The sequence below is a fragment of the Perna viridis genome, chromosome 6 (genome assembly GCF_037379345.1).
Source record: "Perna viridis isolate PV_CMFRI_1.1 ecotype Kerala chromosome 6, ASM3737934v1, whole genome shotgun sequence".
In the NCBI taxonomy this organism is placed as follows: domain Eukaryota; kingdom Metazoa; phylum Mollusca; class Bivalvia; order Mytilida; family Mytilidae; genus Perna; species Perna viridis.
Window position 1 is genome coordinate 36,264,689 of NC_142450.1, and position 120,199 is coordinate 36,384,887.

The 120,199-nt window shown below is 32.1% G+C and overlaps 4 protein-coding genes across 4 annotated transcripts; 1 reads left to right on the top strand and 3 right to left on the bottom strand.

Annotated features, from left to right (window-relative positions):
• Positions 1-16,973: 16,973 nt before the first annotated feature.
• Positions 16,974-63,494, bottom strand: LOC148614759 (G protein-coupled receptor 22-like). Its single transcript, XM_088589100.1, has 4 exons — positions 63,432-63,494; positions 38,917-38,950; positions 37,305-37,477; positions 16,974-19,212 (listed from the first exon to the last, which is right to left on the bottom strand). The coding sequence occupies exon 4, from the start codon at positions 19,107-19,109 to the stop codon at positions 17,928-17,930; it is 1,182 nt and encodes a 393-aa protein (XP_088445226.1). The 5' UTR covers positions 19,110-19,212; positions 37,305-37,477; positions 38,917-38,950; positions 63,432-63,494; the 3' UTR covers positions 16,974-17,927.
• On the top strand, positions 53,590-69,855 carry LOC148614760 (uncharacterized). Its single transcript, XM_088589099.1, has 11 exons — positions 53,590-53,712; positions 56,164-56,230; positions 59,941-60,051; positions 60,361-60,486; positions 60,837-60,962; positions 61,940-62,059; positions 63,259-63,396; positions 65,919-66,044; positions 67,935-68,066; positions 68,875-69,009; positions 69,626-69,855. Exons 1-11 carry the CDS (start codon positions 53,710-53,712, stop codon positions 69,751-69,753), a joined length of 1,212 nt encoding a protein of 403 aa, XP_088445225.1. The 5' UTR covers positions 53,590-53,709; the 3' UTR covers positions 69,754-69,855.
• A 3,078-nt stretch (positions 69,856-72,933) lies between these two features.
• On the bottom strand, positions 72,934-74,537 carry LOC148614761 (uncharacterized). The gene has a single exon (XM_088589102.1). The coding sequence runs from the start codon at positions 74,459-74,461 to the stop codon at positions 73,508-73,510; it is 954 nt and encodes a 317-aa protein (XP_088445228.1). The 5' UTR covers positions 74,462-74,537; the 3' UTR covers positions 72,934-73,507.
• Positions 74,538-78,282: 3,745 nt separating this feature from the next.
• LOC148614762 (uncharacterized) lies at positions 78,283-86,812 on the bottom strand. The gene is made up of 9 exons (XM_088590467.1): positions 86,479-86,812; positions 84,837-84,962; positions 83,361-83,486; positions 82,963-83,088; positions 82,579-82,713; positions 81,188-81,313; positions 79,659-79,787; positions 78,997-79,125; positions 78,283-78,416 (listed from the first exon to the last, which is right to left on the bottom strand). The coding sequence occupies exons 1-9, from the start codon at positions 86,567-86,569 to the stop codon at positions 78,283-78,285; spliced, it is 1,122 nt and encodes a 373-aa protein (XP_088446593.1). The 5' UTR covers positions 86,570-86,812.
• Positions 86,813-120,199: the final 33,387 nt, after the last annotated feature.

The following is a 120,199-nucleotide window of genomic DNA, read 5'->3' on the forward strand; positions in this document are numbered from 1 at the left end:
ACTTATTGAACCTTTTGAAGTTTCATACTGTATAATAAAGCTAATGACATTAATGTAAGCTCTGCAATATTTTAGTTTTTGGACTATTTTCACAGTATAAATATCCGTTTTCCTGCTGTTGTATACTTCACTCGGCAATTAATCATTTAATATCCATTAGACCCATCCTTTATCTTTTGAAAATTGCTTTTGAGAACAAAACAAAACAAAACCAATAAATAAATAAATATATAAATAAATAAAAAAAAAAAAAAAAATAATAAAATAAAATAAAAAAGTGGATCTTCATGGTAACGGTAACATGTTTTGGACCCATTATGTCGTGTTAATTATCATTATCAATTATCGAGGTCAACGAGCATGCGTCCTGTCTTCCTGTTCATCATTTGGCTAAAAGAACTTAATGACATGAATGTTCCGAATATACGATACCGCTCTTCAACTCGTACCATGTACTGGCTGGCCATTAGCTAATCTTAATTTAATACTTTAAAATAAACACATGTAATTGAACATAGGGGTCGATAGTGTTTCTGTGTCAGTCTTCAATTTTAAAACTTTTTTTAAAAAGATGTAAGCTTAAAATATAGCCTGACTATTGTATTAATGAATGAATAAATGTTCAGAATGCATTTAAGGCACAGTATATGATTATTATTATGATTATGATTATGGTTATTATTTATATTGTTTATTTACCGGCTATTGTCCAGCTTATTAACAATATGTTAGAGTTAATTCTACATATCAGGTGCAGGTTGTTTTTCTATAAAAAAAAAACAACTTTATTGCTACGGTTTGAATCATTGATATGGTGGCTTCTATTCCTACCGAAATAGAGCTGTGCCATACTCATTCTGTCTCTCTACCAAGGACGATGATTGTGATTTACCGTCTATGTACGGGATTCCTAAACTCCACAAGAATCCATACAAACCACGTTTCATAGCTGGATCTGCAAAATGTCCCACAAAACCTCTTTCAAAACTTCTATACTCACAATTGTCAAAAAAGGTCCTACCACAACACTTGTTACTCCCGTAGTGGTATTAATTCAATTCCAAAAACAATGGTACACCTAGATACAAATACATAGTTCTTTGTAGAGATTCCTCATACTTTGTATGAAATAATTCCAAATAATCTTCCAAATATACAGAGGAAGATGTTTACAAAATGCTGGAACTTTTAATCGACAACATATTTGTCCAGTGTGGTGGACATATTTTTCAACACATGGTCGGCGTTCCAATGTGAAAAAAATTAGCTCCTGTACTTGCTGACCTTTTCCTTTACTCTTATGAGGCTGATTTTATAGCTGATCTGATCCGAAAGAATATCGTTTGGCTAGATCCTTTAATCTCAGTTTCCGTTATATGGATGACGTATTATCTTTAAACAATCCTAATTTCGGGGATTTGATACATTGCATCTACCCAAAGAACTTGAGATAAAGGATACTACAGACACTGTGAAGTCAGCCTCATATCTTGACCTACACTTAGAAATCGATGATAAAGAAAAACTACTGACCAAACTTTACGACAAATGTGAAGACTTTTCATTCAAAATTGTCAACTTCTCTTTCATCTGTGACAACATCCCTTCAGCACCTGCGCATGGAGTGTTCATATCACAACCCATACGTTATACCAAAGCTTGCCGAAACTACGCAGACAAATAGGATTCTGGAACAGGGTTATGTTGAAAGTCATTACTATAGAAGTTTTATGGTCGTCATCATGAACTCGTGGATCGTTATAATGTATCCATCTTTTGATTACCGCTATAGCCTTGGTTCCCTTGATTACTCCTTAATATTTCTTAATATAACCTATTTGCTTGCATTACAATTTGACTCTTGTTGTTCCTTGTCATTCATACATAGTTTAAGTGAAGATCATCTCAAATAATGCCTCCTGAATATACTATTGTTCTGTGTCTAACACAATCTTCACGGCGGCCACTACTGTAACGGAATAACTATATAAAACCTTTTGTGTCTGTTGTTATATCTTTTTTTCAAAATTCATCATTCATGCATGTATATTTCTTTCTTTCGATAACCTGCTCGAAGAAGATTTAAGGATTTTTAATTTCCTGACTACGTTATGCCAAAATAATCTAATTAGGTGCAGTTTAATGCTTCATGACACATGAAGTTTGTGATGCTTGTTTAACTTGGTCAAAACTTAAAAACAATACTAAAAAGTAAGGTCTTAATCGATTCAAATTAAAATAAAGATTTGGCATTTTTTAAATTAGTTTGGAATTATTTGAATTGTAAACTCGGGTCTATCGACGGTTATTACGTTAATGTACCAAGTTACATAGAAATAAAACACAAAAAAGAAATATCCAATCGAAAGGCTAATAACATTAAAAATGTTCATTCATAAACTTGTGATACTAAGAAGAAAACACGCTTTTTAATAATACTGCAACATTTTTTTATTATTATTGTTTTGCAATTTGTTGTTGTCTATTTGAAAATGACTAATTAGAAGATTCTTAATATGCACGTTACATACCTACACAGGAATAATTTCAACATATATTTTCATATATTTTAAAACATATATTTATGACCAATATGGAATTTAAGTTTTTATGCCTTTAAAATCACATCGAACCATTTTTTTTTAAATTGTATGAAATCAAACCATTATCATACATTAAGTCCAATAATCCTGAATATCGTATTAACCATAATTAATCAATACCCTAGTCTACAATTCGTCATGAAGTCATAAATATGGTTAGAGAACACGCAACCTCTGCTGCAATTAGACACACACTGAACCAAAAGCTTGTAATGACGCGCGATAGAAGCTATTAGACTTTCACAACCCTTCATTTGAGCGACTAATTAGATATTAACTACAAAAATTGTCTGTCAAAGAGAGCAATATTCGAGCGTTGGTATAAATTTATATTCACGTTGAAATTGTGCGTACACAGTCTTAAAAGCATAATGAAGTGTTAAGAGCCAACCGGTAATACCGTTTTTTTAGGCTGATCCAAATCAGCAGAAGTCCACAAAGGCCGAAAACACATTTTACCTATTTATAACGCTAAAGCCCTTGAACTATATTGTTTCATTAAATATTTTTTTAGTATGAGTGAATTGTATCTCCCCATGGTATTGATTCAAAACTGATAAAGTCAATTCAGAGTCGATCTAAAATCTGTTAAGAAAATGTATGACGGGAAAATATCACAACACAAAGGATATAAAGTATCCCCTCAGATTTCAGACAATTTTCCTTTTACCTGTTTCCAAATGACGTGTGTATTAAAATTTCCAAAACAAATGCATTGATAAACATGATTTATATGTCTACAATCAAATATATTTTAATTCATCTTTTTTCTATTCTCCACTATACAGGTTAAGATTAATTATAACTCATACCTAATTCAATTAGCAGTTTTTATAAATACCAGACAGGTGAGAGTCCATCAAAATCACTTTCTTATACAAAAACAATTACAAACTACATTACCGGGTTTTGTTTGTTGATGATCTTTTCAGATAAAAAGATTGTATATAAAATTGTCACTTTACAGGAGTTATTGTTCTTTATTTGGTTGCTTTATGCGGGAGATGAATGTATGGTTTATGGTACAGATCTGTGTAATGAAAGTACCATAAATACATACAAATACAGTTTATGTGCCAAAAAGCATCGTTTGTTTATTAGGTGACTTCACTAGAATCAATTACCGTTGGCAGTGTCGGACGTTTAAATGTAAAGGACTCTCACATTTTGTTTTAAATAATGAGTTTCTAAAATATAGTTTTCTTTGTTAATGAACTAAATACGATAACGGTCAATTTTCAATTATCAAGATAATATGTGATATCATTTCGTACCAACATATTCCAGATGAATTAATACAAAGTCAATTAGTAATCATAATAAGATACCATGAAAACATTGCAACAGACAAGTCTTGAAAATAATACACAGTATGAATTTGAACAGAGAATTTAAGAAGAACAAAGATGCCAACTGCTTTTCGTGGAAATATCAAGGATGTGATCTTGTCATATCCCGAATAACAAATAAGAGAAATACACAGCCATCCTGGTTTAAAAGACCATGGAAGAGTTCATGACTGACAATGTCGGAGTTCATGAATGAGAATGACCCGAGTCGTAAATGTAAAACAGATACTTTGTTTGACGTAAGAAATTGATTAATCATTTTACGTCAGTTTACAACATATTATGAATCTATTTAAGAAGGTAACATAATGATCCCGCTGATTGTGCACTTTGTGACCCGGTATTTATAAGCAAGCACTAATAACTGATGTATTGATTTACTGTGTCTTTAAAGCAGTACAAAGAAAGATCTCAGTACCCGACTCTAATACTGTTAAATTTATTAAATCTGCAACACATTAACAAAACGCTAAAGTAATAAACTTTTGTCAAGCTAAATGTGTTTACATAAGACAAATTCGCATACTAAATATAACAAGGCATTAGAATGATAGCAGAATTTGCCACGTTTGACGCGAAAATTCGAAGAACTACTTCATTAATCTAATTTGTATAATTCGTTCTTGATAGGAGAATATTTGTTGTAAACATAATGCGTGTATCATTAAATTGCTTATTTTATATGTCCAAAACCAGTTACTATGTTCACCGGTAGGTTGAAATCAATGATCACTTGTTTGTATTTATAACTTGCAATCTATAATATTGATGATTTCATGTATTAGGTCAATGATAAATCTGATTGTTAAAAATAGTATATTGTGATTAAAAACGCAGTTGAGTTGGGTGGGAAATGCTATAAAATACAATCATCGAATTATAATTTTACTAGTCAATGTACACCTGTTTTGTTTTTAACACGATTAGTAGAACTTACACCTTATTCTGTGTAGATATATTGTTTGTTTGTTTGTTTGTTGGGGTTTAACGTTTAGCAATATTTCAGCTATATTCAGACGATGAACATGAAATGGATGATAAAATGAACATGAAATGAAAAAAAAAGGATGGGACACAAGGACAGTAGGGTCGACAAATTTTGATTGCCACTGGAAAAAGGGGGGATGGGTAAGATCGGGCAATTTAGCCTCCTGTGGCGGAGCGCAAAGGTTCCTACTCCTATCGAATACCACAGCAGGGTTCTTTAACGTGCGAGGAACGTGGCATCTTTCCCAACACTGTGCACCACTATGGTTTGCGGTCAGGTTTTCCGTATTATAGCCTGACAACCCCAGCATGTAACACGCCAGGGGTACCCCATTCCACCACCTGGGGCACACATCCCAGTTGCTCTGTGGGCAGAGCGCCTAGCCCCCGGCTAGGTTTCTGAGCACTATTTAGTCGCCTTATACGACAAGCTTAGCGCTGCTGCAGGCCTATTCTTTTAACACCCGGACCTGCACGGGGCCTGTGTAGATATAAACATAGCAAAGTGGATAACAAGTTTGCTGTATCGTTATTACGTCCTGCATTTCGTTTATTTGCGGTTTGATTAAACACCAGAGTAACAAATTTGCAGTACTCAGAACGGTAAGCAATCTAAATGATGTGTATAGTTCATGTAAAATCAAAAGAAATTGCATTTAATGAAAATTGGATTTCTTTTGATAAAGACAACTGAAATAAGCAATTACACAGTAGTGAAAAAAATACAGAGATGAAATAGCTATGTAAGCAATTCCGAATCGACAAAAAGCCTGTGAAAGTATTGTTAAATTTCCCAAGTCTGCATAGAACAAATATGAATTTTAAACTGTGCTGCTTTCAAACATGTTCTAGAGATTAAAGAAGTACGGTACAACGTTTTATTTGTAAAGTTTAATAAGTGTAATTACTCCTGCGGGGTTTAACCTTGCTTTTAAGATCAAACCTATTTAACCACTTTGTAAGAATGTATTTACACAGGAAAACATTGAACGAATAAGAAAATAATAATAAAAAAAATCTCCCGTAGTTTTAATATTATTATAAAAGCCTACATAACACGAAGTCAAGCTTTGAAGTAATTAAATCAATGAAAGGGCACCATTGTTGTTGCTATTTGTGCACATGTACGTACGATGAACATGACTAGCTTAATTAATGCGGTGAAAATATATTGTGATACCTTCTTTTCATATATACAAACGTTTAGTTACCGTATTGATTAAACTTTGCAAGCGTTTTCAAGTAAAGTGCAATTTCATATTTCATTTGTGTCGTAAAATAGGCATATTTTTACAGTAAAATATTTTGAATGAAAAAAATCAATCTTTTTTTAAATATTTATTTCTACCAAAAGTTTAAGAATGAAGTAAGCATTTCATAATTTTATAATGATAGTTTTTTGAGGAGTCTTGGTAGCTCATTTGCCTCTCTTTCTTTGCACGTGTTCTGTTAGTTATTTCAAGTTCTTTGTTGTGTATGTCTATTTGTCCGGTCTAGTCATTATCTTTTGTTTTTATCTTTTGATAACTTCACATGATTTACCTTTCACGTTATGTTAATTGACAGAGAGTAATGTTATGATAGCTGCATAAACATCTATTACTTTTTATCATTACACCAGTTATCATTTTTAATACTTTTTATCATCCTGTCGGGTGTAAATGGTCAGACAAAAGCCCGCAATATATTATCCATATTCTGTATTTTCAATATATCTCTTGCATATTCCCGGCTATGACGTCATTTTGTAAGATTTTAAGCAAAGGGAAGTGACTTTCTACATTTTTACAATCCGACAGACTGATTTACTGTAAAATCGGAGCAATGGACAGCAGTAGACTTAAATTCAAATATTTCATATATTAGAGCCGCGATAAGTATTTGGATACTTTTGAATAACTTACTTCAAACACCATTCAGCTATTTATCGAAGTGAAAATAGTTAAGTTTACTAGAAAAATGTTTACTAATTTCCCTTTCCCAAATGAGACCACCAACCAAGTTGTCGTTTATTAGCTGGTAACGTCCCTCGGGAAAAAACTTGCTGAAATGGCTGGCATTTTGCAAATATGAAAAAAGGACCATTGGAAGCATTTAATGCTTTCTGGGACTATACACATATTTTATAAGATGTGTCAAGCCTCTTTCGCATTCAAGTGGCTTTGATAGGAAGTTGCAGGTAAAAGAAATCAACAGAATAATAAAATAGAAAGTATGCCAGATAGTTTTTCGACTGCTTAGCTTTTAGTTCGATGTAATTTGCAATAGTCTGATAATACCATAAACGTTTTATTGTATTTTCATTATATATTAGTATAAATCAAAATGAAAATAGCATAATTTTGATGATTTAAACACCAAACCCATGAAAAAGCGAAAATAATCCGATATCCGACAACTAGGGCATATCCATAAACCCCCAAAAACAATAATAAAAGAAACAAACAAAACAAGAAAAAAAAAAAACAAAAAAAAAACTATCTAAAAAAAAAAAAAAAAGAAACATACTGTGAAAGTATTTTTATTCATATATTGCAGGCAAAATCGTTGACTCGGTAATCGTTAAATTCGTAGTTTGACATTTCCCATCGTACAATTAAACGGAAAATATGTACTTCAACCGGTTTTAATTTCATGGTTTGAGTCAACCACAAAATCAAATCGACAGTAATTTGTATCCCACGAATATAAGTTCTTTCACAGTATTTAGATGAAACATCTTATTTAGCATTGTAAGGTTTATGCATACACGGAAATCTCAGTTACTCTTTATAAAAGCCAATCATAAGCAGAATTTTGACTGTAGGATTGTGACTGTAGAATTGTGAGGGTAAAAAGAACCAAAACACTTCGCCTAATAAAAAAAAATGAAATTATAAGAAAAATGTTTAACTATTTGTTATGATAAAAGAAGGTAAAAAAGTACAATTATACATAACTACTTTTCCGATTTGTCTATATCGTATCCAACGATATTAATTGTAGAATATATTAAATTAGTATGCAGAATAACATGCCATAAACGAACAAAATCAATTAAAAAATATCCAAACGCTCCTCAGAATGTTTTGACATACTTATATTAAACAATGCATACCTTTTATTTTACAATCTAATGACAAACTGTCACGTAAGAACAGGAGGCTCATATATTTATTTTAAGGAACGTGAGGTTTTATCATAGCCAAAAAAATTTCCGGTGTAATCTTACACACACAGGGAACAAAACTAAAGTCATGTTCGCTAGAAATATATACAACACTAAACTTACTCAATTGAAGTGCACAACACTGAGTTAAATGTAGTTTTTGTCATTTATCCGGAAGTAAGACTAGCGACAAATAGAATATAAAAGATCAGTCTACCATCTTCATCAACTAATGCTTATATATATTATCACGCACAATGAACTGCCGCTTGGTACAGAAAAAAAGTGTTCAGTTTCAATAATGATTTATTACGGGAAATAAATTATGCCGACGAGTTGAAAAATGCAGGTAATCCTTTGATGTTAGGGCTTTCATGTTTAGACATATACAAGTGTAATCAAGGGAACCAAGGTCATAGCGGTAATCAAAAGAAAGTAATCCAGGGACAAGGACCAGACATGGAAAACAGACATATACAACAAAGAACAAACAGTAACTAAAATCATACATAGGTCTCACTAACCACTTCCAGGTCAAATGGCCACCCCCTATGTAGTACCAAAAACACACTGAACCTAGACATATGCATTGTAAGTGCATTATTTGTGTGTATTATGATTAAAAGTAGTCAAAATAAAGCTGAGAATGTGTACTTTAAAATAATATATGTAATTAACTACAAAAGTGTATGAATATTGTTTACATGTGTGAGTAATTTGCCTCCATGCTGTCAGTTAGCAGAACAAGTAAAAATGTGGATTTTCAGTATTATTTATTCAAGTAATTTTTGTGAAGAATTTCTACTATCACCGTACCATTAGCATAATGGTTTTGGAACCTTACTTTCCAAGCTTTGCAACGGTATGCAACTTTAAGATGTCATTTGTCCTGGGAATTCACAGTGAGACTTTGAAAATTACTTTTTAACATGTAAAGTAATGGAAATGTTAGAAGTGGTTAGTGAGACCATACAAAGAAACAAAAGCAAATGAGCAACTCGGACTCCACCAAACCTGGGAGCATGGACCAAGTGCAACGGTAGGGTTAGCGTGTACAGCATATCGAATATTTTATCTATTTTAATAATGTTTTGTATATTCTGTTTTCACTGTAAACAAGGACAAAACTTCTTATTAGATGTCTAGATTTGAAACTAACAATGTAATTTTATTCTTTTGTTTTGAAATATGCACAATTCTATGACAGTAAAAGAATACATAAAGAATTCGACTAGAAATCCTTTTTTCAATAGAAGTTTACATCTCATTTGAGAGACATCAACCAACATTTATATCCTATCTTATAACCTTGCATTGAGATCACTATTAATTGAGTCCACGAGATGGATGGTATCTTTTTAATCTGTATTAGTTCGATCCAAATGAATTGTATTATCAGTTTTTACAGCACAATGGGAATATTTTGATGCATATAAATTGTAATGACCCACCCTTTATGAATGAGGGACAAAAAGGAGATGTGATAAGTAAGAATATTTTGAGAATCTTCTTAACCGTTTTACGAGCTGATTCATGTTTTAATTCTGTGTCAATATCTGGTCCATATCTACAGAGTTTGAGCTTTGTTGTATCAAGCTTTGCTGTGTGTAGCATGTATGTACTATTGTATTTATCGTAGATACCCTGAATATCATCTCACAAATTATTTCTACTACGTACAGGAATAAGCAAGTAAATGAAATGAAATGACCAATAACACTTCGAGATTAACATCTGTATTACATATACACATCATATATATTTTTTTTCATTTCAGCGAAAAGCGCGGCTTATTTGAAGGTATGTATCAAAGAATTTGCCATTTAATATTTAAGATTCATTTCTATAAGGCTTTATTAGAACACTGATTTGCTTTTTTTTCATTTTTTTTTTGAAAGAATGTAAGATATTGTTCTTAATTACAAACATTGTAAGTGTCAATATTATAACTAATTATCGTGGTTAGGGTCTTCTAGGTGACTTAACCAGACTATTTTAAGTGTTATTGTCTATACCATTATACTCAGGAGATTGATTGGTCACGACCATTACCGACTATCGCCTCTATTTAATGTTTGTCTTCATATTTAATCAATTAGTCCTTTATTATTCAAGCGACAGGAGTTTTGGATGTTGTCTTGAAATATTTGCAGATCATATTGTCATTCAGATTTTTACTGTTTTTTATTTGTTTGATCTATTTAATACTTTATTTCTATTATTTCTGATCAATCGGGAATCGTCATGACATCTTCATTACCTGAACATAATTCAATTCCATAGATGCAAAACATAAGCATGCATAGATTAGGATAACATTATGATTGCTGAGTAAGTGATGTTATTGCCAATTCATGACATAAATAATCAATTATGAATAACACACTACATTTAGAAATCGTTTTGTATCGTTTTTTTATCAAGAAAGATTATGAATATTTCAAATTAACAACAAACTCCCCGTGATGTTAATGTCAACCCAATGACACCAATTGATCTTCAATGAACAACAAGGAAACCCTCACGCCACAGACCAGCTGTCCCAAAACATTTGTATATACAGATACAACGAATAGTTGCCCCTATATATTCAAGTTACATCAAAATAAACTAAAGGTGAAAACAAAACAAGACAGACATAGACCAGAAATTCCTGACTTGGGACAGGCACAAAAACTGCGGCAGGGCAAAGTACTTTGGCGCAATTACAACCCTCCCCTTTAAAATCTGGCCACTGTGGGAAAGATTAATCGAGGGAACCAAGGTTATAGCCGTAATCAAAAGAATGTAATCCAAGACAACATGGAAAACAGACATGCACAACAAAGAACATAAAGTAACTAAAATCATACATACAAAGTAACAAAAGCAAATGAGCAACTCGGACTCGACTAAAACTGGGAGCATGGACCAGATGCACCGGTAGGGTAAGCGTCCTCTGCTTTTCTAGAAACCCTCGCCGAGTTGTTTATAAAAAGTCAAGTCCGGGGTAGACGAAAGAGGAAAGGAATACTATGACACGTTAAACAAATCAGTTTTCATTGTGCAGATGGATACACCATAACGATCCACGAGTTCATGATGATAAAAACTTCTGTAGTGACCACTTCAATCTGGTAGCAACGTAACCCTGTTCCAGGAGCCTATTTGTTAGAAGTCTAGCGCAATACAAAAAGTCTGCGTAGTTTCGGCAAGCTCTGGTATAACGTATGAGTTGTGATATGAACACTCCATACGCAGGTGCTGAAGGGATGTTGCCACAGATGAAAGGAAAGTTGACAGTTCTGAATGAAAAATCATCACGTTTGGCGTAAAGTTTGGTCAATAGTTTTCCTTTACCATCGATTTGTAAGTGTAGGTCAAGATATGAGGCTGACCTCACAGTGTCTGTAGTATCTTTTATCTCAAGTTTTTTGGGGTAGATGCGATGTAGCAAATCCCCGAAATTAGGATTGTTGATAGATAATACGTCATCTATACAGCGGAAACTGAGATTAAAGGATCAAACGATATTCTTTCTTTCGGATCAGATCAGCTATGAAACCAGCCTCATAAGAGCGACGGAATAGGTCAGCAAGTAGAGGAGCACAATATGTTCCCATTGAAATGCCGACCGTTTGTTGAAAAACGCGTCCACCAAACTGGACAAATATATTGTCGATTAAAAGTTCCAGCATTTTGTAAACATCTTCTTCTGTATATTTGGAAAATGATTTGGAATTATTTTTCACAAAGTATGAGGAATCTCTACCAAGAGAAATTAGATAAAACAATTAAATACTCCTAAAATCAATTCAAAAAGGTGTAAGTCCTATGTTATAACGGAAATTAAGAATAAAAAGTAGACAAATGTACGAAGAAAGGACCACTATCACTTAACTGACATACCAGCTCCAGAAAGTTTAAACGTATGAAAAGTTATGTCACAGTTGTATGTAAAATCAATCTCAATTCTTCAAATGCGGGGTTGAAAACCCCGGTATATCAAAAGTCATACAATATGGACAGAACCCATGTCATGCCAAAAACTGCTTTTAAATATAGTGTTTTAGTTTCTTTTTCAAACCCTATAAAAATCATAGGTTTATGCACGGGAATGGGAAACATAAGTTTATTCAAGAAGAATATAAATTTATACCCGACCAAACAGAAATGCAATGTGTGAAAATAGAAAAAAAGGTATAGGAATCTTTGAAAACTTAGCAACACATAGTAATTAAACAAAATATAAAATTTGTACTCATGAAAAATTGAAAGAAAAATGTGATAAGATCACAAATATTCCATTTAAACAAAAAAAGTTTGTATGAGAACATAAACTATAATTGATTTATTGTCGATACTTAAGTCAAATTGAACCAAATACGCAAGTAATTACTTCGTCAAGCCGGTTAAATCTTCAACTGACGTTTCAATCTACAAATACCCATTTAAAAAGAAGCTAAGCAAAATGCAAATTTCTGAAAATGATTTACCGAATTACCTTTAAAAAATCGGTTGAACCTTTAATTAATATTTGGCTATTATGGTCGTCGTCATTCCAGACATTATTGTAACTCATTTCCTAAATTATTTGACCTACATTATTTAATAAAAATCATTGTGTGCTTCTTTTTCAATAATGTCTATGGTCCTAATGTTATAATATCTATTAAAATATGTATTAAAAAGCATATTACTCTGACTTTAGCCGGCCAAATCTTATCACACGTGACATGCTCTAGGTTTTAAGTTGAGTTTGAAGGCTGATTTACCTTCGTTTTTTTTGTACGTGTCATATTTTTACTTTCATTTCGTTTGTCCTCTGTGTGTTTTTTTCCTTGTTTATTTTTATCTTTGGAATATATTCTATTTATTGATAACTCAAATCTTAGTTATCTTGATTACTCTTTTGAAGAATTTCATGATGTCATTTGCATTTTATTTAAAATTTTGTTATTTTTTTCAGTATTTTGTTAATTTATTAACATTGCTTTTGTTAATTGTGAGAGTAGATAAGAAGAAAAATCTAACAGCATGAATGTGTATCTTGTAACTTTTATCTTTGGCGGAACTACTCTTGTATGTTTTAATTCTTCACACAAACAAGAAATGTAAGAATGTTATTAATTCTCTTCTGTTTCTAGAAAAGCAGAGGACGCTTACCCTACCGGTGCACCTGGTCCATGCTCCCACGTTTTTAGTGGAGTCCGAGTTGTTCATTTACTTTTATTTCTTTGTATGTATTATTTTAGTTACTTTATGTTCTTTGTTGTGTTTGTCTGTTTTCCATGTCTTGTCTTTGTCCTCGGATTATATTCTTTTAATTTCCGCTAGAATCTTGGTTTCCTTGAGTACTCCTTCATTAGGTATTTGGACCCTAATACAAAATAATTTGGCTCTATTAACTAGAATAATGTCCTCGGTCCTTCAAAAATAGATCTCATCGACGTCATAGACTTTCAGAAAATGAATATAAGATAAAGATAATGATGGTAGACACCGATTCTCTTGCCTGTTAAGATTATTACTATGATGTCTTAGTTATGATTTAGTAGGGCACATAACAAAAATGCTGAACTAATTTCAAATTAAGGAGTAGCAGTAATCAATATTGCGTGGATTTGTCTGTGAAAACAAAACATGGCTTGTTTGTTATCAGATGTTGGTTATCGGTAAAACAAACAAAACATATAGCAAGAAATACACTTTATACCAATTATCATTTCATATTTTATCTATTTGCGCAAGTATTTTTTTTAAAAAAATACGCGAACCAAAAGTAAAATTAAGATACCCCATACTGTTTATAAAAATCTGAAAGCCCAACACGGATGAATAACACATATAATTATGCCCTTTTGGTAGACTGAATTTCTAACAGTTGCGTAGTAGTTATTTAAAAGGAAAACCGATAAAAGAATGATGTATTGATTGAACTGATTAGAAAAAAAATTTTTATTTTTTCTATGTGTCTTTAAAAATGACTGTCATGTCATGTTAAAACATATTTTGTCTGTTTGTTTTGAGTTTCAACTTTGTTTTTGAATTTAAAACGAAGGTTTATATTATAAATCATTATATGTTATTGGTCTGGTAAGATGCCTTTTTAAGTGTGTTTACCTCATTCTATTCATCTATCGTGACAACGACTTGATCGAGATATTTAGGGGAGTTTGTGGCAACCATATATTGAATAAATAGTTATTACCTTGTCAGGAATTCAAGAATTGCCAAGAAACCTAACATTTTACGGTTTTATAAATTTAAAATAATGTATACACACGTAACGTGATTTATTATAGATAGCAGTGATTGGTCGAATGTTCCCGGATTTTCTCCAAAACACCACAAAACGTCATGACACGAATATCAATCCACCCTTCACAAAATTTAAAATTAATGTCGAAAATTGCACGAATAATGGAGGAAATTTGTATAATAAATAGGATAATCAATTGGTTGATGTGAATAAACAAAATATGATCACTCGTTCCAAGAACGCATTAAGATTTAACTCGTGCACGGAACGGGCAAATAGTAGAATAATCTACAAGTGATCGGAGTTGTTCTTACAATTTATTAGAATATATTAACAATAGGTACGAAACTATGGAGACTTGTGAACAAATTATACATACTAATAGAGTTTCATGTTTTGTTGAGAATGACATGGTCCATATAAACAAGCTAAAATGACGAACAGTCAAACACATCCTACTACAATTAAATCCAATCGTAGAGTTTAATCAGAACCGTGTGTTAACATAACAAGGGAAAGTTTCTCAAATCGCTATCTCAGTAAACATCAGATGTTTAGGAATATGATTAAAATGTCATAATTATAGTATCTACTGTAAAATGTTTCTTTCATGTCATTCACGGTAAGACCATGGTACCTGCGTTGGATATTTTGGATTTGGTATTAGACAAGTTTTATTTTTTAACAATCAATAACTAGTCACATTCTGGTTACAATGTAATGCACAGTGGCTGGTGTATAGTAGGTATAAAAAAATGGATAGTGACCCATTGATGTAAAAATAAAAATTGCACAAATACAACACATATGTTAAGATCCCCATCCCATAGAATATTGCTAAAAGCCAACCTTTAATCTTCTGACATGTATAATATCATAGGTTGTTCTGTAGAGTTAAAACACTTGCAAATTTGGTTTGTTTGCAATTAGATTTTGCCATCTTGTTCAATGTTTGTGTTATAATCCTTTATCTATGTACGTATGCAAATTCGAGATACTCAGGCGTGTGAACTGAAGGAAACATTATGGTACCTATGAATTTAATTCCTATAGTAATGTTACATATCTACCAAGCATAAACAAATCCCTGCATTTATAAAAGAGATATAAGGAGATGTTTAGAACATTGTTATCCTTTTTATTTTTGCAAGAAAAAGCATGTATTTTATCTTAAATCAAAGAATTTGTTAAATGTGTTTGAATATTCATTTTTACTTAGAATTCAAACAAAAGTGAAAAAAATCCTTTTTGCTTGATGACATGCAGGTTGATTGAAACATTCAGTACCCTCAATGTTTTTCATTTGTGATGAAAATTAATCAACACGTGCCTATTTAATTTCAATTTCTACAATGACACGTTGTACTTAAGCTTAGAAAAGCTACAGAGACTATCTGTTTTTACATTCCTATAGAAAGGCATTTTAGAGCTTATCGTATGAACCCCGAAATATGGTCTTATTTTCAAAGAATCATCGACCAGCAGCATGCAATTGTTAGGACATAGTTTGTATTTATATGAGGACGACTACAATTTTTGTTTCTATCCGACTCAGTTTTTGTTCAATACTGTACATTGCATGATATATTTTATCTAAATGGGTCGCTTACGCAGCCGATATAAGTAGTCATTTTTTTCACAGATGTGGATTTTTACTTATTATCCATGATTTCACTGATATTTTTTGTTTCCGCAATTTTCAACAGAGGAATGTGATTTTCCCTTACTTTCTAATATGTTACTCCAATGATTACTGTAGTTTGAACATATACATTTAGAAAAAAATTGTTGTAGCCAAAGATGGCGTCACGGTGAATGGCTTAGCCGATATTTTGCAGTAGTCAGATTAATTTGATGTGGTAATCTTCTTATGTATTTCAATTGTTGCTCGAGTTAAACAATAAATATATGCGCTTAATATCAAATTACAGTTTACCAATAATCGTATATGACCCATTTGTTTTATAATTTACGTTCAATGAAAATGGACTTTACTTTCTGTCCAAATAAGGTTTCTTTAATTTGCGTCCTACGTACCATTGAACCTGACCCATGCTACTAGTTGTAAATATAGTCTGCCATGCTCATTTACTTTTTTCTATGTTCTTGATATCTCGGTTTTTCATGTTCTTTGTTTAATGTGCCTACTTTCATTCTCTAGCCGTAATCCCGATTCCTATTTGTATAAAATATTGGGACAATGTAAAATTTTGTAATATACAAATCATTGTTAAATTTTGTTCTATCTGAACATTTTGATATCACTATTTCTTTGGCAACAATTTATCTGCTTAGTGCTAATATGTTAAGATAAAAGGCAAGTTATGAAGTGCCTTAGTTAAATATCTATATGAATAATAATCAAGAAAAAATTGCCACACCTACATTAAAAATAGAACTTAATACAAATAAGTAGAGTAAAATGTTTTTCTTTCAGAAGGAAGATATTTTGTAATGTCTTTTCAATAAACAAGTTGAGATTTAGGTACCAAATTGTTCTTTTCTAAATAGACGTGTGTGACTTGTGGTTATATTGTTTTATCGTAATGCATGCATTTCTTTTCTGTGCGTATACTTACATCATGGCATTTGAGTTACAGTAATCTGTGAAAGTTATGCTTTGAATACATTATATAACAATAAAGTAAACATTTAAAAAAATTTTTATTACAGTTTTATTACAGTTTTTTCATTACAGTGACAGCATACATCGATGGAGTGTAACATTAATGACCATTTGTAACATATAACTCATGATAACGACGTGAACTAATATACTGTAAGTGTAACGAATAAAGCTCTTATCACGCCAAAGTTTTTAAATCTCGCCGCATGTTATGCGTCTGTTCCAAGTCAGGAATTTCTGGCCTCTTTATGTCTCGTTTCGTCTTTACCTTAAGTTTATTTTTCTGTTACTCGTGTATAGGGCAACTCTTTTGCTGTGCCTGTGTATGATTATGTTTTGGGCCCAGCTGCAACTTGCTCTGTTATGTAAGGGTTTACTCTCGTTCATCGAAAACTAAGGGCTGGCCTTGATTTGAAATTTTCATCCCGGTGGAGTTAATGTTTTTTTTTGTTGACATATTCACCATTCGAATTATCGTTTTATCTGTTGACTATCACAAATTACAACATTATTTGATTTCTAATTGTTATTGCTACGTCACAGCTTTGCTATCATTTTTGAAAAAAATAAACGCAAGTAATTTTTTAAAGCAGTCAAGTAGATAATGTCAAGAAATTTATTCTACTACTCTAGATCGGAAAAAATGAATGATAATCATCTAAAAAAACTAGAACGGAACAATTGTTTTCTTTTACAGAACGAAAACAAAAGACAATAATATTTTACGTAGATAGCAAAAGGTTCCGGAATGCAAAACAAAAGGTGGATAACAACACATATAAAATGAATAATTACAATATTCAGAGGGCACAAATTGCATATAAGCGACATTGACAGCTACCCTTGAAACTAACAAATTATAGTGTTCAAAGAAGACGTAACAGCCAATAAAATGTAAAACCCTCAATGCATAAAAATTACTTCTGGAAATATTACAAAATAAACATAGTCAAAATTCAAAATATCACAGATTTTACACATCGCTACAGTTTGATAGGTCTGTCACTGTGGTCCCACTAGTCGATCCGTAGTCCGTGCTAAAACTTACTGATAGTTTATTTTCTTTTGTGGACGTATTTGGGATAACCAACTGGTTCCTATTTGCAATTTCCATCTTTCCCTTCTCAATCGTACTTATTTGTGATGTAGTTGGGTACTCACCCGAATGTGTTATAGCCACGCTTTTTACGTATGGGGACACGGCATTGCTTTTTGTTATTGAATTTTCAGACACATCGTGTCCTCGTCTTCTGATTAGTCTTTTGATGTCTCCATGGATGAATCGATATAAAACCGGATGAATAATTGTGGAAAGAAATATGACGGTTAGAGACACAAGATGTGCTGCGTTCACAGTTATGCTAGGTTCAGCCACCATTTCTACAAGACTTACCGAAACAAACAGGCTCCAGCAAAACAGAAAGCACCCAACAATTGATACAGTCACTTTAAAAGCACGTTTTTCCTGTTGTTGCTTTGCAAGAGCCTTTTTGTCTCCATTGTTATTTGTTTTAATAACCAATCTCTTTTTTGCAACTCTATAGATTTGAAAGTAGCAAAACAAAGTTCCAATAAATGTAAATGCGAATATACCTATGCTATAAATTTCATAGATATTGTATTCATTATAGGATGTTATGAGATGTTCACAATCAACCAAAGATTGATTTTCCTCCTTGTGAATTATATCCTCTACATGTTCGTTTTTCACTCCCATATTAATCCAGGGTAGAATGAATCCAATAGTTGAAACGACCCATATAAAAACTATAAAAATTTTTGACTTTTGAACGAATTTGAATGTTGACGACGATGCAATTGATGCATATCTTTCCATGCTTATAAATAGGATATTGACACAAAGACCGCTGGTCGCGAACGCGACCAAAGACTCATGAAAGAAACAAAGAATTTCATTAACTTTCGGTGAATTCATTAAAACAGCAAATGTTAACGGTACAAGACAGATACAAATAGTCAGATCAAAAATATGTAAGTTCTTTATAAGATTGTTTCCTGTTTTCATATTTTTTGACCATTTTGGCTCTGGTAAAAGCAGAACGGTGATATTAAAGAAAACGCCAATTACAAATTCAAGAACCAAGATTATCCCGACAATTATTTTTAATTCCATAAGCATTTTATTTTTGTTCATGTTCTATGATGTGCATTTGTTTTTCAAATGCTGCTCCAAATCCTTTTGATCTATACTTTTTAATCCAACAAACTCTTCTACTGGTATGACATATATCTCTTGCCTAAAATAAAAGTGAAAATATTAATTACCATTTTTTCTTTGAACAGATGCAATTATGATTACTTTTTTGACGGATTTTTGTACAACCTTTTTTCGTTTTAAAATGAAGTTACAATATCTTGTATTAATACTTAAAATTCCAATACGCCGTTACTAAAAATACGAATATGAGCTTTAGATTTCTATAAAAAACCTATATAATATGTACTGGAAAATTAAATTGATAATCGTATGCAAACATATATATATCTAAATTGTAACCATTTATGCCGTGAATCCCTGAACTGTGGTAACTTTACACACTTGCAATAATTTACAAAATCAGTGCTCGTTCATTGTTTGCCCTTTGAGCACAGGTAATTTCAATATAGCTATAGGTGCACTTTTTCCAATGAATCATTAAATATCAATTTATTGTAAGAACATGTAGCTTAGCATTAGCATACTGTTGTTGTTTTTCAACATCAACATATACAGTCATTCATTGTTTTATACAGTCAAAACTGTTCTACTCGGTTATTCACGTGACTTAATAGCATTTCCTTTTCCCGTTAATAATATTTATATCACCTCGGGTTAATAGTTTTTATCTGTATATATATTTTTTGAATTTCATTGAATTAATTTGTATTAGTATAGCTATTTTATTCGTCGCATGTATGTTTCTGTTCGCTTAAGCAGTGCTAGCAGAGTTTTGTAAAACCACTGTTGCTTTAAGAAAGAAATGTCAAAAGTCGACACAAAAATGACAAACAAGTATTCAAGTGCATTATAAGACAAGAATATTGATAAAAAGTTTCTGTGGCTGAATCGGTGGTGGAGCAGGATATGCTTACCCTTCCGTAGCATCTGATGTAAATCCCGTCTTTTTGTGAGCGTTCATATTGCTACTGCTTTAGTTTTTATTTTGACGTCTTGTTTCTTTATCTTTAGTTTTTATTTTGACGTCTTGTTTCCTTTATCTTTAGTTTTTTATGTGTTATCTTTTTATTCGGTTCGCTGCATTGTATATGTAGATCGTTTCATGTGAATGTGTTCACATTTAAGCCGGATTATGGCGTATTTGAATCATCCCACTGTTGACGCTTCGGTATTTTGTTGCCGATATCATAAATAATTAATTTTCTTCATATATGAAAGAGAATAAATCGAAAGCAAGAGCTACAATACATAGTGATACAATATGGTATTTAAAAGAATTTGTAAAACATATACCTTATGAAATAAAGGAAAAAGACAACTTATAACGAATTTGTGTTTTTAGATTTCGATACAATTGTTTGCGAACGTAAATATCTAAAGAAAGCTTACCTGATTTTCGAGTGATTTGTTTGAATATTAAATTTACATTAACATTCGTATACCAATAATAAATGAATAGTTGCTGTCTCTTAATCAGTAACACTACGCGACTGCCTTTGGTATTTTAAAAATATGCAGAAACCTTGGTTATCTGAATTAAGCTTTCAGTTTTCCCACGTTTATAATCCATTTATAAAAGCATGTCTTAATCTATCGATCACTTTTCTTTTAACCAACCATAAACTAAGACATTACAAATATTAATATCATCACTTTTCAATCAAGTATCGCATTCTTCCTTCTTGTTTCTATTATTAGTACTTTGATTTATATTTGGTGTAAAAAACGATAAGTATGAAATGGTGTATCTTGTTTTAAGCTTATTTTATGCAACTGACAATTTGGTGTCCAACAATCGTAACATAATCCTATAATAGTCATGAACACAAGTTAAAAGGACAAACAGCACAATTCAGTACAGACTTACAGTATAACAAAAATACGGAAGATGGTACTAAAAGGTAACCAAAGTCTCATTTTAGGCACACAATAGCCAGTGCAAATAGATAAACTTAGGATATATCAATTATTAAGTTACACCACAGTTAATCCATTTCAATACGAAATGAATGAGGTACAAAGTATGAGCAGAAAACGTTTCAATAGCTGTGTTTTTCGAGTACCAAACGCAGTTTTTGGCATGGGAAGTTTAAAAAAAAATTTCTAATTAAACAATAGGTTAATATCAACAATGTATTTAAAATTTGGAAAGTGAAATTGTAATGACACTGATTTTGTTTACATTTTATCCACTATAAGTTATAATGTAAGTAGATTAAATGTCTCTTTCAGTATAATTCACTTGTCATAACTTAAATTTTAATTTAACTTCATTGCAAAGGACAAAAATAACCTATAACAGATGTAGCATACTTGTTACTTCCAGATTTTATCACACCCGATATAATTTTAAAATTTTGGAAATTTAAAAAAAAAATTGTTGCAGAAACTCATGACAGGAAAATGCTCCAATTAACAATTTTCAAATAGTTGTGTACAGTATTCAGTCATTTGAAAACAAAACAAAATCAAATGATAGTATCAAAGTATAATACAGCTTGGTAAAAACCTATCATGGTAAAAACCTATCGTGGTAAAAACCTATCTTGGTAAAAACCTATCATGGTAAAAACCTATCTTGGTAAAAACCTATCTTTGTAAAAACCTATCTTGGTAAAAACCTATCGTGGTAAAAACCTATCGTGGTAAAAACCTATCATGGTAAAAACCTATCGTGGTAAAAACCTATCATGGTAAAAACATATCGTGGTAAAAACATATCGTGGTAAAAACCTATCTTGGTAAAAACCTATCGTGGTAAAAACCTATCGTGGTAAAAACCTATCATGGTAAAAACCTATCTTGGTAAAAACCTATCGTGGTAAAAACCTATCTTGGTAAAAACCTATCATGGTGTGAAATAGAGGCGGTAAGTATGTCCTAATAAAACAAAAGGCTCCCAGGAACTTGAATCGTTAACCTGGTCAAATTGTTTGTCTTTCAAAGGCTAAAAACTGCTAAAACATCATTTTTCGCCTTTCAAGGGCATTTACTCTAACAAGGAGTAGTCCGACATCTATAATTCCCGCAGACTTTTGTAGGCATTAACATACGGATCATTTCGGCAATTGAAAGTTTCTTTCTATCTATCACAGTTTTTAAGATATTACTGTAAAAAACTTTCTCATCTTTCAAGAACAACAATTCTTTAATTTAAGCAGACCTTTGTAGGCCTTATTATATGAATCGTTTTCGGCAATCAAAAGAATTTGGCTAAGCATAACGATTTTGGAGATATATGAGAAAAAACTTTTGACTGACTACTTCGTTTTATTTATGGTATAAGCGTCCATGTTTTTATTTAATCAAAAACCCCCACATCAGATCAATGCAAAATACCCTAAGGAATATTTATACTAAGTTTGGTTCTAATTGGTCTGGTAGTTTTAGAGGATAAGATTTAAAAAAAAAACAACGTTAAAAATAGGTGAAAAATGTCGAAAAAAGGCAATTACTTCAACATGGCGCAGCAGATTAAAACAAAAATTTGACCATAGATAGATCTCATTATATCATGCTGATCACTTTTACCTGTGTCAGAATGTATGCGTAAGCCTGATGTTTGTGGAGATATATATACGTCTGACCGACCCTTATGATATATTTTTAGTAACGGAGACCATGTTTTTCGACGGATAAAAATTCCCATATCAATTCTATCCAGAAAACCTGAGTGAACACTCACACCAAGTTTGGTTCAAATTGGTCAACCAGTTTTAGACCAATCTTCTAAAGGAGAAGACTTTTGAAAAAAAAAATGTTGAGGACGTTTAGGTGAGCTAAAAATAGCAAGAATATATAAAACTCGAAGTACTAAGCTATCAATTTTACATTCTATGATTTTTTATACAACTCGGACTCCACTAAAAACTCGGAGGAAGGACCAGGTGCACCTGTAGGGTACATGGACTCTTCTTTTCTAGAAACATATAAAGTCCCTGTACCCAGAGTATGTTTATATGGTAATAACAATTGACAATCGTTAATGTTACGTTAATTGGTATTTATTATACATACAACGATGATGAAGCTAAATAGACATTAATCTTTAGTCAAACACAAATTATACTATACTGAGATAAATACTATAAGGTAAAAAAATATAATCTCAGAATCGAGTGAACAATCCGCATTATGGAAAGCACATAATTTGATTAAGTTTGGCTACGAAAAATTGTCACTTTCAATGTTGTGTTCTAACAAAAGAATGCTCATGGTAAAAACATTTACTATAGTCATTGCTAATTTTTTTTTAATGTTTTATTGAGAAAGGAGCACAATTTTATAAATTTTGCCAATGAGGTACATGCTGTATTTTGACTTGCGTAATAGTTATCAGTTACAACGAAGTTACGTTAAAGTATAAGTATAACATCGCTTAGGTTTTAAACAATGGTTCTTTAAAATAGTTAGAATTTATTATTAAAAACAGTGATTGAGAGATACAATGAAACCTTTCTAAACATGACCATTTTTGTTTCTTAATATCAATTTAAATGTATTTTACATCTTAGTAAACCAAACAAGTGTATTAACAGAACAAATTTTAAAGTTCAAAATTGGTTCCTGTTAGATAGATTTTACTGTATTACTTTGAACAAAATACTGTTTGGTACTCTAATCAATCTTTAGAGAAACATATCTACATGCGATTTCATCATGACGATTTCTGGATAATTAATCCGTCCTCTTTTATTTTTTATCTAAATACTGGAGTATTTAATAAAGCTTTCTACTTTTACTGTCCAGGTTAATACGTTGTATCTGTATGAGACGGATTATTATCAACAATGCAACCTCTCAATAACTGCAAGTCACCATTATCATACAAGATTTAAATATATACTTACAATACAAATTGCAAAATATTGTCTTGAATGAGAACTGCAGACCTGGTTGAAAGTCACACGAGGACAACCTTTTCTTGTTCACACGTGAGAAACTGTTCCCAGTCAAGGATAAAAATAAGAATGTGATTTTTTCTATATATTTTTGATTTAGTCCTAAAAAGCAAACACATGGACTGAAGGTCCAAGAACAATATGCTTTAAGTACTTCTCTGTCTAAGAATCAGGCAAAATATGATGGGCACATGAAGAATACAAACGCAGAGATTTTATTGTATTATCCAAGTATTAATACCTTAGATATAATCAGTAAAAAAGATATTTATGTCATAGATGCTTTAGGGTGAATTTGAATAACTTTTTGAATATTTCCTAGATGTATTGAATATATTCTTGTCATAAAAGACCAAATTCAGCTAAATAATGTGCCATTCATTGCCTGATTTTTACCCAGGATGGTGCATAAAAGAAAAAAAATAAATTGATCAAAATATTGTTTCTATAAACATTGAAGTATACATACTGTGATATTTCCGTTAAATTTTAACAATATCTGATATTCTGCTGAAGATCTCCAGGTTATTATATAATATTATGTACGGTAATTGATCTGCACCAAAGAACAATTATATTGGTTAGGTCAAAAGTTGCTTCACCCCACTTGCAGAAAAGTTGCAAATTTAAAAAAAAACTAATTTTTTCTCACATTTGTAAAAAGGGTTGAAAAAACATGAAAATCAATTCAATAATTCTTCTAAATTCTGTTTATGGAATCATTGGAAAAATGAGTTTTGATACTTTATTATATGAAAAAAGTTTGAAATCTATTACTAGCTACTGAAAAGTAATCTTGTAACTAAGTAGTTTCATTCCTTCATTGAGACGGATTCTGCATCCACTATGCGTTTATTGTTTTGATTAATTAAAAACCTTGAAAGGCTTAGGTGAAATTGAATATGGTTCAAACATACCACTGATTTCAAGAGTTGTGCCCCTTCCCCAGGTCTACCGCCTGAAGGAGGATGTCTGCTTTCAAAACCAATAACCGACTCAACTAGTAAAAATATACAGTGTTGATCTCTATAACCTAGATAACTTCTCTATCACTAAAAGATGACGACCATACTGACAACTTCATGCCTATGTACTGATCATTAACTGCATTTTTTTCTCGCTGACGTCTGATTTAATTTTGTGGTAGAAGCTTGATGCTGAGAATGACTTGATAACCTTACTATTTATAATGTCATTTACGCTAAGTACTTATCGCCTTTAAAAGGAAACATTTAGAAATAAGCTTTTTATCGAATGATGTCACAAAGATTACCAATTTGTTTGTAGGGAAAATTGTAATTCTGAAAGGTTAACTAGAGGTGTTTTAAAATTAAGGCATACTGTTGTGTTTTAGTCAATGCACAAAAAATATATAAATACTTATTTAAAAAACGTAAGTGATGAATACCGCTGTTGGTCAAGTCTCTTTTGGAAATGTTTTACAATATTTTTCTGTATAATGAGTTCGATTGTCAGTTTTATTACACAAAACATGACCACTTTGTGTTACGAAAGCAATTTAAGATCTACTTAATTAGAACATATAACTTCGGCAAGCTTTTCTAGACAATTATAATATTTTCGTGCATATTCTAGGTCACATAAGAACGTGCCCTAATTTTACGACCAGAAATACAGATACGACAATAATATTTTTAAAAAGTATTTCATACCGTAAACATGCAAATATTGTAATGATTATGTATAGAATAAAACAATTTTTGCTAAGATGATTTTAACCTCTAACCTATTATGAATGATGGAGTACAATACAGTTAGGTCATTTCTGAAATTTGGTCTCATTTTGTTGAAATAAAGCTGTTTAGAGGCAGCCCGCACAGAAATTTCTAGTGTTTTGTCATCAAAAATGCATATTTTTGAAATCCTTGGTGCGTGGAGATTCAAGTTATTTATAAGTAATTTAGTGATTATTGTTATAAAATCCAGTAGCCATGGTAACATACTGAAAAAAATATTAATATTACTGAGTTAAAGTGCAAATCAGGGGTGCCTTTCTAAAACTAACAGCCAAATACTGTTTTATGAAATATGAGGCACTTAGACACTACCACATGATGAAAGCATGCATTGAGTAGGAGGGAAAAGGGTAAAAATAAATTTACTCTTTTCGATTCATTCTCTCACAATTTTAGTTCCAATAGTTCGTGCGAAATGAGGTATTTTGAAAATCAGCCATCTGATGCTGAGGAGAGAGAACCTAATACGGCAGGGGACTGAAACGTTCCGGATACCGTTCTTCATTTAAATTACACCTGTTTACCATTACATATATTACATCTGTTTATGTGTAAATGCCTAACTACATTTAAACAATATATCTATCAAATTTCAACTTTTAATTTTACGTTTTACAAAATTTGACGGGGGGTAACTTGGTGTGCGAACCAGTGTGCCTTAATGTAACTGTACAGTGCACCCTGGGCAATTTCTCACCGCCAACGGGCTGATGAAGTGTGACGGGTGTAAATAGTCAAATAATATAGTTCGAATTCCATAAAGGTCCTTCACAACGTCTATATTTAACTTAGAATGTTCTCATCAAATGGATTCATATTTGTCTTTTCTTTTTTTTGTTGTTTTGTTTTTTTGTTCTTTGTGCTAATATGACTGCTGGTTTACCGATTATGACACAATAGCATGAAATGTTATTTAATCACCCATTGTATATTCATGCCGCAATGAAAGAGGGGGGTTAAGTGCATTGATTTATGCCATAATTTCGTTTGAAATGCCTGTACCAAGTCAGGGCCATTGCGCTACCAGCTGCTATGGTGGTGTAATATCTATTTTTCCGATTTATTTTTGCCTTGACTTGACTATGGATCGGATTGGTGTTCGCTAATTTTGTTGCTAAGTCATATCTTATGTGTTTTTTTTATATGATGTTCGGAATTGAACTTTCAATTAACAAACTACTTTTAACTTTGAACTTATAAAATGTGTACGTTTACATCAGTTCCATAAAGTTTATGTAATTCATTTTATCACTGTGAGGTAAAGTATAGATAAACTCATATACATGTATAACTGTTTAAAACATTGAAACTGATATAGATAAAAATGCTTGGTATAATAGTTTACTTGCTTTTTCATGGTTAATCTTAATACAATTATAGGTTAAAGTTAAACAAGAGTCTATCTGCCAATAATCTAAATTCAAATGGTATGAAGGATACTAAAATCCATAGCTTAAAAGGTACGAATGTATCCAGTGATGGATTTTATACGCCTGTATTCAGAAATTAAAATGTATTAAATAGTCAGTGTGTGTGTCTTTCTGACTGTCCGTCCAAATAAAAAGAAAATAAAGGAATATATTCAGGGCATTGAATTGAATAAAACACTACATAGTGAGAAAATCTGTGCAAGTGTTGTCCGTTGTCTCTCTACTGTTAGCTCATAATAAAGAATCAAGCGTTCGAAAAATAGTTTTTATACTTATCAAATTAGTTTTTTTCTTAAATAATAATTCTTGATTCAATTCTAATGAATTAATTTCATTTAGAAGAACTTAAATATAATTTCACATTGTACACAATGTCAAAAATGGAATAATGAATAAATAAATAAATGTATTTACCATTGGAACGAAATTCTATCAGATAAATGAAAAGGATATATGTTTATAGTAATCTTATATTAATATTACAGGAACCATTGTGAAGTATAAAAGTCAAACTTCAAAATGATATATGCACATATTGAAAGCGAACACGGTATTTTAAGGTTATGAATAAGGTTAAGACTTTTTGATTATCTTACTTACTTGAAAAATTCAAAGTATGAAATGACCCTCGACAGCTCTCGATCACAGCAGGAAAATACTTGAAACTAGTAAATCAAGAGAATTCAAGCAAAGATAATTCCTGTGAAATAGTCTTGTCATATCGTGCGTGAAACACTGACATTAAATGTCATACTTAAAACAGTTTTTAATTAAAACAAATTAGTAACAGTGTCTTGCAACAATACAATATGTAAGTAATAAAACAAATCACTGTGTTCAGCTTTATAATATGTGATGAAGGATAAAAAAAATTAACAATAAAAGATTAACCTCCTTTACTTACTTATCGTTGGTAATCGCATCAATATATCCGATTATAGTTTAATTTATCAAGTACAGAATAGGTATGATGTAATTCAAAACAAATATTTGATGTAAGTATCAGACTATAGAAAGGTTGAAAAGCAACTAAAATATTACTATAAATTTTAAAATTAAAAAAAACAATCTTTGCGGTAAATAATGAAAATACCAAATACATAATCATTTCTTGAGTGCTTGTAATTGTTTTCAATGGATTATTTTATATCTTCTAACGACTACCGACTAATGAACTATAGCCAACAGTCGAGGAAAGGTATAATAAAAAAAGAAAGTCCGTATAACAGAGGGCTATATGAAGGAAAGTTGAAAACCATCGCAATAGTCATGACTTGGTACCCAGCAGGGTAAAATATTTTAAGATACTATTTTTACAATAATTTTAAGACTTAAATGCCCAACTAACTGCAGGCTTGGACATATTTTTTATAAACCCCTACCATGTCTACATACAATTGAAGAAAAAGCTAAATAGGAATAGTTCAATTGATTAAGGAAGAGACAAATAGAACAATTGCAACCAACATGAGCTTGTTCGTCGTTAGTATTTTAATTATCCTGATGTAACAACCTGTTCACTTTCCTGTTCATATGTGTATTGTATATAACTCCTAGATCCATATGGGTTTTTGTTTAAAATCAAAAAGATAGTAGTCAAGAATTAAAAAAGGAGTATTAAACTCTTAGATGACTACAGTTTATTCAATATGGAAAAAGCTGATATATCTATCACCCTTATCCTAGGGTGAATTATATTTCTTTATTTTACAATGTAATTTATGGATAGGTTATTATTTCAGAGAATGACAGTTCAGTTGCACAATACAAATAGTATATGTTTGGTGGCCCTGATTCTTCCAATATTTTTGCAATAATAACCTTAAGGGGTAGACCTAGGGTTAGGGACACAACTCTTAAAAATCAATGGAACGTTTGTATTTACCATTTTACAAGTATCGTATGTAAGCATCTAATTAATTTGGATTAATTTTATTCTGCTTCAAATGAAAGCTTGAGAGGCTTTGGTGAAATTGAATATGATGCAAACATATTGATTTCATGAGTTATGTCCTTTGACCTAGGTCTACCTCCTTAACATTTCAAGAAACAAAAATGATTGCGAGGGTAATTCACTAAATTTAATGAATCAACCATTAAGTTTTTGTATTGCATTAATACAATTTTTTATCGTTTATATGTTATCATTTACTTGAAATTGTTAAATATCTAAGCGATATTCAAAAGAATTTTAAAGGGTATAAGCGATTGCGCGCTTTTAAACCCGTGCAAAGGTATATACTTGTCCCGCTTTCAAAGGAATTGTATTTGTAAAGGAATGTTGTTAGTTTATCATTCACAGTTTGATGTTGGAAGGAATACAATCGAAATCCCTCCCACTCAAAACCCCTTTATTTCGATACCTTTTTCTGCTGTTTGTTTTTTTCCAGATAGAACAATATCATCAGTAACCACAAAGCGTCATGACTAACCATAGAATGTGTGTCTAGAAAAAAGATTGTGTGTTGTCGGAATTTATCAATCGTCCTACTGGTAGCCCGGTGGTGACTTTACAAACTTTATGATGGTTGCCCGTCAGTGAACATCAATATATTTATTTCATTCCTGCGTCAACATACAATTTGTTTGTTGACAAGTTGATTTTGTTGAATTCATTAAAGTCATGACAATTTTCGCCAAAACCTATAGTTGAGTTGTTTATTTTAATATAAGCATAACTAAAATCAATCGAATTGTTTTATTAGGTCATAAAATGATTCAGTTGATCATATTTCAAGAAATTTATATCAGCAATTCTGTATTTATGGTAATGGTTTTGTTTAATATATGCAATAATAAATTGTTAAAACATATCGCGACAGCAAAGATTTAACATGATCTTGATTTAGTTCCAATTAGTAAGGTAATCCATGTAACATTAATAACGTTTTTTTTTCATTTAACCTTACAAATGTTACATGATATATTTTAAGCATGAACGAATAATTTCATGTATATCTAATTGTTAATCGTAAATTAATGACGAACAATATGTAAACCGCATGGCATAATAAAAAATGCAAAACCATCATATTATTATATTAGATATATTAATCTACAGTTTTTATTATTGTAAAAACACTTTATTTTATTGAGTTCATTTTGTAATTGACCAAAACAAAAAAATGTATTATACTAAAGTGACATCTATTAAAACGATTTATTCTCTTGAGACGTCTTCCTTAATTAAATGTGACTTGGATCTACTGTTAATATCGCAAGGTTGAAACTCTTGTCAGATTAAATAGATAAAGCAATTGGTAAAAAAATATTATACATTATATTTTTAAATAAAAATGATGTAAAAATAAAAGTTTAAGGATAACAACATGATTTAAAGAACAATTTGAAACAATACAATGACAACATACATAAATTAGAAAGTGTACTCACTATTAGATTTTTAAGAAATTCAAATATGAATATCAGAGAAAATGACTGGATATATTAACCGAACATTTCTTTTTGTTAAATGATGAACAATTTAAGACAGTCAACTTCATTTTTATAAATGTCCAGTCTGTTAAAAACTGGGGTCTTTCATAAGCCACTGTAAACGCTCAAGCCAAACTAATAAATGTTAATCATCATTGTTACAATTACCGCATAACATGCTCATTGAGCTCCGATTACTGCTAACATGTGGAAAATTATGAGTATAGTTAGTTGAAGCTTTTAAGCTTGACGTCAATACATGTTATGCTATTCGTGAAGGTATGGCTGTAAGGATTTCCGGTACCGTGCTGTTGTACCATTTGATGTCCTATACATAAAGGTTATGTACACATTGACTGACTTGTCATTCACATTTAAGACATCAAGGTTATTTGAGTATAAATTCTTTTACTATCAATTAAACGATTATTTTAGCCCGTCCCATCGAAAATGAATGTCTTAAATCCATGCAATGTCTATCAATAAACCATATATAATTTGGTCTTTTCAATGACTTATTGCGTCTTGTCTTTATAATACATTATACCCTATACCCAAAATATAAACATAGTTTATTAAAGATCGGGTCAAATAAAAAAAAAACAACAGTATTTGCAATGTGCAAACTACATTACACGAAGAATAATGGATGATTGTTCTAAATTTTTTCCTCCGAGTTGATTTTTAAAGGCAGGTCTGCTCGTAATAGAACAGAATTGTTTTTTTAATAAATGATAGCTAAATCAGTCGTACATACATGCGCTAAGATTTGAAGGTAGATTTCTAGAGTTCATTACAAATATGATCAGAAATCTGTGTTGTTGTTTTCAAGTTTGGTAAAACCTAATGAGAACTGTTAGATCCTAGTAACAAACGTAATGAGAACTGCTTAGATAAAACGTCAATGACATTGTGGAACGCCACCAATATTGTAAAAAAAATCATTTCAGTGGATAGTTATTCATCGTGACGAATTCGTAGTTGTCCAACAATTATGTACACAATAGATATTTTATGGTCATTAATGCCAAAATATATATTTCAAAGAAATTCAGATACAGAAAAGTATAAATATATAAACACGCGACTTAATTCTCACTGAAATCATTTTAACAAACAAAATACAGCGGGTTATTCTTACCATCCTAACATTAAGAAATAATTTGAAAATGGCTTATAAGGATAACTTCCAGACAAAATGTTTCATACTTTTAAGAAGAACAACTTTGTACGAAATACTAATTGAAGCGCAATTACTGGCACTCGGAATCCACTCGCGAGAGGGAGATATTGCTTCAAACTTTGATATGAAAGTACTTAGGGTATGCATCTAGCTTGTTTACCTTATGGATGAATGGTGTTGATTTTTTCACCTTCTAAGTAAAGTTACAAACGGTATTGTATTGCAGGAACACTATTAATGTATTCAGTTAAAATTATTGACAACATCTTCGTGTCATTTCGATAAAAAGTTAAGATTCATGTATCGATAAAATAAATGGTTCCGTACTGAATTAACCTGCTATAATAGTAATTATAATCCGATCTTGTTTCTTCTACGATTTACATTAACAATGTATTGTCATTAATTTATATAGTACGATAAACAGAAACAATAAATGGGATTGATTATTTAACAGAAAATTAGACAAGGACAGCAGTAAATACAGACAAAGACAGCAGTAAATACAGACAATATTATCTCAATATTTACTACCCAAACTTAACGCTTCTATAAGTCGCAAAGTTTTCTAGAAAGTGAAGATGAAAAATAGTATGGAGAATATTAAAAAAATCAACAAACAGTTGGAGATCTATTTTTAAGTAACCATCTTATGACAAAATTGGACAGCCTCAAATCTAGAAGACACGATCGTGTGTGTTCGTAAAAGTTTTCAAGAAACATCCGGCCGTCAACATAACTTTGAATTCAACTGTTCTTAAGTAATACTTACTTACTGTATACATGACATTCTCCATTAATATTCCTTCAACATATCGAACATATCAATATCTCTATAATATCCTTAATTTATTATTCAGAATTGCTGACCTGCTAACAGTTTCTTGCTCCTATGTTAATAACTCCTGGAATCTATTAGCATAATTAACGCCTTTTGACTGTCAATTGCGATAATTGTGAAGACGATGCAGGCGCAAAATGTAGAGTAAAATAGAGATTTGTACTTTCAGCAGGCAAACGTAAAAACAAATGACATTGTATTTATTTTTCTTTGATTGAATTTTCTTTGAGTTGGACAATGTCATTCTCTGTACCATAAAATAGTTAAAAGCGTGTTATTCATTTATGAGTAATTCCATTGAATTATTAAAACCGACTGAAGAGTAGCGAAAAATGTATTTGCAGCGCAGGAAGGGATCGTTCCATTGGACTTGCACTTGAAATGTCGGATTTTGATGGAAAATTAGTCTTCATTTATAAATTATAAATACACCGCGCATGACTGTACTTTTAAGAAACTTAATAATTCTTCCATCCGTTAATGAAGGCTTATACATAAATTGTAATAAAAGTATCAAATGATAAACACCAGGCAATATTCAAAAGGAATAGTCAAAAACAGTGGCAATATCAAGGTAAAACCTGGAAAGTTGGAAATCACAGCAATAGTCTAAAATTGATACACGCATTTCCAATGGCAATGGTAGATTAAACTACATTTTATAGCGCACGTAATGTCACGATTAATATTCCCGGCATCTTACCATAGAAGTGGGCAGCATAAAATTGCCATAGGACATAGTACGAAAAATAAGTAATTTTGTTAAAATGATATGTTTTGTGTATATTTCATGTGACATGACAGGGCAAAAGTATATATATATATGGCTACAAATGTGAAGCTACTGACAATATATTCAGTCAATTATCACTCAATGCAATGCTTAAATAAAAATTAACATGAACACAAGGGGATTTGTTTTATGCTTACTTTCACCACATGAAGAATTATAAGAATCGATATTTACATCGACTGGCAGCATAGAACATCAAATCCATGCTTTACTTCTCTTATATATAGCTTTTGCAACATAAGTATGCTACACTGGAAAGGCGTAAATAGTAATTATCAAATGAGCAGAGTTAAAAACGTATTATTTTAGTTATTTGTAATTTCATTGCTTGATTATTGTAAAGCAAACTATTGAATTCACATTTCTATGATCTTTAAGCATACATGAGGTATAATTTTCACGAATATGGTACAATTATCGCTTCTAAAACTGATATTGAATGCAAGTTTCTATTACTATTTGTTTTGACCATATTTTGATATTGAAGTTGCAAATTATTAAAATGATTTCTTATATTTCATCATTCAGTGCACAAACAATTGTAAACAGACAATTGATAGTATAATAACACATGCACTAATATATTAGATGTGACTAATGCGTTGTCATATTATACTCCTGTCAGATTTTCCAAAAAAAATAAAGTGTAGAATTACATTGCGTCACATTATTTGAAACTGTAGTTTGCCATGATAGATATTCAATGTCAGATAACCCCTGAACATCAGAATTTAGAAAGTAAGCGCTGACTAAAGTTAAAACGATAAATAGTAATTTGAATACTCAAGGGATTAGCACTTTTCAAATATTTGTATTCCATTTCTCATACCTAAATAAATTTTACTTGTTTGTGACTATAAAAAGGATAACAAAATCTGTATCTTAATCATAACTCCCACATACCCGCTGCCGTTTTTTGCATATTAAAAGTTATCAGAAAATCGTTTTATTGCTTTGCTTCATTCAAGTGTAAATCATTTTAGTTCTAATCAAATTAAATGGCAAGTAATGTGTGAACTTAGCAAATCATAAATGAAAGTATATCTCATTAAAAAACTAAGATTTAAATGAGTTTATGCTTCGGTCAGTTATAAGCCCCAATGTTACCAAGTGAAGTTATTTAGACAATTCTGTTTGAGGATGAAAATGATATTTTTTGTACGATTTCTGCTTACTTATATTATAGGGAAATAAATTAAATTTATAACTATATTTCTATGGTGTTTTTTAAGTTTCAGATGAACTAGTATTTACTTTCCTCTTTCGTCTTTGAAGTTTTATGGTCGTCATCATGAACTCGTGGATCGTTATGGTGTATCCATCTGCACCATGAAAACTGATTTATTCAACGGGTCATAGTTTTCCTTTCCTCGTTTGTCTACCCCGGACTTGACTTTTTATGAGCAACTCGGCGGGTGTTTCTAGAAAAGCAGAGGACGCTTACCCTACCGGTACACCTGGTCCATGCTCCCAGTTTTTAGTGGAGTCCGAGTTGCTCATTTACTTTTGTTACTTTGTATGTATGATTTTAGCGGAAACTGAGATAGACAACATGTCGCTTTCGCTAACCATCTTTGTAAAGAACTTGATGACACTTTGTTTGCTTTTTTGTTTCATTTAGCATAACAATAATGAGACAATAAGCATGAAGATGCACATTACTTGGTAACACGTAATAGTTAATGTAGATGCGCCGTTTTCACTCATTGCTTTCCTAACTCTACCGTTGCTATGGTCAAAGAGGCGCCCATTGTTTTCCCTTATCAATCAGTTTCTATTGAAATTTCATGAAGTTGATCAATGAGAAAGTATATGTATCCTATCAATCCATTTATAACATTTTATTATTTTATCGGGTGCGATATAACTTTTCCCATATTTGCTTAGAGTTACTAATATACAAACTTGAGAACGTTTCTGCGTTCAAATTACCGATTTAAACAGTGCATTTAGAAATTATCAAAAGGTATTTTGTATAACAATTAAATGTATCATATAATGCAAAAGTGTTCTTGATTTTATAGTTTTATTTCCCTTTCAACTTCCTATAACATACAATATTGATATGCATTTTCCTTTATCTAGGAAAAAGAACAAAAGTCCTTTTATATGAATAAAGAATGATATAAATTAACATTTTACCGTATCTCATATTGTACATGGTAGACTAATAGGCAATTATCTGATATGAGAGAAAAAAAAATATACACATTACCGTTGACGTAATGGGAAAAAGCATTTGAAATTAGAGGAGCTTTGGAGTTGCAGAAATATAATGCTGAAAAAAGATGTTTCTACAGTTTTGGATTCTTTTTGTATAGGAAAGAACCACAAATTCATAATTTGTTTTATGTAAAAATAGCAATATAATGTTATAATTCGCTCATATATGCATTAAATTAAAATAAACTAACTTTGATTATCTCATATCTGTACAAATTGGTGTTCTATGAATTACGGTGTTTAATTATGTTTTTGAATATACCATTAGCCAAACAAAATATCTTCATCATTAACATAAAATCTGTCTTTTAAAAATGCCGCCAATTCAATTGTTTGTGAAAGTTAAAGCAAGATACCATGTCTAAAAACGAGGGACTAAATCTAGACCAAAACAAATGGTACCCTATATGAACACTAAATTTATTATGAAAAACAAACACAAATAAAAGCATAAAAGAGCAACTTAAAAAATCACTAGAAACTGTGGGTAAGATAGATTTAAATGGAGCACAATTAATTAAAAGTATCTTTGACCTACGTTTAGGCGTTTAATTATCCTGTATATCATTGACCTATATGCGTAATTGCGCACATGTACTAAATGTTTAAACCATCAATCGGTATGTCCGATTAATAAAATCAACATTGAATATAACTCAACACAATCTATTTGTGTAAATATTTGTGAGAAACAGGCAAAATTGGAAAAATCAGAAACATTCGGGAAATAATTTAACATACTTCCAATTGCTAGTTGTTACATTTATTCTGTACAATCGGAAGAAGTTTAGAAACCTCAATGGAAAGTACATTTATAAGTACTAGCGCACTTAGTCTTGAAACGATATTTAATGAAATAATTTTTAATTAACTGAGTCAAATTATTTTGCATTGAAAATTTCAGTGGCAACACCAACATGTAACGTAATGTTAAATTGATGAGTGTATATGCGAAAGTAAGCCTTATACCTCGTTAAATCGTTGACCAGTTGCTTTATAATCCTACTTAAATTTCTGAAAATGTACTTCAAATTTTATCGAAAGGTTAAGGCGATATTTAATCTATGATACACCACTGTTTTCATGAATATCGTAGAGGTCATGTCTATAAGCAATGCGATTACCATTATATGAGTACTGCATGCAATATCGTTTTTTAAAGTGCTTGCCGGTTATACGGAAGAAAGAATTTTAGGGAATCTGTTTTTACATACGTAGTCTAGTCAGAACATCACATCACTATCCTATCAACGGTTAGTTTTACTTAATTACAATAAGGTTATGACTACAATATATATATTCAAACTTCTCGGAGGATACTGGTAGTTGATATATCAGAACATTTTAAAAGTCGGCTTTTACTTTTTGAGTTTGATTGGAACTGATTTGAGAGATACAAGTCTCATATCATTCTTAAGCACTTACTTTTAAGCAAATTAAGTCGTTTGTTAAAAATATTATAGGACAAAAACAAACATTAATTTTTTGTATTATATTTTGTGTGTGTTTGACATCAAACTTATTAAAGCAGTCAGTGATTCTAAACAAACACCATTCTTGCTTTAACCTCACCATAACTTGTCGGTTGAAACAGAAAAGACATCTTACCTTAACTAAACGTCCATACTAATGATCACACCAGTCATGCTTCCGCTTATCCAACGAGGTAAACATCGTACTGCACATTGCAAATGGCAAAGTTTTTAGCACGAATCAATAAAAAAAGCGGGAAATCACCATCAAGGTATACCACTAGTATAACAGATCAGTTGTTAATCAGTCTGAAAAATAAATTATTATTAGCGGCTTTATATGGTTAGTTGATTCTGTCAATCGTCAACAAATAGAATTTAATTGGTTACAAGCGTCATTGGTTCATCGTATGTACTTAGACCAATGACGCTACTTATAGGTATTCAACGTTATTTTATACAAACATAGTGGATAACGTGAAAATGTGGCAACGGAAGATGGCGAATATAATTTACATAACATGATAAAAAATCACTTCTGGTAGGTATTCATAGATACATACCCTAATCAATCTGTTGAAGCATTGTCAAGGGAGATATTACATTGTTTAATAACATTTTTTCAAGAAGGTTTCTAAAAAATGATGCTCTATCAATTTATTTTAGTTATTAAACTACACTATTCATTTTTTAATCAAGTGACTAACCAATAGTATTTCCACTGAATAAAGAGATCAAGACAAGCATGTAAGATTTCAATTACAAATAAAATACTTGTAAAGATTCAAGTACGCCCATTATATGATATAACGCACAAAATGACAAATCATCACTTGTATATTTTATTAGCATTTAAAACAACTTATAATTTACCAGTTATAAGCTTATATTTCATTCTATAAATTATCATACATAAAAACTGATACTATCCTTTCGTTGTCTACAATTGAGAGGTACCTGTCGACCAAAATAGGTTCTTTAGACCAAAGAAAATGCATGTTTTCTGCAAACCGTATCTACGATAAAAAATCGACTTGTGTATTATAAGAGTAGATACCTACTTTATTTCACCTGGTGTTTTCCAACATTTTGCTTCAGTTTTGAACATGTTCCATTTGTTTTAAAACAAAGCCACGTAACAATTATAAATGTACTTATCAGCTTAAATAAACCATTTTTACCAAAAAGATGTTTTAAATAAAGTAAGGGATTTTACTTGACATCAATGTTTTATTTCGTTTGGGAATAATAAGTCCACCTAAAAAAAAAGATAATTAATAATGATATGGCATTGCAATATTTAAAGCTGATTTAGTCGCCAATCATAGTTGAGGTCCACATAAAAAGATGTCCTGCATTACCAGTTTAAACTAACACATACACACGCGCACACAAATTAATTTTCCCAATCCTCCGTAAAAAGACAACAAAACTACAAAAAAAACCAAAAACCAAAAAAAAAAAAAAAAAAAAAAAAAAAAAATAATAATAATAATAAATATATAATTATTTAATTTGCATGTAACAATAAATAAATAATTAATAAATAAAACAAACAAACAAACTCTAATATCAAGAACGACACGCGTATAACAAAGAACAAATACATTTTAGTTAAAGATAAATTTATAATTCGTTTGTTATTATAATGGAAACAGTACTTGATAGATAGTGTTTCCTTCCCAATTATCTTAAAGTGGGTGGAAGACTTTCATAATATAGGAGATCTTTATAACAAAAATACTTACAATTATTCAATTGACTAAAAGTGGTGCGTCCTTTCTAAAATCAAGCAAAAATAATGCACGTAAGTGATCTCATTATCTAAATTATTGATATCCTGAATATTGTGTCATATAAAATTAATTCATTATATATACTGGATTGCTTATTCATTTCCTGTAATACTTTCCAACTGACGCCATCTTGGCTATGGTTTTGACTTAGGGAATCACTCAGGAAATTCTACGTCCGTCATCATGATTTGTTAACTATGGGCTATTAGTTTCGCAATAATTTGACAATTCATCTAAGCATTAGAAACAAATTTGGACGATAAGTCAGGGTATTTATTAAAAACAATCAACAATATAAACAAACAAATTTTAAGCTATTTACAAGCCATAAATAGTTATAGAATATCCAGGGCAACCAAATATCAAAACTATATATTTGACATAAAAGAAAATTCATTAAAAAACAAACAAAAACAACAAATTAGCAAATTAAATTGGTAAAATAGTAAAAAAAAATAAATAAAATAATAGTAATAAAAAAAACAAAAACAAACAAGGCAAACCACGGATAATGTGCAGTTTGGTAGCACTAAGTCCTACAAATGACTTTCCAAACAGACAGATATATAGGGCGTTACCCATGGCATTAGGGTCGGATCAAAGTATCATACTTTAATCAGGATATTAAGTTAAAATAATCAACACGATAAATACACAAACTTTAAATTATTTACAATTTATGAATTGTTATAGAACAGCCAGGTCGACCAAATTTCAATTATATATTTAACACAAAAGAAAATTCATTATAAAAACAAACGAAACCACAACAAATAAGCAAATAAGCAAATTAAAACAGCAAAATTGTCAAAAAATTAAAAAAAGACCAACCACAATTAATGTGCAGTTTGTTCCGGGTAAAATGCAAGGTGTACACGTTTGTAATGTTTTTCTTTAATTTAAAAAAAAAAAAAAACTAGCCGGAAAAACACATTGCAATATATTCAAGAATGAGCATTCAATATCTAATATAAAGAATAGTATTTGTTTTAATTTAAAAAGTTAAGGGGGAAATATCATTTAGAGTGCAAAAATAAAGCGGATTGAAATAAAATATTCTTGGATATGCATGCAATCTATGGATTGTTGGTTGTTTCTGTGGTGTCTTTGTCCCCGTCTTATGGCATTTTGAGATTTGAATACCAATTTTACCCTGATTTCCTGTGATTTTGCCACCCATTCATGTTCTAATTTTAAACTTTCATTTTGATGTTAAACTGATAATCTGCTACAAGTTGCTTTTTTGTAATTAGAAATACGAAGGCAAAAGGGAAATAAAAAGCTCTTAGTAAACTGTTATTGTGACAAGAAAATCATATGGTAATCCCAATTAATCAATTGTACAGATATGTGCTTACCAATAACATAACCCTTTATAGAAGGCGCTGTCATTGTTGAAAGATTTAAAGAAACAAGAGGCTCTCGAAGAGCCTGAATCGCTCAAGTTATCATGTTTTGTTACCATGTTTGACAATAAAATGCTGAAAAAGAACATATTATAATAAATGATATAAGTTCAACTGAGTACCTAAGTCATTGCAAAATGTTGAAAATGCTTTCAAAGTGTTTTATAATCTCTGGAAAAAATTGGGCAGGAGCCTATGCCCTGTTTTTCCACTGGGTCTGAGGGGACATTGGCCCAGTATACATTTGTTTTTTAAAAAGAACATAAAACGAAGTTAAATCAAGGCTATACAACATTTTAATCATCACCAGTCAACTCATGAAACAATGTTTACCGTATAAACCAAATATAGTTGAAATCAAGAAAAGAAGCTAAAAATCATTGGAATCCGAGCAACTGGTAAAAATGGTCAGAAAATGGCCGCCTTAAATTTTTTTTCAAACTGCAACACCGCTCAGAATATCATGTTTATTTTGAGAGCAGCTTTCATCTTCATGATTCTTATCTGTTTTCCTTTTGGAAATTAGAAACAGTTGATTACTGTGAAATTACTTAAATCGTTGATACTAATTATCGTGGACTAAGGAAGAAACAAAATGCGTGGATTCTTGAATTCATTCTATTGAAAGAGTAATCAAGGGAATCAAGGTTATAGCGATAATCAAACGAATATAATCCAAGGACAAAGACCAGACATGGAAAACAGACATACACAACAAAGAACATAAAGTAACTAAAATCATACATACAAAGTAACAAAAGTAAATGAGCAACTCGGACTCCACTAAAACTGGGAGCATGGACCAGGTGTACCGGTAGGGTAGGCGTCATCTGCTTTTCTGGAAACACCCGCCGAGTTGCTCATAAAAAAGTCAAGTCCCGGGTAGACAAACGAGGGAAGGAAAACTATGACCCGTTGAATAAATCAGTTTTCATGGTGCTGATGGATACACAATAACGATTGAAGTTTTCAGTACACACATCAAAGAGAATCTCCTTTTCGTTTGGAACCAAATTTCGTGGATGGGCACACCCACAAAAAACGACAAAAAATGTACCCCGTGAATAATAGTATTCCCATTTTACCTTTTCAACACATTTTTTGGCGTCAGCTTAAATTGTGAATAATACCAAATAAAGAAGTCCATTGAGCTTGTCTGCTTAATTAAACGCACGACATATTGTAGAAAAGAACATTTAGTAAAATACCGAATCTTTATACAAAATCATTAGCGACATACAATCCGTGGAAATTAAATACAACAAACAATATTATTTTTATATTATGCACTGGTTATAAAAGCAAAGGCGGGAACAAAAAGCGCCACCAGTTTCAAGATCATTACATGACATAGTATGATCGAAGCATCTGCTTCACTAAAGTTGATATGCACAAGCGTTTATATGCCTTTTTTTCTTTTAAATTTGCGCATCAAGTGATGATGCTTTTTAAGTCTTTTAGGTTGGTTATTTTGTCAATGTTATATTTATCGGTTAGATCCTCATGAACTAATATCTTTAATTAGATTACTATCCATTTATCGGTTATTGCTATATTTCCGCACACTGCATGATTGTAATTCTGAATATGAATATCTATTGACAGTTAACCACACTATATTCCTGAGTAGATTGAAAATTCACCTTTTACACTTGAATGCATGAATAATATATTCGTTCCAACAGCCAAAACGTTTTTAAAGACTAAGTAAGAAATCGAGGTTCCAGCAAGAATCAAAAGATTATAATCTTAAGATATAGACAAGACGGTAAAAACAGACACACAACAACAAAAAAACATGAAATAACCAAAATAGCACGTGCAAAGATACATAAATAAATGAGCAACTCGGATTCCACCATAAATTGGGAGCACGAACTAGGTACACAAGTAGGTTAAAAAAACTCTGCTTTTCTAGAAGCATCCACCACGTTGCTCATAAAATGACCGGAGTAGATGAAATAGGAACGGAAAATATTACATGGTTACCAAATCGGTTCTCAATGTGCAAATGGAAACACCGTAACCATACATGAGTTCATGATGACAACTATAAAACTTTTGAAATGATGACATCAATCATGTAACAACATAATCCTGTTCCAAATACATAAATGTAAAAAGTCGATAACGGCACAAAAAGTCCGCGTAGTTAGGAAAAAGCTCTGGGATAACGCATGAGTTGTGATATGAAAATGGTGCTGAAGTGATGTTGCCACAGATGAAAGGAAAGTTGACAGTGCGTAATAAAAAGTCATCGCATTAGTCGAACAGTTTTGTAATGGGTTTACTTTTACCATCAATCTATAAATGTAGATCGAGATACTTAAGTATGAGGCTGTAGTGTCTGTAATGTTCTTTCTTTTGCGATGTATAAATCCTCGAAACTAAGATTTTCTGAGACAGTATGTCATAGATAGCAGAAACTGAGATCAAAGAATCTTGCTAAACGATGTTCCTTTTTTGCAACAAATCAGCTATAATATCAGCCTTTTAAAGGTGAAAGAAAAAGTCAGCCAGTATCGGAACACATTTTGTTCCCATTGTTATAACATGTATCTAACTTACTAAACCTAGACAACACATTTTACACGGAGCATTCTTTGTCATACATATATATATATATTTTCAATAAACTAATTTGTTTAGATGATGTAGTGATATGAAAATGTCTATGATAAAAATTACAAACATTAATTGTAAAATCTTTTTGCAAAAGGAGATCATTGTAATCTAAATACTTTACACTTTGCCGGAACCAATGGTGCAACATGACATACGTAAGCATTCACATAGACAAATTTTCAATTGTACGTTAATGTATTTACGATTATGTACAAATTTAGTCATCACATAACTAAAGATTGCGGAGAAATGGATCGTAGCGATAAGAATTCGAATATTGAAAGTTAAGTTGAGAGTCTTACCTTTTTCTGTTGAATCACAAGAATCGGACGTATGAACCCGATCTTGAAATTTCTTTTATTATTTTACTCCTAGAAACTGATAATTCATAGAACATTTGACTGCACTGCTTTATACACTCTTTGAGACGTTTAGGTTTCCCGCACAAACGATACCTAAACGCACGCTCAACGCTCACTAAACGCACGATAAACGAGCGCTTCTATCGTGCGTTTAAACGAGCGATCCTACCGTGCGTTTAAACGCACGATAGACGAAAGAAGATGAAAAATAATAATATTAACAACAAGAAACATTGAAAGGGAAAATACAAAATTGAATTAACGAAAATATATAACTTAATAATATCAAATAATATAAAAATAACAGTTGAATCGAGGAAAATAAACGAACGCTTCTATCGTGCGTTTAAACTAAAGTTCGTATCGTGCGTTTAAACGAACGCTCTCAGCTTGCGCTTAAACGAACATTTCATATCACAACTCATACGTTATGCCAGAGCTTGCCGAAACTACGCAGACTTTTTAGTATCGCGCTAGAACTCTAACAAATAGGCTTCTGGAACATGGTTATGTTGCTATAAAATTGAAGTCATCACTAATGAAGTTTTATGGTCGTCATCATGAACTCGTGGATCATTATGGTGTATCCATCTGCACCATGAAAACTGATTTATTCAACGGTCATAGTTTTCCTTTCCTCGTTTGTCTACCCCAGACTTGACATTTTATGAGCAACTCGGCAGGTGTTTCTAGAAAAACGGAGGACACATACCCTAACGGTGCACCTGGTGCATGCTTCCAGTTTTTAGTGGAGCCCAAGTTGCTCATTTCCTTTCGTTACTTTGTATGTATGATTTTAGTTACTTTATGTTCTTTGTTGTGTATGTCTGTTTTCCATGTCTGATCTTTGTCACTGGGTTACATTCTTTTGATTACCGCTATAACCTTGGTTCCCTTGATTACTCTTTCTATCGTGCGTTCATCGTGCGTCTAAACGAACGCAAAACGATGTGTAAACGCACGATAAACGATGCACACACCCTAAAATGGGAAACGTGAACGTTTCAAGGAGTGTAAACGAATGAAAATAAACATAATGTCGATCCTAATACTCTCGATTCTTTTAGCTAACTATGAGCCAAAACTATGCCCTGCATCCAGTTTTCACAATAGAACTTGTAAAAGATGATCCGTTTCCTCTCTTCCTAATAAGGTCTCTATTATTTGTATCATTAGCCGTTTATAGATCATAAGGCAAATCTTTTAAAAATTGCTTTTTATCACATTATTAGACTCTATGATATGTTAATTTGCAGGAAGTCTAGTCATAAATTCATTACTAGTCGACTCGAAGTGATAAATTTTACGAGGCTAAGTTAATATTTACTGTAACTTCAGGAAAAAAAATATTAAAGTCAGGAAAGAACGTCTCATGTGAAAATAAACATCAGACACAAGAATAGGAATTGTTGATGATTAAAATCATTTTAGTTGAATACAAAACTATGTTCCAAATTAATATTTGCATTGGATTCTCAAACTACACAAAAATCCACACAAGAAAATGTACATCACAGAATTATCTACCTATTCAAGGAAAGAGTTTTCTGTACGGCTCACTGTGGTTCTATCCACTATGAAGGAAGGACAACAAAAATACTGTAAAAATGTTTACTCGCGTAGTCGTATATATCATATGTGGATTCTCAAAAACTCATAAGATCTTTAAGATTATCTTAGGTCTCTCAACTTCGAACTATTGAATTTTCAACATTATATACAATTTAACCCCACGATAGATTTAAAACACACAGAAAATAAAATCATTTAAACACCATTGAACTGCATGATTGGTAAATCTTAGCAATTTGCTGTTCTAGGCTACGATATTTTACATCGTTTACCACTACAAGACAAAAAGACAAAATTTGTTACACAGAGCAACGAATGATTAGTGTGCTAGAGTTTCTTCTTGACAACATATTTGAGCGGACACTTATCCAACAAGTTATCGATATTCAAATGGTCACCACCATTTGTGTCACTTTCCTAACCGATCTATCGCTTTATTAATATAAATCGGAGTTCCTTCAAATCAATAAGCTAGATCCTTTTATTTCTTTTATCGATATATTGACGATTTTCTGTCAATATATTATCCTGAAGTTTGAGAATTGTTTTCATTTATTTGTCAAAATCAGTAGCGATTATCCTGACTCCATATTGCACCACCATTGCCTGAGTGCCAGGCTTTTTTTTATTTTTCTTTGGGGGGGGGGGGTGTAATAAAAATAAGTCTTATACGCTGCTTTAAAATGTTTTATCAACGATATTCTTACCTTATTGAGAAATATTCAATTTCAGGCAAACAGATGAAAGATGATTAATTTCTCAACATGTAACATTGAACCTTGAACTTGGCACATCTTCCTCACAAAGTTCAAGACAAGTTTTGAAGATGTGTTTTCTTGGATTTAATAAAATCTTATTTATTGAATTCAGTTTCTAGTACTTCCGTCTATTTACTGTACTGTTCTGTTTTGACTACTGATGGTTTCCAATTTTCAGGTTTTTACAATTTTTGCAATTGTTTATACGGACTTTATTCCTTTTTTTTTACTATTGTATAGATTTTATCAGTATGGTAAATTTGTTATTACCATAAAGACAGAAAGAGCTTAAGTTATCTCCGTAAATTATGTAAAAATGTTTGAAAATTTAATTTTTTATTAGGAGATATTTCATTCGGAATCATTCCGATCGATAAGCACCATTATTAAACCATTATAAAACCATTCAATTTTATGCACAAGCTAATAAATTATCAATTCTCATTTTAATACATAATTAACTAATTTCATATTGGTTAGGAATAAATGAAAAATAATGCTGATACCTGAATAGACGCTATTACAAGCTAAAATAGATAAACATTTTATAATCATGATAAGGGTACAACTTAAATATCGCCTACGTACTTAACTCTCTATTAAGGTTTATATATATATATATATATATATATATATATATATATATATATATATATATATATATATATATATATCTATATATATATATATTGTTGTTCATTTTTAATGGATAATATTACACGTCTCGATAATTCTGTCTAAGTTACTAATTACAGAAGTCTACGCTTGATATGAAATTATTTTGTTACATTACCTATTGTTGGATAATGCAGACAGTGAAAAACTGATTAAACTTCTACTGAGCCGATTTGAACTCCCCTGTTGTAGGAAGTTATAATACAAGTGATTTAGTTCTGTATGCAGTTTTATTTGCAACTGAACATTTTTCTGCTACCTTCATTCTGGATGAATATTGTTACTGTTTTCTTTTTTTTCATAACCATCTTTAGTGTGTGTAGACTATCTTTATTTTGATGCTTTTTTTTGCTTTAACGTTTTTATAATAAAATCAATTTATATGCATAACCTTCTGGTGCATAAAAGACCTTTTACAAATTGATTCTTGCTGCCAGATAAAACGTCTGTAACAGTTTAATCACAGATTTGTTTTTCACATGCAAGTTTGTTTTCACCAGTTTATTTTTGATATTATTCGAGTGATAAAAATGTACAAATACACCGCCTCTGTGGTGGGAAATTTTTTTTATATCGTCACATGCAATTTGTGCTGTGCATTTAAGGTTCTGGAAAGAGTTCTGAGATCTGATTTTTTGTACTCATAGTGTCAGTTTCGGGGATTTTTTACACCTGCCCCAGCGAACTTGAGATAAAGAATACTACAGACACCGTGAAGTCAGCCTCATACTTTGACATACACTTAGAGATCAATGGTAAAGGAAAACTATTGACCAACCTTTACGACCTACGCGATGACTTCTCATTCCGTATTGTTAACTTTCTTTTTACCTTCGCAAGATCCCTTCAGCACCTGCATATGGAGTTTTCATATCACACCTTATACGTTATGCCAGATATTGCCGCTACTTCACAGACTTTGTGTACCACGCCTGACTTCTTATAATTAGTCTTCTGAAACAGGGTTTTGAAGTCATCACTACTGAAATTGTATGGTCCTCATCATGAAATCATGGATCGTTAGGGGTTTCTATCTGCACTGATTTGTTCAACGTGTCATAGTTTTCCTTTTCTCGTCCGTCTACCCTGGACTTGACATTTTATGAGCAAATCGGCGAGTGTTTCCAGAAAAGCAGAGGACGCTTACCCTACTGATGTACTTTGTCCATTCTCTAAGTTTTTAGTGGAGTCGGAGTTGCTCATTTACATTTGTTACTTTGTATATATTATTTTGGTAATTTTCTATTATTTGTTGTTTGTATCTGTTTTCATTGTCTGGTCTTTGTCCCTGGATAACATTCTTTTGATTTTCGTCAGAATCTTTGTTCCCTTGATTACTCGTTTATTCAATTAGATGTTGTGTCTCATTGTCATACTGTTGGTTTTATTTTCAATGCGTAGGGTTCAAAATGTAGAAAACATTTAAAATTTGAATCAATAATCTGATAAATATCCCGTAAAGAAGACATTTTGGTTAACTCGTTCAGATAATGAGTTTATAGGTCCTACTAGGGAATATTCTATCTTTAATTAATTTACACACAACCCCATGAAGGTAAATATTCAACATTTACTTCACTTATCAACGATTGCCATAAGAATATTAACATATGGTTCTCATAATAAATCATTTCCATTGAATTTGAGAAACATTTTCGTTTTGAATACAATCTTGACAAAAATACAAAATAAACAAGAATGTGACGTCATAGTGTTTATAATTGAAAGTAATTCCTTCATCCAAACAGTAGAAAGTACTTAATCAAAGCCTTTTCTAATATTGACATTTTAGAATGAAACTTATTAGGGAGTAGTAAACTACAACTTTTTGTTGAATAAGAATGCAATAATTGGACGCAAACAATGATAGAATCTGCTTGATTCCATTTCGGGTCATCGATTATACTAAGTATACCAGAGGATAAAACAAGACAATTGCATAACACATGATGAAATTCACAAACACCCTTTTTTCGGTTAATTGTTCTTCCGTCTTTTACAGCAGCAGCAGCAACAACAACAACAACAAAAAGCAAACCAAAACAAATAAAATAAAAATCAAAACAAAACCAAAACAAAATATTCTTAACAAAAACAAACATAAAAGTAACAAAAACAAACATAAAAGTAACAAAAACCTCAATTTAGTAATAAAGTAATTTTTGATCATCTAACAGACCACTCATTCGTGTCATTCCTCTTTAAGAGGTACAGTGATATTTTTTTTAAACATTTAATTGCAAACTATAGACGCAAAGTAGAGACAACACCCAGATCGTAATTATAAATGTCAGCTCAAGGCCACCCATGGGTCTTCAAAAAACCGATGGAAGGCTGCAGATGACCCAAAAACAACATGATATACAAATACAGATAATGTACTCAAGCAAAAGAAAGTAAACTAAAAGAGAAAACAAAATAAGGCATACAGAGGCCAGAAATTCCTGACCTGGGACAGGTGCAAAAAATGCGAGGGGATGGTGTAGGGGTAAAGTACTCACAACCATCCCCCTTTTCAAAACTAGCTATTGTGAAGACAATTTAACATGCCTAAAAAGGTCTGAGTCCATTATTAAATCAGAAATAAAGAAACTGATTATACGTTACACATAAGCGCAAAGAAAGGATAACTAGCTGTTTACTGATCAGACCAGTTTAAACCTACAAAAACCTATGCCATCATCGTATGTAATATCAATTCCAATTCTTCCAATTTGAGGTTGAGAACCATGGTACATCATGTCTAACAACAAGGTCACAACCAATGTCATGCGAAAATTTGAACTTTGAACAGATTCAAAATGTTCAACCGGGGTATGCAATTAATTAAGCACTTCAGGTAAGTTTTTAACACCCAAAAAAGTAAATTCTACTATTTTCAGAAGCTTTGGGACGGAATGTTTTAATTATTTTGTTATGGTATCGAGCGCATTAATAAGTAAAATAGGCAGTCTTGTTGTTTAGCAATGACTTGAAGAGGAAATAAATCTATATTTATGAGGTAATTTGTGAAGTCATAGAAGCCAGTAAATAGTACGAACTTTCATGCTACTAGGCTCAGCTTGCCACGAGTTTGTGTTTGTTCACAAATCCACCTTCTGAACATTAGGCAGTTGGAATGTAAGTGAGTTCGTAGTTTCTTTTTTTAGATTTCCTAAAAAACATCAATGTTATTTGCAACTTCATCAGCATGAATAAAAACAAAGTCCTTGCCGAGTTCTTTCAACTTGTGTTTTATTTTGGAAATACGGCTTTAATGTTTAAATAGGAGTAAAATAATCTTCGAAATGTTTCATACGGATATCAACTATTTACATAGTTGTTTGAAAAAAGAGTTAAATGCTTCCTTCTCTCCTTTCTCACATTTCATTTATATCACTAAAAATAAGTTTAATTCTTTTCTGCATTAGTAATACTAAAGACTGCCATACTTACATTTAACTTTGACTCATGAGTATATGCGAAACAAGATCATAAATACCGGTTGGTAACTTAAAAAAATGTTTCTATGGCTGACTTTACAAGTCTAGATGTAATATCAGCATAACGAATTCACAAATTACCATGCATTTTTACCAACAACTAAGTTTGAAGGCAATGGATGTTCCGACTGTTATCCGCTATTTATCGCAATTCTCTAACTTAAACCTTGTGACGTTCTTTTTAAAGAATACCGGAATAAAATTGCTATACTATGACGGTGACAAGTTTATTACAAGACATTGTAACCACCCTTTCGCACCAGGTCTGAAAAATTGACGCCGTTGAACTACTAGTAATTAAAATCGCATACTACAAATGCAACACATAATATATTTTTTCAATGAAATCTTTTGAAATATTACAAACTTTAGACAAAATCATATTCCATGTCAGACAATTCAGGTGATACAATCCTTCTCCATATCAGACAATGCGGCTGACAATGCAACCCCGGATGGAACATACCCGGTACCATATGCATCGCGAGTTGACAATGCAACTCCGGATGGAACATACCCGGTACCATATATATTCTGAGTGCCCTCCCCCTCCTGGTGTAACCAGTATACCCTTCGGCACAGCTAAAAACATAAAATTTGCGATAGAAAGCGACCAAAGGTTACCATGCATTAATTTTGCGTATTGTACTTATGCAAATTTGATGTAAAATTAATGACATCACCGATAACAAAAACATAATTTAAACAAGAACTAACGCATTACAATAAAAGTGTTATATGATATGAATGTTCAAGCATACCATTACAGGCAGTTCAAACATTGCACTTACACCATCGTGTAATGTAAATACGCGCAGGGCCTTTTTCACAAATATTGATGCAATAGCAATATTATTTTTGAACGGCCATACAGTACCCAACGAAAATTTCTTGATAAGCTCAAGTAGCAGAGCAATAGTTCGCAAGTGATATATATATTGATAAAGTAAAGTTGTCTAAGTGAAACGGAAATAGTAAAGCATTAAATGTTTCCCCTACACTTGAGAAAAATACTTATCAATTATCATAATATTATTCATTTTACTACTTGAGTGCGAATTATTTGTTTGAACCAGCTGACATGCCGATTTTAGACTGAAATGCTGCAAAAACATGCAGCTACTCAAATTTCTCATACAATTAGTGCAGTTTACGAATTTCATGAGTAAATACTGATATTTTATCAGCGCTCAATCTGGTTAATTATAAACACTACTAAACGGTTTCAACCGATGCATTTATTCAATATGAATATAAGTCTATTTTAGCATTCCCGAATTAGAATAGGTATGTCTTTTTTAAAATCATTTCTCATTTTATTAAATTTTATTTAGATTTACTTTAAAAAAAAAATAAAGTCTGTTCGTTTCAGTGGCCCGTTTCGACTGTACAAAATCTAGCTCATTTTCTGGTTTCGTTATATCTTTTATGGTTGACATAAAAAAATTGACCGAAATGATGACTTTTTTTACATTTAATATTTTGGTTTGGTATTATGCACTTCACTTCATTTATTATTTTTGTGACTTAAATAGAGCAGAAAGTAAACAACTTATCATTATAACAAATGTCTTCATAAAAATTAAAATAAGCATAGTCCTAAGAAATGACAAAACATTTGAAGCACCTTAGGAGTAACACATGCATTGCATGTTGATTGTACGTATCAGTTTCCAGTTTAATTTCCATACGACAGCAAGATTAAGCTCGTAGAAACGTGGCATTTACGCTCTGATGTTTGTAAACGCTATTCAAAATTTAGACATCAGAACACACGGCATTATACGCTAATTGTTGATAGCTTCTAATAAGAAAATTAAAAAACAATATGGGATGGGGATACTTTTAATTCAGAACCTTGATTAACCAGTTTTAATTCGTAAATAAATGTACTCAAGAATACTCGGTACGTTAGGTATCTAAGAAAGGAATTCGGCAATACACTTTGATAATCCATCTATATATTATGGACTTTGTATGGATACTTATGAAAGTTTAGTTATACAGTACAAAAAAGATAAGTTCCAATACCCAGTTCTTTTAATTCAATATTGAAATGAATAAATTGGTTCTAACATAAGAAAATGATTTTTCAAAATGAACAAAGAGTTTACACCGATTTATTACTCATTAAGACAATAAGACATATCAAGAAAATTCCACCAAATGTTATTTCACACGTCCATTATTCACCGAAATGAAAATAAACACTCAATAACGAAATATCAAAACGAGAGTGATTAGCAAAGACAAACAATTTGAGGATTAGTAAATATTTGAGGTAGTTGCGGAGAGATAAGATCAACAGTTTTACAAGCTTTCATTTGTGGCAATTTATTATGGTAAATAAGATGCGATTAGAGATATACTGTGTTTTGTTATTTAAATACTTTATCGAAGTATTTGGATAATCAAAGTAAATAATTTTCGTGTACAGAAACCGATCTAATTGGAATCCAATATTACATATACGACTAGAATAATTGTAAAAAAAAATAGAACACAAAATATTCCCATAAATATACAACCAGGTTATCATTGCCGTGCTATTGCACGCAATGTTTTTAGTGCGCAAGTATTATTTTGAGAGTAGTGCTTACTCTATAAACATGAGGTGAGAGTACCGAAAGTAATAGGTTATTTTTCGTGTTTTACGCTTCATTTTTTAAATTAAAGTCTTGATATTACGTTCTCCACACTTACGAATTTGCACTCTATTTAAGACAAAACAATTCATTATTTATATTTTATATTTCTTAAATCATATCTTATATAATGGCTAAATTTTGCATGGAAAAAATAATCTCTTTTGCATGGGTGTTCTAGGGGAAAATATAAGTTATATACCTCTATTTAACTTATTTTATATAAATTATCTGCAAACTATTCGACCATCTGAAATGTTTCTATATTTCAAACACACACACATACACACACATTTTTCACTGATCAAAACCAATGAAAACAATTGTAGAATACTTTTGGATATCAATCATATATAGAACACAAGTAACTGCATAACTTCGACATAAAACATTATTTTTTTATGCACGGAATTAAGGAGATTTAATTTATCCTAGCTTAATTAATGTTTTCATTTCACTACATGAAAATTGTCCGTGATTTTCTTTGTCTAGAGCAAATGGGTTATAACGTGTCACTTCGTGTGTAATAGACAGTCCTTACATTTATGCAGAGAATATCTTGTTCCAACAAAATAAAAGTAATGTTTTTTTATAATAAAATAAACGCATTATTCTGAAGGTTGTTTCTGAAATTAAGAACCAGCAAATAAAGATGCCTCTCTGTATATAAAAACCATGCGTTATCATTAATAAAAAAACTTAGTAAAACAAAGTAAAATCAAGGAAATTATCGGAAACAAAATAAAAGGAGGAAAGAAAATCAGTATCGATATTTTTATACCACGCCTCGCCAGGTTAATTGAAATATTCTGTTAAACAATTACCAGTTTCACTCATGTTCTCACAACTGAACTTTTTTTTTATCAATTTTGTGCTTTGTTTGAATATCTCTCATCTCTCAATCTTAAACTATCGTAAAAAAGAAAGAAAAAATTCCTATGTGTCATAGGTTATTACACCATGTATTACACGATGTTAACAAATTATATCTTTAATAATAACGGCTTACAGCGTTGAAGTGATAATTTACCTTGATTCAAGTTCATGTAAAATTTAAAATTGACTAACAATGGTAATTTGAATTATTTACTTACAATTTGCAGTAATTGCCTCTTTATTGTCATGACACCATGCATTGATGAACAAATTACGTGCTGAGTTCACTGTCGTATATATGAGGCTTATCTAAACAGGCTAAATAGATAGCTATAACTGTTATTATGGTAAGTTTCATTTTCTATTTACTGAAAATATTCTATTCTTAAACATACGAATGCAGAAGTGCATAAAACCATCATTTCTGATATGACGTCTTCATATCGTCAAACAGTATATGTCGGTACAACCCCACCTTTAGCACCTGCGCACTCTCTTTTCTTCCACTTACGCTTCGAGAAAAAACACTCATTTAAAAACGTTTACACGATGATTTAACATCCGAGAGGTTATCTGATTGAAATCAATTATATAAATAGACACATTTAACACATACGATGACATAAATATACAAATTTATGACAGAAATGCGCATCATCGGTGTTTTCCTGGAGGCTGTTCTCATTGCCTCTTACGGAAATTAGCGGCGATGTAAACACGCATTATTATTGTGACGGAACCAATAAGGCTCTAAATAAATAGCAAAAAAAAAAAAAGATTTTACTTCCCAACTTCGAGAATTTATACAATTATTCAATAGATGGTTTACTTGGATATGTGGTTTATTTCTTAATTAATCTAACCTCCATACGGGGAGGTAAAACGGAACAGCCGTTATTTTTGCTACGCTAAGATAAATTTTTGTCTCAAAAATACCGTATTTTGATATTAGAAAAGAAATAATGCCTTCCGGAGGTATATTTGTAATCATTTTAACATGGGTTTGGCATTTATATTCTCATTTAACACCTCGCTGTAATAATTGAATATAAACGCCGTACCCATGTTAAAATGCGTACAAATCTACGAATTATTTCTTAATTATTTAACAAGTTGGATCTTTATACTATGATTGCAAAGTGGGCACATGTTTGTACATCCGATATTTTTTGTTTCATTTAATCTGATGATTTTGTATATTATATATTTCGGCAAATAAAAAACCCCAAAAATTCCGAAGCTTAAATAATGAGACAATTCAACTACATCACAATCCAAAATAATGACCACACCATGAAAACAGGAAATAAATACACAATTAAGCGGACCGAATAAAATAGAACTGAAGAATAGGAAAACAAGTCAACACCAAAAAAAAAAAAAAAAAAAAGGAAACGACTCAAGCATTAACAATATAAAGTTTCACAAAAACCCGGGAGTGACACCAGTTTCTCCGGAAGGTTTAGAAGTCTTAAGGCAAGTGGGTGTAATCTAGCAACAATAATGCAGCTCTCCACCACGAGGAAAAAAGGGGTCCCTCAAAAACAATTCACAATTGGTCGATATCATTCAATTTAACCTAAGTGTCATGATGTAAAAAACGCGGAAATAGTAAACATGTTCAAAAGAGGCAAATGAAATTCTGATAATTAAATTAATCATGAAACATATATATGAACAATATAAACAATATATGTAAAAACGCTGGATCATTTGATCTTGAACTTGATATTGCAAAGCAAAACACTATGCGAAAACAATTACCTCGTGCCATGAATTTAATGAGAGATTTCAAAGTAAATGAATTGCATCCTTGTGTAATTACAACTTCATTACATGATGGTAGTACAAATAATTAAGTAGCACTCCAGCTAAGAATCATGCAAAATGTGATTCATGGGTAAAAAGCCTACAGATTTTTATTTTTGATATTTTGTTTGAAATGTCATAGTAAACAGAAAATAACTGGTGGTTTTTCATATATTCCGTGCTCTTAGGAGATAGTTTTATAGAAAGCACTGTAGATTTCAAAATTAAGGGAGATAACTCTATAAATGACACTCAAATATAATAGAATCTATTGGATTTTCAATGTTGATTATCTCCTAAGAGCAGACATATTTAAATGAATAATTACACATTTCATTGTATAGACCCATAAAACAACTTAATTACAAAAATAAAAATATGAAGCTTTTTGGGGTGTATCACATTTTTCAGATTTTGCACGATTCTTACAAAGACAGCTACTTAAATACTTCATGTAACTGCAATTGAAAATTACCGTTTTGAAACTGGAGCATTGTGGTGTGTCATATTCGGCAAGTTGTCAAATTTAATTGAAAATATCTTGTTTCATCTTTGGGATAGAAGTTTTATAGCAGTCAATCAAACTGTGATGACGAACTCCTGATGAAGTTTTAAACAATATCTGTGCTGTACAGAGAACATTCGTGAACAAATACAAGCTAGACGGTACCGGATCAACTGTGAAATGTGTACTACTCCATGGCTTGACTCCATGTACTGTATATCGACGTTGCAGCAAATACACATAAACTATTCAATTTACGCGTCAATGCAAAAACGTCTCATAGTAGAATCAATCTTATTCTCAAACTGTTAAGATTATTCAAGTATATTTACTCTATGCGAAGATCGATTTATTGATAACGATGTCGTTTATTGACGCATATCATCTTTCAATTGTTTTTTACTGAAAATCGAAAATACCAAAACAAAAAACAAAAAAAAAAAAAAAAAAAAAAAACCCTACGGGTGTCATTGTATACTTGTAGATGAAAATGACAGCATACAGAGTTATCGTTGGTATAGTACTTGTTATCAGCATTTGCCAATTATCTGGTACGTTTACTAAAGAAATCCGTATATAGTGTAGCAAATCTGGTTTTAGTTCAGAAGTCTTAATGAGAAACTTTTCAATATAAACAAATAGTACGTGGGCTGAGATAACCCTCCGTGCATCCCCACTCATCAACCGAAATATGATTTTCAGGTACCTTTAAATGGGATTTTCGATTTTTCAGTCAAAAGTCACATAAATTCGACTTTTCAAGTTATTGCTCAACTAAAACGTCTCAAATTTAGTATCACTCGATAGATACATGTAATTTAATTTGCTACAGAAATAAGCCACGAAAAACTAATTTTCGAAAAAAATGTTGAAAATATTACCCTACCCATAGAAATCTGGTCTCAGTATCAAACAGAATTCTTATTCACAGCATACTGACATTCTAAAACTCATATTTTAGGCATTCATAGTTAAGATAATGATGTTCCCAATATATCCGATCAATTAAGGCGTTTAGATTTTCTTTTTGGGGTTAAAATAACTATAAAATCGTAAAAAGGGGATATTTTTAGAATTTCATAATTTCAGACTTTTCTAAGTCAAGTTAGGTGAAAAATTGCCATCCATACCCATGAATAAAATGCATCAATATGAACCCAAATGTTAATTATTGATATACAAACGGTGTACAATAGACAAATTGGGTAGTATTGTTCTAATTATTTATGTATCCAACATATCTTGTCATTTCAGGCGCGCATTTTTCAGTTTCAATATGACAATAACGAATTTTTCATGAATAGGGGAATTTTTGGACATTCATTTTGCCTTCTTTTTCACCTATAATTGGCCTTTTTTTTCAAATACCGTACCTCAAATAAGCTATTGTATATTTAAATAAATAAATTGTTTGAAGTACGGCATTTGAAAGAAATTGCCAATTATAGGTGAAATTGAGGAAAATATGAAATTCCGAAAATTCCCCTTTTTATGAAAAAACTCATTATTTTCATATTGAAACTGAAAAATACGCACCTGCAATGAGCAGGTATGTTGAATACATCGATAATTAAAACAATAGTACCCAATATGTCTATTGTACACCGTTTATATGCCGAAAATTAACATTTTAGTTCATGTGGAGGCATTTTGTTCATGGTAGGGGTGGCAATTTTCACCTTACTTGACTTGGAATAATTCCGATATTTATTACTTGGGCTCATTTGGAAGCTAAAACACTGTATTAATGAACCGTATCACATAAAAGCTTCTTTGAACTACGGTAATCTAAAAAAAGAACAATATCGGGTGATGTAGAAGAAAATTATGAAATCCTGAAAATTCCTCCTTAAAGAAAAATCTAAGCGCCTTGTAATAATACTAAACAGAAAATACCAAATAAGCTATTTTTTTTACTGTAGTATTAATACTCTAGGGGTTCTGACATATGTCAATATGTCAATTTAAGCGATATTTCGGTGGGGTAGGGGTACATTTTTTTCATTTTACCGCAAATCATAAGGGTTATCGCAATTTTCTTGGTACCATTGTAAAGCTGAGACATTGGGCTACAAGATATTGTCTAAATTTGTTTTGTTTGGTCACACATGATATCGCAGGAAAGCTTAGACGCTCAAACAATTAAGTCACAAAAATCTTGGCTTTTTACCCAGTGGGGTACACATATAGGCCTATACTGAAAAAGAATCCGAGAATATTCTTTGGTGACAAATTGATTTGGTAATGGGAGATATAAAGGAACCTAAAAATCACCATGAAGTTGATGAGTGGGGGGGGGGTGCACGGTAGACCCTCCCAGCCCATGGACTAAAATGATATTTAGTATTTGTTGGTTTGATAAATGCTTTAAGATATGATAGTATATTCCTTGTGGTAATTAACCAAATGATGTTTGAAACTTTGAAACTATTAAGGTTTCCACCTCATCCCTGATAGGAAATTGATATGATGATGAATATTTTAGTTGTAAATTCTTTTAACGCCTACTTTACACCATAAAGTACGTTATATATAAAATGTTAAATGACCTAAACTTATAGAGATTTAAACATTTTTTTTTATAGTATCATCTTCACTTTTTGTTTATTTATAATAAACGTATACTCTACAAGTTAAATATTGGTTTTACAGTATATACGATGATGTTAGTAGCCAATTAATATCAATCACAGTAAACTTACTATCAATAACAATTTCACACTATAACAAAATCATTCTCTTCAGCTAAGTATCATGATGCAAACGTATAAATAACTTGGAAATAGTAAAAACATATCTAAAATTAGATCGCCCCGTGCAGGTCCGGGTGTTAAAAGAATAGGCCTGCAGCAGCGCTAAGCTTGTCGTATAAGGCGACTAAATAGTGCTCAGAAACCTAGCCGGGGGCTAGGCGCTCTGCCCACAGAGCAACTGGAATGTGTGCCCCAGGTGGTGGAATGGGGTACCCCTGGCGTGTTACATGCTGGGGTTGTCAGGCTATAATACGGAAAACCTGACCGCAAACCATAGTGGTGCACCGTGTTGGGAAAGATACTACGTTCCTCGCACGTTAAAGAACCCTGCTGTGGTATTCGATAGGAGTAGGAACCTTTGCGCTCCGCCACAGGAGGCTAAATTGCCCGACCTTACCCATCCCCCCTTTTTCCAGTGGCAATCAAAATTTGTCGACCCTATTATCCTTGTGACCCATCCCTTTTTTTTTTCTTCATTTCATGTTCATTTTATCATCCATTTCATGTTCATTGTCTGCATATAGCTGAAATATTGCTGCTCGAACGTTAAACCCCAACAAACAAACAAACAAACCAAAATTAGATCAAGGGAATTAAAAACAAAAAGAAACACCATAAAGCAAGCGTCATTATTAATTATTTTGTGAAACGCCGGAATTTGATCCTTGAACTTAATATCAAAAAGCCATAAATTATGGGACAAAAATTAACATAGGGCCAAAACTGTACTTGAAGATTTCATAAGAAATAAAATGTATACTTTTCATTACGAACTTACACGATAGGACGACATTATTAAATAATATATAGAATGAGTTTGATAGAAAATATGAATATTTTTTATGGATATTCGTGTACCTATAATAAAGGACGTATTTCAAGCATTTTATTTAATTAAATATAGACTAAACCTCAAATAGAAAGCATTTTGAAAATGCAAAGCAATGACATTGATACACTAGCACAGTCATTATCATGTTGAGGTGTGCTTTGAAAGGTATGATTCGGAAAAAAAAAAATATCAAGCACACCCACTTCCAGAAGAGAATAAAACAAATCTTACCTCCGCAGACATGGGCATGTAAACTTTGATTAAAACTTTAGTAATTTCAACGCACTCTCAGTATAGTTGTATGATTATAATAGAGATTCTTAGTGAATCCTATGACCTAGCCATTTTGACTCGTGTCGAAAGAGGTACGTACTTTACTGCGGCTAGTAGGTACCAATTTTGATGGGTAGTCAATTTGGTAAGACGTCGAATCTAATTGAAAGAGTAATCAAGGGAAGTAAGGTTATAGAGGTAATCAAAAGAATGTAATCCAGGGACAAGGACCAGACATGGAAAACAGACATACACAACAAAGAACATAAAGTAACTAAAATCATACATAATATCTTGTCCCTTCTTGGAGATTCATATATCCACATTCACATAAAAAATGCGACTTACTAGTTTTAAATTTATCTTAAACAATATAAATATATCTTTTTTGACTATTTGGTAGAATGTCGACGGTGTAAAAATGGAATAGATTACAGTTTATACCAGGAGAGTTTTTGCGATGGAACCCAAACATGCATAGATGGAGAAGACGAAAATCCAGATGTATGTAGAGGTAAAAAAAATAATTTTAAAATGTTTCATTTATGTTAGTTGTTTTGCTTCACAGACAAATACATTTATTTAAATTATGTCTCTTATGTTTTCTGCCACTGGTATCTTTATATATTCAACATGGGTAAGAAAGAAAGTTTTATTGTCATAAATCCCAGCCAATTTGGCAAATTAATATTGCAAAATACTCCATATGTCTTTGATATTTTACATTTTATGATTTGCTTTTAAAAAAAACCTGTAATTATAGTATTGATGTAAATTATATACAGAATAAAAATATATATAGCATTTGCTATTATCATTGTAGAAAGCACATGCTCAGGGTATAGAGTGAAATGTAATGATGGTTTGCAGTGTATTCATAAGAGGTCACTCTGTAACGGGTATGTTGACTGTCAAGACGGTTCAGATGAAAGTCCTGAATTTTGCATAGGTAAGTTTTAAACAAATTTAACAGTTATGACAATTTCACTTTTAAAAACCAAGGAAAGTAATGACCCGAATTCCAAGTTTTAAATGTTTGAGATACATCTATAACTGAATCAAATAAAATAATGGGGATTTTTGTTTTAGAAAAAAATCTTTGAATTCATTTGTTTGTGTCAGTTTGCACTATTATCCATGTAATGCCTTTTGGAAATCACTCGAGTTTCAACAATATTTTCATTTTTGGTTTTTCTTCTTTTTTAAAATGTTCGTTTTTTTTCGCATTTAGTAGAGTTAATCATATGAAAAATGATATAGAATCACACGTTTGATATAATGATATGCCCTACACTGCAGAATACACATGCCCTGGTTCACGCCTGAAATGTCCTGGCGGTTTAGAGTGCATTGAATACGACGAAATGTGTAATGGCTTTAATGATTGTAACGACAAGTCTGACGAGGACCCAGATTTTTGTCGAAGTAAGAATCTATTTGCTTATTTTATGCAAAATGCGTGCAAGTTTGAGGTTTTCAAGTTATTTTACAAAATGTATCAATGATTGAATAGAACGCAGCAAGTAATATAGAACACTCTGCACATTAGTGAGCCCCGACAATAGATAAGTACTAATTAAAGAAGTGATGTATTAAAATGACCGACTTTGAAAAACTTAAGATGATAGTCAAAAGGAATATCAAAACAGGAAAAGTCCATGTAACAAATGAAAATATCAAGGTCAAAACTGGCAAATTTGAAACCACCGCAATGATTATACATTCAGCCAATACGTATATATCTGTTCTACTGGAGGAATAGGACTAGCTCTACTCAGTGTCACATAAATAACATATCGTTCGAAATAAACATTGGTATACAATCGTATAGACACCAATCGATGAAATATGTTAAATAACTTGCTCATTCGTATCCCAAAATCGGCCTTATTTTGTTACCAAGACGATTTTCGGATGTCGGTAGTTTGCCACTTTATTAATATTTTGTGTCAAAAATTCTTCTGAAGGTTATCAATCCTACTAAATAATTGTTAAATTTCAAATTCGTGGGAAACTACATTTTTGTCAACATAGAAATTGAAAAATGCAATTATCAGTTTTCAACCATCGGCACTTAGCAACAAAAATGGCCAAATTACAATGGAATTTCTCGAAAAAAAATACAAAATTCTTTTTGATTGTGTATATCAATCATAAGTACTGATGTTTGATTTTTTATAAACTGAGAAACGCATAACAAATAAAAAGAAAGACAACTCAGTTTCGAAAAAAGAAAGGCTGAAGAAAATACTAATTAAATCGAAAATTGGCTTGAACTGTCATCGGCTATAGTGAAAAACTTACAACAGTAGAATATACACCAGAAGCATAAAGTCTAGCAATAATTATATTTCATATAAAAGCAAATATCATATCAAAATATATTTTATTTTCGAACTCAGATTACCAATGTCCACGGGGATTTGAAAAATGTACTGATGGTAAAGAGTGTTTCCGGTTGGACTTTAGATGTGACGGTCGGACATTTTGTCTTGATAAATCAGACAGTTCCATATGTAGTAGTGAGTGTTCGTTTATTTAGTGTGATAATGTTTTTTTTCGATTTTCAAAATTCCTTAGATCTGTTAGTTTTTTTTCAGAAGCAATATAAAAAAAAAACTCCTTAGGACCAGAATATTACAGAAATAACTACAGAAATCATTAAATGTTTATTTTAATCAATAGAAATAAATTTGGTCTAAAAACGTTAAGATCAGGTTAAGCATGAAATGTTTTTCGAATTGAGAACAGACCATGAAGGCTCTTTCGTCGGACTTTTACACAGAAAATAAAATCCTGACTGGGCGCTTTATTTCAGTAGCAGTCTCTGTAAAAATCAGACAGGATGTGATTCGTGCTTGTCAAAAACCCAACAGTTTTACCTTCATTTCTTATTCAGAATCAGGAACAGGCAATATAACCAGTCATAGTTTTCCATTTGGGTGTTGCGCTTTTTAAGTAACATTTATATGGATTGTACATGGAATTAGCTCTTGCAAGAGTTAACGTTCTTCATTTATTTCGATAAGGTTGATTTTAGTGGGAGAAATATGTATTATTTTCTCAAAAGTACAGATCTGAATATGGAAAGGACAACTGTTAAGTAAACAAATATACCATATGAGGATTGAAAAGCATTGTATGTTCGTGGGTTTCTCTTCACCATGAATCACTTAAATATTGACACTGTCTGAATTTTATATGGACTGGTACTTAATTACACACGCAAATATTTTTCATGTAAATCGAGTTTTACATGGGATTTTGCTCAATTCAGGTGAAATCATATGAAATTCGTGTGAAAACCTTGTAAAATAATTTTATCTGTGTATATATATGTATATGTTTTAAGTTCCGATTTTCCAGGTCTACAGTTTTTTCTTTGAACTGGGAGAATTTGTTCCTTTTTTCCATATTAATAATTAAAATCATGATATTTATCTTTCAAAAAAGTTTCAGACGATTTCAATGCACATTCGTTCTAACGATTGACGCGCATATTTTACGCATGTACGGAAGTTGTTTCCATAATTTTATTTTTGGAATTGTCATTTCTTTGTTCATTCATTGTCGACTTGGCTGTCCTAAATGGATGCTTGACAGTAAACTCAAATTACGGTCGTAGTATGTCATAAAAGGAGGTGTTCACTATAGGTAAATAAAATGTTAACTAAGCATTAAACTTTGATTAAACCTTTCTATGTTTTGTAATTTTTATCAGATTATGAGTGTTTACCTGGGTTTATGAAATGTAGGGATGGACGACAGTGTATCGATGAAAACTATATGTGTCGGACTTTTGGTTGGTACACGTCAGTGTGTAATGATCGTTCAGATAAAGATCCTGCTTTTTGTAAAGGTAATTGTATGCAAGAAAGTATGTGATTTACTCACAGGTAATCTGTTAATCCAAATCTGTTATCGATTTAAGAGGACAACATCTGTGTTTACATTAAATCGCAGATATTTATATGGTATAAATACTATGTATGTAGAACAGTAGGATGACGTAATGACCAGAATTTCAAATAATATTATAAAAAAAGTACAAACTTGAATTTAAGTTAGGCAAACAACAAAGCCAAATTATAGATATATCGTAAAAAATTGTAGGTAATTTTATTATGAATTAATATTAGATAATCAGAAAACTATAATGACAATATGTTATTTTTTTTTACTTTATTTTAACTTAACTGACCCAGGTCAGAGCATATATTGATTACACCGGTTACGATTTCTTATTTCGCTCGGTTGATTAAAACAAATACTAAACGTCATACCTCTTGTAACAACTACATTTTCTAGACAAAAGTTGCTTATGTTAGTAAAATTGCTGACAATTAAAGGAGAAGACCATGTTAGTGTGCAAGTCATAAATATTGAAACTAATCTGTTAAATATTTATGACAATTAAATTGAAACAAAATAGTTTCCTTTTCTTAATTAATTAATTAATCGAGATTTATAATTGGGAAATTCGAATTTCGAAAAAAAAAAAAAAATGACTATACCTGTGATACTGCATTTCCAAATATCCAAAGCTCTAATGAGTGAAAAAGGTATTTTCATAGAATTTCATTTCTATATTAAAAAATCATTGGTGAAAGAGAATCAGAATGACTATTTTTTATTGATATATATATATAGCTACACTCACAAATTAATAATTCATTATTTGTTCATTACAATAATGTATGCAAGGATTTTTATAGTATATTTCAAACGCCTTGGTGTATGTCAGCAGAAAGAATAAAGACACTAAAATTATGGACCATTCTGACTTGGTTGGGGCAACCCAATTTGCATTTTGGGAAAATATATGTGTATACGTGGTGTATACTGAAGATAAGAATGAGTGTTTACACCATGCCAAACACAATGTTCGCTGTTTCAACGTAGATTGTGTATTATAAAATCCGAGATAAGTTTCTTTCATACGCGTGGAAAATGGGGGGGGGGGGGGAGGGGGGGGGAGGGCTTGAACCATATCATGGCTAATCCCATCAAAGATAATGCACAAGATATGTTAGGGTGGCATAACTAACCTGAATATACAAGCTCTGGTCCCAATTGTACCATTTATTGTGCGTATCAACAAGTATTTTGGCGAGATATCGCTTGATTTTGTCACAGACAGCGACGTGCACATGCCATTTCGGTGGTCTTAAAAGTGCAAACAAACGGTGATCCCGACTTTGAAACAGTTAATCCCCTTAGATGGTCAAAGATCATTGGACAATCTACAGAGAAAACCCCTTGGGTAATAAAGTAAAAAAGGGAAATCTTGTTTTCCGAGATGGTGATTTTATTTCGATCTCATCGTTCATTGGTTCAATGAATTCACTCCAAAAATAGATGTAAACAAACATCAACCATTCTTTTCACAAATTGTACTGGAAATAATCGTTTAGGTTATTTAATAATTAATACTTTAAATGATTTTCTGAGGCATACAAGACTGAAAAAATTCGCGCGGTATTTAAAGCGCCCCCAAATGGAGTTATCTTCTCATTCTTTAGTGCATATGTGCATATTGGATCAAAGGAATTCGGGGTCACGGTGGTACTTTGCTATTCGCCTGAGGCGCAACCATGATCGGTTGAACTGTGACGTCACGAAGTCGTTTTGTAAAGTGAAAGTAAATAGGTGATTGATAACGATGTCCGAAGAAATCGCAAATTTGGGACTTTCCCCCCATACTTTCAACCCAAAATTAATAGAAGAAGAGATTGGGGCACAACATGTAAGCAAATGGGAAACGTCATTGACGAACAACGGGATTTGCAGCCAGATGACTAGTATTTGAAAGGAAAATCTTATGGCTACTTCCGAAGAATGTTCGTGTTGCTGGTAAAAATAAAAAAAACTTTGAGAACATTTTTCTTTTATCATTCGTGCAATCGTAAGCTTGACAAGTCATCATGTTTTGGTGATTAGATAAACAGGATCGTAGAAATATTTACGGAATATTCTTTGTTTACATATTATTTTCAGTACTTGATCAGTGCTAAACCGACTTAGTGACGTCACGAGTCAATTTGAAGCTATTGGTAAAAATCAATAAAGTCTGACTATGATCTTCCTTCAGAAAGAAGAGTTCTGCAAGATGGCTATACACTTATATTTCAAGGATTTCGAACTTTGCATAGCCTTGAGCATTTTATAGAAGCGCATTTTGCATCAAAGGTTATTTATTTTTGTTTACGTGGGTATGATTTATCATAAGAAGCTAACTTAATGCAAAGGTGGTCTTTCCCTTTTAAAATTGTTAATAGCGTAATACTTGGTACATGTAATCTGCTGTTGCAGTGAAAATAAAGAAAATAAAGTAACTTAATATCTTTAATTCAATTAAAAAGAATGTAATTCTTGTTTTAGAATTCAGTTGTCCAGCCGGTAATGTTAAGTGTAAAGATGAAATCCAGTGTATAAGTAGGACTGAGCTTTGTAATGGAATAGTGGATTGTACTGATGGAAGTGATGAAGGCCATGACATGTGTACAAGTAATATTTAGTAATCATCGTCTTTTTTCAAATTTAATCAAGTCAAGCGTTATCGAATTGTAGGCTATTCCTTAAACTCATCATTCGAACCATAGAATAAGAGCGTTTAATTGGAGATTTAGATACCCCGTCATGTTGTGTTGTATTTGATATCCATGAATAAACAATAGATCAAACTCAGATTTAAACGTTTATCCTGACTATATAATCTTATAAGAGCTTATAGTTTATGTGCTCGGTGGGTCCACCGTTCAACCCCACTCATCAACTTCATGATGCATTTCACGTACCTATATACCTATACAAAATTAATTTGTCGACAAAGAATATTCTCGCATTCTCTTTCAGTACAAGCCTATATTTGTACCTAAATTTGTAACACAAATTGTTCGAGCGTCTAAACCTTCCTGTGACATCACATGTAAAGAAATTGAATAAAAATATAAATCATAATGTGACCCAATATCTCCGATTTTAAATGGTGCCAAAAGTTTCCATAAACACTTAAGATTTGGAGTAAAAGGAAAATTCTATTCACCTGCCCCATTGAAAAAAAAACCGCTTAACTGGACATATTTTCAATGTCAAAAACTTTTAAGCTTCAGTAAATAATAGCCTATTTGGTGCTATCACAATTAATACCTTTCTTGGGTTCTTTTGATGATCTGTGACGATTTTAATAGTCACAATGTGTCAAATTTTGCAAAAACTGGGATTTTCGATTTTCACACAAACATTGTATAAATTCGACTCTACACATTATTGCCACGTGTCTACAAGTAATCAAAAGAAACCTACAAGTATCATTTGTTAAATAATAAATAGAAAATACCAAATAAGCAATTTTTAACTGAAGCATAAATATTCTAGGGTTTTGACATTGAAAAAATGTCAATTTTCAGCGATTTTTCGGTGGGGTAGGAATATAATTTTTAAAATTTTTTTTTGCCAAAACCCTTAGTATGAATACAACTTATTTGGTACCATTACAAAGCTGACATTTTTGGCTGTATTACAATACCTTATTAATTTACTTTGTTTTGAAGAAAGGGGAAGTTAGAAGGAAAAAAAAACGACTTTTGTTTATTCTGGTATAAAAGTAACAGAAAAAATACAGAAGTGCTTCACTTTATTTTTTTGCGACCAAATTTGTCGTAAATGGGAGGTATAAGGGTACATGGTTGATAGTAAGGTGCTTGCGGGATTATATCAGCCCACGTACTATAAAGTTTCCTTTTTCAACATTCAAAAAAGACAAAAAAAAAAAAAAAAAAAAAAAAAAAAAAAAAACAGAATAGAATCAAATGAATTGAAATGAATAACTCTAATTATTTGAGAAATATTAAAGTTGAAATTCAAAATTAATTTTAAAATTTGATTTCATAAAAACAAAAGAGTACTTTCACAATTCCTTATGTTCAAAAACAGATGACGAACTTCATCACACAAGTTTTGGTGTAAAAAAATAGAATTTGAAGGGTCGAAAGTTTTGTATAAATTATCCGCTCAAACAGAAAACTCAAATTTACACTAGTTCCGTATTTTACGACACTCAATAACTATATAAAGTTCCATCTCATTTGAAAACCGCGAGATAATGGACAAATTGAGAGAGGACCAACGGAGGGACACGGAATTTGTCGGAGGATAAACGTAACACGATCCCGGAAAAAGGACCAAATATGCAATTACTTCAACGTACAATTGCAGCAATAATATCTCTTTCCTTAAGAAAACTACAAAACTGTTCGAGAAATGTCTGGTCAAATAATGTGAATGTTATATGTCGCTGTCAATATTTTTACAGCAAAATATGTTTTATCATTTCTGTGGTTTAATATACCCAATTCTGCAAGACTATTACAAAAAGAACCAATTTATATATTTCAGATCATTCCTGCCCCGAAGGATACACAAAGTGCAAAGATGGGATTGAATGTATAAAGGAAACTAGACTGTGCCTGACGACATTTAACCCAGAATGTGATGATGAGAGTGATATAGACAGAAACTTCTGCAAAGGTGATTTTATGAATCCTCTTTTTAGATTTAAACTGTACAACTACATCTTTACAAAAGAGACAACTTCTACCTTTTCAATATATATATATATGAAAGATAATGTAAGCGTATAGAACGGTCTGACAAATTCCCAAAGATGTTAGAACTGTCAAATTTGCGATGCATAATTTTGTTCCTTTTCTCCGCGGGACTCGAATTCGTACTGCCGTGACATCTATGGCAACACCGCCTGCACAAAGTCCAGCGCCCTAGACCACTCGGCCAGCTAGGCTATATAAAAATATAGCTTTCGCTGGCCGGGTCATTCCTCCTCGTAGAGCTAATCTAGTGTTGTAATTTAGTAATGATGGTAGTACGGGGAAGTTTATCCAGGTGCTATTATGTAGGATAGAGAACCAAATTAATGGTGCATGTCACAACAAATCAATATTATACAAACGTCTCAAAATGTGACGACTCTATTCACTACACTGCTCCATCGGATCAAATCGATGTAGGGAAGATAATGTAAACGTATAGAAAGGCATGAAAAAACGATTAGTATAATAATATTAGTGGTATAATATTGATTTGTTGTGACAAGCATCATAAATGTGATCCTCTATCCTACATAATAACACCTAGATTAAATGTATAAATTGCATACAATTCGAGAATCATATGCTTTAAAAAAGCTTATCATTTAATTCACGGGAAGTAATACAGAATCCATCCCAATTTTGCTGGTTATTTGATAAGATCATTTCAAATAAAAAAGGTACGTCATCAACCTAATGAGTACAAAAAAGCTGATCCTTTTTTTCAACAGATTTCCAGTGTAAAGGGAGTTTTGTTAAATGTAGAAATGGATATACATGTTTTGACAAGTTTAAGGCTTGCGATGGAAACAATGACTGTACAAGTGATGATTTTGAACTCGACGAAGATGAAGAATTTTGTAGAGGTGAGAAACGGACATAAATCATATATTTGTTCACTAACAGTGATGTAACATTGCGGCGGGTGTTTCGAGAAACGCAGAGGACGCTTTCCCTAACTATGCACATGTTTTAAGTGAAGTCCGAGTTGCTCACTTACTTTTGTTACTTTGTACAAATTGTTTGGGTTATTTACGTTCTTTGTTGTGTGTGTCTGTTCTCCGTGTCTGGTCTTTGTCCATAGATTGTATCTGTTTGATTATCGCTAGAATCTTGGTTTCCTTGATAACTCTTTTATTCAAGTAGTCAACTCTGAAAATTTGATTCATTAATATCGAAAATACCATAAGCAAGAATAATTAAACATTCGATGGTAAATTAGATGAGCGAAAATACAAGCAATATAAATCAAATTTCAATATCAATATTACACTTAAAGCTAAAAAAAAAAAAGAAAATGAATTATTTGGTTATGTATAACAGTTCTTTCTAGAAATTTGTAATCGCCTGCTTTTTTTGAATTGTGTTTTTCTAAGTATATGGTATTACTTTATGACTATTTCTTGTTTTATCGTAGCAATATTTTTTGTTTCAAAAATATGTTTAGTTTATTGTATAACAGAAGTAATTTTGTATTTGAAGCACTTGATTGTGGTCCCGGAGCCCAGAAGTGCGCAGATGGGCTACAATGTGTGAAAGACGACCAACTGTGTGATGGCAGAATCCAATGCCTCGATAAGTCTGACGAATCAAGTGAAATTTGTAGCTAAAATAGCATTTTATTTGTGCGACTTTGATTTATATATTTCTACTTCTCTTTCAACGTTCATATAATACAATGTCATTACATGTACTTTAAAAATGCTTCGAAATCTTTTGTTACTTTTTTGATATACAGTGACTTGTTACATCTTGAAAATTATCCCCGATATTTGCAAATACAAGTCAGAACTTTCGAATGAATTAGTTTTACGTGTGTTTTAGAGTTAGAAAAAGAAATAAAAGCAGTTGTGTAGTATCTTCTGTCATTTGAATATGATATTGGATATCATCGTTTAAATGATGTGGAGGATTGATGTTTGAAAGGTTTAAAGGCCAAAGAAGTTTAAATTGAAGAGGAAAATCAAATGAAATATGTGATGTACAGTAAAATATATAACGATAGAAAATAAGCCACTTACATGTAGAAAAATTCCCAACGATGATAGAATGTTTTGGTCTTTCCCTCCGCGGGACTCGAACTCGGACCGCTGTGACATCTATGGCAACACCGCCTGCACTAAGTTCAGCGCCCTAGACCACTCGGCCAGCTAGGCTATATTAAAAAACCAAAAAATGAGCTGTCCCGTACTACCATACATCATGTACTTAGTTACAGCCCTAGATTAATCGGAGGGAGGACCTTTCTATATAAATAAAAAAGTATATATAAGTGTACTTTTTTAAATATTCTTTTGTTCATGTACTCTGGAACGCGATTTTGAAAACATTTCGGTTTTCCAAAACCCTTAAATAGGCGATATTCAAAATACAACTGTACAATGACAGGATATAGAAAAAAAAACATAATTCTGAGTACCAAGAAAAAGTGCGTTTCATTTAATAAAATGAAACCTTTTACAAAGAATGTAGGACGTTTTTTTAATGCAAAAATAAGCAATTACGTTACTTTATGTTTTGAACAAATATTCAAGAACCGCAGTACTGGTTTGTCTGTTTGTTGGTTCATCTCTCCGTCTTCATAGTGAAGCCTATTGGACAATTTGAACTGAACTAAAATGATTGATGATTTTGAATTGTGTGAAACTGGGGATGAGGCAAGGTAACTATACCAAAGGGAGATAAACAAAGAAAATTCTGTGATGGTTATGCAAATCAACCAAAGCCGTTCAGAGGACAACAATTTAAAGAATAATCAAGTTAATGAAGAGTAAAGACTAGACACGGAAAACAGACGCACACTAACAAAATAAGATGTACAAAAAAAAAAATCAAATGAGCAACTCAAACACAAACTGGGAGCATGAACCAGAACATTGGAAGGGTCAGCGATCACTGCTTTTCTATGAAGATACCCACGAGTTGCTAATAACATGGCAAGTGCGGGGTAGATGGAAGGGGAAACTATGACATAGTAAACAAATCGGTTCTCAAAAATCATTATCACTAAAGAAAACATATTTTTGTTTATATTTTTTAAAGATAAAGTCATACTCAACGATCAATTATTACATAATCTGATAATTGATACCAGATTTGTTTAAAAACATTAAAAATTTAAACAAGTTTTCTCAAACCAAAGTAGATACATCGAACGGTAATCATGAAAGAATTACAAATCAGACGATTTTGATTAAAGAGTAATCAAGGGAACCAAGGTTATAGCGGTAATCAAAAGAATGTAATCCAGGGACAAAGATCAGACATAGAAAACAGACATACACAACAAAGAACATAAAGTAACTAAAATCATACATGCAAAGTAACAAAAGTAAATGAGCAACTCGGACTCCACTAAAAACTGAGAGCATGGACCAGGTGCACCGGTAGGGCAAGCGTCCTCTGCTTTTCTAGAAACACTGAAGAACTACATTACAAATTTCATTTCACGTACGGTTATATACCATTTTCCCAGGCCTATAGTGTTTAAATTTCTCAGTAGTTAAGGCATTCCATATCTAATAGTCACTACTATTGGCCTTTGGATACAACACGTTACCTTAGGCTTATGGATCAAGGCTAAACAATATTAGACTCAACCAGTGCATAAAACATTATATTTTAAATTCCTTAATATTCTCTTTCGGACTGAAAAATGAAAGATTAATTAAAGAATCAATTGTTTGGCTTATAAAAATTCAAGAAACAAATAAATGGCTAATAACGGCCACAGCTCACTGCAAGAGAGGAATTGACAAAATAGGGAAACAGAATGCCAAACGCAGGGGTATACGGACAACTCTGTGCACTATTGGTAAACAATGGATGCTCACATTCCTCAAGGTACCTTGAGAGAACGAGGGACACGATTTACCAGTACGCCAGCCCATACCATTTGTCACCCCATGGTAGCAACCACTTTTTTCATTTAATATTTATAAAAACATGGGAGTGAGTTTATTATTTATTTTGATTATTTATTTGTATTTAGAATACCCTGGCCAAATTCAATCTGGTGATCAGAAAAGAACCGACCACTCATGGAGGCATGAGATGGTCTAGACCAACTTCCAACGGTAAAGCGTAGGAAAGTTTTATTGATATGACCCGACGTGCAATTAAGGAAAGGATAGTGTCCCCTTATCTTGCCAGATTCCGCCCAGACAGACTGTGACAAGAACTGTTTATTATTAATTATATTTATGACACAAGTTATTCTGAAAATATATATATATAATAATAAAATAAAAATGAAATCAAATTAGCTAAAATTTAACGTTTTCAGTCAGTCTTTGGTGCATCATAAAATAAATCAAAATCATTAAACAAATCCAATTAAAGAAACAGTCTCCAAACCAATGTTGTTGTCCATGAGTTCATATTCTCCGAGCTGATCTGTCGGATTCACAACCAGTTTGAGTGTCCAGAGTCTGTATTCACAAAAGTTCATGTGGATTTCCTCATTTAACAGTCTACTCTGCTCGAAACTCTCAGATCCCCGGAAGTTTAAGTCGATCGAATGTTTTGACCCTGAAAAAATTATAAAACAGCAGCAACCACAGGTGGTAAATGTGGAAGGGGAGGATGGAGGGGTTTTGATGTGGTGTTTCAAAAAATATGGTAGCGTTAGACGTAAATATAAAATCGGGATACATCCGGAACGGATTCCGGTTTAACGTTGTGAAAGAACAGATTAATTTCTCTTTTATTAAATTGGTTTATCTTTTACTTAGATAAACCCGATTAATTAAAGAATCAATTGTTTGGCTTATAAAAATTCAAGAAACAAATAAATGGCTAATAACGGCCACAGCTCACTGCAAGAGAGGAATTGACAAGATAGGGAAACAGAATGCCAAACGCAGGGGTATACGGACAACTCTGTGCACCATTGGTAAACAATGGATGCTCACATTCCCCAAGGTACCTTGAGAGAACGAGGGACACGATTTTCCAGTACGCCAGCCCATACCATTTGTCACCCCATGGTAGCAACCACTTTTTTCATTTAATATTTATAAAAACATGGGAGTGAGTTTATTATTTATTTTGATTATTTATTTGTATTTAGAATACCCTGGCCAAATTCAATCTGGTGATCAGAAAAGAACCGACCACTCATGGAGGCATGAGATGGTCTAGACCAACTTCCAACGGTAAAGCGTAGGAAAGTTTTATTGATATGACCCGACGTACAATTAAGGAAAGGATAGTGTCCCCTTATCTTGCCAGATTCCGCCAAATGGGCGTGTCTATACACGTTCAAATATCTACCCCCCCCCCCCGCGGCCCTACTGCTTCAAATAATAAATCATTTATATTCCTTTCAACATTTGATAACATATATTAACGAATGTGACAATCCTAAGGGAATGAACGAACATCGGGTGAGGATAAAGTATAAGGGGTTGAAACACACATCATCCAAAGTTCCATATCAACTATTCCCCAAGAAGAAGTTGGGGACGCCGCTTTACGCAACCTGAATTGTTCATCATAGTGAACCCAACCTCGAAAATAGCCCCTGGAGGCTGCAAGTCGAATTGTTTGCATATATTTGAAAAGTTCTAACCCTTTTTGGGGCCATTTCTCTAAAATAATGCTTGCATATATCATGAATGCATTAGTCCAAGTTTCAATGTTTTTAAACTGTGTTTTTTGTTGTTTTACAACGGCAAGGGTACCCCCTTTTATAGTGAGCTCTCCATCTAACTCACAGTTATCTGCTAAATCTCGAGCTGATTTGAGAAGCAAGTTTAGATCTACAAATTCACCTGCCCATACTTTCTCTTTTATTTTACTTGGGACGTGAGATGATATAGGAGTAAAGACACTAGACACAGAATCGGGCGATTGATTGATGTACGACATATCACCACACCTTTGTGTATCAGGATCGGAAAGGGGGGGAACAGGAGACCCAGAGTAAAATGGACGTGCTAAGGTTTGTGAAGTATTGATAAACCTACCAATTCCACTCGAGCTTTGCTGGGGTGGGACCTCTTGTGCGGTAACAGGAACAGGCATACGAGACTCATCAGGAATGGGAGGCAATGCTTCATCGGCTATGATATTGACGACCGGACCATGGCTCACAGATAAAGTTGACTTTCTGGTCGAGGGACCTTGAGTAGGGGCATCAGTGGCATCAATTTCGCTGGACGACGTGGAAGCTGTCGAGGGTATTTTTCTGGATTGGCGTGGCGACGATGACGTCTGAGCAGTCTGCAAAGTCTTCTTCTTTTTCTGGTTTTTTGTAGCATCTCCGTCTTGTTGATTCCTTCTAGGGACTGCTCGTTTTCTTTTGGCAGGTTTCATGCTGCGTTTTAAGGAGGATGGCTTGGATTGATTATCTGTTTTGATGTGGTGTTTCAAAAAATATGGTAGCGTTAGACGTAAATATAAAATCGGCATACATCCGGAACGGATTCCGGTTTAACGTTGTGAAAGAACAGATTAATTTCTCTTTTATTAAATTGGTTTATCTTTTACTTAGATAAACCCGATTATGAACAGAATCTTCAATGTGTCTTCTGATATTCTTTTTTACGAATTTATCTTTCAACTTTGCACGCTGGCAATTTTTTTTAGGTCTATTTGTATTGCAATACACCGGACAATTAACTGTAAAGCAAAAAAAAAATCTTTAACGCATTATAAAACCGCGTTTTGCCCACCATTTATACTGGAAATGCTTGTACCAAGTCAGCACCATTGGTGTTGTAAACGACTTTTTAGCTTTTGCCTTGATATTTTTATTTGTAATACAAATGTATGAACATTCCATCTTTTTGACGTTTTCCTTGAGATTGCATATCAGCTTGATTGTGTAGTTCTTTGCCTTTATGAACAGATTTAAATATCAAAACAATGCATTGTATCTAAGTGTAGGTAAAGAAGCATTGGAAATGTAGTCTCTCAATGCAGTGCATTTATGTATCATACTAAAAAAATGATATTTAAAAGGGTCAATTCGATTTAAGCATTAAATTGATGTAGAATTGCATATCGATGTTTACTTTGTACCTACATAATTCAGAAACTAAAAGTAAAGAAATAAGAGTACAAGCGATGACAATCCGTTCACAAAGGTAAGAAAATACAGAAAAGGACAGACGAAAGATACAAGAGATGCATCGTGAAAATTTGTTGAAAAGAAAAGAAGATAAAAAGAGAATGTTAATATCATTTAATTTCTTTATTTAACACTTATACAAAAGTCCTAGCCACAGGTTTCCTCCTTTTCATTTGACTTGTCCAAAGATTTTATAATTCTATTACAGTGCACCGTTGATATATTCCGTTATGAAACCATATATGGTTAACTTTATCTGAAGAGAATTGGATCGAAATCAGTGTGGTTTGTCTTAAACTTGATACATGTAGAAATCAACGTTCATTTTTCAATACTTCATTTTCAATTTAAATGTTCTAAACAATTACACAGAAATAATTTGGTGGCTGTGCATTACATTTGTTCAAATCGCTTAAAAGGAGTGTAGTTGAAGATCTATTCCCAACACAAGTAAATGATACTTTAACGATATCATTGTTAAGCTTACAAAAATTCCCGAAAGCAATAAAATAACGCATTTATAAAGATACTAAAAACATATCTTTTTTTGATATTTGATACAGCTACATGTAGTTTGTTGTATTAAGAAGCAGTATTTTTAAAAATCAGACAGAAGGTGATTCATGCATGTCAACAACCCACCGAATTCAGTTTTATTTCTTGTTTTAGAAACAGATATAGACCACATAATCAGTCTTAGTTTTTCATTTGGATGTTGTGTTTTTGCCATAAAATTTATATAGATTGTACATGACATCAGCACATTGCAAGAGTTATCGTTATTGATTTGGTTTGATTTGGTTGATTTGAGTGGGAGATTGAAGTGTAGTTTTCTGAAAAATACAGATCTAAATACAGACAGGACTATTGTCACATAAAAATATATCACCTGTAGACTGGAAAGGCAGCATTTGTTTTGTGGGATTTTTCACAGCATAAGTCGCCTCACCATATAGGCAGTGTTTGAATTTTATATGAACCTATTACTTAAGTAATTTTGACTATAGTGATTTTTATACTTATTTCTGCTTTGTCATTATCAGATACGTCATTACAAGTGACTACCACCATAATGATGATTTGTTTGAAAATATTGCCTATCGTCAGCACATGTCCTTTTGAGCATTTGGAATCTTTAGGATTGAAATTAAATAAATATGTTTTATAAATTACATTAATCTTTTTGTGCATTAGTCCATGGGCTGGGAGGGTCGTCCGTACACCTCTCCCATTCTTCAATCATTCCATCATTATTTTCATGTACAGTACATATGAATTTATCTGACGTTTACGAATCAATGTGTCTTCAAAGGATATTCTTGGATTCTTTTCCAGCCCCGTGCAGGTCCGGGTGTTAAAAGAATAGGCCTGCAGCAGCGCTAAGCTTGTCGTAAAAGGCGACTAAATAGTGCTCAGAAACCTAGCCGGGGGCTAGGCGCTCTGCCCACAGAGCAACTGTGATGTGTGCCCCAGGTGGTGGAATGGGGTACCCCTGGCGTGTTACATGCTGGGGTTGTCAGGCTATAATACGGAAAACCTGACCGCAAACCATAGTGGTGCACCGTGTTGGGAAAGATGCCACGTTCCTCGCACGTTAAAGAACCCTGCTGTGGTATTCGATAGGAGTAGGAACCTTTGCGCTCCGCCACAGGAGGCTAAATTGCCCAACCTTACCCATCCCCCCTTTTTCCAGTGGCAATCAAAATTTGTTGACCCTATTATCCCTGTGACCCCACTTTTTTTTTCTTCATTTCATGTTCATTTTATCATCCATTTCATGTTCATTGTCTGAATATAGCTGAAATATTGCTGCTCGGACGTTAAACCTCAACAAACAAACAATTTTCCAGTATAAGTCTATCTTTGTACTCCACCGGGTAAAACAGTCAGGAGTTGTCTGACTGCATTGTTTGAAAGTTTAAATGATTCCTTGGGCAATCAGAAATGAATGAATTAAACGAATAAGGTTATTATCATTGCTACACAATATCTCAGTTTTTCAAGGGTATCAAGAAAGTGGTATCATTTACGGTTCTTAAGTTATAACGTAAATACGCTGGAATTGATATATTTTCTATTTAAAAACTCGTAAAAATGTACGAATATTTTTCGTACTGTAAAAATGGTATGTTCAGTTTACTACTATCACAATTGATTATTCTGGAATTCTTTTGATGACTTGTGACGGTTTTCTTTGCCAGAATGTATCAAAAGGATGGTAAAACCAAAAAAAGCTTATTTTTATATAAGAGTGTTCCTAAAATATTGATTTGAAGATATTACCTCTTCCCCTAGAAAATAGATTTCAGTATGCAATAGACATCTAATGCTCATTCACAACATAAGGCAGTATTAGGGATTTTTTAAATGAACCAACACACTGGAACGTTTTTAGACACAGCAGAGCGAGTGAAAGTAAAGAATAATCCATTTCCCATCCTAGTAACGGAACGATATTAACATAGTGGACAAACAGACAGAAAGTTGATGGACGATTGGATACGTGGAGGAATAAACGGACAGATGGACGCAATATTCCAATCATACCTCCCGCAAAAACAGCGGTAAATCATGTCATAAGAATTGAAACCAGACAAAAAAAAAAAAAAAAAACAGAACCGTGAATTTTGTGTTTGTTTTCGTTATTTGCTGCTTATTTCTTTTTTGGTAAATTCGTTTCTTCGATTCATGTAGTACTGTGGAAGTACTTTGATTTGTGGATACCAATTTTCGTGGATCAGGGAAGAAACACAAGATCGTGGATTCTTGAATTCGTGGTTTGGAAGTTTTCAGTATACACATCAATGGGAATCTAGTTTTCGTTTTGAACCAAATTTCGTGATTTGACCTAACACGAAAGCCACGAAAATTGGTACCCCACGAACAATAGTACTTTCACAGTATTCGAAAACATAAAATACATTTTATTTTCCGTAGGTAAAAAATATAGATATATACTTTCTAGGCTGATTGAAAGTTTCACGATACTTATATGTATAAGCTAATGGGATTTTAAATTGAAATTTTGAGACTTAATCTTTTTAAATTGTAATAATAAAATTGATTAAATATGATTGCAAATGTCATCTTTTTCATCTGACTTATCCAAACAGTCTATCTCCCCATCACAGAAATTAGCAACAGCAACACACTGAAGTCCATCATCACACTTCCGGGCACCAGGACCGCAATCTATGTCTGCAAATGACATCACATGTTTTATTTAAATTTCATGTCTATTCACAGACTTTATTCCTTTCAAGTAATTAAGATACAGTCATGTATAAAAATGTTTCAATTGCATTAAGAACGTTAAGCTTTCTTTGATATCGTTATGTATGTGCATAAATAAATGATGCCCCTATTGATACATATAATCGGCAGTATCGTTATGTATGTGCCTAAATGAATGATGCCCTGCTGACACATGTAATTGTTAGTATCGTTATCTATGTGCCTAAATAGGTGATGACATACTGACAAAAGTAATCGGTAGAACACAAACATCATTCTTGTTATAATAAGTTTCTGGATCAATGATAATAATTCTTGATGTTTTATTTTTGTCGTTTTCACACATGAACATTTCTATTTCGAAGTGTTTTTGTTTAATGTCTCGTTTTTTCTTCCCCCCCCCATTTTATACGTAATTTCATTTTATTTTATTTTGTATGTAGATCGTCAATGCTTCCTGTTTCTTATTATATGTGTCTCTGAATTGTCATTCTATTTGATATTTTAATATATTTGGCTATACTTTGTAAACGGATAAACATACTTCTACAGAAGTCCTCATCTTCATCCGAATCATCATTCAGACAATGAAACATTCCGTCACATGCTCTTAACTTATCAAAACATTGCAATCCATCCAAACATTTTATGTTATTCCCCGTGCAGTTATATGCTGGAATATTGAGGGAAGTTGACAATTAACATGTATGGATATACAGTAGATGAACAAAGATGTAAATCGGTATGTCAGAAAAATAAAAACAAAACAAATCCTCAGGCGAAGTATCCATAACGTTAAATCAAACAAAATTGCAAGATCCAATATTTGCCATCAGCACCCTCCCCCAAAAAAGAATTAATCTGAAAAATGACAAAACAAACACACAAAAAACACAAAAAGTTCAAAAACAGAAATTCACTAAATAACACATTCATACATTAGTATGTTGATAATAATCATATACTAGGCATACATGTATGATGGTTTTGGTTGTGTGATGCTAAAAGAAAAACCAAGTCACCATGAGTAGCCAGTTCAAGCAAAGGGTTGCTATAAGCTACCTCTTGCGAAACATCCAGCGGTCTACGTAAAACTGTTCAGTATAATAAGGAAATTGGAAATACGGAATCCTAAAATATCCAGACTCCTTAGAAAATTGTTTTAAATCTTAAGTCAAACAAAAAAGTTTAAATATACTGGCATACCTCGACACATGTCCTTATTCAAGTCGGTTTTGTCCGTACACTGCGAAACCATCAAAGCACACATGAATTTCTCATCAAAACACTCAAGACCATTATTACACTTTGCATAACCATCAGGACATTTGTAATCTGTAAAATTTGAGAGAACAAATTCATCACGAAATAAAATGTACATAAATATCTTATTAATGATTTTTCAAAACTTTTAACTTCTATACTCACAACTGTCAAAGAGGGTCTGCAGTCCTACCACAACACTTTTTACTCCCGTAGTGGTATCAATTCAATGTGGATCCTGAAATATTCGAAAGATCTTTTTGTAGATAATCAGTTCAAGACAATTATCTGAATATAATAGGATTAAAACCGATGATTTTTCAACACTGTATACTTCTATTCCCCATACTCAGTTTAAATCCCGATTTAAAAAACATTATACATCGTTGTTTTTCCAAAAATGATAGTACACCTAGATACAAATATATAGTTCATGGTAGAGATTCCTCATACTTTTTAAGAAATAATTCCAAATCATCTTCCAAATATATAGAGGAAAATGTTTACAAAATGCTAGATTTTTTAATCGATAACATATTTGTACAGTGTGGTGGACGTGTTTTTCAACAAACGGTCGGCATTCCAATGGGAACAAATTGTGCTCCTTCACTTGCTGACCTATTCGTTCACTCTTATGAGGCTGACTTTATAGCTGATCTGATCAGAAAAAAGAATATCGTTTGGCTAGATCCTTCAATTTCAGTTTCCGCTATATAGATGACGTATTATCTTTAAACAATCCTAATTTCGGGGTTTTGATACATCGCATCTACCCAAAAGAACGTGAGATAAAGGATACTACAGACACTGTGAAGTCAGCCTCATATCTTGACCTTCATTTAGAAATCGATGATAAAGGAAAACTATTGACCAAACTTTACGACAAACGTGATGACTTTTCATTCAGAATTGTTTACTTTCCTTTCATCTGTGGTAACATCCCTTCGGCACCTGCGTATGGAGTGTTCATATCACAACTCACAACATCTTATGCCAGAGCTTGCCGAAACTACGCAGACTTTTTGTATCGCGCTAGGACTCTAACAAATACGCTTCTGGAACAGGGTTATGTTGCTACAAGATTTAAGTCATCACTTCTGAAGTTTTATGGTCGTCATCATGAACTCGTGGATCGTTATGGTGTATCCATCTGCACCATGAAAACTGATTTGTTCAATGTGTCATAGTTTTCCTTTCCTCTTTCGTCTACCCCGGACTTGAATTTTCATGAGCAACTCGGTCCATGGTCCCACTTTTTAGGGGAGTCCGAAATGCTCATTTGCTTTTGTTACTTTTTATGTATGATTTTAGTTACTTTGTGTTCTTTGTTGTGCATGTCTGTTTTTCATGTTTGGTCTTTGTCCCTGGATAAATTTCTTTAGATTTCGCTATAACCTTGTTTCCCTTGATCACTCTTACACTTTCCAGAACATAAAGTTTTAAAACACGATAAGATGAAGAAATATAACTACTTTTACACATTTCTGGATCTTCGTCACTCCCATCTTGACAATCGTTGAGCCCGTCACAAAAGCTTCTTTCCAAAATACACTCAATCCCGTCCTTACATTTCACATTTCCAGCGGGACATTTATAATCTGGAAAGAAAACAAACAGTTTTCCAAAGTTCACTCGAGAAATGATAATTGAAGATCAAAAAGAAAATACAAGAAAACAAAAAGTTACCAGGTGCCTTAATCGTTCACCTTGTTGAATTTTGCCTTTCAAAGGCAATAAATTTAACAAGACGTTATCCAACACTTTTGACTCAAGAAGTCTTTAGTAGGACTTATCACAAGCAAGATATTTTCAACAATTGAAAGTTTCTTTTAATATATCATAATTTTCAAAATATTGACTAAAAACATTAAAAAAAGTTATTTTTCCCTTTTCAAGGGCAATAATTCTTACAAGGAGTCTTAAGACTTTTGTAGTCCTGATAATATGGATCATTTCAGCTATTGAAAGAATCTGAATAAACCTAACGGTTTTGGAGATATATGTGAAAAACTACTGTCTGACCCCTATGTTCTATTTAGTAACGGCTGCCATGTTTTTTGACGGATCAAAAATCCCCAAATCAGTTCTATGCAGTACACACCAAGGAACATTTGTACTAATTTTGGTTTCAATTGATCAAATACTGTCAGAGGAGATTTTTGAAAAAAATAACATTAAAAATAGCAAAATTCGTTGGAAAAGGGCAATATCTTCAACATGACTCAATAGTTTAAAAACAAAAATTGACCAGAGATAGCCCCGTGCAGGTCCGGGTGTTAAAAGAATAGGCCTGCAGCAGCGCTAAGCTTGTCGTAAAAGAGGACTAAATAGTGCTCAGAACCCTAGCGGGTGGCTAGGGCGCTCTGCCCACAGAGCAACTTGGATGTGTGCCCCAAGTGGTGGAATGGGGTACCCCTGGCGTGTTACATGCTGGGGTTGTCAGGCTATAATACGGAAAACCTGACCGCAAACCATAGTGGTGCACCGTGTTGGGAAAGATGCCAAGTTCCTTGCACGTTAAAGAACCCTACTGTGGCATTCTCCCGGAGTAGGAACCATAAGGCTCCGCCACAGGAGGCTAAATTGCCCGACCCTACCCACCTCTCCCTATTTCCAGTGGCAATCAAAATTTGTCGACCCCATTGTCCTTGTGTCCCATCCCTTTTTCATTTCATCATCATTTCATGTTCATTTTATCATCAATTTCTACATTAAAACTAATTCAGTTTTACATGTCTTTTAAGATTTCATACTCAAATCTCAGTCCTTCTGAAACAACAAGCTCTTGCTTGCGTTAACTGCGTTTAAACCATCTTTTACACGCACACACGCACACACACACACACACACAGAGTCAACTGACCTTTGCAAAAACTAAGATCATGATCCGTTCCATCATTACAAGAAGTACTCCGCCCAAAGTTATAACACATCATGGTTTCATCAATACATTGCTGTCCGTCATTGCACTTCGTGTAACCTTTTGGACAATAATTGTCTAATCGTAGAAGAAACGATATATTTTATAATTTAATGAACAATTTTTTTAAAATTGAACAAAATTAAAAAAAAAAAAAACATTATTCCATTGCGCAAGTGAATCCGTATATTCAACAGATAGTTAAGATAATCGATCCAAATGGAGTTGTTTTAAGCGGTCAAGGAATTCAATTAAAAGAATGAGAACATAATATTCAGGTTGCTGCAATTTCGAAAAAAAAGCTGAACAAAATAATATTAAGCTTACTTTTGCACATTGTTTCATCTTCATCTGATGAATCATTGCAGTTTACTTTACTGTCACACAGATAATCAGTTTGAAAACATTGCTTTCCATCCGCACATTTTTGCCATCCGTTCGGGCATGTAAAATCTGTTGATATTAAGCTATAAGTAACAAACAAACAAACAAACCGACAAAAAACAAAAACAAAATCCAAGACAAAACACACACAATGTTGTGATAAGAAATTTTTTCACGAGATTATATTTTGCACATTTTAGGATTTTAACGTATTAGATATATTATGAATCTTATTGAATACACTTTAATAAGAATTATTATATAATATTATATATAGTTTGTTTTTTTTATTCGCCCACAATGATATTTTCTGTTTGATTTCATCGATGAATTTTTCTTACCAATACATTCACTAGGATCCTCGTCAGATGCATCATTACAATGTATACGGCCATCACATTTCTGATACATGCTGATACATTGTATTCCATCAGAGCACTTTAATCTAAAGCCAGGACATTCATAATCTAATAAAAGGTATGGTAAGAGGCTAAGTACATACACATTGACGATTGCAAGGTAAGTCAAAGATGCATTGTAACTGATATACGACAATTTTTGAGTTATGTAATTCGTACAGATAATTAATAATGGTCTTTCAACATAAAATAGGTTCATGATTAAAAATCTGAATAATAAACCTATGTTATTTCTAAAGACACTATCTCAAATTTCTTTCCACATACAGTATTTTTCATTCTCCAGGCATCATCTTGTTAATAAATCATGATACAAAACAGGTTCATAACAATAGTAATTAAATTTCAAACATTCATTTGTCTTTGTTATTTCCATTGTCAACTCAGAAACACAACTCCGTGGAGTGCTCTGTTTGTATTATTTTTAATTTAATCTATATACTAACAAGAGATATGAATTAAGTCCTAGGAAAACCATTATGGTATATGGGTGATGTCTCAACAGATATTAGTGTGTTTGCGCAATTAATGTTTGTTTTCAAATTGTGCCCCTCTACTTGCTGACCTATTCCTTCACTCTTATGAGGCTGACTTAATAGCTGATCTGATCCGAAAGAAAGAACATCGTTTGGCTAGATCCTTAATTTCAGTTTCCGCTATATAGATGACGTATTATCATTAAACAATCCTAGTTTCGGGGACTTGATACATCGCATCTACCCAAAGGAACTTGAGACTTCGATGGTAAAGGAAATCTATTGACCAAACTTTACGACAAACGTGATCTTTTCATTCAGAATTGTCAACTTTCCATTCATCTGTGGCAACATCCCTTTAGCACCTGCGTATGGAGTTTTCACTCATACGTTATGCCAGAGCTTGCCGTAACTACGCAGACTTTTCGTATCGCACTAGGACTCTTACAGTAAGGCTTCTGTAACAGGCTTATGTTGCTTCAAGATTGAAGTCATCACTACAGATGTTTATGGTGGCCATCATAAACTCGTGGATCGTCATGGTGTATCCATCTGCACCATGAAAACTAATTTGTTCATCGTGTCCTAGTTTTCCTTACCGCTTTCGTCTACCCCGGACTTGACTTTTTATGAGGAACTTGGCGGGTGTTTCTAGAAAAGCAGAGGACGCTTACCCTACCGGTGCACCTGGTCCATGCTCCCAGTTTTTAGGGGAGTCTTTTGCTTTTGTTACTTTGTATTAATTACTTTAGTTAGTTAATGTTCTTTGTTGTGTATGTCTGTTTTCCGTGTTTGGTCTTTGACCCTGGATAAGGTTTTTTGATTTCCGCTACAACCTTGATTCCCTTGATTACTCTTAGAATTCGCTGGCGCTTCGTCCCTTTGATAAAAATAAGTAAGGTGCGATAAAAGAAATACCAACCACGACAAAATTCCGGACTCTCATCCGATCCATCAAGGCAACCAGTACGGCCGTTACATAGTGCACCTTTATGTATGCACTGCAGTCCATCCTTACACTTCACCTTATAACGTGAGCAAGGAGCCTCTGAAATAATCATAATATTTACATTCAATGAAATACAAAGATACATAAAATGAGATATTTGGTAGTACCAACTCCTTACAAGAAGGAGGCACTCACATAACTTGCTTGTAACAGCGTAGTGAGTTCGGACGATCTTTACTGGAAATTTATTGTGGTTATATAGGGAATAAAAAATGTTTGCTTTTTATATATGTCTAATGTAAAACTTCATCTTTCAAGCCGTCATCTGATAACGACAACCAAAATAGTTTCGTATCATATCCAATATATATCAATAAGTATAAGCGATATGATAAATAATAATGAATTGCACAACACGTTTCCAAATGGATTTAAAAAAGGGGAAAAAAAAAACACGAATGTCATGACACAAAACTTTCATTACTTTCTGTGAAGCATAATTAAAATAAATAACAATCAATCGCATTTTTTTTTCGGAAAATACAAAACAGATACAAAGTTTATTTCTTTCGTACAATGAAATAAAAAAATATTTTGACAGCTTAGATTTTTTTACGAATAACCTTGTTTATTTTGGAATCCTTATATTCATAACTAAAAAATCCATTGACTTGAAATGTACAAAGTCATACGCATGAAAATCATAAACAATATGCTTGCGACAACCTATTTATTATTAATATGAATCAGAATTTAACAAGGATAACCAACGTGTCGTAGTTAATAAGGCTCTGACATACTGAGTTTCCCCTCTAAATTATCAATTGAATTTCTTCAATTTTACCTTAACATTAAATGTTACAATAGTTGAACTTGTCAGAACTCTCCCATACATTAACAGTTTTAGCATGTAACTCATAAAATCAACTTCTGCATTACAACCTTTGTCTCCGCAAATAACAGTGAACACTACAAAACTGTGAGCAATGCTCTTTTAAATTAGTAACAGTCCTTGTTAAAATCATGCAAATTCTGTAATATGTGATACACCACAAGAAAGACTACACATTTTTATTTTTGTTACTAAGTTATTTTATGGGTCTATACGATGAAATGTATAATCATTCATTCCCATCTAAATGCTCTTAGTTTCAATAGTTCCTATTGCATTTCAATATCATTTACAGAGTTATATCCATTAATTTTGAATTCTATAGCGCATTCTTTGTAATTTATATATTCTATGCACAGGGACTGTATGAAAAAAAAACATATGAATTTTTGTTTACTATAACATTTTAAACAACATACCAAAAATTAAAGATATGTAGTTTTTCCAACCACGAATCACATTTTGCATGATTCTTAGCTGTAGTACTATTTAATATCCCCACTCCATTTTATAACATTCACATTTTGACCTCAAAATGTTTCCGGATCAAATTGAAAAAAAGGAGGTGCACAACAGGAATATGTAGTAAAGTTCTGTGAAAGTTTTATTAAATTCCAATCAGCAGTGTGAGATATGATAAGAGATAGGTCCGCAATATCCCAATATCTTTGATATATTTACATTGACTTGTTTGTACTGATTAAGATTAAGTCGTTTTCTAACCTCTGCATACATCCGGGTCTTCATCTTCTCCATTATCGCATATTTGATCCCCATCACAGTAACTGTCATAATAAACATAATAATCCAGCATTCCATGTTTACAAGTTTTTACAAAACTGCAGTCTGAAAGTTAAAGAAAAACTAAATAAAATGTATTGTACATTGTTCCTTTATTCGCAAACAAATGATATCAGGTACACTTGCAACGATACAAAGTGGAGACAAAATATTGTTATTGTTGTTATAATTTTGCTTTATTTGGAGATATGTCTTGACGAGTATTTTGTATTATTTTCTGGTAACAATAAATAAATAAATAAAAAAATAAATTAAAAAAATGAATTAATAAAGTACTGTGTGCGAATCAAAAACGAATTGTGATGAAAAGAAAACATAAAACAACTACTAGTTCAGTTTTCCTTTTATCTATAAGTGTTACCAACAATGCTGAACATTTTTACCTGATTTGTCTAAAAATAACAAGGATTGTAAAGGGTTTGAAATATTTCAATATTTTTTAAGCTAGAACAATATAACAATAAAAATGGATGGGTCAATGTTCTCGTTTTTTGAGATGTAAGCTTTCCAAGTTTGTTTGGGGGAAAGGATTTCCATAGATTTATCTATTGAAACACGGAAGAAATAACAAGAATTTTATACAAAAAGACCTTCCAAATAACAAATTTAAGGTGTGCTTAATGAAATTATGAAAAGAAAAGTGGGGGTCACTGAGCAGAAAATAGTAATGTTATGAAACAGATAAAACCCGATGATTGGAAAAATCTGACAAAAATCACTGAACATGACCATCGACCGTTCTTAAGTCCGAACTTCCTTTGTCCCTATTACCTTTCTCTTTTTCATTTTGGATATTGGTACATGTATATCGGGTTGTGGTCAGAACGATGTGTCATACAAAGAATACCACACTTCAAGTGCTTCTCATTATTTGCAGTCCATATCATGCATGCTAGTCCTACCTAGTTCTATTATTGATTCATTTTTATGGATTCTAATTCCATAGTTAGTGTAAAAAAAATTATATTTATTGAAGTTGCAGTAATTTTTCTGAGTTATCAAACATTTTATGTTTTTAACTTGGAATGTTGTGCAACCAAGTTGTGTCTGCCTATTTCGTATACGAAATTTTTCGCGTTCAATGATCATTCGATGCATAGGGACTTGCTACTACTAAATGCAATGGCACTGATATGATAATCGTCCATATAATTGGGCTGCATTTTCTACAGTTTGAGCACGACCACATGGTCGATGTGGCATTATACTTAAAAAAAAATTCCTATAGCTATATTGGCAAAGTTATCATCTTGGTCGCTATTATCCTTTTGTCCCATCCCTTTTTTCATTCCCTCATGATCATTTTATTTTCATTTTATCATCCCTTTCATGTTCATCGTCAGAATACAGCTGAAATATTGCTGCTCGGGCGTTAAACCCCAACAACCAATCAATTAATCATTTTGGTCGTCACCCATACTCTTTGCACAAGGTAATAATATTAAACATCGCTATTATCTGGACGCCGAATCAATGAAAACTAAACAAATTCCTGAACAAAGGAATGAAGGCGCGGACTCACATGGAGTGGACCAAGCGTAGGCTTCATACTTTCAAACATTTGGATTTTGTTATTCCTTGATTTGCAACAAATGTCTAAACCTTAATTTTTTTTTGCATTCGGTCAGGTTGAAATATGAGAATGAATTAAAAATCGTCCATGTAATGACTGAACATTGAAGACGAGAAAATAAAACTTAAATTAGAAAATCTTAGGAAAGTTTTTGTACGATATTTCTTTGACGAAATTCGTGTATATGTACCTAACTTGTAGAGAAACAAACTTTTCCGTACAGGAAATAAAATGAAATCTTAATGTATAAACATAGATAAAACGTCGTCAATACTATATATATATAACGTCCGTGTTAGGTTTTAGTCATGGTGACAATGTTCTGTGTATCACTCTCAAACAAAGATATGAACAATTTTATGTTTAATTTGGTGGTTTTTTTCTATATTTCTATGTTAATTTCCCGCCAAAACAAAATTAGTGTTAAAGCGAAATATTGAAGATGAAACTTAATTGCATCAGCATAAATAGCTATAGCATTTACGAAACATTCAGAATGGAATGATAACTGCAAAGAGCAAAATTGCATGGGTTTCAGATATACTGTAAATAGTTATGAAGGTATATGAGACCTAATATCCCAGCTCTCTCTTAAGAAGCACACAATGTTATATATTGTTTTTCTTTTTAGATTTTGTCTGCAGTAGGCTATACAATTTGCTATAATCTGGCCATGAACAGTAATAACTGAAAAAAAAATGTTAAACCTTAACTGACGGTTTGCTGGTCAAACTAACATAAAATAATACTCATTTTCAATACTCCGCATATTACATCAAAAGGCATAATATATCTTGTTGGTTCTGGTTAATATATTTTTCAGTTTCAAAATTGAACTTTATTATTCAAAATCTAAGATTGGTTAATAATCACACAGTTTCGTATTGTGGAATGCCAGTGTTGATAAAACTGATCAATTAAACGTCTATTTAGAGTTTCATATGTTAAATTAAAATCATCTTGATTATACCATAAATTGTTAAAACAAAGTTCAAATAACACGTCTCTAACATTAGAAGCCCAGACCGTTTTTACCATTATTACAGTCAGAAACCAAACGTTTGTTTACACCATAAATGATATCAGGTTTATTTATAAAAGTCTTTAACCAGTATCTCAACATTCTTTGCTTCCGCAAAATATACATTGGCAGGTGACCAAGAACACCTAATAAACAATATGGTTGTATAGAACTTCAAAACAAATCAACAAAATTTATTATGTATTTATTCGACTTTATTTGTATGCTAAAATCCCTATACCTCTGTTGCGTAACACAATACTGAGAATACCAAACTGTCTAACATGTCACATTGTTGTTGAGGAGATAAAAGTAACTTACTTAAATTGTTTAATTCATTCCTTTTCATCGATTTGAATTTGCCGTTATATTTTAAAAGTACGCTTAGATAGACGAAGGAATTCACAACTAGAAATACTGAAAGTGATAAAAAAAAATCGCATTGTTTTACTCCAATATGATTAGCAAAATTATCCAATATATATACATCACATCTAACACAAAGATTTACAGAAGAGAGTATGTTGTTTGTATCATACATGTATATATCATTTTACCATGAAGACAGCATTTACTGTATACCTTTTTGGGACAAAACCCAAACTGATTAGTAATAAGAGTGTAAAATGAAAAATGTTGAAAAAAAATATGAGAAAAGCGGCCTTAATTATTTATTTTACATGCATTTAAATGCAACTTGGTTCATTCTAGTCATATGCAAAGAAATACTAATAGATAAATCTGCATGTGGTTTGTTTGGTATCATTTCACCTTAAGTTAAAGGTAAATGACTCATTCAAAGTGAAAAATTAAAATTCCTAAATATTTGTTTGTAAGAAGAGGTAGTAATTCCGACAGTACAATTATTTTTATACAGGATACATGAAAAAACTAACAAACAAATCCCTGTTTTTTGTATATTTCAAACGAAGAAAATATCATCTCTGTACATATATTTAGCATCGGTAATTAAGCAAATTGCTTACTTGCATTTCATACAGTCGTTGACATGTAGCTAGAGTAATCACGGGAAGCAAGGTTATAGCGGTAATCAAAAGAATGTAATCCAGGGATAAAAACCAGACATGGAAAACAGACATACACAACAAAGAACATAAAGTAACTAAAATCATACATACAAAGTAACAAAAGCAAATGAGCAAATCGGACTGCACCAAAAACTGCGAGCATGTATCAGGTGCACCGGTAGGGAAAGCGTCCTCTGCTTTTCTAGAAACACCCGCCGAGTTGTTCATAAAAAGTCAAGTCCGGGGTAGACAAACGAGGAAAGGAAAACTATGACCCGTTGAATAAATCAGTTTTCATGGTGCAGATTGATGCACCATAACGATCCACAAGTTCATGATGACGACCATAAAACTTCTTTAGTGATGACTTCAATCTTGTCGCAACATAACCCTGTTCCAGAAGATTATGCACTAAACAAACAAACTAGATGCACTTCGATGTAAAATATGGATTTTTATCTCAATTTCATTAACATATCTACGTACAGAAGCTTAAATTGTCAGACCATACAAATATCTCCTTTTTGAGATGTAATTTGAATCGTCATTATGTTAAGGTTCTGTCAGTCCATAATATCATTTTAAATATAATTGACAGATATATTTTTCTAAATTGTTTAGGTTTCCTTATGGAGATACAGTACATAAAGCAATTTTTAAAGGTACATACATGTATATAGGTGATGGCTAGTATCACTTCATCATAACAACAATAATTAAATTAATGTATAGATAGTGTCTTTCACTTACCGGCCAATCTTCCAAAGAATAAAGCTGCTAGTACAGGAACTGCTATACTGTTCATTTTTTCGACTGTTGATTTCTGAAATTTAATTAATTTATTGGAAACTCAATTTAATAACAATTCATAAGAAAATGCTAGATTGTATGCTTTTAACATGAACTTTTATATAGTCATTGTGATAATGCATCTTTATGTTGTACTTTTCCTGATGTCTCAATTAATGTGCTACTTCCTATAACATATAAAGTGCATTTGCGGTAAAAATTTAAGCAATCACACCCTAAATGCGTACGTCACTTCCGATTTTGAGTCATTCATATTTTGAGTATGTACGTATGTAGCACCTCGCTGACGCCGCCCCCCCCACAAAAAGATAAATAAATAAAACGACAAAATATTTAGAACTTCAATGTCTTATTTTAATATAGAATAATTTGAATTTCATATTCATTTTCACGTTATTTTGTTATTTTGGAGAATTTCATTTTTTTTCTTATCCGGTAGAAAGGAATGGTGTGTTCATGTTTCTGCAACATTTGATAATTAGACCATTCAGTTATTCAGTTAAGGTAAGAGATTATGGGGCCATCAAAAGGGATGGATATTAAATTTATACATGTACTTGACCTTTTCCAATATATAATGTTCGATGAAATATTTTAGATAATACCATTGATAAAGGAAACAAAATATTTCTCTTTTTTTGTAAATTTTTTTTAATATTTTATATTTTTTTTAATGTTTTTGCAAATAGTATTCCATAACATGTTAAAACAATCAAGATTAAATTTATTCTCCTTTCTTTTAAGATAAATATTTGATTTCATATTTAAAATAAAATCAATTTTAAAATGTTACTCGCAATGCTGCTTATTGTTAATTACAAGTTATTTTGTTTCATTATAATGCACATTTTTCAAAAGGTTTAGCTTGTGTCACCATTTTTGCTTTATTATCTGTCTAATACCAATAATAATCAAAAAATGTTGCCGTTTGTGGCTAAAAGGGAGCTAGCATTATTCATAGCTCACGTGGCGAATCGGGTTGAGCTAACAGATGCCTTATACGACAATGTCCGTCAGTTTAGGTTCATTTAACAGCGATGGCAAATGCAATGCTAGCAGTGAACTTTGTACCAAATAAGTCTGGCAGATTCAAGCTTTAGTTAAATGAATATCAATATACGCTTAATACAAAAAAAATGCGACAGAAGATATTAGAACATGTTTATGTATTGTTGTTTCATTTTGTACAGCAACGGCAAATATACTCTTCTAACATGGGACTCCGCACCCAAATGCATATAACATATCTAGAATAAAGGCCAAGGAGTAATCAATTCAATAAAACTGAGACACGCTAAGGAAACCACACCGGTACCTATTGTGCACCAAACCAGTTTACCCAGTTAAACATGCTACAACTGACGACATGATGCACCTACTTGCATTCTTCCCTTCTGCCTTTAAAGAGCGGACGGAGATGCATCCGACTCTTTAACCCAGTAAAGATTGCATGTCAGCAACGAGGAATACCGCAATTGCCAAAACTACAGATGACGGTCCAATATTATGCAAATCAAGCATCATTTTGTATTTGAATATGAAACTAAGCAGTAATGATTTGTTTTAATTTAAATTTACTATGTGCTATGTAATATGTGCTATGCTAATTTCTGAAAGTGCTTCATATTTGTTATTATTGTATTGGTTGTTTTGTTTGTTATCTAATGTTATATAAAATAATTACGATAACGATATTTTTGTTATTAAATATAATACACGAAGTGAGAAAAATATATCATGAAGTTGAAAACATACTATACTCGACGTCACATACAGTACATTTTCGAATTGAAGCTCTATTTTTTAAACCGTCGGGACTTACCGCTAGAGTTGTCTCTCTTTTATTTAATCTGAAGATAGATCGCATATATGCATGACGTGTTCGTATAAACGAGTCGCTTACTGGCTTAAACAAATCCTTACGGGAAAATCCTATACTAATATCCGCTATGTTGATTTCTAAGGGACGATTTGTTTACAAACGAAGTTCGGAATTTCCCGTCGAACTCCGGTGACAATCGTCTGCTTGATCAACTTCTCGGTATTGTACGTTGTTCGCGAAAATAAATCCGAGATATCCGAACTTACGCCGAAATGTATTCTGGGTTCTTCGGTTTTTGGACAAACCATTTAAACGTAAAAAAACTTCTCCTAGCAACCCGATCACTGTAAACATGACCGACTTTTGACAATGTAAATATTAGAACCGAGAATTAAAATCTCACTGGAATTTAACGATTCAATGTTCAGGGAGAAGTCGTTTGGTTAAACGAATGAGCAAGTTATTTAAGAGAATTTAAACAACGGTAGGTGTCAATAAAGTCGTATAAAATATTTTTATTCAAATTTTAACAGTATCTTATTTATGTGACGCCGAGTATAGCAACACCATTACAGCAATTAATTTTTAGTTTCTCTTAAAAGAATTATAACTAAACATTAGACATTTTAAAGAACAAAAGTAACAAGTTAAAATAAAGATAGTCAACACAGTTAAATTTGTTCTTTTTACTTATAATTTTCTACATTTCATTCACGAAATAACACATGACGCGCAATTTTAATTTTCGATACAGTTTTTTCGAACGCAGCTAAGTTATCAATATTTGGCCAATCGGGAAACAGAATTGCGATCAGGTGACTGCGTCCCAATGGAAGATCGTCTTTAAGGTCAAAGGGTAAAAAGCAAAACTATGTAAAAAAAAAATGAAGACCTTGATAAAACTTTGAAATAAACAATTTATAAAAAACCTAGTGTAAACAAAAGTAATATCAAATGACGTACGTATGTGTTTCAATACCTTGAACCCCCCTTATAATGTTGGAAAAACGTAAATAAACCGGAAGGAATTATGGCTGGACATGATATGCATATCGTTTCAATGTAAGCACCTTATGAACACAACAGTTGGTTTCATTTTCTAAAATAATTACATGTAAATGACATACCAACAAATCGACTTTTTAATACCTTTTCAGGACACGCAACTTTCCTAGACAAAAATGAAGGAATGGACACATAGCATATGAAATGACATCTTTCAAACAATTTCAAAAACTAAAAATGATTTCACAGAGCATGGCATGTTCCTTTTTTCTTTTGAACATTTCTTAGAATCATGTGTACGATCATAGAATAAAATTTTATTGAAGAATTCAATACGTACCAGGCAAGGGGTTTGTACTGAATTGTACTGAATCATGTTTCCATTGTATTATGATTAGCAATAAGCCTGGACTGACATATTGTCAACCTACCATAACAAAATACACGAATACTTCTGTTATACGTCTACACATTTGAAATAGGTTTATGATAATAATAATAATAATAATACTGATAATAATGAAATTACTTACTCTTTCAAATTATATGAATGTTCAGTTTAGAAAAACCGGACTGATATGAAATGAGATATATTTGTGTCTTTAATTTATAGATGTAATTGAAAGGTCATTCCCGATCTAATGACAGTAAATCATAAGTGTTAAGTATAATTTTGGCTTCTATATCTGTGAATAACATGGTATTTAAATTGTCCAATCTCTAAATTCCATAAAAACAAAAATCCATCCACCAGTGATAATGACTGGTGAGACTAATATAGCACTATCAATAAAATGAATGTACAATTTCAAACAGTTTGACCTGAGTGTCGTGACAAAGATAGTTCAATCACTCCACTAGCCAGTGTGTATATTAGACCTGGACGCCAAAACAAAAATAGATTTTACGTATTAACCACTGAATGATTTCAAAAAAAAGAAAGCACATATAATTATCCACCAAAACTAAATTGCGGACGCTACATGGATACCAGTTATACCACAATTATATATTGAACAATCGAATGTTCATAGTGTTCGTATTTAATCCAGTTAACAAGCCTAAAACCGGGCATGGCTTATTGGACACATTTTATTTAAAATCATTGAATATTTCATTTAATCAGTTCTCAATTATCATGTTACCAAATATTTTTTGTCGTTGGTACACATTTGCCTTTTGTCTTTATTAAAATGTGCAACACATCATTAAACTCACCATTATTTTACTCCCTTGACAGTATGATTGGTAGAAGCTGATAAATGACATTCAGAAAACTGCGCGTAGAAAATTAATAAAATTTCAACAACAAAATATAAAAAAACAGCTAAAATGCTGACAATACAATGATACATGTCATACAAGGCATATTACGAACACAATTTAAATCTCCAACAATTTTTGATAATCAATGCAATTTTCAAGCCTTGAACTGGGCATGGCCTTTTGGAAATAACTTTTAAAATCAATTAAATATATTTAATTTACCACATACTTTTGTCCTTGATACACTTTTGCTTTCTGCCTTTTTCATTTGTTTTCTGTTTATAAACTGTAAGTTAAGTATTAAAGTTCAGTTTTCTTGAATTAGTTCTTAGATAGGCAAAGTGCAAAAAGTACTCAATTTTGACTGCAGTTAAAAGCTTTGTTTTTTATCAAACACATATCATTTTCCAGAAGCTAAACGTACATGTACATTATTGTTAAGATTATTTATGTATACATTTGTATTTGACTAGCCATTCCATTAATTTATATGAACACTGTATTTTTATTTCGCAAACATAAGTATTCATTATACATTGAAGTCCGTCAGCACATTTTTGAGCTCTAGATCAACAGTCTATATCTTCAGAAAACAGAAAAAAGTATAAAACGCGTTTTCATGAAATGAAATATTATATAAATTTAAAACAGGTAGAATGTGTAATTGCTGATTATCATCTTTTCATTATCAAAATAGTTTCTGTTTTACATTATATCAGAAATCATCTATTGCTAAACTCCTTAGGTACCCTCATGTGATTCTAAAGGATGAGTAGTTCTTTCTTCTTGAGAAAATGTCAAGGGAAGACCTTTGCCGTGCCCTTTACCATTTCTTTAAATTATGGTTTTATGTTGCAGTATCAGTTGCCGAATTTAAAATTAAAATAAAGTAGTCTACGAACCCAGAAACCCAGTTCCTATTTCCTATTTCCTACCTTGATCTTCTTTTTTATTTCACTAAAAGTACTACGAAACGTAAATGTACCAACTATGTTACTACCTTTGCATGAAGCCGGATCTTCACTTGAATGGTCATGACATTTGTCAAAACCGTCACCTCCCTCAAATGTATAAATACACTCTTCCTTTTTTACACTATATATCCAATAATATATTGAAACAGCATGAAAGGAAATTATTCAACATAAAAAATTAAGAATAATTGGTAGCTTTTTATACAATGTTAGAAGCGTGATCGTACAAAAGTTGGGTAGGCTATCAATGTTTCTATGATATTTAAACAGTTTAGCACGCGTCGATGCAAGCTTGTAGGGGACCGATCAAAAGATTGCGAGAGAAGACAAAATTAATTGTTTTGTGTCCTGATTAAAGATTGGAGTCCATGCCGTCACTGACAACAACTGTTTCTCCAGTAATATGCGATGCATCGTCGGAACAGAGGAAAGAAACAATTCCACAACACTCCTCAGCAGAACCGCATCTTTTTTAAGGAATCTTAGAGAGACAAAATTGCAATAATTCTGGATTACTCCATGAAAATTTACTGAATTCCGTTTTTATATGTCCGGGTGCATATAATTTACTCAAATGTTTTTCGGCCACACTTGTTAGAAGATATTTACGAGATCAATTAGTGCTACTTCGGTTACAGTGTACATCGGCATGTTATTATAAGGAAAGTAAAGTATGCAAAAACTGAAGAAACAAACACAATGGAACCACCGTTGCGTTCCTCCATATGTGGAACTATTTTCTTGCAAAGCATGAACGCAGCCTTAACATTTGTATCAAAAACTTTTTCCCATTCATCCTCTGTATTTTCTAAAAGTATATTATCTATCTGTGTTAGCATTATATGCATTAGAAACTAAAATATCGATTCCACTATACTTTTCCAGTGCTAGTTGTACGAGTCGTGCTCTCTCTTCTTTCTTTGCGACATGACAAACTATTCCAAAGTCTTCAAATTTTTTAGCTTTCAGAGTATTCACAGCTTTATTTACATTAATTTTGTTCCTGCTACTTACAACAATTCTAGCACCATCACACGCTAGGCGTTTAGCTATGGCTAATCCTATTCCATCTGTAGAAGCACTAATTACTACCACTTTTCAAGTTAGTGTCGCGAGTTTGTTGGCCACCCTCGTTAGCTAATATTATATATATATATATATATATATAGATAGGTAAGTCCATTTAGTAGGTATAATATATCAAATTTAATTCTATGTTATTTACGCAAAACAAACCCAATAAACATTTTTTTTACTGCAAACAAAACATGCTGATTAATTAGTTTGCATTACCAACATTCCAAGTAAAACTAACTGACCTCTAACATCTTATCAGTACTATATTTGTTTATTTCAATGCGTATACCCGATAAAACCAGTCGTCCAGTGTCTATATATATTCAAATTGCCTATTTATGTTTAGACGCATAATAAACCATTTGATGTTTATCTTTTAATGAAAACCCTTAATGTAAATATAAATATTCATCGATCATAAAAAAGGAATGCTGAGTACCAGTTGGAAGAGCTGTCTTTAGATATTTCATGCAAACCCTTGCGGGTAAAAGAGGCGGTGGTTCCGATCAAGAAACTTGTATGAAGAAAGAGGTTTCAGGCTATTAATTGCCTCTCATCGTGCATTTTTATTACGGTTACAGCCAGCGTTGAGTCATCGGAAGCCCGCTGATTATAAATAGAAATGAAATTCGCATAGACGATGGCATAGTAATTTTGAAAATACATTTCTCGAGAATTGTGTTATGTTTGGGGTCTCTGTGTCTATTTTGGCCATATATACGTTATTATAATAGAGTTGTAGGTGGTCCAGGGCTTAAAAGTGCATGATTAATGTTTCCGGCACCAGACACAATTGGTAAACTTGTATTATAAGACATTGTCGTTTATGTTAATGTGTGTATCGCTGGAGTTATAATTGTCCACCTAGAAACTAAGCGCTTTTACATGACACATAGATGTCTATAGAATAATTTGCAGCACTTGAGCTATAAATCTTATCAACTGAGAAATATAACTTTTTGAGAAGGAATGTATCTAAAAAATATGATTTATTTTAATTACTGTGGATTAAGATTGAATGATTTAACAGACAATTTCGACATGGAGGTCGATAAATTGAATTTCGACCTGAAAATTTTAAAATTTGGAATCATAAACTAGTAGTTTGTAGTTCAATTGAACACTTGTCCGAGAGTTTTGTATTCGTTCATCTAATTGTTCTATTTAAACCGATATCGAACCTGAATATTACCTAAACTGACGCACTGCTACGATGCAAAATGCATTTTGGTGTGTGTGTGTGTGTTTCATAGTCATAATGGTGAATTTAGAAGATAAAATGATAAAGATGGAAGATGATAATTAAGTTTGTGTTAAGGTACGTTTGAATTCGATCCACGTACATTCCTTTTATCCCATTTTTGCAATTTGACGATTATTTGAGGCGTTAAATTCAAACGATTGATATAATTTGATTCAGTACATAAGTAATTGATTTTGAAATTGTTCCGGACTTAGTAAATTCCGATTGCTCATTTACTTTTGTTGCTTTGTACCAATTATTTTGGTTATTTTATGTCCTTCGTTATGTGTGTCTGTTTTCACAATCTGGTCTTTGTTCCTGGATTACATTATCTTTATTTTTGTTAAAATCTTAGGTTCCTTAATTAATCTTTTATATCGAAAAAAAATGAAATCAAAAAGTTTCAGAAACTAAAGTAAATGATATTTTTGATGTTGAACAGTTTCAAGAGAAATATAATAGTTGAATATCCCATGGGTTTTCCTTTTCATGCACTCATAGTAAATGTTGAATTGTGTTTGAAATCTGTAATCTTTTTTTCAATACGTGTCTATCAAAATGTGAATAATTCTTGCTCTATTTTATCCTATTCAATATAGCATACCATAGTAACGTGTCACTGTTTCGGTGGGTCATTTTAATGAAAAAATTGATATGAGTTATAAATAAATTGTATAAAAAATTCAGAATTTGTAGAAAGATAAAGGAAATATTCTTTGTAAATCTTTTATTCCATAACTTGTTTTCATAATTGAAAAAAGATTAAATTCATGTACGTATAAATATTTAAGTAGCACTCCACATAAGAATCATGCAGAATGTGATTCATGGTTGGAAAGATTACCTATTTCTTTTTTGATATTTTGTTTACAATGTCATAGTAAACAGAAAGTAGCATGTCGTTTTTCATATAGTCTACGTTCATAGGAATTAACACAGTAGTTTTCAAAATTAAGGTAGATAACTCCTACATAAATGACACTCAAATACTATATAATCTATTGGATTTTCAATGTTGATCATAAAGTCAATGTTCATAGGGTATAACAATTATATAGAATGAACTATAGTTTTCAAAATTAAGGGAGATTACTCTGTAAATGACACTCAAATACAATAGAATGTATTGGATTTTCAATGTTGAGTATCTCCTAAGAGCAGGGAGATATGAATGAATAATTACACATTTCACAATATAGACCCATAAAACAACTTAATTACAAAAATCAGAATATGTAGCTTTTGTAGCGGTTGCTGTCATATATTTAACTAAATTCGTTTCTCAATTTTACTGTATGTTATTGCATGTACATGTAGTTTTATACATTTTTGTAAAGAGAACAGTTGTTTTTTATTCTAATTACAATAATTGTACTTGTCTTCAAAAATTGCAATGACTTGTTATAAAGAATTTTATAATGTACCTTTGCCGTGCCGTGGAGTGCCCTTCCTAACAAAGCATGTTTCTACTCCAATTATTACTTTACATACATATATATACATGAATGTCATAGAAAACAAACACGTATAAAATTTTGATACTTGATCATCTGATCAAAATGCTTGAAAATATAAAATGTCAATAATGTCAACATAAAAATTTTATGACATTACAAGAAGAAGAAAAAGCCAATTGAAGACACATGTACATGTTCAAAAGTAAAACCAGGAGAGAATGACAATCAACATTCACCATGCAGAAAACAGAATAAGTTCAATTACATATATGTAAAACAACAAAAATAAAATTCCGTACGTGTAAGGGTCGAATTCAATTGGTTTTCAATTCTGTTAGACGTGACACTAAACTTTCATAGTGTCTCATCTAGAAGATAGAAACTAAATATCAGTCAATCAAATTGTGATGACAACCATAAATATTCTGTAGTAATGATATCAACAAAGACTGAACATACTATTTATTTGACGGAATATTTGCTGTACAATGAAAGATCGTGTTTAAATAATTAGCTTTACTATTATTTTAGCGAGTATGACGTTTTACATCAGCGGACTGGTTCTAATATCAGTTTTAAAATTGAAAAAAGATATTGAACACCACAAAAAATGCAAGACTAGAAAATTTCAAACGCCCTCGGGTAGGATGTCAAATCTGTCATAATCGACAGAGCCTTCTAAAAGCTTTAACCCGGGAAATGTAGGCTAGCTATCAATGTATAAGTTAAGGCCAAGGTATAAACCAGAAGTATATGCATCAAATGTACATTATTCTAATGTCAATAGTATTTAATAAAATGTTAGTTATCGATATGTCTTCGTGTCGTTTTGTCATTTAAGTTTATTTTGGTAGTGTCATCGTCCTGTTACCGTTGATTTAATTACATTATTTTAATTTTATTTAATTTGTTGCATGGGCCCCTCAGAGCTTACTTGTAGTTGTATTTACATTTATTGAAGACCTTTTGGTGACCTCTGAGATTTCATAGTGTCGCATTTCTGGTGGTATTTGATTGATTTCATGAGTTGTGCGTTGTGTCTCTTTTAACAAGACTTCATGACGACACAAACGTTCGTGTTTTATCAACAAAGAAAATCCAAGAAATTTCACATGACTATCATATAAATATTCTTCTCTCAAAAGTAATAAAACATATATTCCTGTCTTGTGTGGAGTATGAAAAAAATTGATGAATACAATCATGCAAATCTAGCTTTTTTGCTGGTCATGTGAAAGTGCGGTTTGAAAAATCAGAACAGTTTCGCCAGTAATATACAATACATCATCTGAACAGAGAAAGGAAACAACCCCGGTACACTCCTCAGGAGAACCGTACCTGCCCAAAGGATTCTTAGGTGAAATCAATTGTAATAATTCCGAATTACCCAATGCAAATCTACTTAAAACTGCACTATTCAGATGGGATTGAAGTGCACTGTTTCGTAAATAAAATTTATCTGGACTAATTTGGTAAAACTTAAACATTGAAGGTGTAACTTCGTCGTGGAATTATTGATTGTGGGTAGTAGAACAGGTTTAATAGTTTTGGTCCCCTTTGCTGCACCAAATACCTGTTTTTAAAAAAAAATGCAAACTTTCGCACTAACTTTAAAAAATAAAAATCATGAACAAATGAGCAGAAAATGGTACACCTATTTTCGGTTTTTTTATTTTTTTTTTTTATTTTTTATTTATTTATTTATTTTTTTTTTTTTTAACAATATTGCAATGCCCGCTTACTTTTTCTGGCAGTTTTAAAGTGTCTGATATTTTAAAAATCTGTTTTCTGACAATTAATTTTGGACAGACACCCAAACATTTTCATGAAAACTGATACATTTTTTATTATGTTAACATGGCCACAAAATATAGAAGAATATCTATCTCGACCATGTAAGCTTTAGAAAAAAATATATTTTACAAGAAAAAAGTATTGGATTTGCTTGTTTAAGTGTCTCAATGTAGCCTTATTTCCACAAAACGTCATAACGTTATCTACAGTTACCTATCTATATAGTAGAACCTAATTCCGTTGTTATGAAACAAGGCGCAATACAATTTACTCGAACATTTTTCGGTGCCACACTTGTAGTAGAGCATTTACAAGACAAGGCAGTGCTTTCGCCCACCAGTTAAATCTATATGTGTTCTTGGCATGAGTGATTATCATATTTATTATATAGATTTCTTCTACTATTCATTGCTAATTTCAACATGGATTTAAATTTTGTGAACGGCGGATTGATATTCGTATTGTTACGTTTTGGCGGGAGATAGTTTGAGAGTGAAATTACAGAATTTGTATCACCATGTGAATTATCGAATAAAATTACACTAGGAACATTAAGTAAATCACTGCTATCTATATAATAATAAAGCTTAATTGTAAATAGAGCTTTATCAAAATTCAAATCGTTGTGATAACGGTCTATTTAACTCAAATTTTACGTCGATATTATGTTAAATCCTTTAAATTAATAGACATTAAAATATTTTAAAAATATAAAAAGTACATGTTGTTCACAAATAAACCAAATATAATATAATAAATCAGTACAACTAGTTATATCATATCTATCTTAAAAAAAAAAGAATATAAATATGTTACATGAACATAAAATTTGCTTATTTGTTGAGTACCTTTCTGCAGGTGCAAGTTTAATAACTCATTATTGCAATAAAACATAAAAAAAAATGTCACAAAGAACTTGAATTAAGAGTTCAGATATATCTTGCTTTTATTACAATTATATGGTTTATTTGTCGATTTACTTTCAAATCGGAACAAGCCAATCGTGAAAAGATATTTTTTTTACTGATGGATGTTTCACCATCAATAGCATACAAAGATTGTAAAACAGGTTTGTCGTGTTTTGATTTGTAAGGAAACAACTTAACACATGTATCTCCATATTTGACAGAAGTAGAAATACAAAAGAATCAAACTTAGTTAACTCAATGAATAAAAAAATATTCAACATCATCTTGATAGACATCTGATGATAAGTAGCTCATTATCAAGGTTGTCACTCTAAAATATTTCGGTCGTTATAAACATGACGTGATTGACAGCTTTTAAGTGTTTATTAGAACATAGCGAAGTATCTCCAACCGTCAATGAAATTTCAATAGGAATTACCTTCATCAAGCAGCATTGGTTTATATAGCAAACGGTTCACAATATTTTGCGGGTAAATTAATTGATTTGTATATTTGAAGGTGTAGAAAGGTATGGGAAACTTTCCTTGTGAAATTTTCATCCTATAATTTGCTATCTGAAATGAAATAAGGTTCAACGGAATGATAAACCTAAAGTGGTGAGGACAATGTCTGTATACAATTAAGCTATGACCAAGTATAACTCCAGGTAAAGAAGAATTTCCTTATGAATTAAATTTACAAATTTCCGAAAAAAAACCCAATATATAGATATGATAGATTTATTGGTACAGAAATTACTTACGTAGTAATATTTTTCAACCAATTAAAACATTTTGTCATGTTTGGAATATGTTTAAATGGTGTCAAGATATTATTTTGCACGTTCCTTGTTTACAAACATTTTCAATGCTATTACATTCTTAATGGTATAAATATCTTCAGGCACTATCACTATGCAATTTTTATAACTTACGGTTGAAATAGTTTTGTCATTTTGAAAATAATATTACCTTAAGCACCAGTTTATCAAAATTCTTCACGTTCTAGGATCCGTGAAAGGACCATTTCAAATTCAAAGATTTGTTTTTTGCTTTAAAAAGGCCGTACGTAATTAAGAACATTGTAAAACTTCATTTTGCTTTTAATTTATCATCGCATCGACTTTATTATTAGTTTTCTACATTCACTATGTGCTATCTACCCATATATCATGAATGTAGTGTTAGTGGTGAAAAGTGCAAAGCCAAAGGTGCAGATCTAACCGAAAACATTTTATTTCGATTTTTATTCAGTACTGCTTTTTAGATATATATCACATTAAAGGGTTGGTAATCATTTCTCAGTTTATGTAAAAAGCAAGCATTTATGGGCATTTTGTTGTGTGTTGGATTACTAACTCCAATTTTATCCAGACCAAAACAAAAAATTAACGAGCAGATGTAGAAGTATAATGGTAAAGGTATCATGTTGTGCTCATTATTGTATGTTAATTTTCTTTCATGTATGATATAATTTTTCTAGTGATTTTTTAAATTCTACACGTGATCTTAAAATGTCACAATACTAATTCATTCAACGCATGATTTCACTTAAGAGGGTACACAAGACCTAACTCAGCTAAACGTTTTATTTTGTGACATTCTGAAACAAACTCAAAGCATCTCAGCGATGTAAAGTTTTGTTAATAAATCTATTATATGTTTTTTGAGACTATTCTCATTAAACATGTGGATGAAGTTTCCTGATAATTCATACATTTTGTCTTTTTTATGAAAGTATAATACTGAATACAATTTAAAATATTTAAACTAGTCAAATTAATATATATAATTATATTATATTATATTAATAAGATACTCCTTAAATCTAGAGTCAATGTGAATTTAGGTCGATTGATCTTTTATATAATTTTTGTGGCCTAATTTAGATGTTCTAAAATGATTGTTTTTAGAGAAAAACTATTTATTGACATTTATTTATTGCTATTCAATGCTATTTATTGGCAGTGCATTTGCGTTTATTTATGCTGTCTTATTACACAATGAAGATAACTCTCTTAATTTATTGTTACCATGACTTGCTCTTATTTATATTCAATTTTAGATAACTTATTATGAAATGAACTATTGTGTAACTAGGTGTTTACGGATAAATAAAATATATGATTGTATCTTTCTGTTTGCTTGTATTTGAGTTCTTGGCCAAATGGAAAATATTGGCAAAAATACCAAAGTAAAAGGAAATAACCAAACCAAAACGAAAAAGAGATTGACAATTCAGTGACATACTTACCAACGGAAACTGGAATTGCTGAAAAAAATCGGGATCCATTTTTTAAATTAAAAGAGTTGAAATTGTTTTGAAATTTTCTGAATGTTTACTAAACAGAAATAAAACTGAGGGGTGTTGGATAGAAAAATCAAAATCGAGTGGAGACAAAAAAGTATAGATTGCCCGAAAGAATAACATGTTAAAACCCTCGGGATATATTTTGGAAACTTTTTTTTCACTCATTGGAGACCATCATTACATTTTTCTTCTACTACATGTACCAGGGCACTGAAAAGTTAAAATAATCTTTTGAGTAAATGACGGCAGTAACATTTAAGTTGATAACTCAAGAAAAAACCGGGTCAATGATCCGTTTAAGTTAATGCCACGAGACTGATTTATTTTTTTTTTGTTTTCTGTGAGATTCGTTCTGTTACATGTGCTGTATTTAATATCGAAACCATTTTGATTTTTGTACCTGTTAAACTGTTTTGTTTTGTTTTTTTTATAAAAACTTGTTAAAGCTTGGTTTTTACGATTGCTATAACTAATCTGAAATAATAGGAAAGCAATTTTAACACGTAAAATTATCTTTATCATTTGAATACCATTGTGGGTGTGTGAAAATAAAGAAGGATTGATTAGAAACAAACGTCTATACAAAACAAGTCTTGACACTCCTGTTTCTGACTCTACCACATCATTATACAGACTTGTTGCCATCATTTAAGATATTGGTTTTCACAGACTCTTTAAACCAGTTCGTGTGAAAAGTCAAGATGAAGGGAAACGATCGTTTCTTCCACTACCGTTTGTCAACAAGGGTATAGATGCAATTTATTTGGCTAACATCCTCCATCACAGAAACGTTACCAACAAAATCGCTCCATATTTCAAAGACAAATCCATACAAATTATTTCATATTCCTATACCTCAACAATTGCATCCAAAATTTTCAATTATAAAAGGCTATTGCAGAACCTCGAGATTGAGGACTTCAAGGCTAAATCACCTGAGTGTTCTTGCAACAACTCTCCATTCAAATATGGTCCTTCCGGTCACGTCGTTACGGGAGATTTGTCCATTATCGAAAACGCATCTCTGCGTAATATCTTTTCTAAAGGTCCCAAGTACCGTGAACCGCGCTCCATAATTTGGAATTATAACTTTAAAGTTCTTATGGATGCCATAGAGGACAACGTAGGAAAATGAATAAAACGAGAGCAAGAAGACATTGATTCTTTGTCGGAGTGGTTAAAGGCCATGAGGTCCTTAATTTTTAAACGAATGAAAGTTTTAAGCAGGTCAATGAGTGCCAATTCTACACCAGTTTTCAAAGACCCTGATGTAGCAAAAATATTGTCTACTATACATGACAAATATGTTGTCGTAACAGCAGACTTCTATACTCACAGCTGTCAAAGAGGGTTTGCAGTCCTACCATAACACTTGGTACTCCCGTAGTGATATTAATTCAATATGGATCCTGAAAAATTCGAAGGTTCTTTTGGAGACAATCAGTTCAAGACTATTATCAGAATATAATAGCATTAATTCCAAATCATATTTGTCCAGTGTGGTGGACGCGTTTTTCAAACCAGTGGTCGGCATTCCAGTGGGAACAAATTGTGCTCCTCTACTTGCCGATTCATTCCTTTACTCTTATGAAGCTGACTTTATAGCTGATCTGATCCGAAAGAAAGAATATCGTATAGATAGATCCTTTAATCTCAGTTTCCGCTATATAGATGAAGTATTATCTTTAAACAATCCTAATTTTGGGGATTTGATACATCGCATCTACCCCCAAAGAACTTAAGATAAAGGATTCTACAGACACTATGAAGTCAGCCTCATATCTTGACCTACACTTAGAAATCGATGGTAAAGGAAAACTATTGACCAAACTTTACGACAAACGTGGTGACTTTTCATTCAACTTTCCTTTCATCTGTGGCAACATCCTTTCAGCACCTGCGTATGGAGTGTTCGTATCACAACTCATACGTTATGCCAGAGCTTGAAGAGATTATGCAGACTTTTTGTATCGCGCTAGAATTCTAACAAATAAGCATCTGGAGCAGGGTTATGTTGCTACAAGATTGAAGTCATGACTACAAAAGTTTTATGGCCGTCATCATGAACTCTGAACTCGTGGATCGTTATGGTGTATCTATCTGCACCATGAAAACTGATTTGATCAACGTGTCATAATTTTCCTTTCCCCTTTTGTCTACTCTGGACTTTAATTTTGTATGAGCAACTCGGTGGATGTTTCTAGAAAAGCAGTGGACGCTTACCCTACCGGTGCACCTGGTCCATGCTTCCAGTTTTTATTGGAGTCCGAGTTGCTCATTTGCTTTTTGTACTTTGTATGTATGATTTTAGTTACTCTATGTTCTTTGTTGTGTGTGTCTGGTCTTTGTCCCTGAATTATATTATTTTGATTACCGCTATAACCTTGGTTCTCTTGATTACTCTTTCATCAAGCACTAACAATCTGTACAAACAAAATGATTTCGTCTGACGTCTAATGTTTCAAGTACACGATAGGCAGTAAAACTCTTCCTTGACTTTATTTTGTTTTTATGTTCACCAGAACCATTTAAATAGGGAAGCAGAATTTTACCTAAGGCAACAGCATGCAAAAGTATTGTGTGATGATAGTTTTGTTTGTATGATTATTTTTTAAAAACTGCATACTCTCTCCTCATCGTCATGGTCATTCCGACAAGTCCATTGTCCATTACAAAAGTCAGACTAGTATGAAAAATAAACTTGATTGCAAGTGCCTACTGACCCAATGCAGCATTAACCCTATGCGGAGGGTAACATTACAAAAATCCGAAATAATGAATAGTTTTCTTTAACTGTCTTTCAGACGTTTGCTTTTGATGTTGATACAAGTTCATAATTCATTTTGGTAAACAAATTTTAAATAAAATTAAAAATAAAAAAAATAAAACAAAATAAAACAAAAACAAAAACAAAAACAAAACAAAACAAAAAGAAAACAAAACCGAAAACGAAAATGAATGAAATGAGCCTACATAACCCCCTTCCCCCAGACGAGTTATTGCAGACCTACATAGGATTTATTATTGGTGTATTTAAACTGAATTTCAGCCTGTTTGCCAATAATGAAAGTGCAACGCTAGCTCAGTATCGCCTAAATAGTGAAATACCGAAATTTCGTAAAACTGTGTTTTCAAATAAGAAAGTACAGATACTCGAAAATGTAAAATACCTTTGACAAATTAGTTTTTAATCGTTCGAATGAGTATACCGTTTATAGTTTATTGCCAAAAAGCCAAGAAATAACACTCTGCTCCCTTAATTTCCTTTGCAAATTCTGCGAGTTTGGAGGTGACTTCTGGGCAGTATAGACCAGTAAACCCAAAGATGACTTCTACACAGACAAGTATAGTTTTAAAGCCTGATAATAATGAGGCTTATTCTGCTTGTTTGTCAAAATATAACTGCAACATTGAACCTTCATGTAAGGTTTTTTAATTGACTCCTCCGCCCCTCATGCAAGAAGAGTGTATTATGTAATTCTATGTAAATTTTTGATCAATAGTTTTATACTGATCACGAAAAGATTTTTCAACTTATTTCAGAGGTGCATATAATAAGATTTCAAAGAGGCCGGTGGTTTTTGTAAGTAAAATTTTGCCAGAAATGTATATCTATAAATGAATTTTTAAAATTCTTCAGATGGATACAAAATTAAATTTTCACTTTACATAAGTTCTCCATACTAACACACACTGTAAAACATTTCCAACATTTACTGTGAATTGCTGATGCCTTTTGCTAAGCAATTGGTGGTTATGAGCATGTTTTTCTTAGTTATTTGCTTTGAAATATGTGAACCAACGAAAACTTTTTAGTTTAAGGGGATTTTTTAAAATTCATATAAAAAATCTAATGGTAAATCCTAAATTAAAAAAAATTATAGCTATGAAGAGGCATGCCGGAAAAGAAAAAAAAGTTTGATTACATTGGCGTGTTTTTTTCTTAGAATCAGTTATGCTCTCTTTGAACATTATTTCATCGTTTAAATTTTATAAAAAAAATGATACAAATACTTAATTTTTAATAAAAATAAATATTTTGTAGTGCATTTTAATGCTTCTTGATCACTGTAAAAAATCATATTTGGTGGCATAACAAAGAAACTAAACTGTTTCATTACAAAATTTAAATTTTTCGAGATTAGTAGTTACAATTATAATTTAGTCGAAATAAGGCATTTTCTGCTCTTTTTAAACATTTTTAGTAGACCTAAATGTGTCAAAATCATTCATTTTGTTATCTTTTAGCATAGTTTAGCCAAATAAATCAAACTGTCTAGTCCCTACAAGGAATATTCTGAAGTGAGTTAAAATAAGATTTTTTTCCAATTTTCTTTTTCAAAAGATTAGCTAACTTTTTGTACTGTAATAGTAAAGAAGAATATCCAGGCTTTCTCTGTATGCCATTAGTATATAAAACAGTACTTATTTTACTTTAAAGTAAGCGAATTGTATAAAAAAGTATACTTAGAAATGACCTTGTAGCATTCTTTTAGACCATGACAATGCCAAATTAGTTTGTAATGAAGCATGTTATACATGTATGCTGAATTTCGATCATAAATATTTGTATCTTTCAAATAGTTTTCCACCATTTCAATACCATGTACTTAAGAAACTTGGTTAAACTAAATGATGTCCCTCAAGTGCGATTATTTCGTGCCTTAGGAAGGAACCTTTTTGCGACTCTGTTTGGACAGTCTGCCGGGAACTATAATAATGTGGCTGGACACCTTGCTGGATATAACTCACTTGCAATATGACGCATTCGCGTATCCTGCCGGAGCACTCCCGTTTGTTTGTTGTTGTTAATATTGTACATTACTTCTTTGTGTGATTTTTCGTTTTTCTTACCTTCAGTTTATATATATTTTTGTATTTGCTACTATGTGTATTTTGGTCGTCTTTGTTTTCATGTAGATTTCTCAGACCTAATTGATTAATTTGATATCAAAAAATATTTCTGTGATTTTCAAACTGTTAATGGCTTTTGCAATTGAAACATAATATCCCGTGAAGTAACTTTTCCGGATACAACGATTTCATTTTATGTTTAGGTTGGATCATCACGGATTTTCTTGCCTAAATTATAGAACTGATCTCAAAATAACTGACGTTAAGTTTTATGTAATACACACATACATGTCAACTGGTTTGTAGTACTCGCTTAATGTTTTCTTTTTTCCGTTGTTGTTTGTTTTATTGAATTATTTGTTCGAGCTTTCGCAATTGTCTTTTGTCTCATGCAATGTTTTTTTTCACGTTCACAGAATGTAAAATAGCGAAATAAAATAGATCGCCTACAGAAATTTCTTTCTTGTAATATAGCTTTATTGTTTGTTAGTATGTCCTTATATTGTAAAGTCTATCAAGAACAAATAATATGTTGTAGTTCTTTTTTCCATATATTTAAAGTCATCGTAGCTTAATTTTAACTATTGAATATAATATAATACAAACAATAGTACCAGTCCAATATAATACAAATTATACAACCATCCCAATACAATACAAACGATACTACCAGTCAAATACAATACAAACGATACTACCAGCCCAATATAATACAAACGATACGACCAGTCAAATATAATACAAACGATGCGACCAGTCTAATATAATACAAACGATACTATCAGTCCAATATGAAACAAGCAATACGACCAGTCCAATATGATACAAACGATACTACCAGTCAAATATAATACAAACGATACGGCCAGTCCAATATAATACAAATGATACGACTCGTCCAATACAATACATACGATACTACCAGTCCAATATAATGCATACGATATGACCAGTTCAATATAATACAAACGATACGACCTGTCCAATGTAATACAAACGATACTACCAGTCCAATATAATGCATACGATATGACCAGTTCAATATAATACAAACGATACGACCTGTCCAATGTAATACAAACGATACGACCAGTCCAATATAATACAAATGATGCGACCAGTTCAATAAAATACAAATGATACGACCAGTCCAATATAATACAAACGATACGACCAGTTTAACATACCTGGTAATACAAACGATACGACCTGTCCAATGTAATACAAACGATATGACCAGTTCAATATAATACAAACGATACGACCTGTCCAATGTAATACAAACGATACGATCAGTCCAATATAATACAAACGATACGACCTGTCCAATGTAATACAAACGATACGACCAGTCCAATATAATACAAATGATGCGACCAGTTCAATATAATACAAAAGATACGACCTGTCCAATGTAATACAAACGATACGACCAGTCAAATACAATACAAACGATACGACCATTCCAATGTAATACACACGATACTACCAGTCCAATATAATACATACGATTCGGCCAGTCCAATATAATACAAACGATACGACCAGTTCAATATAATACAAATGATACGACCAGTCCAATATAATACAAACGATACGACCATTTAACATAATACATACGATACGACCTGTCTAATACAATACAAACAACACGACCAGTTTAATATAATACAAACGATACGACCAGTCTAATATAATACAAACGATACGACCATTCCAATATAATACAAACGATACTACCAGTCCAATATAATACAAACGATACTACCAGTCCAATATAATACATACGATACTACCAGTCCAATATAATACAAACAATGCCACCAGTCCAATATAATACAAACAATACCACCGGTCCAATATAATACAAACGATACTACCAGTCCAATATAATACAAACGATACTACCAGTCCAATATAATACATACGATACTACCAGTCCAATATAATACAAACGATGCGACCAGTCTAATATAATACAAACGATACAACCAGTCCAATATAATCTTGTTCTCATTACAACAGATAACCACCGTGCACCAAACCCCCACTCATCAACCAAAATATGATTTTCATGTGCCCTTATACCTCCCATTTACGATTTTTGTTTGTTGCAAAGAAATAAAATAAAATAAAATAAAATAAACTGAAGCATTTTTGTAGTTTTTTGGCTTCTTTTTTTAAATCCCTACGGTATTTTTGCGTCAGTAGAAATTAGCCTATTTGTTATTTTCTGTTTAGTATTCTTTTATGAAAGAACCCCAGAAGTATAAATTGTTACAAAAGCCCTTGTATAGGTATTAAAAAGACTCGTACTTTAACTTCACATACCTAAAGGATACAAGGATACATACATTAAAAGAAAAAGGTCACTTATGATAAAAATGTAAGTTCATGGTATAACACGAAACAGAACACAGCGATGATGTACACTGTGTAGACAACTTACAAAAATGTTTTATATTCAACTGAAGATAAGAAAATTAGACAGCACACAAACTTAAGCACTTGCACACTTCCATAAAGAACGGGAAGGACATCAGTTGCTCCTGGCCGTATGTACATCGGGAACTATATCAGGTGCTTCGGGTCGTAAGTACGTCGGGAACGACATCAGGAGCTCCGGGCCGTAAGTACGTCGGGAATGACGTCAAAACCTCCGGGTCGTAAGTATGTTCAGTTTCAAAACGGAGATAGAACCTGTCACATTACAAGTAAGTAAAATCGGGTAAATTTTTACCGTCAGAGAAATCCTGTATATATATAAAACCGAACAATCGAAATAGGAAGAAAAGTTCCTTGTTGAGAAGATCTACAGTGCGTAATACAAGGACAAATCGTTTACAAATCATGTGCAAGACAAATATGTCGTCAAGCAGGGCATCTGAGTTGTAGTATTAATGACAAAATCAGTTTCATAAGTGGAGAAAAAAAAAATGAAACACCGACATAAAAACAAGACTAAGAAATCTATATAACAGATAAACCTTTATTGTATACATCTCATGCTGGCTCCATAAATTTCTAATAAAATCTTTGGTTTGAAACGTCTTGAATCATCTACGTATACGTTAAGCTATAGAATTTAAATGGTATGTTGGAAAGCCTGTCTTCTAAATTGATATTGCGATTTTGATGATATCAGACTTCGAGTTGTCTTGTTAAAATCATTGTAGTTTTTCATGAAATAAACGTATTCCCTTCCTGATACTAGATATTGTAATGCCATGGTTGAGTGTGAGCGATTGTTTGTTAGTTTGAATATCTGTCACATTGTGTAACTGTTAAAATGTAATTATCAGAGTTGATTATGAGTGTTATAAAATTGTGCTTTCGTGTTCGTGAATTCTACATGACTATGCACTAATAGAACCGTACTTGTATGATTAAACCAGTTATAATTATACAAGTACAAAGAAAATGTCTTGGTTTTAGAGCACCAATAAATATACCCTTTCTTTTTATTTCGACAAAGCTCAGACATCAACATTTCTTTCACTTGGGGACGTCAAGTCTCTGGCTTTTGTGGCTGCATGTATAGAACTCTTGAGAATATTGAGAATATCACTATATTGAGAAAAAAATTATTGTACAAAAAAAATACCATGAATTAAAGATTTCGCAATAAACAATGTCTTATAAATATCTCTTTCTAGTCTCTTCCGACTTTATAATTGTACGAGTTGTCTTGAATATACATTTCAGATTATCTTATTATAAGCTGACGGTTTCCTTATCATTTCCCTAACATTAATGGTAGAAAGTTTATCACCACTTATCGCCTAAATAATCTACCCTTGATTTTTCTTGGAAGTTCTTTTCAGGTTTGGTACTCTTCCTATGGTGCCCTCACCCACTCTGACTTTCTGGACTGAAGCGTTTGCTTATATACCGGTAACTTAACGTGTCGGTATCGTATCTTTACAAATGGTAAATGTAATAATAATAATAATAATAATAATAATAATAATAAACAAAATAATTATTACATAATAAATATTGTATTGAAATATCATGGAAAAAATTTACCCATCATGAACAATTAGAATAACATATAACTTTTTTATATAGTTTTAAAGGCATGATTGTACAATATTGGTGTAGTCTATAAAAGTTTTTACAATATTTCAAACGTTTGTGCATACGTCCTTGCAAGCTTGCACATATGAACGATCTTATAGGCGAGTACCGAACACGGGATTTTGAGGTTTTTAATGCACCTACCTAACACACGACTTTATTATACATCTTTGGAAGGGTCTTTTATCATACTTTCAGAATTGCTTGGTCGTACAAATGGGAAGGGGTCACATTTTTTTAAACTGCAAAAGCCACAAAATGAGTATTTCAAAATCAAATATCATTTAAAGAAAAACGTCGTTAAAAAGAAACCATATTTTAAGATTATATCATAATTGTCATTTAACCAGTTAAATCTAACCGAATTCCATTTTAAAGTTACCTTCCAGAAATTCCCAAAAATTAAAGAAAAAGCGTGTAATTTTGTAGAAAAAAATAAATTTTTGGGGATTTCCATATCAAACGACATTCTTTTCTTACCTTGTTAACATAAAAACACTTATGTTTTCGTCACAAGAACATATTTAGCTATTTTTTAAAACCTATGATCGTGGTTGATCTGCCCCTTTAAATGCTTGAAATGCTGTTTTTCAAAAAAGGTATAAAAGCGTAAACTTTTACGTATAACAATTGAAGAAACGTCTATATTATATCACACTTAAATTAAGTTGCAGAATTTTGATGTTTTTGTCAGTCCCTACATCTGTCCGGAGTCCGTCCGTCTGTCTCAGTCCGTGCGTCCGTCATAAGTATTTTGGCCTTGGTAAAGCCTCCCTTTTTTACCAATTTACTGTAACATTTACTGAATGATTACTAGAAATAATCTCATAGTCATTTTTCACATTAATCGGTCAATGGGCAATGATTTATTTGGGTATATACAGGATTGAATTTTTTTAAAGTGTGTAAATGTTTGTGCGTTGGGTATTATGGGCGTCCCCTTTTAAGTAGACAAACATACAACTACGAATATCTTTGTCGGAAGCTAAACCAAAGAAAAAAGGGTCGAGGGGCACTTGCAACCTCAGTAAGCAAATTAAAGCATGTTGTGCAAGACAATATGTGTCCATTGGGGATGGGAGTGCGTATTTTGTTGGAAACAGAAAAGTAAGGCAACATTGAGAATAATTCATGCAAATATAGACCATATATCTTTTTATTCTTTGCTCGAATATAAATTAACAAAACATTTTATGCTTCAAGAAGTTATTTGGCAAATTATGAATGCTCATTCTTAGAAATCTTCATTCTTTACCCGAGGTTTATGGCTTTTGTTGATGCTGATTTTGATGATTGCCAATCATTGAACGGCAAATGTCAAACGTTGTATGCGGCATGTCAAAACACTTTCAGGTATTTCAAGACATTCTTGTTACCTAATACAACCTCCAAAAAAGATCAAATCCAGTGAGTTGAACAGGAGTGGCTGCATATAAATCTGAATCTTCTAACAGATATTAGAGAAACTACTAGTACCCAAGTCTTTCCTGATGATGAAATAAAACACGGCAGAGTATAAAAACCACCAAGCTGCAGTATGTGTAACTGAAAATCAGACGCTCCAGTATTCACATAAAATGGCCGACAAGTTTGCACGCATATATCAGCACACCTCGTCATTGGTTTACATCTTAAAACACGATGAGTTATACTAATGTTGCATTGTGCTTGTTGAACGCACAGCCCATAAAAGAATTAGCTGCCTGTCGATCGGAGGAAAGTTTGCATGGTTGCTCAACAATGTTCTGTGGTAAATTTTTAAAGAAATACCCAGTAATCAGAGGTTTTGGAATGGGAAAGAACTATTCCAATAGTCAGAAAAACATACTCGTTCTTGAGAGGTTCAGCTCTGTGATTTCGTTGCATCAGTACTAAGCGATGTAACTTGTTCGTCTATTGGCTGGGGTTTCAATCGATAACTGATGATTTTCTGAATGTATTGCCAAGTGTTTAATTTTTATTGCGTCTTACCTCCTAACAAACATGAAATGCTGTATTAACTATTGAGTGGAAATGACCCTATTGGCAGAAAACAATGGGAAAACAAGTAAAACATGCATAGCCTGTCAGCTACAATCTTATAAGAAGCGTAAATTCTATGAAAGTATATGGTCTCAATTAGTTCATCTTTATCCTCCCTACTTAATACAATTTTTCGTTTTACATGACTCATGTCAACAAAAAAATAGTAATAAATAAAAAATAAATTAATTAATTAATCAAAATTTCATTAACTAAAACAAAGGATATATTTGAAGCTAAACACTAATTTTCATTTAAAGACAACTTTAATAGTTGAATACCGCCATAGTTTGTCCTTTGTATTATTTTGCATTAACTTATCATAGAAAATTTCGACTTACGTGTATATTTGAAATCTGTAATCTATTTTTCTATTTTTTGTATTTGTTGTAGCCATATATATCTTTATTTATTTAATTCTATTCAATATAGCATACCATTATGGCGTGTCACTGTTCGGCTTGGTCAGTTTACTGAAAAAAAAAAATTAAGTTCTACATAAATTGTATAAATATTCAGAAGATTTAGAATGATAAAGGAAACATTCTTTGTGAAACTTTATTTTAAAATTTATCATCCGAATTGAAGAAATAAAGTTCAATGTGTTGAGAGATTAGTTCATAAATATCAAAGAATAATCAAGGGAACCAAAATAGCGGTAATTAAAGAGTAATCAAGGAAACCATTGTCTTAGCGGTACTAAAAAATGCAATCCAGGGACAAAGACCAGACAGGGAAAACAGACATACCCAACAAAAAAAAAACATAAAATAACTAAAATCATACATACAAAGTAACAAAAGCAAATGAGCAATTCGGACTACACTAAAAACTGGGATCATGGACCAGGTGCATCGGTAGGGTTAGCGTCCTCTGCTTTTCTAAAAACACCCGCCGAGTTGTTCATATAAAGTCAAGTCCGGGATAGACAAACGAGGAAAGGAAAACTATGACCCGTTGAATAAATCAGTTTTCACGGAGCAGATGAATACACCGTAACGATCCACGAGTTCATGACGACGACCATAGAACTTCTGTAGTGAAGACTTCAATCTTGCATAAAACTTGGCCATTGTTTTAACAAATCTGTACAATCAAATATAAAAACAAAGCCACATTTGACAAATGAGTAACCATACCTTGCAACAGGACACGTTTCCGAACAACTTTATTTCATTGCAGTTTATGTCAATTATATCATGAATTGGATGTAAAAAGAATGTAATCCAGGGACAAAGACCAGACATAGAAAACAGACGTACAAAACAAAGAACATGAAGTAACTAAAATCATACATACAAAGTAACAAAAGCAAATGAGCAACTCGGACTCCACAAGTAAAAAAGTATTTAAAACAATCTGCCTACAAACATATCCAATGCTGTCTCCATTCTAACATACATTCTCTTTCTCAGGCACTACAAGTCTAAACAAACATTCCCAATTCTGTCTCCATTCTGATGGACATTCTCTTTGGCAGACACTGAACAACTCATCCTCATTCTTTAAAATTGATTTATTTTTATGACGACTTTCTGTAAGATAATAAGCATTTATTCGCGGCATTGTTAATTTCAAACTTTCTTTAAATTATCAAAGTTATACGTCCAGCTTCATGGTTGCAGATAAAAATCCTACAAGGGAGAGTATATAAAAGATCTTGTATGTAAAAAAGCTTATTTAACAAAATTGCCGCAATGGAAAATGAAAACCCAATTGCATTTTTACGATGCCCTCCGAACAGTGTTTTGCTGGTTGAAAAAATATCCATAATCTACACGTTTGGCTACTAAAATGTTTGTTAGAATTCGTAATTAGGCGTCCATTCAAATATCCCAAGAAAAATTCGTTTTCATATTAAATTAATTCATTACATAAAACTTGGCCATTGTTTTAACAAATCTGTACAATCAAATATAAAAACAAAGCCACATTTGACAAATGAGTAACCATACCTTGCAATAAAACACGTTTCCGAACAATTTTATTTCATTGCAAATTATGTCAACTATAACATGAATTGGATGTAAAAAAATGTTTCTTGCATAGGTAACTTTATCTTCCACAACTAGATAAGTTTTCATTAAATTACCTTCAATTATACGTATTTAAGCCAGGTAGCGCCGGGCGAACATGTGTGCCTTTCAAAGTGTAGAGCCAAAGGATTTGACAGTTGTATCCTGCTTAATGCTTGTCATGCTTTAATTTTGTTGAAGGCTATCATTTACCAAAGCATAAAAACATTAAGTCAATATAGAAATATCAGGACCGAATGAAACAGGTCGGTCGAGAGTGGTGCATAATTTTATCTAATAGGTATTCCACTTGCCTGTTGAAACACCTGTCATATGAAGTCGACAAAATGTTTCTGAACAGAAACTTCAAAATTTTATCAACATCAGACTACGATTTATTCGTGTTACTGTATTACTGATTAATGTAGTATGTCTCACAGTTGTACAAATTCTTATAACTCCAGGCATCGTTTCACAAAAAGTCGTAAGTGTAAAATTGATCGTAACTTATGACGTCACAGTGCTATTTTAGGTTGTGACGTTATTACTTACTATCAATTGATGCCAGCTTTGCATAAGCGTCGAAAACTCATAGTCATCCTTGTTGCTGAAGATATTTCAACAACACAGCACACCGCTACTTTCATACTCGTATTAGCGGTTTATGCTGCGATAAATAACTACATCCATTGTCAATTTGACTGTATGACTTTACATGTACTTTATACATGTTTGTTAATTAACAAGAGACGAATTCTTTGTACTTCTACTTTTATTACAATGATTATACACACTGTACTAGTCTTTAATTAGCATGTTTCTACTCTCATTATTACTTAAAACATATCATATTAATTAATCATACTAATATTGTCAAAATTATCCAGTAATGTTGGCATGGCATGAAATTACCAAAACATAGAAAAAACAAGATCAAGTCAAATATATATATTTCAGGGTATAAACCAGGAATAGGTGTCTCAGTGTTTTTTTCATTTTTAAGAAGATCATTTTGGTAGATAAAATGTACATTATCATTGCAAAAGATTTTTGGATAATAACACATTATCTGTATAAAGAAAATTGAAATTGGAGGACTTTCTGCATATGGAGATGTTCAACCTCTAATTATATCCCGACTGAAAAACTAAATCATTTTTGAGTATTGAACAACAAAAAATATCGCCTATTTCGTATTTGACGTTACTATTCCAAACCGAGTTCAATGGAGTTGTAGTGACAGATTATTATTCTACATATTGCAATACTTAAGTAAGGACTAGCTTTTAGTGAATGCAAGTACATTTGTATTCCCTCAGTGGATATCTCATTTGTTCTATGTCTTACATATTGAAGTATTCAATGTAGCAAAATGGATGTGTTACTGCGTCAATTTCATGGTGTGTTTGTTGGATGATTAAGCTCATTGTCGACTTTGCACCATAGAAAATCATTGAAGACTAATAAAACTAAGCCTTCTAGTGATGTCTGATAGTATCAACTGAAGTTATATGCTGATTGGAATTTCTACGTATTAGCAACATTAGACTCGGAATACATTTTGTTTTCAGCAAATAAGCATTTTCTTTATCTTGAATAGATATAAATGATCAACAAAGTGCAAAGCGGAAAATCTCAGCGACCAAAGGTTACGGTAGGGTTCTTGAAAAAAGCTCTGTCAGTTATTGGAACATGGACATCTTACCCGATGGTGTCTGAGATTTCGTAGTGTCGTATTTGTGGTGGCATTTTATTGCTTTTCTTACGTTTGAAATTGATTTCAAGATTGGTATGTCAACTCAGAATGCCCAGCAGTCTTTATTTTTACAAGACGACACAAAGCATCTCTTAATAAGGACATGACAACACCGACACCCATGTCTTATCAACCTCGGAGATCCAAGGACATTTTACATGGTATCATTACATTAACAAAGTAAACGAGAACTTATTCCTGTCACGTGTTGTGTATGATGAAAAATGAATACACAATACATGATTTTACTGGTCATGTGGAAGTGTGGTTTGCGAAATCAAAAGTTGGTATACTATTGTCAGTTACTCAAGTAAATCATACTCATTTTTGTAACGTTTCAAAGCGCGCCGTAACTAGGTACCCTTTGTAACGTCACGTAATTATTTCATGTATTAGCTGAGTATACATATACGTTTTTTTTAGTTGAATACACAGTTTTAGAGAGCTACATATACGTCTTTGTTATTCCTGTTTTACGAAGTTTAAAACAGTTAATATATCTGCGACATTGGTGCCGTGACCAAACGGCTGACGAAAACGACGAAAAAGAATTCCATACGAGTAGGACATCGAGGACAAGTCACAAAGTTGAAAGTTGATATCAAAAATTCATGGGAAGTTGAAGAAT

What these genes read in the sequence shown, in the direction of transcription:
- LOC148614761 (XM_088589102.1), bottom strand. Translation starts at nt 74,461, where the DNA reads ATGAAACCTGCCAAAAGAAAACGAGCAGTCCCTAGAAGGAATCAACAA.
- LOC148614760 (XM_088589099.1), top strand. An exon ending in AAATCCAGATGTATGTAGAG is followed by an intron (nt 60,052 to 60,360) that starts GTAAAAAAAATA and finishes TTATCATTGTAG; the next exon opens with AAAGCACATGCTCAGGGTAT. An exon ending in AAGTCCTGAATTTTGCATAG is followed by an intron (nt 60,487 to 60,836) that starts GTAAGTTTTAAA and finishes CCTACACTGCAG; the next exon opens with AATACACATGCCCTGGTTCA.
- LOC148614759 (XM_088589100.1), bottom strand. Translation starts at nt 19,109, where the DNA reads ATGAACAAAAATAAAATGCTTATGGAATTAAAAATAATTGTCGGGATA.
- LOC148614762 (XM_088590467.1), bottom strand. Translation starts at nt 86,569, where the DNA reads ATGCTGGATTATTATGTTTATTATGACAGTTACTGTGATGGGGATCAA. An exon ending in GGATCCTAGTGAATGTATTG is followed by an intron (nt 83,089 to 83,360) that starts GTAAGAAAAATT and finishes TAATATCAACAG; the next exon opens with ATTTTACATGCCCGAACGGA. An exon ending in AGATGAGGACTTCTGTAGAA is followed by an intron (nt 78,417 to 78,996) that starts GTATGTTTATCC and finishes TGTCATTTGCAG; the next exon opens with ACATAGATTGCGGTCCTGGT.